The 144,179-nt window shown below is 47.3% G+C and overlaps 1 protein-coding gene across 2 annotated transcripts; it reads right to left on the bottom strand.

Moving 5' to 3' along the window:
• Positions 1 to 27,246: 27,246 nt before the first annotated feature.
• Positions 27,247 to 92,611, bottom strand: LOC125942572 (uncharacterized). 2 transcript variants are annotated; one of them, XM_049660764.1, is made up of 2 exons: positions 92,404 to 92,611; positions 27,247 to 27,535 (listed from the first exon to the last, which is right to left on the bottom strand). In XM_049660764.1, exons 1-2 carry the CDS (start codon positions 92,598 to 92,600, stop codon positions 27,331 to 27,333), a joined length of 402 nt encoding a protein of 133 aa, XP_049516721.1. In that variant the 5' UTR covers positions 92,601 to 92,611; the 3' UTR covers positions 27,247 to 27,330. The 2 variants fall into 2 exon arrangements, with proteins under 2 accessions (XP_049516721.1, XP_049516722.1); XM_049660765.1 differs by lacking the exon at positions 92,404 to 92,611 and adding an exon at positions 41,966 to 42,159.
• Between the last annotated feature and the right edge of the window lie 51,568 nt (positions 92,612 to 144,179).

Here is a 144,179-nt window from a genome sequence, read left to right on the forward strand (position 1 = left end):
GGATATACAAAGTACTGATGTCAATGAAGTGGATGTTCGCTAGAATCTTCGGGGGACCCTTGCTTTGGTAAGGCAGCACCAACGTCCCATTCTTTCATCGTCTTGTGTAACGCAGCGATGAAACAGCCTGCAAACTGTGCTGTACGAGTGCTCGAGGCAAGTGCCGGTGGTCACGTGGGGAACTTGGCAGCTGAGACGAGGCCTACCTACGGTGCTGCCAACCGCGGGCGCTTGCTGGCGGCTTGATAACGCATCAAGCGCCGCTTCTCTGTCTGATGCCGTCCGCTAAAGGCACGGCCAGCACCAGAGGCCAGCGGGTCCCAAACTGAAGTTCTCGCCCTCAGTCGCGGCAGTCTTGTGGATCTGCTCACACCACCACCCGCGGCTGACGTCGTTGCCCAGCTCGTTGAGGTCGATACCCGGCACGAGTTGATTGCACGACGTCACTGTTGGCGTCACGTGTTGTGCCGAGCTGTCGCAGACAAGTGATGGTCTCGCAGTCGGGTGGCTGCTGGCACCAGTGGTCCATTTCGCGCGGTGATGACGCTCCGAGGGGGTCCTGGCGTCATCCGCCGGGAAGAGGAACTCGGGCATCGCGAGGACGTCGGGGACACCGAGCATGGCGGCCATGACGCTCTTCTCTCAATCAGAGATGTGCCTCCCGACCTGCAGTGCTTCTGCGACGACATCTATCTGTGACGAAACGGCAACACGACGCAATAGAACACGCAGCGAGACGCCGACGATGATGATGATGCTCCTCTCTTTTGGCGCGTGTAAACATGTTCTCTCTAGACAATGTCTTTTTCTTGGCATTCTTTATCATTTTGTCTCGGACTGTAGTAGAGGTAAATCTTACCAAAATGTTCTGTTGAGCCTTGCTTTTGGTCGGAACTCGATGCACTACATCAATATCTTCGGTACGAAGTTCCATCTTCAAGCAAGTCGCTAATTTTTGCATCAAGTCTGGCAACGATTCGTCTGCCGACACAGGAACATTTCTTATGTCCAAGTTGTTCCAACGACTGTATTGCTGGAGCTCGATTATTTCCTGTCGCATTTCTCTTACTTCCCTGTGTAACTGGCGCACATCGCTAATAATGCTAGCCGGCTGATGTTTCACTTCTGATAGTTCACGGTGCACGTTGTGCACATCAGTCCCGAGTTGCTCAAATGTCCTATTCATGACATCCATGGATGTCTTGATCTCCTGCATGTCCCTCTGAGACTGTTTGATGTCTTCTACTAAGCTTTCAATGTCGACTCTGATGCTTGTTGTGATACTTTCTAGCTTTGAGGTCATGTCAAGCAAGACTTTAGCTAGTTCTTAACGGTACCCGGCGGTTTTTTGTGCAAGAACCTGTTCAAGTGATTTCAGTGGATTTTCACCCATTACAAGGTTTCTACAACTGAGCAACAATTCAGAGCAATTCAGGAGCTATAAGTTCAAATAAACATTTGAACGCTTACGTACCTGCAAAGATGCAAGGTCCGGGTTTAGTACATGGCAGGTGCTACTTGCTGCCTGGATCGCTCTGAAGTTGTCTTGGCTCCGTCCAAACAGGGCTTTTATAGCAGAGCCAAGGTGCGTCGTTTGCAAGAGTAGCCGCTGCGTGCATCAGCCGCTGTGGTGACAGCGCGATTCAGCGGTTGGGGCGGTTGGTCCGATGAAGACCGCCAGTTGAGTCACGCAGTTGGTTATCACGCACTTTCGAAGCAATCTTTCGTAGATATTCCTCTAAGCTGCGCCGTCCGAAGAGGATTCAGCAGGCACGGCGACGCTAGATCCACGTCGATTCGCTCAATGGGAATTACGCTGCCTGCAAAGATGCAAGGTCCGGGTTTAGTACTACATGACAGGTGCTACTTGCTGCCTGGACCGCTCTGAAGTCTTGACACCGCACCGATACCCCGAGGGGCAGTCCCTGATTATCTAAGTACCAATCTAGAGTTATACAATGAACTTGCATGAAGACAGCTCGAAAGACATAAGCGCCCATTACCGACAGGAATATAAAGATTTTTTAACACGATAGCGTTAGGGGCCCCGTGTCGCAGAAAATCCGGTATCAAAGTCGTTGCCGGCGTCGGCAGAGTATCCGTGAGAGAAAATTCCCCTATGTATTTATGTATATGCATATGCCACGCCTTGCTATATGACATGAGGTATACGCGGGTCATACTACCACACCATTCGATCGCTAAAGTTCCTCACACCTTGATTTAAATGCCTGACAAAGTTATTCCTCGGAATTTGAGGAATGACATCCCACAAACGATGTCAGGAAACAAAATACCGACAGCGCACGCCTTTTATGTTACGTCGACTCAGACTTAAATATTAAAAGTGCGAAACAATAACAGAAACCTGAACATAATTTAATTATTTTTGGCGCGGCTGTGCACAGTCTCCGGGATCGGCCGACGCAAGAGGCGGTGCTTCTATGAGAAAGCTCGCCTTCGTGCATAGCATTCGCCGCCAGTGTTTTCCGGCAAACATTACGGTTACATAAAATGCAGTTTCCGGGAAGCGTGAGAAGCAGTCGCGGATCTTTGAATACTATCGCGTTCCACTCTTAAAGGTGAAAATTACGCGTCCTCCAGTTTTTTTATAAGGAAGCTCCAAAGTGGGCCTACGTGCACAGGTGTATTTTTTTAACACCTGAAAAATGCCACGTCATTTCGAAGGTAAAAAATAAATGAAGGTGAAAAAAAAAGTTCGGGAGAACCCATATTACGATGGCTGTCGACATTAATTGGCTGCCGCCAATTAATGTAGCGACACACCGTATTGCTGCAGAGACTCTTATTTAGAATCTGTAGTGGTTATTGTGAGATTTAGATTTTTTCTACAATATGTTACCTTCTCTAGCCAGGGTTGGCCTTGACTATGACAGCATGACGGGGAGTGTATAACGAGGACACAGTGACATCGCTGGAATGACGGAGTGACGTAGATTGAATGGCAAATGCGATATAACGACGACAGCATGATGATAATGGGATGTTGACGGGCATTTCACGACGGTGACTTGATGACCACTGTATAACGATGATGGCTTAGCGACGCCTTTATGACGACTAATTTATGACGACGATGGCGTGATGACGACGGTATGACATCAATCGGATGGCGAATCTAGAATCACGACGATGTATAAAGCACGATGGCCCCACGACGATGGTATGACAACAAATGCATGAAGACCACGACATGACAACAACGGTAGGACGGTGATGGCATAACGAGGGTGGCATAGTCACGATTGAACAATGACGACATGATTACAATAAAATGACGAAGAAGGAATGACGTCACTGGAACGAAGAAGGCGGTATGGCGACCATGGCATGACGACAATAAAATGACGAATAAGTAGTGACGTCACTAGAACGAAGAAGGCGCTAGGTTGACGATGGCATGACGACAATGGGATGACGACGAAGTAATGACGTCACTAGAACGAAGAAGGCGCTATGGTGACGATGGCAATGGCAATGACGAAGAAGTAGTGACGTCACTAGAACGAAGAAACCGCTATGGTGACGACGGCATGACGACAATGGGATCACGAAGTACCAATGACGTCAGTAGAACGAAGAATACGCTTTGGTGACGACAGCATGACGACAATGGGATGACGAAAAAGTAATGACGTCAGTAGAACGAACAAGGCGCTATGGTGACGACGGCAATGGCATGACGAAGAAGTATTGACGTCACTAGAACGAAGAAACCGCTATGGTGACGACGGCATGACGACAATGGGATGACGAAGAAGTAGTGACGTCACTAGAAGGAAGAAGGCGCTCTGGTGATGACGGCATGACGACAATGGGATGACGAAAGGTAATGACGTCACTAGAACGAAGAAGGCGCTATGGTGACGACGGCATGAAGACAATGGGATGACGAAGAAGTACTGACGTGATTAGAAGGAAGCAGGCGCTCTGGTGACGACGGCATGACGACAATTGGATGACGAAAAGTAATGACGTCACTAGAACGAAGAAGGCGCTCTGGTGATGACGGCATGACGACAATGGGATGACGAAAGGTAATGACGTCACTAGAACGAAGAAGGCGCTATGGTGACGACGGCATGAAGACAATGGGATGACGAAGAAGTACTGACGTGATTAGAAGGAAGCAGGCGCTCTGGTGACGACGGCATGACGACAATTGGATGACGAAAAGTAATGACGTCACTAGAACGAAGAAGGCGCTATGGTAATGATGGTATGACGACAATGGGATGAAGAAAAGTAGTGACGTCACTAGAACAAAGAAGGTGCTATGGTGACGATGGCATGACGACAATGGGATGACGAAGAAGTACTGACGTCATTAGAAGAAGAAGGCGCTCTGGTGAGGACGGCATGACGACAATGGGATGACGAAGAGGTACTGACGTCATTAGAAGGAAGAAGGCGCTCTGGTGACGACGGCATCACGACTGTGGGATGACAAAAAAGTAATGACGTCACTAGAACGAAGAAGGCGCTATGGTAACGACGGTATGACGACAATTGGATGACGAAAAAGTAGTGACGTCACTAGAACAAAGAAGGCGCTATGGTGACGACGGCATGACGACAGTGGAATGACGAAGAAGTAATGACGTCACTAGAACGAAGGAGGCGCTATGGTGACGACGGCATGACGACAATAGAATGACGAAAAAGTAATGACGTCACTAGAACGAAGAAGGCGCTATGGTAACGACGGCATGACGACAATGGGTTGACGATCGAGGACTGTATGACGACGATGGCGTGACGACGACGGCACGACGACATTCGGCGCGACGATGAAACGACCACGACGGCATCATGACCACGAGCATATAGGTATCTACCAACGTTACTAGACTAGGTTTAGTTGTTGAACTCGCCTCAGGCGCCGTATATCGCGGGCGCCTCCCTGCCTTGGGGGGTGCAGCTCTGCGTTGGCAAAGGCCCTCGGGTCCTCAGATTTCGCAGCTTACCAACGGAACAAAATGTTTCCACCGATGCCCTTTTTAATGTTTGTAAAGCTTCGCGTTGAGCAGATTGATTGAAAAACTTTACTGAGCTGTGAAAATGCTGCTACGCTCCCCCGGAGTATGTTATTGGAGTCTTTAGTCTAGTGCCCCAGCAGCCCTGGCCGTCCACTGCGCTCTACTAATCAGCTGTTGCTAAATAATTACAAATACATATTAATTAAAATTATCACTCATTGTTTACTATTAATTGCTAATTAATTATAGCGAAAACATTATACGGCTCATGATGAGGAAAATCGGTCAATAGGCGGCGTAGGCGTGACGTCACGATGGTCCAAAAAGTCAGCGGAGCCCAAGTGAAATCATTTGCTTACGTCATTTAAAGCAAAGGTAGTTAAGGCATACCTAATTAGTGCAGAGTGAATTAAGGCATATGTAATTAAGATAAGGGGCACTCGAACCTACAACAATTGGTGGGAGTCGAACACACGACCGTTGCTGTTAATTAAGGCAAAGGTAATAACGTACAGTTAATTGGGACAGAGTAAATAATTAGGTCGAACCCACGACCTTTTACGTCAATTAAATGCACCGTTAATTAAGGTAGAGTAAATTGAGGCGCACGTTTAATTTAGATAGAGTAATTAAGGCCCTCGAACCGACTACCGTTGGTGGAAGTCGAACGCTCGACCTCTGGTGGTCGCAATTATTTCGCATTCATCCACGTAGGGATAACCAAGTGCCCCTTGAACCTTTATTTAACCAATGAATTGATTAACTAACAAATGGTTTAGTAATATAGTTGTTACTAATCAACATTTGTAGTGGTCAGCATGCCAGTCGATTAATTAACGCATTATTTATTTAATAATTAGTACTACTAGGTGCTACAAATCAGTTGAAGCAGTCAGCAGGCCAATCGATGCACATCTTTTAAAATAGTAGGAAGAAATACAGGCCACGTTCTCATGATATATAGACGCTATCATCATTTTGTTTCGGGATGAAAAAAAATTGAAGCTAGGACTATTTTCTTTCATCAGAGCACCACAGCCACGAATGCAGTGTTGAAACATGGCACGTTCTTGCTGCAGGTACAACGCATAAAATCGCATTCGCGTCACCATTTAAAATTTTATGATAGAAACTGTGAACTCCTCAAAATGCATACGGCATCGAACTTGCAAAAGAGTGTCGCAAGAAGCAACGAGACTGCAGAAAGTAAGGAATATCCGAAATTATAACGTGGAAAAGATTCAGGCAGCAGTAAAATATGGACGCAGCATGAAATCAGTGAGAAGAAAACTTGGAATAGGACAAGGCAAAATCTATGCACTAAAAGATAAGCATGGTATATCATCAGCAATTTCGATGAGGTAGTAAAAGCAGCGGAAAAATTCTATACTGACCTGTACAGTGCCCAAGCAACCAAGCTAATTTCATTCGAAGTAGTGATAAATAGGATACAGAGGCTCCTTCTATAACTAGCAATCAAGTTAGAAGTGTCTTGAAAGACCTGACCAGGGGAAAAGCTGCTGGAGAAGATGGAATACCAGTCGATTTATTAAAAGATGGAGGAGATATCATGCTTGAAAAGCTTGCGGCCCTTTATACGCAATGCCTCACGGCTTCAAGTGTACAAGAAAGCTTGGAGAACGCCAACATTATACTGATCCATAACAACGGAAACATTAAAGAATGGAAGAAATATAGACGCAATAGCTTGCTTTGAGTAATGTATAAAATATTCACCAAGATAATTTCCAATAGAATCAGGGCAAAACTTGACTTCAGCCAACAAAGAGAACAGACTGGCTTCAGGAAGGGATATACTATGATGGATCATATTCATGTCATCAATCAGGTAATAGAGAAATCTGCGGAGTACAATGAACCGTTTCAATTCGGCTTTAGTAAAAAACGTTCCACGGAATCCGCGTTACTTCTTCAAAAAGAAATCAAACTAGGTGGTTTTGAGCGTCAACTTTACATAGTTGGAATATTTATCGATTATTCAAAAGCCTTTGATCGGATTAATCATACCACACTTTTAAAAAAGCTACAGCATTACGGATTCCGTGGGGCATTTTTCACACTTATGCAAAGCTACTTGAGTGATCGCAAGCAGCAGGTACAACTTAATAACTATAAATGAAGCTTTCGGTCCCTAAACAGCGGAGTACCGCAGGGAAGCATCCTAGGGCCTCTACTTTTTAATGTATATATTAACGACGTAGTAAGAATAGATGAAAATACCCAATTTATAGTTCATGCTGACGATACTAGTTTGTTTTTTTTTAGGATCAGATTTATTGGAAATTCAAACCAGAGCAAATAACGTACTCGCGAAACTGCATACCTGGAGTTTGAACAACTCGCTAACTATAAATACGTCAAAAACAAAAGCGGTTTCATTTAGAGCTAAAAGCAAGAAAGTCAACTTTGATTTAGCGCTTTTTCTTGGTCCATCAAAAATTGAGGTGGTTCCTGCTGTGAAATGTCTTGGTGTACTCTTTAATGAAAACATGTCCTGGGATTTGCAGTCTGATTCTGTTTGTTCCAGTCTTTCTCGCACGGTTGGTATATTATCGCGCACACGTTTTCTTTTGCCTGAGAAAGTAAAACTGTTATTGTATAACTCACTTTTCCTTTCAAAACTGTGCTATTGCTACCTAGTCTGGGGAACCACCACAATTTCCAAAATTCTGAGGATTTCTAGATTACAAAAAAGGGCTGTCCGTTTGATTGTCAATGCTCCGTATAACGCACACACAAGGCCCCTCTGTAAAAATCTAAACGTAATACCTGTTGACGACTTGTACGAATCTTTACTAATGAAACGCTACAAACAAGGCATTAAAACAAACAATCTGTGCTTGAAAGAACTTGCTAATTTGACAGAAAGATTACATGTTTATGACACGCGCGGAATCACTTTTTGGTTTACGCCATGGACCCGTACTAATTATGGCCGACAAATGATCGCATATACATTGCCTACTCTTTTAAACAACCAGCATTGTTTTCTGTAATGCTGCTGCTATCAAGTTTTGATTTTGTACTGGAAAGTTTCTCCAAGTTTTGATAAATTTTGATGTGCAGAAAAGTAAATATTTGCTTTTCAATGTTAATTTCAACACTGTTAGTTTTATTTTCCGGTGCATAGTTTTGCCATTGTAAGCTTGTCGCATAGGAACTTTTTTTTTTGCCCCTGTCAAAGTGCAATTATCGGGTACAGACCCCGTCAAGCCTTTTTTGGCTTTTAGTCTGTGCCCCCAGCATTTTGTACATGTTATAATGTACCATAATGCCGAAATAAAATGAATGAAATAAAATGAATGAATGAATGAATGAACCTCTCTATATGGCTTTCGTAGGTTATGAAAAAACAGTAGAGATACCAGCAGTCATAGAGGCATTGCGTAATGAAGGAGTACAGGAGGCATACGTGAATATCTTGGCAAATATCTACAAGAATTGCATTGCAACCTTGGTTCTCCACAATAAAAGTGAAAGTTGCCGATCAAGAAAGGGGTCAGGGAAGAAGACACAATCTCTCCAATGCTATTCACGGCATGCTTAGAAGAAGTATTCAAGCTCGTAGATTGGGAAGGCTTAGGAGTGAGGATCAACGGCGAATGTCTCAGCAACCTTCGGTTTGCAGATGACATTGTCCTATTCAGCAACAATGGGGATGAATTACAGCAAATGATTGAGGACCTTAATCGAGAAAGTGTAAGAGTGTCGTTGAAGATTATTATTCAGAAGACAAACATAATGTTCAATAGCCTGGCAAGGGAACAAGAATTCAGGATCGCCAGTCAGCCTTTAGAGTCTGTAAAGAAGTACTGTACTGGAGATTATCGGCGCCGGCACGGTGAAGTGTGAAAGAGGAAGTTGACGAACTAGTAGTGCGCGCTCGATCGGTGTCCAGCTGAGACTGCCCCGTCTTCTTGCACTTCGGTCAGAGCCCCTGTGGACTTACAAGAACATCCCGTGACAGTACCTTTATCTAGGTCAAATACTCACAGGGGACCCTGATCATGAGAAAGAAATTTAAAGAATAAAATTGGGTTGGAGTGAATACGGCAGTCATTATCAAGTCCTGACTGGGAGCTTACCACGGTCGTTGAAAAAAAAAGGGTGCAATCATTGAATTCTACCGGTGCTAACCTATGGGGCAGAAACTGGTAGGTTAACACAGAAGCTTGAGAACAAGTTAAGGACCGCACAAAGAGCGACGGAACGAAAATTATTAGGCTAACGTTAAGAGACAGGAAGAGAGCGGTGTGGATCAGAGAACAAACGAGGATAATCGATATTCTAGTCGACATTAAGTAAAAAACATGGAGCTGGGCAGGCGATGTAATGCGCAGGATGGATAACCGGTGGACAATTAGAGTAAGAGAATGGATAACAAGAGAAGGGAAGCGCAGTCGAGGACGGCAGAAAACTAGGTGGGGTGATGAAGTTAGGAAATTGCAGGCTTGATTCCAACTCGCAGTTGGAACTTGCCCCTGCAAGTTGATTCCAACTTGCAGGCGCAAGTTGGAATCAGCTAGCGCAAGACAGGGGTAATTGGAGATCACAGGGAGAGGCCTTCGTCCTGCAGTGGATATAAATATAGGCTGATGATGATGATGATGACTTCATAAAAACATTGTTGACATCAGGGTTGGTGTTGAAAAGTCAGGATTGGTAGATTGAGTTCCACGTACGTATTATAGTACACCGGTCAATGTTTGTCAAGAGAAGCATAATATTTGGCACTGATACAGAGTAGACACTACTGGTATCTTGTCTACCCGCTGTCGTGGCTCAGTTAGCTAGGGCGTTGAGCTGCTGAGCGCGAGGTCGCGGGATCGAACCCCGGCCACGGCGGCCGTATTTCGATGGAGGCGAAATGCAAAAACGCCCGTGTGCTTGCATTATATTGCACGTTAAAGAGCCCCAGGTGGCCAACATTATTCCGGAGACCTCCACTACGGCGTTTTGACTGGTTTCAGAACTGGTTTCGGCACGTAAAACCCCACAAAGAAGTATTTTGTCTGCTACTGCACTGTATGGCTGTATAAGCATTATGTAGTGACACGTTCAGGCGCGTGCATACATGGTAAAATAAAATGGAGTGGTCCTACATAGAAGTGTACTTTTTAAAATTATTTTTTATCAATATGAATATTGCAGTCGTCCTCACTGTTTGCTGTTGAGAGCTATCACTTTTCACTTGGTTAATAATATGAGATTTAAAAAAATCAGAAACCCTTGTACTGCTTCGATTCGGCGTTCAGAAGTAAACAATACCAAATAATGTTTAAATAGGGTGTCCTCTCCAGTCAAAACGCAGGTGCAGCCTGAACGAAATTAAACCTTGATCCTTGCATGGGCACCGACTTCCTTCCCAAGGACACACATGTCAGTTTAGCAAGCTGTCCCTAAATAGAATTGGACGAAAAGATACGTGTAGCGTGTTGCTAAAATATCGTTTTGGCTGATCCGGACGAACAACAAACTATTTCTGCGCCAAGGAATTCGGACTATTGCAGGCTGATGTAGAATTACGTAGTGCTTAATACAGCTTTTGTCTGCTTCCACAGCAATGAATGCAAGGATTCCATTGACTGAATTAAGCTGATTATTTCGGTAGGGACAACAAAGGTATAAGTCAATGCCTGCTTGACGAAGAGAACGAAAAGGTGCGGCTTCTATTAAAATGAAATTACTGGAAGCAATATGTTGATAATGAACAAAAGGCAGCTGACCGCAAGTTTCAATCATACTCCCCAACACGAATTTATAACATGATTTGTGTGACACTATCACTGTATTTTTGCTCATTCGTCAATACAGGCCTATAGAAACGCCCTAAATCACAAGCAAGCTTCTGTCTTCGCAGGAAAAATATTGCGGTTTGGTACCTCGTTCATCCGCACAATTCGATTACTTCACCTTAATCGTTTATCTACTTTCCTAACGATTCAACGCTCTGCTCAGCTTGACATTTTTTGAATAGCTAAAGGCATTTAAGTAGGTGCGCTTCATTTGTCATTGTATCTGGATGAATACACTGTTCTTAAACCAAGGTATAAATCCCATATTTGTGTATGCGTGTGAGTTGACCAACGAGCAGAGATCTCTGCGTGGTATGTAGATACACCGCCGAAGATGGTAACGATGCATCGACGTCCAGCATTCTAGCTTGTACATTGTCGTTCTAAATGAACTGAATACTTATTCGATGAGTAGGTGTGCTTCTATTAAAAAACACATAACATGAAGATCCTGACAAACCAGCGTGTCCCCTAGTATAGTTATGAACAGATCTTCTTTGAATAATGCAAGGAGTACTCGATTAGCGAGAAGTTCACATGGATTACACATAAAATTAGAGCACTGGCACCAGGCGTCCTCTAGAAACGACAAAAATTAATATGTAAAGACACTATGCAGATTCCATGCATTATGGGAATCGATGGAATAAGAAGCATTTTCCAAGTAACTGGCTACCGACCATCGGTTCGAACTTAAGCGTTACCAGGTGGCCAAACATGTTTGCGTAACGCAAGCGACTGTTTGTGTAACTCGACCATTTGTTTCACGACACCAGCTGGAAGGCGAAGACGATGCCACGACGGCCACGACATGAGGATTGTTCGAGGTGAAGAAACGTTACAACCTGTTTTTTTACGACCTGGGACGATCTCGAACCTGGTACCTTGTCGCACAGCGTCTTCGTAGAGTTAGCTGCTAAGAGAAAAATACTCGTGAATGTGGTACGACTCAGAAGGAAGCGAAGTCTGACACTTCCTCAAGTGGAAGCCGCAACGAGGCAAGACCGGAAGAAAGTGGTACGCTACGGCTTGTGACGCTTGCGAAAGATTGTGGTAAGGGTTTGGCCGAATGGAAAGTGGCCCGTGCGCACGCCTGCAATCTCATACTATGCGACGTCACGCACGGGTGAATCGTCCTTATTATAAAAAAAATTATTATTGGGTTTTACGTGCCAAAACCACGATCTGATTATGAGGCACGCCGTAGTGGAGGACTCCAGAAATTTGGACCACCTGGGGTTCTTTAAAGTGCACCTAAATTTAAGTACTCGGGTGTTCTCATTTAGCCCCCGTCGTCCTAAATATAGTTGGACGAGACATGTGTCTGGCACAAAAGAATGCACCACAATAAGTGCTTGGATTGAGGCAATGAATGTTTCACATTAAAATAGACTGACTGCTTGAGCAAACATTAGCAACATTATAAACAAGGCGACGGAGATTAGGAGTCAATGCCATGATAGAAAGCATTGTTATGCTGCCATTAATGATGACGGTGGTGCTGCGCTGTACTGCTGTATTCCGACATGCACAATTGCCGCAGTAACATGACATTTGCCACCTAGACGGTGTTTCCCAGCTGTTTTTAAAATTTACTGGTTGGTCATTGGATTATTCTTGACCTCTGAACATCGAGAGCGCAGGCACGCTCTGAAAAATATCCGTGCTGGCCCGCAGAAGAATTATGACACACAGCTGACATACAAATGGGTTATATTTAGACATCAAATTTACAATACGACTTATCCATTGAAAACAATTATAAGGCCGATAACGGTGTTGATCTACAGGAACTTTGATATAAAATGCCGGCGGTCTTTGCATCCCTAGGGCAGTACCATTCCCTTCTTGCACCACCCGCTGCATCGCACCGAAAGCACAGCCAGCAAACTGTGCTGTATGAATGTTCAGGGCAAGCTTTGGTGGTCAGCTGGAGAACTTGCCAGGTGCGACGAGTCCTGGCCACACAGCTTCCAACCACGGGCGTTTGCAGGCGTCTTGTCGGCGACATAAGCATCGCTTCGCTGTCCGATGCCGGCCGCTAAAGGAGCGTTCAGCACCACAACACAGCGGCGGGCCAAGCTATATTTCTCACCCTCAGTCGCGGCAGTCTTGTGCATCTCCTCACACCACCACCCGCGGCTGACGTTGTCGCCCAGCTCGCTCACGTCGATCCCCGGCACGAGTTGATTGCACGACGTCACTGTAGCCTCGTCGGCGCCGCCCTTCTCCTGTCGCCCAGTGCACCTGTGGTAGCTTCCAATGGCGTCGCGTGTTGTGCCGAGCTGTCCCAGACAAGTGATGGTCTCGCACTCGGGTGGCTGCTGGCACCAGCGGTCCATCTCGTGCGGTGATGACAGCCCGGAGGGGATCCTGGCGTCATCCGCAGGGAAGAGTAACTCGTGCATCGCAAGGACCTCGGGGCCACCGAGCATGGGGGCCATGACGCTCTTCTCTCAATCAGAGATGTGCCTCCCGACCTGGAGCGCTTCTGCGGCCACAGCTATCTGCGACGAGACGGCAACGCAATAGAACACGAAGCGAGACGCTGACGATGATGATGATCTTCCTCTCGTTTGGCGCGTGTGAACGTGTCCCTTTCTTGATCGTCGTTGTCGTCTCTATTACGAAGGCGCGTGAAAACAGCAACGCATGGCGTAATTGATAGTGCAGGAAAATTGCAAACATCTCAAAGAAATAACAGCAGTACATATACAAGCTGTTTCTGTTAACTTGTGCCAAACTTTACAAATATGCAGATGCTTCGTAGCTCGACAGAACCATGGTAATGTTGTTTGCCATCGCTTGTAACTCAGGTTATTTTTTGCAATCCGCCTAATAAGATAATTTGCTTTAGTTATTTATCAACTTCTCAATTATTATAATTACATTAAAAGTTTGAATGAGAAAGTTGTAGAGCAACATGAAAAACTCCCGATACAGCTTTCCGTTGCTCAATACGTGCCACATAAGACTGTTTTTCTGAGCGTGAAACAAGCTCGCGAATACACGCAAAATTGCCGCGCGACTGGCCGCTCGAGGCAGTTTGCGTGTATTCACGGGCTTCTAAATTTCACGTTTCAAAAAACATTTTTCTGTTGCACGTATTGAGCAACAGAAAGCTGTATCGGGAGTTTCTCATGGTGCTTTACAATTTTCTCATTGACACTTTTCATCTAAATAAAATAATTGACAAGTTGATTAATAAAATAATTAGGACTAAATATATAATTAGGCGAATTGCAAAAATAAAGTAAGTATCTACAAATGAAGGCAAATAAAATTACCTTGGTTCTGTCGACCTACGAAGCATTTGTATATTTTTAAAGTTTGGCACAAGTAAACGAAAACACCCTGTATGCGAAAATAGTTATTACGCCTTCTGTCTGTGACATCAGTGTTCATGCTGTCCGTTTAGTTTCACAGATTATTGCAAATTCATTTGTCCCGCACCTAATAGTGCAGAAAAAAGATACAAGAAATTCTTATTTTATGAACGAATATTTTAGTGCCGAGCCAATTCTTGGGAAGATCGTTGGAGTCACAGTGGGTGGCAATTCCGTGAGCCCATTTCTTGTCCAAAGCCGAGAATTATTCTTTCTTTAACTGAACACAACAAGATGATCTGGTTGTGATGATGAGGACGTGATACGTTATGATTATTGCGTTGTATATATTGTTAATAATTTAACTCTTTTTTATTGTATTTTGTAAGTTCCTTGCCGTGTGCCTATAAAGCTTCTCACATGGGCATGAAAGTTTTTTCTCCAATGAATATATGTTGAACTCGTGCAAGCATCTAGGCTAACTTCAGTAGTCCATTGGCTCAGCGTCGCAATACCTGTAACCAAATGCCCGCCAAATAAGCGGATACTCACTCATATTTTAATTCTTAGGATACCTCATGCACTTCCAGGAGAGAGAGAAAGAAAAGTGCGGGAATAGCAGAGAGGTTAACCGGAAGAGCTTCTGATTTTCTATCCTGCACTGGGACAAGGGTAAGTATAAATGAAACACTGAAATATTTACCGCGACAGACACTTAAGGCGCAAAAAACAAGCAAGTTGGGAATGTCTGTGAGAACTATAATCTCTCTACTAGGGCACTCAAACGCAAAAACTTCAGGAGTGCCTTGACCGACTTGTTGTGTGACCGGCGTTTCAGGATTGTCTGTTATGAAAGCGGCCGGTCGTCAAGAGGGGCCAGCGTGGTCGCGTCCTTTTGATGCGGAAAGCGACACCAGCTCACTTTCCAGTATCTTTATGTCTCATACCGTTTTCCCGCCAACAAGGTTTCTCTGAGTAGCGCTTGGTCTAATGGGTAGAGCATCGGGCTGGTCTGCTGAGGGATCCACGTTTTAAACAAATCGTTACACCAACGTGTGTCATTCGGTTTGCGCCACTGAGTATATGCCACTCTTCCTTGAAACTCTCTGGGGCCAACTTGGTTCACTGGGTGTGTGCTGCTCTTCAAGGAGAAAAAAAATCCTTTAAAATTTATTCGGAGGTGGGCGTGAGCGAAACCGCATTATATTTATTCAGACAATCTTTTCCGAATAAATATTCAGACACGCGCCACGCGCGCACTTCGCGGAAGTGCCGTTAGATTGCGAAGCTTGTCCAGAGGGATGCGCTGGATAGGATTCGGTTGCATGCACGCATCTTACCTGACGTGTTTCGGTCGGGTCATTAGGATGTGTCTCTACACTGCGTCAATTCTGATGACATTAACAATAATGGCGAGATGGGGTTTTCCTTCAATTTTTTGCTAGCTGTATATTTACTTTAGAATAGTAAGCTGTTGGGCTAGTTGGTTTGACATTAGTGTGACATGTTGTAATTGTGATGAACTCATTTGTTCTGAACATGTGCCGCGTTCTAAGAAAGCCATTCTACCCTTTTACTCCCCTCACAACAAACTGGTGGAACGGGGTGTAGCTTCATCGTGCCTCTAGTCATCCTTGACCAAGTCTTGTGCACACAGGGTTGGCCATAGTTTTGACCTTCACGTGTCTCGTCTGAGAGCCTCGGGATTTCCTTGGAGTGTGCTACTGGCGGCGGGATCAACGCTTTAAAAGAAGGTTCAGGCGTCACCCGGTGCTACGCCACGCCAGAGGCCAAATAAATACGTCGTGATAGCATATATCCAAGCGATTTCCCACAACCTCAAAAGCAGCGGAAGTAAGGGATTCCCCGACAAGCGAGTCGACGAGTTCATGGAAGAAGTTCCTTCTTCGAGATTTGTCCCGAGCTACGCTGAGATCGTCTGGCTCCAAGACCAACACTGGTGAATACGATTGGACAGTTGGTGTTCCTTTTTTATTTTGTGCTTTACGTGTTGGACTCTTAGTGCTTGTCGTGAATTATTTTCCTGTGTTTTGTGAATACCCATCTGATTTGTATAGTGTCGTGTCTAGCCTAAGTGTCACGGTGTCACAAAAGAGCGCGTAATCCAAGCCCGCGCCGCGTGTCACACAAGCCTGCGAAAGAACACGCCGGCCCCGCGGCAACTTCAACAGAGAGGGAGAGCGCATACGCCTCAAACAACAACGCGAACAACGGCGCCTGGACGTCTAGAAGAGCCTCGACGAAGCGACGTTAACCGGGGAGAGAGAGAGAGCCCACGCGCGCGCCGAGACACCTTCTCACCCGGCGAGTCGAGAGAGATAACTACAGCGTGAGCGTGCGCCAAAAGCATGAGTCATCAGCCCCCCCTCGACAAAGCTCCGACAGCAGCGGTCGAAGTTACGAGAAAAGACGAGAAGCTTCCCAAGCTTTGGCCATTCTATGAGATCACGACTCCGATAGGAAGGTTCGACAACGCCTTTGGAAGCTATATAACCGCCGTGCGAGAATCAGATGGTGGAGTTCAAGGAGTTCAGTCCGCACTGGTGAAGTAATGTAACGTGAAGACCGAGCGCCTGCGGAAAAAGGGAATTCCCCGGCAAGCTAGTCGACGAGTTCATCGAGCGTCTGAATTTCCGGAAGAAGTTCCTTCTTCGAGATTTGTCCCGAGCTACGCCCAGATCGTCTGACTCCAAGACCAACACTGGTGAATACGATTGGACACTTCGTGTTCCTTTTTATTTTGTACTTTACGTGTTGGACTCTTAGTGCTTGTCGGAATTATTTTCCTGTGTTTTGTGAATACCCATCTGATTTCTATTGTGTCGTGTCTAGCCTAAGTGTGCAAGTGTGTGTGTAACTGCCTTGTGTGAAGAAATAGATTTTGTTGTGTTTTGACAACTCTGGGCTCTGACTCGGTCTTTGGACAGCAACCGGCGTTCGCTGGCGCACCAGAGGGCCCACTTTTGATTGTGCTTGCTTTCGTGGGATTGTTTTCGGGAGCTGATAAATCGGCTTTGGAATTTGGTCCGGTGTCTGCGCCTCGTTCACGGGACCGGTGACACACGGCGTCGCCCTCATCTGCACATCCCCTCTAAGGCTTTCTCGGCTGTGCGCCTTCACAAACGGCCAAAAGAAGAAGGCCTGTGAAAATAAACACGCTAAGCCTTTCGTCTCCTGTGCCGCTGAAGTGGTGTAGAAGATACCACTCAGCTGTGGGAAAGTTTGTAGCGGGCTGACGGGGCGCTGTCTAAACGACAGGCTAAGAGAGCATTCGTCATCGTTGAAGGCCCTGAGCAACGCAGCTCACCTTCCTGCGCACTGTAGGAAATCTGGCTGTACAGGCCTTCTCGAAAAAAAGTTTGTAGCGGGCTGACGGGGCGCTGTCTAAACGACAGGCTAAGAGAGCATTCGTCATCGTTGAAGGCCCTGAGCAACGCAGCTCACCTTCCTGCGCACTGTAGGAAATCTGGCTGTACAGGCCTTCTCGAAAAAAAACACGATCGCTAGCAGATCCAATGACAGACTTGAAAGAGAAATCCTCGAGGCGGGTCAGGTTAACGCTGACGCTGACTTTTGTATTCCTGCCCCGTCAGCGCATCTGATAAACAAGGAATTAACCTTCCTCGCTCTTGGCTGAAGTTTCTACGTGTGCCTCTTCCTCCTCTCCCCGACGCGTTTCTTGGAATGATTTCTTTTAAGCCACTTGCACATGCCGACGTTGCTGTACCCCAAACCAGTTTGTCATTGTTGATAGTGATGCCTACTCGTTTGTTGGGCAATTTTTCTGAATCCTAAATTTGTTCAATATACCGAATCACAGCGCATGCGCAATAACGCTCTTGGTGGTCTGTTCCTCAAAATAATCACAGTTGCAAGTGAGCGCCTTTCCTGTATTGGTCTCCTTTTTCCCTCTACACTTATGCGCTCCCATTTGCAAGAGAACGCTAGCTATTCTTGCAGCTGGTTCATAGTTCTAGTTGTTTTCTTTTTTTGCTCACAAAGACGTTGTCCGCTTATTCACCTGCAACAGTTCAGTGTAATGGCCGTGCTTGTTTTGTCATTGACACTGGTTCACTACAGATATATTGTGTTTCTTCCCCTCCTCGCCCTTTCTGTAGTTTTTGTATAGTTGTATAATTTGTTGTTATAAGGTGTCGTATACGATTACGTCTCAGTGTCGTATACGATTATACGACACTGAGACGAGGCCTGCCTACGCTAAGCGCGTCCGCACTCCGTGGCCCCCTAGCGTATTTTCTACTGTACTATGTGACGAACGGGAATTTTGTTTTTTCGAAACTTAATACCATGGTTAGATATCAAAAGCTGCATCTCCATGTATGTGGAAGCAGTAATGATCTGCTCATGTTTACTACAGTAAAGAGTGCATTTCATCGCCTAAACGCAAAGATGAAGATAGAACTACGTCTAGAATACTTTTTTTTTTTGGGGGGGGGGGAGTGATTTGCGCGAAGATGGCACAAGAAAGGACACACACGAGCGCAGACTATTAACATATGATTTAGTTGAAAATACACAGAGTATACATACTGACTCGAATGCACACGTGGTTAGTCGATGAATGAGGCTAAACCTGTTTTCCAAGGTAGTCAAGCTGCTTATCTGGCAGATCGATTGATGGGATGCTGCCGCATTTTTCTCTTCAATGGATTGCGTGGGCCTCAAAAGTTTAGCGCATGAGGTGATCCTTGTAGGGCTATGCTCAAAATCTGCTTTGCAATCGCTGCACGTCGACACGTGCAAGGCCAGATTGCTTCCATGGCCGGTTCTGAGCGAGCAAGAATGCTCTCTGAGGCGGTCATTAACACAACGCCCAGTTTGTCTGATATGCGAGAGACAGAGGAATGTAGTGCAGAACATTGCTGCGGCAATGCATGAATTTCTTCATATGCTGCTGCTTGCACTTTGCGGTCGTCGCATCGTCTCGGTTGACCAGCTTGCATAAACGCGCTAGTTTGTTCTGCGCCGAGAAAACAACCCGCACCCCGGACCTTCAAGCAGTTTTCTTAATGTAATGTGAAATCTTATGAATAGATGGTATGACGGTAGTCTTCAGCTTGCAATTTGTGATAGAGTGCGCAGCTTGTCCTGTTTGCATTTCTTGGACAAACTTCTCGGCAATGCTGCACGGCAAGAATTCCGGGAAGCCCGGTGATCGTAACCGGCCAACTTGCAACTTGAAACTGTTCCTCGTTTGATGCTCACATTACTTTTTAATGCGTTCCCAAGAACAGTCGTTTCCACTCCCCGCTTCACTGTCCTTGAATGTGCAGAAGAAAAAGGCTGAAGACCCTTCTGAGAGCGGGGGGCATAGGCCCAGCACACGTGATCACTAGCTAGGTGAAGGCTCAAATCAAGAAATCATATTTCTTGATTTTCGGGGACCTCTCTCGTGAGGACAGTGTCAGTCATAACCGCTGCGATCAAGTCATAAAGGCGATCTATCTCCCGGTCATCACAACCTGTTCTGTTGAAAAGAAGTCGTCCACGAAACGGAAGATTCTAACGACGCTCGCGTCTCGCAAGACTTCCAGAAATTCTGTCCCTTCGAGTCAACAACAGGTCGCATTAAAACCGGCGCCAAGCACGGCCCTATAGAGACACCATCTCTCTGAGTACTTTCTGGAATTCAACAAATGTAGACTTCAAGTAAAGCGCCAGGATGTCCATGAAGCCTCCAATGCGGCTGCCACAATAGTTCCGGAAGCGAGTAGGCCCAAACGACGTGCAGCGATTGCAAAGCAGATTTTGAGCATAGCACTATATTGAAGTGCCTACAAGGATCGCCTCATAAGCGAAACTTTTGAGGCCCACGCAATCCATCGAAGAGAAAAATGCGTCAGCATCCCATCAATCGATCTGACAGATAAGTAGCTTGACTACCTTGGATAGCAGATTGACCCTCATTCATCGACTACCCACGTGTGCGTTCGCGTCAGTATATATGCTCTGTGTATTGTCAAATAAATCATGTGTTGATAGTCTGCAGTCATGTCTGTTTCCTTTCTCGTCCCGTCTTTGCGCAGTTCACCCAATAGTTATTATGCACCAGCAAGCCCAGCTAAACCCCCCCCCCCCTTCAGTCTAGTACATTGCCGTGTTGCTTTTGCATCCTGGATTTTCGCGTAATCTCAAAGAATTCGATACACACTTCAAGGTTGCTTTCCGCCGTCTGTGACAACACCGATGTCTAGATTAATTTAATGACAAGTTTCTCGAAAGCGGATGACGAGGATATGAGTAAACCACTTCTTTACAGTTACACATTCACCGAACTTTTTATCCAGCATGAGTATTTTGAATAAACGCTTCCGAGTGAATTCCGAACGAAAAATCGCTTCCGAGTGAAAAAATAAATGAATTCAAGGAATTGACGAAAAAATTGAAGAAATTGAGTACATTTTACAAGGCGCCTTAGGAGGATAGAAGAGGGATACGCAATGGTAAAGGCGAGTTGAACATTCCGTTGATTATGAACAAAGTCCAAAAATGTAATTTAGAATTGCCATCCAAGAAGGCACAGGGTTCCAGATCTTGGCTGGGGTCACTACTTAAAATGTATAATTCCACAAAAAAGGCGCAGCAAAGAGCCTGGTGGGAGGGCTTCTACTGCTTGAGGAGCACAGTCGCCAATAAAGAGCTCCTAAATAAATATAAATAGCGGCGATAAACGGCTCCAGTACGGCGAGCACTTGCACGCTTCTTTTAGCGGCCGGAGTCTGCAGACCGCAGATAATCCCGCACATTGACTCTAGCAGGTGCTTCAGCGTTTTTTCGACGCATTCATTTTCATTAATTTTTTCTTGCTTGCCTGTAGTATCGCTGGCTTTACTCGCTCAATCATTCGCTTCTTGGCGCAGAGGACCACTACGGCACGGTGTCAAGCTGGTGGGTCTAAAGGGCAGCGAAGGCCACTCCGTGTCTGCAACATCCAGAGGCGACGAATTTTTGCTCTGTGCTCGCAGTGACCTTGAATTCGCTGTAGGCGCACTTACCGTCCTCGGTGCCGACGCAGGTAGAGGTAGTCGTGGCACCAGCGCCTGTTTCAGTTCTGAAGCGGCTGGGTGGATTTTTTTTCTTTTTCTTTTGTTTTGTTTGCGAGCGCGGCTTGTATCGGCGAACAGATTTAGCATCTTTGCTACGGGAAGATATTTGCGTCTTGCCATTTTTTTGGAGAATACGAACTTCCTGTTACATCTTTGGGCAATTCTACGACGTCGCTACGAGAGTGCCAATAGAGATGGGACATTCCTGTGAAGATGCATCGCGGTCGGCGGTGTGGTGTTTTCTGCCGCAAAGCTTGCAACTAAATTAATTCATCTCTACGCACAGCGCTTACGTGACTCATCTGGAGACACTTTCGACACTGCAGAGGCGTCGGAACGAATGGTTGGACACGGTGTATCGCGTATCCCACTTGGACAGACGATGGTAAAGTCGAAGAAGCGAATACTACGTATGTTGACGCACCGGGAGTTCTCCAAGCGGTGAATCTCAAGAAATGCGCTCCGATTAACTCAGCAGCAGACTTTTGAGATCGTCGAATGCATGACGACGATGGTATGACGACGATGTCATGACAGCGGTATGAGGACAATGGGATGACGAGTGTATGATGACAATTTGTGATGACGAGGGTCAGATGACAAAGCTAAAATGACAATGGAACGACCATGACGGCATCACGACCACGAGTGACCCAAGCTGGTTGGCAACATGGGCCACTGGTTTGGCGTAACACGCTAGATAGATAGACAGGCTCAAAACGCCTGAAGTAGGCGAAAAATGCAAATCGCATTAAAAACTACATAAGAGCCATGCAGATGTAGAGCCTAGATGTTAGTGGCACCTACGCACTCTAGGGTATTGGCCAACAACCGAGTAGTTCGATATAACAATAAGAAAGGCGAATTATAAAATAATGTAAACAAAATTTGTGAATAGGTATATGAGAATATAGGCAGCCCCAAACATCGTCGCAAGGCAAGGCCTGCCTCTCCAGAAGAACAAGGGGACGAAGTTTATATGCAGGAGCTTCAGAGACAACACACACCCAAATTCCTATAGCAGGCGAACATACAGGCGTTATATTGTTATACTATTGCTCAGCCGACGTATAGGAAACCAACCGCACAATACCCTTTGCTGCAATATAGTCAGCGTGCGCCTCCTAAGACAGAGAAGCGTCATATATCACGCCAGGATACTTCACAGTCTCTACTTGTGGGATGATGTTAGATACATGGGGTTCTTTAATGTAAATGCGAGCATCGAGCGTTTGTTAACGTTGAGACAGAAATGCATCGCGTTTGGATGTGGTTTGCGGACGAGAAAAACACTGCCATCACGTAAGTGTGTACGTGCTCATAAAATGGGATGGAGCTAATTAGAATATAAAAAAAACAACCAGCCGTTCCCCTGTCGAGAAAATGGGAGTAAGCGAAGCTTGCCGTGTGTTTACCTGACCTAAAACTTTCCCTTGTCCTTCCCTGTCCTTCTACTTGTCCCCTTTCATGCATTTTTTCCTTCCGTTGCGTTGTACGATTCTCTGTTCGTCGCTGTTGTAGCTTGCGTTCGATGTCGCGAGATTGCTCGGCGGCGTGGTTAGCAGCATTCGCCCGCCATTGCCGCTTGCGATTCTTCGAAATTAAAGTTCTTCAAACTTAAATCTGTCCGTCGCGTAAGACAATGAATGGCTCATACCCCCGTAAATGCGGCCTCCCTGTTACGACGACAGAAGAAAAAACGCTGGAATGACGAGCGGCAACGGCGCCAGCTGTGGCAGAAGACGACAACGACGAAGGTGGTAGCAGTGGCACGAGCACGTGCCGAGCAGGAGCACGAGCGCAACCCGAGGGGCGCCAACGAGCCAGCTGCGGAAGAAGACGACGCGCGATCCAGTGCTGATGATGATACCGCGTACACAAAGGAGGTTTACATTATTTAAAACCTCCTTGGCGTACACCGACCCCGGCACAAGTGAGCCAATAATGCTTCGCTTAAAAAAAGACTAGAGAAAGTACTGCCCCTTGTGAAACGCCTCTTGCCTGCGCGTACCTAAACGGAAGAAATACCGCTTCGGAAGCAATACCATTATATGTTCCTTAAAAATACTGCAACCCATGCTTGAAGGTATTTTGGTTCCGAAGCTGCTTAAGCAATATGACATGCTGAACAATATAATATTCTTCGGAGATGTCTAGAGCAACTAAAGCCGCATACTGCGTTTGGCGCCGTGTCAAATGAATATGGCTTTCAAGGTCAATATGAGGCTGCCACATTGAGCACTGTGATCGGAAACCAATTTGTTTAGGGCTCAGGATCGATTGCTCATTAAGAAAGTTTATAACACGAATAATTCATAACTCTTTCAATCAATTTTACGACATATGAAGTTAACGCGATGGGCCTGATATTGTCTAACACATAACCGTCCCCCCGTATTTTTAAGTAAGTGTACGACCTAGGAAATTTTCCACTCCAATGGAAGCCATGGCCTTGTGACGGAAACACAATGTGTAGTAAATAATCTTGTGATTATTCACATAAAAAATCAACATGGATGAAATGATTCCATCGGGGCCCGAAGCCGCTGCCAGAAAGCTTAGTAACTCTTCCGATAATTCAGACCTGCAGATTTATGTGAAGTATTCTTCAGTTGGTGATATCAATGGAGCGAATGAAAGTTGGGAAGCGATGTATATATTGTCGTTCTAGATAAACTGAATTCTTCCTCGATAAGTACGTGCGCTTCTGTAAAAAATAAACATACATCAAAATGCATATCCTGACTAACCAGCGTGCCATAGAATAGTTACGAACACGTCTGCTTTGAAAGATGCAAGGAGTACTCGGTGTTTGCATGGAAGAGAAGAAAATTAGACCACAGGCACCAGGCTGGTCCACGAACGTCCACTAGACACGACAAAAATTTATCTGTAAAAACACTATGCAGATCATATGTACTGCGGGAATCCAAGTAATGCGAAGCCTTTTCCAAGTAACTGGCAATCGAGCATCGTTTCGATCTTTAGCGTTACCAGGTGGACAAACATGTTTGTGTACCGCAAGCGACTGTTTGTGCGACGCGAGCGTTTGTGTGACGACAACAGCAGCATGGCGACAGCATGAAGACTGTTTGAGGTGAAGAAATGTTCCGACCTATTCAGGTACGACCTGGAACGATCCCGAACCTAGTACCATGTCGCACAGAGTCTTCGTAGAATCAACTGCTACGAGGGAAGTACTGGTGACTGTGGTAAAACCCAGAAGGTAGTGAAGTCTGACACGTCTTTAAGTGCTAGCCAAAATAATTCAGGCAAGAATGGAAGAAACTTGCAGGCTACCACTCACGATGCATGCGACAGGCAGCGGTAAGACTTTGGCCGAATGGAAACTGCCGCGTGTGCACGCCTGCTATAGCTCGTACTGTGCAACGTGACACGTGGGCCACTCGTCCTAATTATACTAGGCATTGGTACGAGGCAAGTGTCTGGCACAAGAGAACGTAACGCAAAAAGTGCCTCAATTGAGGCAATCAATGTTTCGCATTAAAATAGACTGACTGCTACACTGTAAACGGAAATAACTCTCAGGTGGGAGTATAATGCTTGTCCTCTAGCGACCCCCCGGTTGGGAGTTTATTATGCTCCGAATGATCGGAGTATGATTTTTACTCCGTGTGGGCGGAATTTTTGCGTGGTGCCTTCGGAGTTTTTTTTTCTGTCATTTTTATTTTTTACTTCGAGCTGGACGGAGTTTTTCGAGGTGCACCGGGAGTATAAAAAAAAGACACGTCAATTTGCGTGGAGAATTTTTATGTAGAGGCTTCGGGTCAAATTCCGAAATATACACACAAGCATAAGCCAAATTCTGCGAAACAACTGAACGAGACCAAACAGACCAAGCAATACATAAACACAAACATTTGAGAAACACCCGATCAAGAGCTGTGAAAGCCATCCAACGCACACTCGACACACAACAAGAAGCAACCCTGCCAGTATATATAGCCACGATAATGTGGGCCTCGAAAGGGCCTAGCGAGCAGCTGTAGTGTTTTCAGAGTTACGACTCACAGGCTCGCACATATGAGATCGGTCTCTCTGAAAGTAACATGAAACATAAATCCACACGGAACTGTTAACTTAGAATATTGAAAAAACAACGTTCATGGCATAATTTTTGAAAATTAGAATGCCATTTGGTGAGCGCTGAAGCGACTTCGCACACTGCCGGCGTCCGCGGCCAAAAAGTAGTGCGCTAGTTACACTACGCAAGAAAAATGTACGTGCGCGCGCTTCATGACAAAATTAGCTTCGTGCGAAAGAATTGTGGCTGGATAACAATTTATTACATGTGAGCATGACCCGTAGCAGCCTACGTAACACCGAAAATTGCGTAGTCATACATTTTTTTGACCGCACTACTTGCTCCGCGTCCAAGCAATGTCTCTCGGCTGTGAAACGGAGCCATATCGCTCATCTGGCAAACGAATCCTCACGCTCGGAGCCAGCAGGTATGCTCCTAAATCAGTATGTTGGATAGAGCATGATGTTAATGCAATATCCGAAGCAACGACGTGATCAAAACAGAACTGCGCGATAACAATTCAATTCACATCGCTCAGTAAGAAACTTTATTCACAGTACGTACTTACGTCCTACCGTATTTCTTGGGCGAGGATATCCGTACACAGATTCATAAAAGAGTTGCTTGCACCACGGTCTAACTTACTGGCAGCACAGCACCTTGACGAAGTCGGAATATGGCATTCATGTGCGGCTATCACGGACGTTGTCGCTCGAACCGTGGCTGCTGTTGCCATTGCTACGCGGCACTTTACACCGGACGTTGTCAGAATATACTCAAAAGGACATAAAAGTGGTATTGAACTCACTGAGGAACACAAGTCAAGGTCACGCAACACGGAAGCACAGCCAGAAACCCGAGCCGACATCACGAGTCAACCGGCAGCTTCGTGGTCACAACTAAGCCTTTTTCCGCACTTGAAATCGTTGCTCTTGTATTCATCGTTGCCAGCAGAGTGATAACAGCTAACGCACATGAAGATGAGATGCAGTGAGCTTCAGACAGGCGTATAACACTTTCTGGAAGAAAGTATAGGAAAGAAAATCGGCGAAACGCTGGCACGGAACGACACTTCACAGATGTAAACAAACAGTCAGCCATGAGCACCGCCGACTCCGCCGAACGCGGCCGGTCGCTGGCGCGGCGCACAGCCTTATGGGAAGCACCACGTGACCAACCTGTTCTGGCAGGGGAGTTTTTTTAAAACTCCCTGTGCGGAGTTCCCGGGGAGAACAAAATTTTGAAGGCGGAATAAAATCACGTCATGTCCGCCCTTATCCTCCCACAGGTTGTGAGCGGAGTGAAACGAGGGAATGCCGTTGTATTCCTCCCATACATCGGAATAAATATTCAAGGATGGGAGTATATAGGGCACATCACCTCGTTAAAATTCCCATGCGGGGGTATTTTCGTTTACAGTGTAGGGCCAACGTTAGGAACAATATACACAAAGCGACGGAGATGAGGAGTCAACCCAACGATGGAAAAGCATCTGTTTTGCTGCCATTAATGACCACGGCGGTCATGCGCTGTACTGCTGTGTTTCGACATGCAAAACTGCCGCAGTTACATGGCATTTGTCGCCTACATGGTGTAGCCCAGCAGTTTTCGAAATTTTCTGGTCTACCAATGGATTGTTCTTGTCCTTTGAACTTCGAGAGCGCAAGCAGGGTTTTAAACATATATGCGTTGGCGCGCACAAGAATTATGACACACAGCTGCCATACAAATAGGTTCTTTTTAGACATCATATATACAACACTACTTAAGCATTGAATACAAGTAATATGACGCATAACGACGTCAATCAAGTGGATGTTCGCTGTAATGTTCGGGCGGCCCTTGCTTCGGTAAGGCAGCACCAACGTCCCATTCTTTCATCGTCTTCTTGCACAGCCAGCAAAGTGTGCTGTACGAATGCTCCGGGCAAGTTCCGGTGGTCAGGTGGAGAACTTGCCAGCTGAGACGAGGCCCGCCTACGGTGCTGCCAACCGCAGGCGTTTGCTGGCGGCTTGTTAACAACAAAAGCATCGCTTGGCTGTCCGATGCCGGCCACTAAAGGCATGGCCAGCACCACAAGCCAGCGGGTCCCAAATTGAAGTCCTCGCCCTCAGTCGCCGCAGTCTTTTGGATCTGCTCACACCACCACCCGCGGCTGACGTCGTTGCCCAGGTCGTTGAGGTCGATACCCGGCACGAGTTGATTGCACGACGTCACTGCAGCCTGGTCGGCGCCGCCCTTCACCTGACGCCCAGTGCACCTGTGGTAGCTTCCATTGGCGTCGCGTGTTGTGCCGATCTGCCCCAGACAAGTGATGGTCTCGCAGTCGGGTGGCTGCTGGCACCAGCGGTCCATCTCGTGCGGTGATGACAGCCCGGAGGGGATCCTGGCGTCATCCGCAGGGAAGAGTAACTCGTGCATCGCAAGGACGTCGGGGCCACCGAGCATGGGGGCCATGACGCTCTTCTCTCAATCAGAGATGTGCCTCCCGACCTGCAGTGCTTCTGCGACGACAGCTATCTGTGACGAGACGGCAACACGACGCAATAGAACACGCAGCGAGACGCTGACGATGATGTTCCTCTCTTTTGGCGTGTTGATGATGATGATGATGATGCCTCAACACTTGGCACAACCCACTGAGGGGGATAGACCACGAACCGGGTGGTATTATGATAGAAATTTAAAAAAAATAATTTATAAATACATAAGTATAAGAATAAGAATAAATGACTAATTGAAAATGAGAAATAAAGCAATAATAAAAGAATTAAGTAGTCTATACTAAGTTAGTCAGCCTTGCCTGAATAGGAATAGTAATATGAATTTAATAATAAATTAAATACAGCAAAGGAAATACGTAGATTTTGAATAATAATAATAATAATATTAATATTAATATTAATAATAATAATTGTGGTTTTGTTACCTTACTTTTTGAATTTGCTAAAGCTATAATTTATTGAAGGATAAATAAAGCAATCACGTAAAAATGGGAAAATATTAATAAGGTAATCTTTTTGTGTCACATAGAAAATTAAAAATGGCTCGGCAAACATTCCCGTGGCCATATCCTAACACCGTGGATCCAAGTGGGAGTAAAACTGAACTGCTTAACGGCAGTCCTAGATTACGAAGTGGGATTTCTAAAAATCGTTGTCGATGATTAGAAAACCGCCGACAGGATAATAAAAAGTGATCGATAGATTCTGGTTCATTGCAGAGGTAGCATAATGGTGAGGCCGCCAGACCACATCTGTGCAAGTAAAAATTTAGTTGTGGACTACGGCAACGTTGTCTTGTAAATGTTACTTCGAATTGCCGGTTGGGACACCACTGTCGATTCCAAGAATAATTCCAAGAAAGTCTGTTGATTTTGCTTTTTGCTAGTGCGAGGCTTTTCTTGTCTTCAGTCAAAGAAAACTGCCTATATCTGGCTGCAGTGATATACGCATTGCCAGCAGCACAGATATCGCCGGACCCTTTAAAAAAGCTCGTGCTAAAGAATCATCTATTTCATTAAGTTGGATGTCTCGGTGGCCTGGTACCCATACTAAATGAACTAACATTAAGTGGGGAGGAGATAATGTATAAAACGTGTTTAAAGCTGTCAAATTTGTAGATGCGTTAGGCGCGCTGCATACAGAAAGTGAATCTGTGACAATAATAACTTTTGTAACATGTAGCGGTAACTTTCGCAACGCAAGAATTATTGCCAGAAGTTCGGCCTGAAAAACTGATGGGTAATCTGGCAGACGAAGTGAAAAAGACCAATCCAGGGATGGTGAGTAAATTCCCACGCCTGCCTTCTCTTCACACGAGGAAGCATCAGTCGCTATTACATATTACATTTTTGGCGTGTGTCAACGTGTTCCTTTCTTGGTCGTCTTTATCGTCTCCTTTACAAAGGCGCGTGACAACAGCAACGCTTAGCGTTTTCATAGTACAGGAAAAAACGTCTCAAAGAAATACCACCAGTACTATATACAAAAATTGTAGTTACGCCTTCTATATGGTTGACGATCGAGGACTGTATGACGACGATGGCGTGACGACGACGGCACGACTACATTCGGCGCGACGATGAAACGACCACGACGGCATCATGACCACGAGCATATAGGTATCTACCAACGTTACTAGACTAGGTTTAGTTGTTGAACTCTCCTCAGGCGCCGTATATCGCGGGCGCCTCCCTGCCTTGGCGGGTGCAGCTCTGCGTTGGCAAAGACCCTCGGGTCCTCAGATTTCGCAGCTTACCAACGGAACAAATGTTTTCACCGATGCCCTTTTTAATGTTTGTAAAGCTTCGCATTGAGCAGATTGATTCGAACCCAAGATCTTTGACGTCAATTAAATGTACCGTTAATTAAGGTAGAGTAAATTGAGGCGCACGTTTAATTAAGATAGAGTAATTAAGGCCCTCGAACCGACGACCGTTGGTGGAAGTCGAACGCTCGACCTCTGGTGGTCGCAATTATTTCGCATTCATCCACGTAGGAATAACCAAGACCCCTAGAACCTTTATTTGACCAATGAATTGATTAACTAACAAACTGTTTAGTAATATATAGTTGTTACTAATCAAAATTTCTAGCGGTCAGCATACCAGTCGATTAATTAACGCATTATTTATTTGATAATTAGTACTACTAGGTGCTACAAATCAGTTGGAGCAGTCAGCAGGCCAATCGGTGCACTTCTTTTAAAATAGTAGGAAGAAATACAGGCCACGTTCTCTTGATATATAGACGCTATCATCATTTTGTTTCGGGATGAAAAAAAATTGAAGCTAGGACTATTTTCTTTCATCAGAGCACCGCAGTCACGAATGCAGTGTTTAAACATGGCACGTTCTTGCTGCAGGTACAACGCATAAAATCGCATTCGCGTCACCATTTAAAATTTTATGATAGGAACTGTGAACTCCTCAAAATGCATACGGCATCGAACTTGCAAAAGAGTGTCGCAAGAAGCAACGAGACTGCAGCAAAACGCGCATGTATCACAACGCCAAACCAAGTGAACAGCCGCGGACCGTGTTTCACCGCCCCGTGCACGCCGTGCTGACCGAGCAGAGAATGGAAGCAGCGCCAAGTGAAGCGCGAATCGGTGGCGGGTCCACGCAGTCACAAAAGTTTGAAAACTGAATCTAGTCTAGTAACGTTGGTACATACATAGTGACTCATGCTAGAGACTACTTGGCTCACTGGGTAGGTGTATGAGGCTAGAAATAGATAGATAGATAGATAGATAGATATGTTAAACGTGACTGAAGTCGGCAAAGAAGGCAAATTTCACTAAAATGAGAGAAAAGCACAAAGCACACAAATGCATACAGCCTACACACAGTGATATCCACTTCCATTCGCGCACCAACTTTCTCAGATTTGGACATGGTTATTTCATAAAATCGCACCCTATCGAGTGAGGCTATCTTAGCAGGGCAATTTGAAGAATTATCAGGTATTGCCTGGGATATTATTGGCCTTAGTGAGGTTAGAAGAACTGGTGAGGCTTATACAGTGCTGACTAACGGGTACATCCTCTGCTACAGAGCTCTTCCAGATAAGAGAGAACTTGGAGTAGGATTTCTAATCCATAAGGACATAGTGGACAAAATTGATGAATTCTACAGCATTAATGAGAGGGTAGCGGTCGTCGTAATAAAGCTGAATAGGAGGTATAGAATGAAGGTAGTACAAGCCTACGCCCCAACCTCCAGTCACGACGATGAATAAATAGAACAGTTTTATGAAGATGTTGAATTAGCAATGAGAAAGGTGCAATCTCAGTATACTGTAGTCAAGGGCGACTTCAATGCAAAAGTAGGGAAAAAGCAGGTTGGTGAGCAAGCAATTGGCGACTACGCCATCGATTCTAGGAACACTAGAGGAGAGATGTTGGTAGAATTCGCGGAAAGGAGTCAACTCCGAATAATAAATACCTTCTTCAGGAAGCGCAGGAACAGGAAGTGGACCTGGTAAAGCACTAATGGAGAAACAAGGAATGAAATAGATTTCATAATCTCTACCGATTCCAGCATAGTGCAAGATGTAGAAGTTTTAGGTAGGGCAAAGTGTAGTGATCATAGGTTAGTGAGGTCTAGGTAGAGCATTGCATGGGCCCGGTCCGTGGGCCGGGTCAGGGCGGGTAGGGCAGTTTTTCACGGGCTCGGGCCGGACTCGTGCACGGCATGGGCTTTTTGACCCGGGCCCGGGTCGGGCTCGGGTATTTCGACGCGGGCCCGGGCCGGGCTCGGACTTTCTGGTGGTGTGCATGTAACGTGCAGTCAGTTATCCTCGCGCGTCTCGACTCTGAAAAACCTGTTGCCCCGGCGCAGCTGGAAGCCAGCAGTACTACTCCCGCGAACTTCCCTTTTCTTCCCTTTTCTTCTTCCGTCGTATCTTGCGCTGTTTGAACAGAATGTAAAAGTACAGAAAGACCGAAGTCGCCTAAATCCAAAGCATGCCATTGTATTCCTTACCTAAATTAATGTAATTAATGCTTTCAGCGCAGCGTAAGCGCGTTCTCGAGTTGCTGATTCTTCAAAGGCGAATTGGTAAAACGATGACTGGTAAGATAAGATAATTCGTCACGCGGCTAAAATATGGCGCTGCGTTCATCCATGATTGCACGCATGTTCTCAACCGGCCGTCTAGCAGCAGCGCATTACGTTACACCATGGAGGAACGAGAAGCTTTCTTTCTCCATTTACTCCATCCACGCGCTGCGCTCACGACCTGTCGTGGTTGCGCTATAGTGTACTAGCTAGAATACGGCTGAGTGGTACGAGCGGCTAGGTGGCTGGGGCGGCGCATGCTTTGCAGTGAGGCGCCCGACGTGGAAAAATACTGTGGTGGTGTGGCGATAGAAGTGGATTGGGCCGCATCAAAGTCGCGTCGTTGGAAACTGCTGTCGATGCTGCTCGGCAGGGTCATTCGTACTACTTCGCGCACAGGTATTTGCGTTCAGACCGCTCAAATGGTGTTCATAACTGCATATGACATGTATTTGTGCCTTAAGAATCAATTCCTTTCATTCTCTTCTTTATTTGAATTTTTTTAATGCCACTCGATGGTCTTTTTTGTCTCGGGCTGGGTTCGGGCCGGGCTGGGGCCTAAGGTAAAGTGGTGGCGGGCCGGGCCGGGCGGTTAACGTGGAATATTTCCGGGCCCGGGCTGGGCCGCGGTCTCGCCATAAAACTTTTGGTCGGGCTCGGGCGGGCAGCCCGATGTAAAATCGGGCCCAGGCGGGGCCCGGGCTGAAAAAATCGGCCCGTGCAGTGCTTTAGGTCTAGGATTTCTCTCAATTTGAAGAGAGAAAGAATAAAATTAGTCAAGAAGAAACAGGCCAACCTAGACGCAGTAAGGGTAAAAAGCAGACCAATTCAGGCTGGTGCTCGCAAACAGATATGCAGCTTGAGAACAGGAAGATGACGGCAACATAGAGGTAATGAATGAAACCGTAACTAAAGTGCTCTCAAAACCAGCACTTGAAGTGGGAGGTAAGGCACCAAGGCAACCAGTAGGTAAGCTCTCCCAAGTAACAAAGGACCTAATAAAGAAACGGCAAAATGTGAACGTGTCAAACTCGAGAGATCAGGTAGAATTTGCTGAAATGTCGAAACTGATCAAGCAGAAGCAAGTAAGGGATATCCGAAATTATAACGTGGAAAAGATTGAGGTAGCAGTAAAATATGGACGCAGCATGAAATCAGTGAGAAGAAAACTTGGAATAGGACAAGGCAAAATCTATGCACTAAAAGATAAGAATGGTTTATCATCAGCAATTTCGATGAGATAGTAAAAGCAGCGGAAAAATTCTATACTGACCTGTACAGTGCCCAGAGCAACCAAGCTACTTTCATTCGAAGTAGTGATAAATAGGATACAGAGGCTCCTTCTTTAACTAGCGATGAAGTTAGAAGGGCCTTGAAAGACATGACCAGGAGAGAAGCTGCTGGCGAAGATGGAATACCAGTCGATTTATTCAAAGATGGAGGAGTTATCATGCTTGAAAAGCTTGCGGCCCTTTATACGCAATGCTTCACGACTTCAAGTGTACCAGAAAGCTGGAAGAATGCCAACATTATACTGATCCATAACAAGGGAAATGTTAAAGAATGCAAGAACAATAGACACATTAGCTTGCTTTCAGTATTGTATAAAATAATCACCAAGATAATTTCCAATAGAATCAGGGCAACACTTGACTTCAGCCAACAAAGAGAACGGACTGGCTTCAGGAAGGGATATTCTACGATGAATCATATCCATGTCATCAATCAGGTAATAGAGAAATCTGCGGAGTACAATCAACCTCTCTATATGGCTTTCATAGATTATGAAAAAAGCATTTCACTCAGTAGAGATGCCAGCAGTCACAGAGGCATTGCGTAATCAAGGAGTACAGTAGGCATACGTGAATATCTTGTCAAATATCTACAAGGATTGCACAGCAACCTTGGTTCTCCACAAGAAGAGTAGAAAGTTACCTATCAAGAAAGGGGTCAGGCAAGAAGACACAATCTCTTCAATGCTATTCACGGCATGCTTAGAAGAAGTATTCAAGCTCTTAGACTTGGAAGGCTTAGGAGTGAGGATCAACGGCGAATATCTCAGCAACCTTCGTTTTTTTTCAGTTTCAGTTTATTATTCATTCAATACAATGATTATGTAAACAATACCATACAGACGAGGGTCTCAAAGTCAAAGACTGTAACGGGACCCTCGGTTCAAATAAAAAAATAATGTATACAAGGCATGGGTTAAAGCAGCAAAATTAACAACGCTGAAAGAAGACAAAAGAACGCGCAAAATACAATAGAATTGTAAGATACAAAAAACAAGGAAATGCCTATTTCAACAGGCGTAATTATACAGAACAACAGATTATCTGGCATGAAAGAGTAAAGCACTTCAATTCATGTTTGAATGTATTCAACGTTGATGTTTGTTTAAGAGAATGTGGTAGGTCATTCCATATTTTTATCGCTGAAAACGAGGACGTAATTTTTCCATAGTTGGTGCTACATTTAGGTAGGAGAAAGTTATAATGCGCAAACCTAGTGGAATTGGTATTAGTAAGTAAGTTCAAGTCTACAAATCCGTAAGCAAGCTGTTTCTTAAGCAATTTAAAGAAGAGAATACTTAAATGATACTTAAACAAGCCAGATACAGGTAGAATAGAGTTAGCCTTAAGAAGCGGGAGAGCATCTGAATAAAAGGAACTGTTGGTGATTATGCGAATGGCCTGGTTCTGTATGTGTTGAATAGACGAGAGGTGACAGCTATATGTGTTTCCCCAGGAAGCAATACTGTACGTGATATGACTATGAATGAATGCAAAGTATAGAGATAGTAATGCGTGTTCTGAAAAAATGCTCGTGATTTAATCAATGCTCTTATGCCGTAAGCTGTTTTTTGTTTAACAAATCCAATATGATTAGTATATTTCAAGTTAGGATCTAATTTTATGCCAAGGAATGACACACAGTCCGCGGCAGCAATAAGATGACTGTCGAGGGTAACTTGGGGTATACAAGGTAACATCACCTGTTTTGTTTTAAATATCATGAACTGAGTTTTAACCGTGTTTAAAATTAAGTGATTCAACTGACACCATTCTACAACTTTCGCTAGTTCATTGTTCAGTTTAAGGAGCAAGGTTGGTAAAGACTTGTCTGACAGGGAAATGGTGGTATCATCAGCATATAGGATTGTATTAGAAATATTTAAAAAATCAGATAAGTCGTTAATGTAAATGCAAAACAACAAGGGTCCCAGTATTGAGCCCTGTAGTACCCCTTGATTAATTACTTTTGATTCGGAATAAGCACCCCACAAGAACTGTTTGCTCGCGGTCAAGTAAGTAATTTTTTGGAAAAGTTAAAGCTGGACCTGTTATACCTAACGATTCTAGTTTGTTAAACAAAATGGGATGATTAACAGTGTCAAAAGCTTTATTAAAGTCTAGAAACACTGAGCCAACGAATTCACCTCTATCAATAGAACATCTGGTGTAATCGGTTAATGCTATAAAAGCTAAGCTGGTCAAACTGCCAAGACGGAAATCAAATTGGCAAGGTTTTAATAGTTTAAATTTTTGTTAGGTAGCTGTTTAAACGCTTCAGAAGTAATTTCTCGTTAAGTTTACTAATGGAGGACAAAATAGAGATTGGCCGATAATTGGACACCTGAGATTTATCACCTTTTTTATAAACAGGAATTAATTTGGCCTTCTTAAGCGAACTGGGAAAGATGCCACATATGAAAATTAGATTCATTATGTGGCTCAGTGTTTCAGCAATACGAGGAGCAACAAGTTTTAAGTGGTAGGCAGAGACATTATCTAGTCCTGGGCTAGTTTCTTTCAGATTTAATATGGCAGAACAGACCTCATCGTCTGAGACAGGAAAAAGAAAGAAGGTATGATTGCAACGCTTTAACGGATATGAAGAGGCTATCGGGCTATTATTGTACACTTCATACAAATAATTACTAAATGAGTTGGCTATACAGGATGATTCGGTGCAGGTTTCATTTTTATAATTTATTTTATTAATGGTTACACTACGCTGGGGTGTATTCAGAAATTCATTGAAAAGTTGCCATTGCTTCTTAGGATTATTTCTAGCCTTGCAGAATTCTTTTGCTTAAACTGCGCGCATTGATGTGTAGTAATGAGCAGTTAGAATCAGCGAGCAACGATTTTGCTTCCGCCGTTAAGACCGACATCATACAGGGATGTTATCAGGAACAGATACGGCAAATGACAAATGTTCAGATGGATAGCTACGTGAAGATGCGGAGATCAGACTCGGCACTTATACGAAAGACCTTGCTGTCCTCAGTTTTACGCGCTCTGATAAGGCAATTCTCGGTCCAAAGGTAACGCCATTTTATTTCTTTTTTGAGAGCGAGCGCTTTGCTGAATAGCCGTTTGTTTTCAATGGTCAGGTGCTCATTGACATAGACAGCGCTATCCTTACTTCCTGTCAGACCTATCTGAGACGTACGCAAACGTGCCTAACGAGCTTTACGAATGAATTGATTTTTCTTGCCACGCGAGTAAAAACAAGCGATAATGCTCTTTTCTGCAGTCTTGCTGGAGACACGGTGAACTGTGTCGATACCCGACAATGAAATGGGGCATTCAACAACTTCAGCAATTGTTTTCAAGATGACAGCGCAATCCTCACCCTGTGTAGAGGGGATGCCTTTGATTTCAATGTTATTTAGCCGGCTGTATTGCTCCATGTCTGCAATCCTCCTGGCTAGCGCTTCATTTTGAGCCCTAAAATCTTTGTTTGAATCTACCAGTTCAGCGACAGTCGTCCGCACTTTATCGTATTGGTCACTCATGTAACGCACGCTGTTAGCCAGCGACGTAAGGTTACCAAGACCCTGGTCATCAAGCTGTTTTGCAATCTTAGAAGCAAGGCTATCAACAAGGTTCTCGAGTTTATTATTAAGCAGTGATTCAAGTTGCTAAATTTTTGTAGCAATTTCAGCATTTGAAGGCATGTTATAGTACAGGCAATAACTCAAGGAAACACTGGTGAGCAGCAGCCGCAGGTAAATACGCAAAATAGGACGAAAAAATAAAAAAAGACCAACCTGCAGTAGAAAAGGCAGATATTTAAGAGGCGTCCTTATTCCTGCAACTGCTGCTCAGAAGTGGACCTAATGCCTCAGTGGTTTCTTTTTATATCCCCTTGAAGCCAGACGGCGCAGGCGCAGTGGAGCCTAAGGAGAGGCGCAGTAAGGCAGCACGTGCAGGCAGGAAAGCAGCTACACGCGAAAGAATGCTGCGCAAGACGATGACAGCGGGAACCACGTAGTCGTCAGCACCGGTCTGCAGTAGAAAAGGCAGATATTTAAGAGGCGTCCTGCTGCTCAGAAGATGACATTGTCCTATTCAGCAACAATGGGGATGAATTACAGCAAATGATTCAGGACCTTAACCGAGAAAGTGTAAGAGTGACGTTGAAGATTAATATGCAGAAGACAAACACAATGTTCAATAGTCTGGCAAGGGAACAAGAATTCAGGATCGCCAGTCAGCCTCTAGAGTCTGTAAAGAAGTACGTTTATCTAGGTCAATTAATTACAGGGGACCCTGATCATGAGAAAGAAATTTAAAGAATAAAATTGGGTTGGAGTGCATACGGCAGTCATTGTCAAGTCCTGACTAGGAGCTTACCACTGTCGTTGAAAAAAAAAGTGTGCAATCATTGAATTCTACCGGTGCTAACTTATGGGGCAGAAACTATTAGGTTAACACGGAAGCTTGAGAACAAGTTAAGGACCGCACAAAGAGCGATGGAACGAAAAATATTAGGCTAACGTTAAGAGACAGGAAGAGAGCGGTGTGGATCAGAGAACAAACGAGGATAATCGATATTTTAATCGACATTAAGTGGAAAAATTGAGCTGAGCAGGCCATGTAATGTGCAGGATGAATAACCAGTGGACCGTTAGAGTTAGAGAATGGATAACAAGAGAAGGGAAGCGCAGTCGAGGACGGCAGCAAACTAGGTGGGGTGATAAAGTTAGGAAATTGCAGGCTTGATTCCAACTTGCAGTTGGAACTTGCGCCTGCAATTAGATTCCAACTTACAGGCGCAAGTTGGAATCAGCAAGCGCAAGGCAGGGGTAATTGGAGATCACAGGGAGAGGCCTTCGTCCTGCAGTGGACATAAATATAGGCTGATGATGATGATGATGATGACTTCATAAAAACATTCTTGATATCAGGGTTGGTGTTGAAAAGTCAGGATTGGAAAGTTGAGTTCCACGTACACCGGTCAATGTTTGTCAAGAGAAGCATAATATTTGGCACTGATACAGAGTAGACACTAAAAGTATCTTGTCAAATACTACTAGTATCTTGTCTACCCGCTGTCGTGGCTCAGTTAGCTAGGGCATTTATCTGGAGAGCGCGAGCTCGCGAGATCGAACCCCGGCCACGGCGGCCGTATTTCGATGGAGGCGAAATGCAAAAACGCCCGTCTGCTTGCATTATATTTCACGTTAAAGAGCCCCAGGTGGTCAACATTATTTCGGTGACCTCCACTACGGCGTTTTGACTGGTTTCAGAACTGGTTTCGGCACGTAAAACCCCACAATGAAATATTTTGTCTGCTACTGCACTGTATGGCTGTATAAGCATTATGCAATGACACGTTCAGGCACGTGCATACTTGGTAAAATAAAATGGAATGGTCCTACATAGAAATCTACGTTTTAATATTATTTTTCGATCAATATCAATATTGGAGTCGTCCTCACTGTTTGCTGTTGAGGGCTATCACTTTTCACCCTTGTACTGCTTCGATTCGGTGTTCAGAAGTAAACAATACCAAATAATGTTTTAATAGGCTGTCCTCTCCAGTCAAAACGCGGGTGCAGCCTGAACGAAATTAAACCTTGATCCTTGCATGGGCACCGACTTCTTCCCAAGGACACACATGTCAGTTTAGCTTGCTGTCCCTAAATAGAATTGGACGAAAAGATACGTGTAGCGTGTTGCTAAAATATTGTTTTGGCTGATCCGGACGAACAACTAACCATTTCTGCGCCAAGGAATTCGGACTATTGCAGGCTGATGTAGAATTACGTAGTGTTTAATACAGCTTTTGTCTGCTTCCACAGCAATGACTGCAAGGTTTCCATTGACCGAATGAAGCTGATGATTTCGGTAGGGACAACAATGGTATAAGTCAATGCCTGCTTGACTAAAAGAACGAAAAGGTGCGGCTTCTATTAAAATGAAATTACTGGAAGCAATATGTTGATAATGAACAAAAGGTAGCTGACCGCAAGTTTCAATCATACTCCCCAACACGATTTTATAACATGATTTGTGTGACACTATCACTGTATTTTTGCTCATTCGTCAATACAGGCCCATAGAAACGCCCTAAATCGCAAGCAAGCTTCTGTCTTCGGAGGAAAAATATTGCGGTTTGGTACCTCGTTCATCCGCACAATTCGATTACTTCACCTTAATCGTTTATCTACTTTCCTAACGATTCAACGCTCTGCTCAGCTTGATATTTTTTGAATAGCTAAAGGCATTTAAGTAGGTGCGCTTCATATGTCATTATATCTGGAAGAATACACTGTTCTTAAACCAAGGTATAGATCCCATATTTGTATATGCGTGTGAGTTGACCAACGAGCGGAGACCTCAGCGTGGTATGTAGATACACCGCCGAAGCTGGTAACGATGCATCGACGTCCAGCATTCTAGCTGGTACATTGTCGTTCTAAATTAACTGAATTCTTAATCGCTGAGTAGGTGTGCTTCTATTAAAAAACACATAACATGAAGATCCTGACAAACCAGCGTGTCCCCTAGTATAGTTATGAACGCATCTTCTTTGAATAATGCAAGGAGTACTCGATGAGCGAGAAGTTCACATGGATTGCACATAAAATTAGAGCACTGGCACCAGGCGTCCTCTAGAAACGACAAAAATTAATATGTAAAGACACTATGCAGATTCCATGCATTATGGGAATCGATGGAATAAGAAGCATTTTCCAAGTAACTGGCTACCGACCATCGGTTCGAACTTAAGCGTTACCAGGTGGCCAAACATGTTTGCGTAACGCAAGCGACTGTTTGTGTAACTCGACCATTTGTTTCACGACACCAGCTGCAAGATGAAGACGATGCCACGACGGCCACGACATGAGGATTGTTCGAGAGGAAGAAACGTTCCAACCTGCTCTTTTACGACCTGGGACGATCTCGAACCTGGTACCTTGTCGCACAGCGTCTTCGTAGAGTTAGCTGCTGAGAGGAAAGTACTCGTGAATGTGGCACGACTCAGAAGGAAGCGAAGTCTGACACTTCCTTAAGCAGAAGCCACAACGAGGCAAGACCGGAAGAAAGTGGTACGCTACGGCTTGTGACGCTTGCGAAAGATTGTGGTAAAAGTTTGGCCGAATGGAAAGTGGCCCGTGCGCACGCCTGCTATCTGATACTATGTGACGTCACACACGGGTCAAACGTCCTAATTATAAAAAAATTATTGGGTTTTACGTGCCAAAACCACGATCTGATTATGAGGCACGCCGTAGTGGAGGACTCCAGAAATTTGGACCACCTGGGGTTCTTTAAAGTGCACCTAAATTTAAGTACTCGGGTGTTTTCTCATTTCGCTCCCGTCGTCCTAATTATAGTTGGACGAGACATGTGTCTGGCACAAAAGAAAGCACCAGAATAAGTGCTTGGATTGAGGCAATCAATGTTTCACATTAAAATAGACTGACTGCTTGAGCAAACATTAGCAAAATTATAAACAAAGCGACGGAGATTAGGAGTCAATCCTAGGATGGAAAAGCATCTGTTATGCTGCCATTAATGATGACGGTGGTCATGCGCTGTACTGCTGTGTTCCGACATGCAAAATTGCCGCAATAACATGGCATTTGCCACCTAGACGGTGTTTCCCAGCTGTTATTGCGATAGCAATTATATGAACACTCAAAAGCAGATTTCTGCCGTCGGCGTCGCCGTCGCCGTGAGGTTCCGTATGACGTCAATGGAGATGAAATCGTCGCCGTGCGCCGAACGCTGTATGTGCGAGTGAAAGGGCGCGAGGGGCGCGCGCTTTCACGGGGCGTGAGCGCACGACGGAGAACAAACGCGCGTTCTGCGCCATGCTCCCTTAAAGGCTGCAGAAGTAGGCGTCTCTTTCCTCCTTTACAATCACCATATATGTAGAGAAACGCGCCTTCCTCCGACGCGCGAAAGGCCGTGGGGGAAGGGGGAGGGAAGGGAGGCGACGTTTAGCTGCGGCACCAAGTGCCTATTTATATCAGAGGCTCCGGCAACAGTCACCAACGCCGCACGCATTTTGAGCGAACGCGGGCAGAACGCCGACGGCGCCGACAACAGTTCAGCGTGTTGCCGGTGCTGCTGCATGTCCATGTTTATACAGCTGATAAAGCTAATATCATTATTCCGTATAGCTCTCTACAAATTTGCTATCGCAATTGATGCTTCGCCTTTCAGGTGAAACTGCGACTTTTTTTTAGTTTTCAGGTCGGCCATTGGATTATTCTTGACCTCTGAACATCGAGAGCGCAGGCACGCTCTGAAAAATGTCCGTGCTGGCCCGCAGAAGCATTATGACACACAGCTGACATACAAATGGGTTATATTGAGACATCAAATATACAATGCGACTTATCCATTGAATACAATTATATGGCAGATAACGCTGTTGATCTACAGGAAGTTCGATATAAAATGCCGGCGGTCTTTGCATCCCTAGGGCAGTACCATTCCCTTCTTGCACCACCCGCTGCATCGCACCGAAAGCACAGCCAGCAAACTGTGTTGTATGAATGTTCAGAGCATGTGTCGGTGGTCAGCTGGAGAACTTGCCAGGTGAGACGAGTCCTGGCAACACAGCTGCTAACCACGGGCGTTTGCAGGCGCCTTGTCGGCGACACAAGCATCGCTTCGCTGTCCGATGACGGCTACTAAAGGTGCGGCCAGTACCACAAGACAGCGGGGACCCTCAGTCGCGGTAGTCTTGTGGATCTCCTCACACCGATACCCGCGGCTGACGTCGCCCAGCTCGCTCACGTCGATTCCCAGCACGAGTTGATTGCACGACGTCACTGTAGCCTCGTCGGCGCCGCCCTTCTCCTGACTCCCAGTGCACCTGTGGTAGCTTCCAATGGCGTCGCGTGTTGTGCCGAGCTGTCCCAGACAAGTGATGGTCTCGCACTCGGGTGGCTGCTGGCACCAGCGGTCCATCTCGTGCGGTGATGACAGCCCGGAGGGGATCCTGGCGTCATCCGCCGGGAAGAGTAACTCGTGCATCGCAAGGACGTCGGAGCCACCGAGCATGGGGGCCATGACGCTCTTCTCTCAATCAGAGATGTGCCTCCCGACCTGGAGTGCTTCTGCGGCCACAGCTATCTGCGACGAGACGGCAACGCAATAGAACACGAAGCGAGACGCTGACGATGATCTTCCTCTCGTTTGGCGCGTGTGAACGTGTCCCTTTCTTGATCGTCATTGTCGTCTCCATTACGAAGGCGCGTGAAAACAGCAACGCATGGCGTAATTGATAGTGCAGGAAAATTGCAAACATCTCAAAGAAATAACAGCAGTACATATACAAGCTGTTTCTGTTAACTTGGGCCAAACTTTACAAATATGCAGATGGCTTCGGAGCTCGACAGAACCATGGTATTGTTGTTTGCCGTCGCTTGTAGATACTCAGGTTATTTTTTACAATCCGCCTAATTAGACAATTTGCTTTAGTTATTTGTCAACTTCTCAATTATTATAATTACATTAAAAGTTTCAATGAGAAAGTTGTAGAGCAACATGAATAACTCCCGATACAGCTTTCTGTTGCTCAATGCGTGCCACATAAGACTTTTTCTGAGCAACAAGCTCGCGAATACACGCAAAATTGCCGCGCGACTGGCCGCTCGAGGCAGTTTGCGTGTATTCGTAGGCTTCTAAATTTCACATTTCAAAAAACATTTTTCTGTTGCATGTATTGAGCAACAGAAAGCTGTATCGGGAGTTTCTCATGGTGCTTTACAGTTTTCTCATTGACACTTTTCATCTAAATAAAATAATTGACAAGTTGAATAATAGAATAATTAGGACTAAATATATAATTAGGCGAATTGCAAAAATAAAGTAAGTATCTACAAATGAAGGCAAATAAAATTACCTTGGTTCTGTCGAGCTACGAAGCATTTGTATATTTTTAAAGTTTATCCCAATTAAACTAAAACACCCTGTATGCGAAAATAGTTGTTACGCCTTCTGTCTGTGACATCAGTGTTCATGCTGTCCGTTTAGTTTCACAGATTATTGCAAATTCATTTGTCCCGCACCTAATAGTGCAGAGAAAAACATACGAGAAATTCTTATTTTATGAACGGATATTTTAGTGCCGAGCCAATTCTTGGGAAGATCGTTGGAGTCACAATGGGTGGCAATTCCGTGAGCCCATTTCTTGTCCAAAGCCTAGAATTATTCTTTCTTTAACTGAACACAAGAAGATGATCTGGTTGTGATGATGATGATGTGATACGTTTTGATTATTGCGTTGTATATTTTGTTAATAATTTAACTCTTTTTTATTGTATTTTGTAAGTTCCTTGCCATGTGCCTATAAAGCTTCTCACGTGGGCATGAAAGTTTTTCTCCAATAAATATATGTTGAACTCGTGCAAGCGTCTAGGCTAACTTCAGTAGTCCATTGGCTCAGCGTCGCAATACCTGTAACCAAATGCCCGCCGAATAAGCGGATACTCACTCATATTTTAATTCTTACGATACTTCATGCACTTCCAGGAGAGAGAGAAAGAAAAGTGCGGGAATAGCAGAGAGGTTAACCGGAAGATCTTCTTATTTTCTATCCTGCACTGGGACAAGGGTAAGTATAAATGAAACACTGAAAGATTTACCGCGACAGAAACTTAAGGCGCAAAAAACAAGCAAGTTGGGAATGTCTGTGAGAACTATAATCTCTCTACTAGGGCACTCGAACGCAAAAACTTCAGGAGTGTCTTGACCGACTTGTTGTGTGACCGGCGTTTCAGGATTGTCTGTTATGAAAGCGGCCGGTCGTCAAGAGGGGCCAGCGTGGTCGCGTCCTTTTGATGCGGAAAGCGACACCAGCTCACTTTCCAGTATCTTTATGTCTCATACCGTTTTCCCGCCAACAAGGTTTCTCTGAGCAGCGCTTGGCCTAATGGGTAGAGCATCGGGCTGGTGTGATGAGGGATCCATGTTTTAAGCAAATCGTTACACCAACGTGTGTCATTCGGTTTGCGCCACTGAGTATATACCACTCTTCCTTGAAACTCTCTGGTGCCAACTTGGTTCACTGGGATGTGCCGCTCTTCAAGGAAAAAAAATCCTTTAAAATTTATTCGGAGGCGGGCGTGAGCGAACCCGCATTATATTTATTCAGGCAATCTTTTCCGAATAAATATTCTGACACGCGCCACGCGCGCACTTTGCGGAGGTGCCGCTAGATTGCGAAGCTTGTCCAGAGGGATGCGCTGGATAGGATTCGGTTGCATGCACGCATCTTACCTGACGTGTTTCGGTGGGCCCATTAGGATGTGTCTTTACACTGCTTCAAATCTGATGACATTAACAATAATGGCGAGATGGGGTTTTCCTTCAATTTTTTGCATGCTATATATTTACTTTAGAATAGTAAGCTGTTGGGCTAGTTGGTTTGACATTAGTGTGACATGTTGTACTTGTGATGAACTCATTTGTTCCGAACATGTGCCGCGTTCTAAGAAAGCCATTGTACCCTTTGACACCTCTCACAACAAACTGGTGGAACGGGGTGTAGCTTCATCGTGCCTCTAGTCATCCTTGACCAAGTACACAGGGTTGGCCATAGTTTTGACCTTCAAGTGTCTCGTCTGAGAGCCTCGGGATTTCCTTGGAGTGTGCTACTGGCGGTGGGATCAACGCTTTTAAAGAAGGTTCAGGCGTCACCCAGTGCTACGCCACGCCAGAGGCCAAATAAATATGTCGTGATAGCATATATCCAAGCGATTTCCCACAACCTCAAATGCAGCGGAAGAAAGGGATTCCCCGACAAGCGAGTCGACGAGTTCATCGAGCGTCTGCATTTCCGGAAGAAGTTCTTTCTTCGAGATTTGTCCCGAGCTACGCCGAGATCTTCTGGCTCCAAGACCAACACTGGTGAATACGATTGGACACTTAGTGTTCCTTTTTTATTTTGTGCTTTACGTGTTGGACTCTTAGTGCTTGTCGTGAATTATTTTCCTGTGTTTTGAGAATACCCATCTGATTTGTATAGTGTCGTTTCTAGCCTAAGTGTCACGGTGTCACAAAAGAGCGCGTAATCCAAGCGCGCGCCGCGTGTCACACAAGCCAGCGAAAGAACACGCCGGCCCCGCGACAACTTCAACAGAGGGGGAGAGCGCATACGCCTCAAACAACAACGCGAACAACGGCGCCTGTACGTCTAGAAGAGCCTCGACGAAGTGACGTTAACCGGGGAGAGAGAGAGAGCCCACGCGCGCGCCGATTCACCTTCTCACCCGGCGAGTCGAGAGAGATAACTACAGCGTCAGCGTGCGCCAACAGCATGAGTCATCACCCCCCCTCGACAAAGCTCCGACAGCAGCGGTCGAAGGTACGAGAAAAGACGAGAAGCTTCCCAAGCTTTGGCCATGCTACGAGATCAGGACTCCGATAGGAAGGATCGAGAACGTCTGTGGAAGCTATATAACCGCCGTGCGAGAATCAGAGGGTGGAGTTCAAGGAGTTCAGTCCGCACTGGTGAAGTGATGTAACGTGAAGACCGAGCGCCTGCGGAAGAAGGGGATTCCCCGGCAAGCTAGTCGACGAGTTCATCAAGCGTCTGCATTTCCGGAAGAAGTTCCTTCTTCGAGATTTATCCCGAGCTACGCCCAGATCGTCTGACTCCAAGACAAACACTGGTGAATACGATTGGACACTTAGTGTTCCTGTTTATTTTGTACTCTATGTGTTGGACTCTTAGTGCTTGTCGTGAATTATTTTCCTATATTTTGTGAATACCCATCTGATTTGCATTGTGTCGTGTCTAGCCTAAGTGTGCAAGTGTGTGTGTAACTGCCTTGTGTGAAGAATATATTTTGTTGTGTTTTGACAACTCTGGGCTCTGACTCGGTCTTTGGACAGCAACCGGCGTTCGCTGGCGCACCAGAGGGCCCACTTTTAATTGTCGTTGCTTTCGTGGGATTATTTTCGGGAGCTGATAAATCGGCTTTGGAATTTGGTCAGGCGTCTGCCCCTCGTTTACGGGGTCGGTGACACACGGTGTCGCCCTCATCTGCACATCCCCTCTAAGGCTTTCTCGGCTGTGCGCCTTCACAAACGGCCAAAAGAAGAAGGCCTGTGAAAATAAACACGCTAAGCCTTTCGTCCCCTGTGCCGCTGAAGTGGTGTAGAAGATACCACTCAGCTGTGGGAAAGTTTGTAGCGGGCTGACGGGGCGCTGTCTAAATGACAGGCTAAGAGAGCATTCGTCATCGTTGAAGGCCCTGAGCAACGCAGCTCACCTTCCTGCGCACGGCAGGAAATCTGGCTGTACAGGCCTTCTCGAAAAAAACAAGATCGCTAGCAGATCCAATGACAGACTTGAAAGAGAAATCCTCGAGGCGGGTCAGATTAACGCTGACGCTGACTTTTGTATTCCTGCCCGTCAGTGCATCTGATGAACAAGGAATTAACCTTCCTCGCTCTTGGCTGAAGTTTCTACGTGTCCCTCTTCCTCCTCTCCCCGACGCATTTCTTGGAATGATTTCTTTTAAGCCAATTGCACATGCCAACGTTGCTGTACCCCACACCAGTTTGTCATTGTTGATAGTGATGCCTACTCGTTTGTTCGGCAATTTTTCTGAATCTTAAATTTGTTTAACATACCTAATGACAGCGCATGCGCAATAACGCTCTTGGTGGTCTGTTCCTCAAAATAATCACAGTTGCAAGTGAGCGCCTTTCCTGTATTGGTCTCCTTTTTCCCTCTACACTTATGCGCTCCCATTTTCAAGAGAACGCTAGCTATTCTTGCAGCTGGTTCACAGTTCTACTTTTTTTTGCTTACAAAGACATTGTACGCTTATTCACCTGCAATAGATCAGTGTAATGGTCGCGCTTGTTTTGTCATTGACACTGGTTCACTACAGATATATTGTGTTTTTCCCCTCCTCGCCCTTTTTGTAGTTTTTGTATAGTTGTATAATTTGTTGTTATACCATTCGGGAGTTCTGACGATCACAATTTCTTTATTACCCTGATACGGATTGTCCATCTGGGCCTGTAAGGTATTTTCAAATAAATAAATAAATAAATAAAAAATAAACAATAAATAAATAGTAGGGGTCCCTTATGCTACCACTACGGCGACTTGAAGGCGAAAGCCAAAGCATGCATGGGTAACTCAATGACACGACAAGCACTTTTTACGCTTTGTGAAATTTATTTTCACATTGCCTTTATTTCCTCCACTCAAGTCATCCTTATTTCACCAAACTGCGACCGTGACTCAGCATTTATTTTTGCTGAGCCATTGTCACTCTGAGCCCATATTTCGCATTCATTCTTGCGAGCCATCCTTTATTAACAAAACTTGGGACGTGATGCAGCACTTTTTTAGCTGAGTCATCATCATTCTTAAACCACAATTTACAGTCAATTTTGCAAGTCATCATTTTTTTTGCAAGGCCTCCTTCCTAATATTCACCAAACACGAACCGTGACTGAGTACTTTCTTTTGCTAAGTCACTCCCCCACTCCATAACCTTTTGATTCACTCTTAATTGAGTTGAGTCGTAGTCATGGTCATAACTGACTTCTACCACCTTCGTCAAGCGTTTCCTTCACTTAGTACCCGCTTCCGTAGCCATTTCACTGGAGTTTCAGTGTTAACCTTTTTTCGTTGTCATTTTTGCTGTCATCGTCATTACTGAATCATTATTAGCCATCGTCATTGCTAAGTCGAGATTGGCGCACTGTTAAATGTTCCCATCTCGTAAGATGATGTCGACAACTGTCACCGTGTACCTGCAAAAAATGACACTTCAATACCTAACATAGTGCAATTCAAGAGCCGCTGCAAACGCGATTCGGTGCTTCAAAAAGCAATGAAAACGCGCATCTCGACAAAGGATCTTGGCCACTCCTCTAACACGCCTATGTTTATCAATGAACACTTATGCCCAGTTTCGAAGCAACTTCTTGGCTTGGCAATAGCTAAAAAGAAAACAGCAAACTGGAAGTTTGTGTGGACGAATCAGGGGCGTATTCTTGCATGGAAAGACGAAAGCTCGCATGTTCAGCACATTCGTGAAGCATGTGACATTGAAAAGATTGCTTAGAATCGCGGTGCGCTGCTCTGGTGCATCTTTTCTTTTGCCATGGCGATATCATCTCGTGACGTCAATAATCTTGTAGGGAGTCGCTTTCGCGACAAACTGTGCTGCTTTCATCTAAACATTCGTTGATCACGACACAAGGAAGATGAACCACCTGCTTTTCTTAATACCTTTTCTTTTACTTTTGACATTATAATGATTACGGAGACTTGGTACACTCTAGAAGACCAGGTTTACAGGCAAGATAGTTATAACACTTTCTTCTTCAACCGTGCAAAGAAAAAAGGTGGTGGCCTTGCTGTTTTAATAAAAAACAGCAGACTCTCAGATAGTACCAGAATTTTGTTTTATTAATCCTGACATTGAATGCTTAACTCTAACGTCACGAAATTACGTTTACTCTGTCATAGACAGGCCACATGATTCTTCTGTACATAATTTACCCGTGTTCTTGAAAATTTACGTAAATGACAACAACTTAAGACAAATTTTTGTGGCGACAATAACATCAACGTACTGGAGTCTTCTCCCCTCGTAACTGAGTTTATGGCTACGGTTGTATCAAATGGTTACGAGATAGTTCACGCCATAGATCACACCAAATTCGGCAAATTTATATTGATGTTTTTATTAACAACAGAAAGAAAAATAACATGGAGTCAGGTGTATTGTGCGGCGATATGAGCGACCACCTAGCACTTTATTTTATTACAGACAGTGCTACCAGAATGTTCACGGAGTTACTGACTAGAACAGTTCAAGACATCACGCCTCTTAGCTTAGCTGGTTTTAGCACAAGTCTTTCCCAAACAGATCGGAGTACAGCCCACGAGACATTCTTAGTTATCCTTAAAGAAATTTATCTTAAGCAATTTAAAGAAAAGGTTGTAACAAAATGACGTAAAAATCCAAATCCATGGATAGATCATGAATGTTTAAAAATGATCAAAAAGAACACGAAACTATTTGGAAGTTTTTAAAAGCTAGAGACCTGTCAGTCCTAAAAACATTTAAAGAATTCCGCAACAAAGTAAATGCGTTTATTAGGAAAGGAATGAATGAATAAACCTTTATTTGAAACAGTGAGTTAGTTGCCAGTCGAGGTGGGAGGGTCCCTTATTCCAGGAACCCTCTGGCTTGGATCGCCCTCCGGGCCCGGGCGACGAGTTCGCGCTGGTCGACTAGGTCCGGCTTGGAGATCGCAGCCTCCCACGTCTCTGCGAGGAGGGTTGGGTCTGCGTCTGCTGCTATTGGTTGTGTCGTTGTAATGCTTGCTCGGGTGTGCTTGCATTGCAGTAGGAGGTGTGCCAAGGTGTCTGGCACGTTGCAGTGTGGACAGGTGTAGCTGTATATCGTCGGGTGGAAATGATGCAGTAAGCTTCTGTGGGTGAAGGTATTGCTCTGGAGTCGCCTGTAGTCGGTACCTTCGTTTCTCGTTAGTTTTGGATGTGGTGGGGGGTATACCCTGCGTCCAAGCCGATAGTGCTGCAGTAGCGCTTGATAAGTTTGCGGTATTGATTCCGTTTCCTCCGCTGATTTGGGTGGGTGGGACATGTCGAAAATCTCGTGCGGGGAGGCCCGGTTGACGCTTGCGCGGGCCGCGGTGTGTGCCGCTTCATTCCCCTCGAGTCCCTCATGTCCCGGAACACACATGATGCAGGTGTAGGGGGGAGGAGTGTCGCCACGTTTCAGTATGTTTATCGCTTTGACGGAGATCCTGCCCTTCATGTAGTTGCGTGCCGCTGTTTGAGAGTCGGTGAAGACCACTATGGCATCGTCGCTTGTATGGGTGGCGAGTGCTATAGCGGCCTCCTCTGCTGTGTCCGCGTGTTTGGCGAGAATTGTAGCCAACGCCAGTGTCGTTCCCCTGTAGTCTGTGACGCTGATGGCGAAAGCGTTTCGGCCCGGATACTTGGCTGCGTCCACGTAGCGCGCCTGCGGGTCGTTACGGTGCTTGTGTCTGATGGCGTTTACCCTGGCGAGCCGTCTGCCTCGATGGTGTTCTGGATGCATGTTCCGAGGGATCTGATGAACTTGTAGACAATCTCGGAGCTTCGACATGATCTTTTCCTTACGTTCGCCATCAAGTTCTAGGTTGATTGCGTATCCTGTGCGTCGGAGGACTGCTCGGCCTGTGGTTGTGATCTTGAGTCTCTCGATCTGGTTGATGAGGTGCGCTTCCGCAAGTTCTTCCCAGGAGTTGTGAACTCCCATGCGAAGCAATCGGTCAGTGGAGGCGGTTGCTGGCAGTCCTAGGGCGAGTTTCGTGGCCTTTCGTATTAGGAGGTTTAGCTTTTGTTTCTCGGCTGTCTTCAGGTTGAGGTAAGGAGTTCCGTATGTAATTCGGCTGTACAGGAGGGCTTGTATCATTCGCAAGGTGTCGTGCTCTTTGAGGCCATTGCGGCGATTTGCCACGCGTCGTATCAGATGAGTCAGCTGTGCCACAGTGTTCTGTAGTCTAGGGAGTGTGGCGGAGCCGGACCCGTCCTTGTGTATATGGAGTCCGAGGATTCGAAGTGAGTCGACCTTCAGTATCGGGACTCCCTGAAGAAGGACTTGTGGGTCCGGTGCGTCGTGGCTTGGGCGCCGGCCCCGGGTGCGTGCCGCGAGTACTAATAGCTCGGATTTATCCGGGGCACAGTGGAGGCCGCAGGTATTCAGGTACCGTTCGATGATGTTGACCGCCTCCTGAAGACGGTCCTCCTGTTCACCCGTGCTCGCGCCTCTCGTCCACAGTGTGATATCATCTGCATATAGAGCATGAAATATCCCTGGGATGGTGTCTAGGAGGCGGGGAAGTTTGAGGAGGGCCACGTTGAAGAGCAGTGGCGAGATTACCGAACCCTGCGGCGTACCCCTGTTAGGTAGGTGAAATGTCTTGCTCCGGAGATTGGCAATTCCCACCGTGGCCGTACGGTTGGTGAGGAAAGCGCGTATGTAGGCGTATGTTTTGGCACCGCAGCCGATATCTTCTAGGTTACGGAGAATGGCTTCATGGCTCACGTTATCGAAGGCGCCCTTTACGTCTAGAGCTAGAATGGATGACTTGCTGTGTTTGCTCAAATGGTCAAGAATATCTTCCTTTAGCTGGAAGAGGACGTCCTGCGTGGAGAGCATCTGGCGGAAGCCGAACATGGTGTGTGGATAGCGATCGTTGTCCTCGAGATGTGTGGTGAGCCGCTCGTTGACCATGTGTTCAAATAGTTTCCCGGCGCAGGACGTAAGGGAGATGGGGCGGAGATTTGCGATGGAGATGGGTTTGTTCGGCTTGGGTACCATGATCACCTCCGAGTGTTTCCAGGCTGTTGGTAGCTCGCCCTTAATCCAGCAGTCATTATAGTACCAAAGGAGAGCCGCCAACGCCCGAGGGGGTAGCTGTCGAAGGTGCTTGTTGGTGACTCTGTCTTTGCCCGGGCTCGTATTGCATGTTAATCTAGAGAGGGCCGCCTGTAACTCTGCCTGTGTGAAAGGCCGGTCTAGCTCTTCGTTGGACGCTCCTTCGTACTCCCTGGTGGTGGAAAGGTTGGTGGCAATGGTGTGCGGGTTAGCTGAACCGTGTAGCTTCGTCTGAAGTTCTTGGAGAAGCTGATCCTCTGTGCCGCCATAGTTGTGGATTAGCCGGTGAATTGTATGTCTTTGTTGGGTTTTCGTGTGGGTGTCGTCAACCAGTGCTCGAAGTATATGCCAAGTTTTCTTTGTGCTGAGCGTCCCTTGAAGTTGGTCGCAGAAGGATCGCCAGTTCTGGCTCGCTAGCTGTTCAGCGTACTCCTGTGCCTGCGTGCTTAATAGGGCAATTCGGCGCTGGAGCTTGCGGTTGAGCTTTTGCCGTCGCCATCGTTTGAGAAGCGATCGCCGAGCCTCCCATAAGTGCAGTAGGTGATTATCGACCGCTGGATTGTCCTCGTCTAGATGAATCGTCCTAGTGTGGCCGTCAGCCGCACCCACGATACCGTATAGCCAAGCTTCAATGTCTTCAATGTCCGAAACGTCGTCAAGCTCATTCCTATACGCGTTCCAGTCAGTGAGTCGCGCCTTTCCTGTCTTGGGCGCGCGGTGAGATTGTTCAACCTCGATTTGAATTATGTGGTGATCGCTCCCTAGCGTGTCTGGGAGTCGGGTCCACGTGGCCTTTCGCACGTCTCGGCTGAACGTGAGATCAGGATTGGTGTCCCTCGACACGCTGTTGCCCACTCGTGTTGGTTGGAGCAGGTCATTCCATAGCGTAAGGCCGTGCTGTTGTGCGGCGTCGTGAACCCGTGCCCCTTTCTTGGTGGTATTGGGGTAGCCCCAGGCCGCGTGTGGGGCGTTAAAGTCCCCCACTACAACAAGCCGGTTACCGTTAACGCTCTTGCGAAGCTCCCGGACGAAGTGGTCGTAGTGGAGTAGCTGCTTTCGCGGTGGGCTGTAGAGTTTGACCAGGTATAGGCTCTGTTGATTCTTGCGAGTCGGCAACACCTCCACTATGGTGTGTTCGATTCCAGTGTCTTCAATTTCGTGCGGCTGTGCGGTTAGTGTCTTCTTGACAAGAATTGCGGTGCGGGAAGTGTGTGCCACAGTGGTGTAGCCGGGGAGCTTTATTTTCTTGGTGTTGGTTTCCTGTAACGCGATTATATCAGGATTGTTTGTTTTGAGATATTCTTGCAGGTTGGCCGAGCGGGGTCTATAGGATCTGCAATTCCAGTGCCAAATGCGGAGGGTGGGAAGCGACTCGGTGTGTCTACGTTTGAGAGCCGCCATGTTGGTGGTTGTCCTCCACCTGGAGTAGGTGGTTTGGTGGTGTCGAGCTAGAATCCTCTGCGGATTCCACTCGCACTGTCTTCCGTCCTTTGCGTTTGGTTCCCAACTGCTCCGCCAGATGTTCATGAGTCACGAAATTCTTGTAAGCATAGGTCATGAAGTTGTGTTGTTGTGCCATGAAGCCATCCAGTTTGGCGTCGAGTGTGGTGACCGTACGGGTTAGTGGCTCTACCTTTTCCATGATTTTAGTTATCACTGTCTGTATGGTTCTGTCTGCTGATGCGAGAAGCTTCGTAGTGAGGGTTTCCTCGAAGACTTGAAGGCGTCGTTCAACAAGGTCGAGAATCTTCGCTTCATATGCTTGCAGCCGTTCGTCTACCCGCTTCATTATTCTGGTTTCTACCTGTTTTAGTATGCTTTCTTCTACTCTCTTCGCTACTCTGTCCTCGAGTTCTGGCGGGTTGCACTCGGCTACCGGTTGTTGTTGTATCGTCCTCTGTAGATCCTGTACTTTATGTTCGAGGGTCCGTATAGTCGCTGTCTCGTCCGAATTGCTCGTGTTGCGTGAGGAATTCGAGGCACTGCTTCCGTTCGCCGTGGCGACGTAAGTGATACGCCTAACGGAGCGAGACCGTGACCGAGAGCGGGATGTAGAGCGCGATCTTAGGATAGAGCGAGAGCGTCTACGGCCAGGTCTTTGTTGAGGCGAGGGCCCCTGTGAGCTGTCCGAGGTGGTAACCAGCGCGGGGAAGTCTTCGGTGCTTGAACTCCAGTGATTCTCTCGGGCGCGAGCGTTATCAAGCTGCTGTCTTCTTACTTGGTAGGGGGGCGGGTTGTTACGGAGTTTCTTCTTGCATTCCTTGCCTGCCGTTTCGTGGTCTCCGCCGCAAATCTTGCACTTCGGGTGACAGTCATGTTCTTCCGTGACCCCATCGCGCCCGCATGTGTAGCAGAACTTGGCCCTTGGCTGAGGACAGATATCCTGTCGGTGTCCGATGGCGCCACAGGTTCTGCAGTATTGGACGGATTTTCGGTAGGGCTTGCATCTGTAGTCACCGCTCTGGTACGTTACGTAATAAGGGACGTGCTGTCCGTCGAAGGTGATAACCGCGGCTGTTGAAGATCCTAGCATGCGTGCTCCGAGAACCGTGTATCTTGAGTCCACTCGAAGGCCGGCAACAATCTCCGCGGGACTTGTACCCGGTTCGAGGCCGTATATCACTCCACGGCACACATCGTCTGGGTGTCGAATGTGGGGATTTACTTGATAGACGGTTCCGCCGAGTTGTATGGTGTTGATATGCTGCAGTTTGGAAGCTCGCTCCGTACTTGCCGTGCTCGCGATGATCACATTCTCTAGTTTCTGGACTTGTATACGGACGTTATCGTGGAAGTCTTGCTGGACCAAACCACTAGATCTTCCGATGGCATGTGTCACTGCGATGAGTGTATGTTTCGAGAGGTCAAGTCCTGCTTGAGGGCGGAAGACGATTTTGAAGTCGTCAGTAGGAAAGGGTCGCATCCTCAGAATGCGTTGACGCTGTGGCAGTGGTTGTTGTGCTTGAGGTTTGGGGTCTGGGTTCAGGACTTCTATAGCTCTTTTTTCGGTGGATTCATTGTCTTCTTTGGCTGATCTGCCTTTACGACCAACCTGTAACCACTCGATGTGGGCTTTACCCGTCGTTTTGCCGCTATTGGCGTCGCATGTCTACTGTGGTATGGTATCAGAGTTAGCCCCGGTCAACTCCATTCGCGCCGCAGTCGGCTCTTCTTGTAAAACGTTCGCCATCTGTGTTTCCAGAAAAGCGTGGGCGTTTCGCCTCAGACGCTGCTTCTGCGTGATTTACTCCTACTGTGCGAGCACCGGGGGCCTGCAGGCGCGAGCCGCTGGTCTCCCGCTCGCGCCACGGTCACAGAATGTTCACAGCGCACGGTCACAGAATGTTCAGAGCTCGATTATTCGAGTAAAGGTCTACTCACTGCGTCGTGGCTGGCGTCAAACGATGCCTTGCAACTTTAGGAATCCGAGGTTACCAAATTCGCTGAGTGTCCAAGCAATGTTCCACACACAATAGCGAAAAAGCAGGAGCCCATGTGAGGTACGACTGTGCTCCTATTAGGAAAGGAAAAATAAATTATTTCAGTCAACAATTGGATGCAGACTGCTGCAATGGGAGTGCAAACATGTGGAGGAAGCGTAATATGTTACTTCACAGGACACCTATTTGCTCAGGAATAACGGAAATAGAAATAGATGGCCGCATTGGTAAAGATCTAGAGCTTGCGGAAAAATTTAAACACTTTCTCATAAACGTTTTACAGCCAACGCAACAAGTACAGCCAGCGGTAATTCGTGCAGAGAATAAAGAAACGAACAGCATCTTTTCGGACTAACCGACGATCAAGAAATAGCCTTAACGTTCTCTGCGCTAAAGAACACCAGCGCGCGTGACATAGACGACTTTCAGATATCTCCGATCAAGCTTGTAATCCATATTATAGCTCCTGTGCTGACTCACATTTATAACCTGTCTTTAACGACAGGCTCTTTTTTAAAACAAATGCAAACGTCTGTTGTCACTGTGCTATAGCGAAAATGAGACAAAAATGACCCTTCGAACTACCGAACCATTTCTATATTAGCGATATTTGCAAAAGGCTTTGAAAAAAATTTTTTTGATAGACTCATACAGTTTTGCACCAAATTTCACATAAAAAATCACAATACGGTTTCGTAGAGGGCAGGTTGACTGAGACTGCTTTACTAGCCCCGAAAAAAATAATTGATAAGAAACTTTGCATGGGAATCTTTGTAGATTTTTTCAAGGGCTTCAATCATCTCTGTCATTACACCTTTACTGAAAAACTAGAAATGTATGGTATTCGTGGCCTCCCACTTTCACTCTTGTAATCATACCATAAGTGCCGATCGCAATGTGTAAAAATTAACAATTACTTCTCTTCAGCCGATAACCACTGGGGTACCACAAGGTAGCATTTAGGGCCGCTGCTTTTTAACTTAAAAGGAAGAGATCGAGACACCGACCAAAAATGTTTAAATATATTTAAAAGTACATTAATGTTTCGGATCCCCCACGGGAGCCTTGTTCACAATAAAACATGCGGCAGAGCTTGCGCCCTTTTTATGTGCGGCTCAAGGCATGACCAAGGCATTTAGCATACATGGACGGCAGGTTTCCTTCGTTGCGATTAAGAGTGTGTACCATGGTTTGGATGAATAACGATTCAAGGTAAAGACGCGTAGAATGATTTCGTTCCCGGGCGACCACGCGAGATTTGTCCCAGATACTCGTGTGTGACGTACGAGTAGTTGCGCAGTGTTCGGCTAGGGCATTCGACGCAACGTGTCGTTTTTGAACGTAATTCCTGTGCTGTTGCTTGAAGTTGCCGGTTTCTCCGACGTAGACATAGCGACAGTCCGCACGCGGAATTACGTACACCACACCTAGGAACTTGTCCTTTTCCAAGGGGTCTTTTACACGCATGAGCTCGTGCCTGAGTTCCTGGGCGGGAAAGTGCGCAGCCTGCACGTCATATGAGCGCAGAACTCGTGCGAGGGTCTGGCGTACGCCTAGAACGTATGGCATCATAGCCCGTTTTTTTTGTTTTTTTTTTTGGGGGGGGGGGGTCCAGGATGGGTGGGTACTGCACGAGCCAGCTGGCGCCCTACTGAGTCACTGAAGTGCTCAGGGTAACCACAAGCTGTCAATTCCCGCCGCATGTCTACCAGGTAGTCTTCCGTTGCAGTGCACACATTTTTCGCCCGACGAAGAAGAGAGCCGACAACAGACCTCTTTTGCGAAGCAGGATGCACCGATGTGTAGTTCAGGTAGCGACGAGTGTGAGTGTGCTTCCTAAACACTTTGAACAACACATTTTCTCCTTCGCGTAGCACAAGGTTGTCCAAGAATGGCAGGTAATTGGCCTTCAGATTCCACTTCTACGGTATACTTAATGGTTTTTTCGTACTGTTCAGGTGGGCCGTGAAAAGGTCAAGGTGCTGTCGTTGCACAACACTGAAACAGTCGTCGAAGTACCTGAAGAAGACCTTCGGTGTCGGTGTAAACGAGGACAGCGCCCTAGCTTCGATCTCCTCCATTGTTAAGTTAGTGAATGTGACCGAAATCGACGCCCCCATTGCTGCTCCGTGGACTTGCCGATACAATGTTTTTTGGAGCGTGAAGTATGTGTTCGAAAGGCAAAACTTTAGTAGCCTAGCTAGATCATGCACCTCGATGGGGGATCTGCCAGGCAACGTCGGGTCCTTGTCGAGGACGGCGACGCAAACATCCACGGCCGTGTCTATCGGTAAGCTCGTAAACAGTGATACCACGTCAAAAGAAACTAAAACTTCGTCGAGGTCGACTCTTGTCCCTTTAACCTTTTCAATGAAGTCGTACGTATTCGTAGCACTTTTGCCAACCAGCGGCGATATCACTCTATGAAGACAATTTGGCACCTTGTGGAGCAGTGAGCGTGTGAAGTCCACTATGGGGCAGAGAGGAACATCGGGCTTGTGGACCTTCGGCAGGCCATATATTGCTGGAGCTAATCAATTGTGGCAGTGTAATCCTGTAGTACAGCTGCTTGTGTTGCGGCGGAACCATGCGGAATATGTGGGCCAGCAGTTTTTGCAGGTCCCTCTGAAGTTTGGGTGTCGATTCTCTTGCAACGTCGACGTACGTGTGAACATCACTGAATAGCAAGCGCATTTTTTCGATGTACTTGCTCCTGTCTACAAAGACGGTGGCGTTCCCCTTGTCGGCGGGAAGTACGACAATATCCTGCTTCTCCTGTAGCCTCTTGACGGGCTGACGTTCCTGTTTCGACAAGGTGTCCGCCGCGGGTTGGGCGTGCAACTTCGACAAGACGTTTACAACACGTGCGCGAGCCTCGTCCCGGCGGGATTGGTCGGCCAAATTCAAAGCACGCTCAGCGGCGCAAATTATTTTCTTCATGTCTCTTGCAGATCCCATGTTGAAGTTGAGCCCGAGTTTTAGAACTGCCATTTCAGGGCCGTCAGGCTTGTATGAGGACAGGATGTACACCGCGTTCTTGGGGGCGCCTGGCGAATATGGTATGCGGCGTCCTTCAGCTTTACGTTTGAGAGCCTAAATGCATGCAGTGAGCAAAATTCATTAGTCATTAACGCATCAAAAACAAAAGCTGTCATTTTTCACTCGCGGATGCAGATTACTTCTCTAGGCGATGCCTTACGCGTAGGTAGTGGGACGAAATTATAGAGATGGTTAAAAAATTAGGAGTGTTTTTTAATTGTATAATGTCATGGGAACCACAAATATAATAAGTTAATAACTAATATTTCCAAATGTGTAGTTACACTTGCACGATTGCGTTCCTTCCAGTTTCCGTTAAGATAACACTTTATAACAGCTACTTTTTATCGCATGTCAGTTATTGTTTTTTGGTATGGGGAAGTACAACAGCAACGAACATTAATAGACTATACAAACTACAGGAAAAAGCGATTAGGCACATTGCTAATGTTGACTATTATGCACACACGGGTGAATTGTTTAAACGCTTTAACATTCATTCATCAGCTTTATGAGTATTACCTAGCAATAAGATATAAAAAATCCCTGCTCAATAGCAATCGCGCTTTTTTTGGATACATTTCAACTAGAAGCATACATTATCCTATACCCTACTCGTCACCAACAAAACTGGATAATTTCATTTCGCAGAACACACTTTGGCCGACAAATGCTTCGTTTCACTGTTCGAGTTTTATTAAACAAATTAATTCAAAAAAGAAAAATAATTGAAGAATGTGGCGCACATGTTATTAGGGTAGCACTTTTATCGTGAAATCAACGCAATATTATTTATTACTAACTAAACTTTCAGTGTATATTGTAATTTGTCTTCTTGTTTTGTACTGTGTATAATTTAACCGTAAAGGAATCTGTGTATCTATATTTTCAGTTCATGATGAATTTATGTTTATGTGTATTACGACTTGTAAAATATTAACCGTTTCTTCCTTGAATGAATTTTGTTCGTCTGTCCTCAATGCTTTCCATTTATCAGGGAGGCTCGGTTTTTCATTCATTCATTCATTCATTCATTCATTTATTCATTCAGTTTATTCACCAGACAGTACTGGATGGCTACCTAGGCTAAAAGCTGTGTAGACAGCTTGACAGAGGCCCAGGTAGCCGTTACAAGGTAGATACAACGAAACGGCAAAAACAAGATACTTAGCAAATAATTAAAGTGGACATGTAAGCATACGTATATGTTGATAAACAAAACCAGCAAATAAAACATAGTATAGGATCAAAATATAGAGAGTGTGTCATCAATACACAAGAAAACAGATAGAAATATGAGTATTTCATAAAAAAATTGCTACAATACATTTATTACAACACTTTTACAAAAATGCTCGCAACTGAAATTTCGACATGTATTTCGCTTCTTTGTATTTGTTCAGAAGTAAAGGAAGATTGTATTGTACCATTTGAAGTTTGTAAGCTGTTCGAAAACGTGGAAGAAACCACGTGTCTGTGCTGCGTGTATTTAACACAGGTCTGTGTACAGTTAAGCTCGCCGTTGTTTCTAAGAACCGTCTAAATATTTTATTTGAATGATAAAAAACATTCATCTCAAGTCCCTTATGTCACTTTTATCCCCAGCCTGCCTTCATCCATGAGATGAAAAGAAACTGATTTGATTGCTATATTATACTATCATTATGAGTACCACCATAACCATACCTAACCCATTACTATCATTAATTCTCGGATCTTGGCCACTTTTTGCGTTTTCGACCCATGTTTGCGCTATCTCAAGGTATTTATAATAGTTTATGGACTATCACAATCATTTATCAATATTTATATTCCTCATGTAATTATCTATTTATTGATAGATAATGTTATGGGGTATATAATTACGTTAATGAGTTATCGATTTTTGTAAATATTTTTCCGATTTCTGGAACCACATTTTAAAGGCCACTTCAAAAGGAGACATATAAGGCTTTCGCCTTAAAATAAGTTGTATCCAGCCTGCTCCCCCCCCCCCTGCCCCTATGTAACATCCTAATCTGAGGACCTTAAGGATATTGTGGAATAAATATAATAAAGAAAGAGCAGGAAGAGAGGTGACCACTGTAGTGGAAAAACATCTGTTATAGGCTGCACTCAACAATCAGGCCGGCAATGAGCTGCATTGTTGGGCTGCTGCCATGCACCCCTAAAACACCCCAGTGATGTGGTATCTGGACACCTACACGGTTTTGCGTAGCCCTGCTTGAATTTTGCAGCCCGGCCACTCGATTATTCTTGATCTGTGCACTTACGGAGAAAATGCAAAGGCTTAAATATATCGGCGCCGGTGAGGAGGACACTTATGAAACACCGCTGACACAGAATTGTGTTCTTTTCAAACATCAATTATACAATACAACATTAGTAATAGACACAACGGATATACAAAGTACTGATGTCAATGAAGTGGATGTTCGGTAGAACGCTTTTTGGCAGTGGCGGCAGCCCGTACCTGAGCATCTTCGGATCTACTGCCTTCCTGTGGGCACTCTTATCGTCAGTGTTTTTCGACGAAATCTGCTCGACCGTGCCCCGCTTCTAGCTTCGCGACTCTGACGGACACTATCTGCGCAAGCGCAGTTCGACGCATCGCAGCCTGATATAGTGGGGGCGTCTCCCAGTCAGCGGTCTTTTGGCAGTGGCGGCAGCATCTGGAAACACGTCTGATTCTGTGTACACTGCTGTTGCAGGTTAGTGATTTTTGGCATATTCTTGTATTGCTGCAGTTTTCTCTTATTTTAGCTGTCGCTGCTGCCACTGCTGCCATTGCTGCTATAGAATGATACCACAGGCTTAACCTGTAGTTGCTTTGCAGAACTTTCTACCTCCTGGTTGTTCGTTTTTTTGTCTGCTTGTGCCTTGACTACACTATGCCCGACACTTGCTTATCGTGCCAGTTACCTGTAGAGGATGAAGGGTCTGTGAAATGTAGCGAGTGTTTACACATGTACCACTTCGGGAGGTGTGCTGGCTTGTTAGAAAAATCGTACAAATCTAAATTAGAAACGGCAAAGAAGGACTGCAAGTGCGTGACATGTAAGAGCATGGGCCCACGGGGTAGTCGCAGCGACGATGAAGTTGACGTACAGCGGTGAGCACTGTTAGGGTGAACACGCGAGCGCGTGGCCGACGGCACTATCAGCGCCGCGTAACAGCCATCGTTGGAAACATTGCACATGCGCAGCATGTGCTTTGCGAAACACTCTTTCCACTGCGCGCATCACGTCATCGATACGCTTGTTCGTCGTCTGCTAGCCGCATTTTTTGTTCGCTGAGCTGATACCTTCTGCATTTCAAGGTCCATCTGGATTGAAGATTGGCGCGTGAAGGAAAAAAGTGAGTGTAAGAGGGATAATTATCAAACTTTTTATTCAAGAAAATTGCACTTTTGCAATTCAAGTTAAACAGACCATGAGAACAAATATAAAAACATGAGCAAATCTAATAGCGAGTCATGTGACCACTTACAGCAACGACTGCAGCTATTCTGGACGGTAACGAGTCGTAAAGTGATCGAACATATTCCCGATCGGCTTTCAGCCTTTCCCACTCGTTGCTGACTTGCGCCCACAACTGGTCCGAAGTCGCGGAATAAAGGGGCTTCCTTGCCAAAGAAGCTTTCAGACGGCCCCACACGTTTTCTATCACATTCAGGTCCGCTCCTTTCGGAGGCCATTCCAGTAGCTGCATGTGCTGCTCCGCCTGGAACTCCTTGACAGCCCGCGCCGTGTGTATCGGTGACCGGTCCTGTTGGAACAGGTAATCACCGTCTGGGAATAAACTGCTCGCATATGGCAACAGCACATTGTTCAAAATGTTGCAGTATTGTTCCGACGATAAGTGTCCACGTATACGTTGCAGGGGCCCTAAACCATATCTTGAAACAGCACCCCACACGTTCACACTCGATCTCCCACTGGCAGAAACACCTTGCACGTTGTCCGGGTCGTTCCTGCGTGGCATTGTGACGTTAACTAAAACAATTGCTTTTCAAAGCAGGAAGTTTGCCTCACCGTGTGCCTGGTAGTCTCCAAACACGCAATCTTTGGTCTTGTCGCGTCGAAAACGTCGACTCATCCGAAAAGATGACGCGACCCCACTCTTCTGATGTCCATGCTTCGTGCAGCTCAGCGAACTGCCGTCGTGCGTCCTTGTTTGCCGCCGTTAGTAGTGGCTTCTGCGCTGCGACGCGACTGCGAAGGCCCGCAGTACGCAGGCGACGTCGAACAGTGGTGTCCGAAACGTCCAAATCCAAGTCCTCGCGTATTGCTGGGGCTGGCAAGAAAGGGTTACGAACAGCAGCTGCAACTATGAGGGCGTCTTCATCGTCTGTGGTAGCTTTAGGGCGGGGCGCGCGGGGTGCATCCTGAATGCGACCTTCATACTTGTAGGCTTGAATTATCCTGTTCACAGTCTTCAGGGGCCTATTAACTAAAGCGCCAATATACCGCTGGGAATAACCTTTCAGGGAAAGATCGACAATTGAGCGCCGTTCATCATCGGGAACCCTAGCCATAATACGATCTGGCGACAGAATGAACGGCTGCGAAAGATGTTTGGTTGTTTTATATACGGCGTTGCATGCACAACAACTTTGAAGGGAACGAATAGACACGCCCCCATAGATATACAAGTTTTTTTGTCTTGTTCTGTTCAAGCACAGATGTTTAAAGAAATCTTAAAATGCAGGATGCATGGGCTTAGAAAACAAAAATGCGGCTAGCAGACGACGAACAAGTGCATTCATGACGTCATGCGCGCGGTGGAACAATTATTTCGCGGAAGGCGTGATGCGCATGCGCAATGTTTCCAGTGATGACCGTAACAGGGCGCTGACAGTGCCGTCGGCCACGCGCTCGCGTGTTCACCCTAACAGTGCTCACCGCTGTACATTCAGTTCTTGCATCGATCAACGAGAAACTTGAGGGCTTGCCGGATTTAATAGGAAAAGTAAATAGCATGGAACAGTCGGTTCAGTTTCTATCCCAGAAATTCGATGAATTTCAAGAAAAGATAACTAAGCAAGACACTGAAATCAAGGGGCTAAGAAAAAGGGTGACAGAATTGGAAGAAAGAGAAAACGTACGTGCATCTGCAGAATGTGACCTTGTACGGCAGGTGAATGATCTTGAGTTCCGAAGTAGGCGACTGAACTTGGAAGTTCACGGAATCCCTGTTGTGGAGGGTGAAAACCTGATAACCTCTCTAAATGAAGTGGCTGATAAGCTTAAAGTACCTCAGATTACAAAGGCTGATGTCGCATCCGTGCATCGGCTGCTCGCTAAGCAAGGCAAAGTACCGGGAATTATTATCCGCTTCACAAAACAGGAGACCAGAGACGCGTGGCTCAAGAAAAAGTACACCCTTACTGGCGACAACGCTCGAATTTTCTTTCAAGAAAATCTGACTCAGCACAGCAGGGAGCTTCTACGGGCTACGAAAGAAGCGGCAAGGCAAAAGGGTTACAAATTTGTTTGGCACGTCAATGGCAAGGTCCTTGTTCGGAAGACCGAGGGAGCTCATGTAGTTCACATTAAGGATAAGGATGATCTTGAGGAGCTCTAAACAGTGCAATACGTTGGTTGCAATACCTGAAGGATGTACGATGAAGTGCAGTATTACTTACCAAATGATATAAATGAAATTGTCGCAACATTTACTACAGCCTCCATAAAATGTATCCACCTAAGTACGCGATCTGTGAAAAACAAAATGTTGTGCTTGGAGGAGCTGCTTACCAATTTTCCTTTTCAATTTTCGGTGATCATGTTAACCGAAACATGGAGCACTTCTGAAAGTGATATATTTAGGTTGCCTAATTATAATACTTACTATTTAAACAGGTCGCACTCTCGAGGGGGTGGAGTAGCGTTGCTGATTGCAGATGACGTTGAATGTCAAATCCTTCATTCTTATACTGTGCTTTCACCTGACTATGAAATATTGTCACTATGCACTGGTAAGCATGTATTTTCTGTGTGCTATCGACCACCCACTGGTGATATACCGGCGTTTATAAAGTTCTACGATGAATTCCTTGCGTATGTGGTTCAAAATCATAATTCCAAAACTTTAATAGCTGGTGGAGATTTCAACATTGAGATGTGTTCGAATAGTCAGTCATCGAATTCTTTCAATATGATTATATTATCGAACGGTTTTGCCAACCTAATCACCACGCCTACTAGGGTTACGCCTCAAGGCCATTCAACTCTGGATTTATTTATCATTAACTCCTTACAATCAAACATTAAATCCGGAGTCTTATCTTGTTCCATCAGTGACCATTTGCCGGTGTTTCTGTGTGCTGAAATCAGCGGATTAAGAGGAAAAAAGTTCCCACCACTGTCATACCAATTAATTAGACTCAACTCCGACATCTTTTTATGATACTCTTTTTACATTAGAGTGGGATGTGATAACTAACCTAACAGATGCCAATGAGGCTTACAATATGTTCATTGATATATTATCCCTCCTATACCACAATAGCTTTCCTTCCAGGACACATAGGAAAAGTAGAAAAACACGGAAACCATGAATTACACCTGATTTACGCGAAGAAATGAAAATGAGGGACAAGCTATACCAACATTTCCTCCACACGCGATCAACAGATGACCTTGCCATATTTAAAAAGTATCGAAACAAGTTAACTAAGAAGTTACGGCATGCACGCACAGCATACTACTCATCTTTCCTAGACATCGAAAGCCGTAAACACAGCCTACTATGGTCGAGGTTGAACCGACTTTTGAATCGTAGTGATTGCCACACGCCTTTATTGCAGTTATAAATTAATGGCAAAAAATTATCGGATATTGAACTAGCTGATGCATTCAATAATTTTTTCACAGATATGGCTAGTACTCACGCTACGACCTGTCATGCTAGTAAACCTGTTTGCACTAACAATGAGAACACAATATACCTTCAGCCCGTCACATCGGATGAAGTTGTGTCAGTTATAAAAACCTTAAACAATAGCAGTAGTTGTGACATTGACGGTTTTCAAGTGTGCCCAATTAAACATAAAGTTCAAATTATTGCCCCAACACTCACCCATATTTTTAACATGTGTCTGGAATCGGCAATTTTTCCTGTGAAAATGCAGTCTGCGAGAGTAATCGTTATATATAAAAAAGGAGATCGTAATGACTTAGGAAATTACAGGCCGGTATCTATTTTACCAATCTTTTCAAAGGTGTTTGAAAACATTTTGCATTCAAGGATGACAAAGTTCATTGAAAAACATAACCTGTTAACACCACACCAATTTGAATTTCGTAAGAAAAAATCAGTCGAGTTAGCATTAGTAGAGCAGAAAGAATATATATTAACCGAGTTTGAAAACAAAGCTATAGTTGTTGGTATTTTCGTAGACTTCTCTAAGGCCTTTGATTTAGTTGACCATAACATTTTATTGTAGAAATTAAACTATTATGGAATACGAGGGCAGGCATTATCTCTTGTCAAATCTTACTTATCTAATAGAACACAAATTGTGAAAATCGACACTTTTACTTCTAAAGCTAGAGCTGTCCATTGTGGAGTGCCACAGGGAAGTAGAATTCTAGGGCCTTTGGTTTTTAATATCTATCGGAATGATATCGTCAGTATTAATTCTCAGGCAAGGTTTATTATTTATGCGGAAGACACGAGTATTTTTTTCACTGGTAATAATATTCATGTTCTTATAGAACAATGTAACAATGCAATGAAATCCTTAGAGGAATGGTCGAGAGTGAATTTAATGAAGATAAATGCAAACAAAACAAAAGCAGTTATATCCAGACCGAAAAACAAGGAAATACCTCCCCATCAAGATATTGTATTATACTCAAGAAGTATTGAAATAGTCGAGACTTTCAAATGTCTAGGTGTCATCTTTTCAGCGAACATGTCATGGGACAATCACGTCAAATATGTTCTAAGCAATATAAGTAGAATAACTGGTGTAGTAGGCCGTATGAGATACATTCTTTCCACACGTATTATACTCTTGCTGTACAATTCACTTTTCCAATCACATTTAAACTATTGCCAATTAGTATGGGGTAACACAACATCCACCAATCAAGAACATATTCACCTGTTACAGAAGAAGTATCTCCGCCACGCATATAACGCTTTCTACACAGCATCGACAATAACCTTCTTTAATAACTCTGGTGTGATCCGAGCTCACAATCTCTACAGATATCGTCTGAGTCATGTATATAAACTGGAAATCCATCGAAATATCAGCAACCTCCGTACTCTAGCCCAACTCCAGAGAAAAGCTCCAAATTACATTACAAGACACTTTGAGGATTGGTTAGTACCAACACCACGTTCAAACTATGGGAAACAAAGCCTTAAATACGTAATACCAACACTGTTAAATTACTATAATTCGATCCGATTTGATCTTTTACATCATCATCCAAGGAACTGAAACTGATGTATAGGGTTTCGATGTAATATCCGGTAGCGTTATGTATGTGTTTTTGCATTTGTTTCTTGAGAAACATGTCATTGAAGTTATGTATACAGCCATAATATGTATGTATATGTATATGTGCGCATATATTATGCTGCTTCCCTGCAGGAACAGGGATTGTAGACTCGTCAAGCTGTTGATGTATAGCTTTTTTTCTACAGTCCCCCCCATCTGCAAATCTACAGGATGGCAAACAATTTCAATTTCAATGTTCGGGGGACCCTTGCTTTGGTAAGGCACCACCAACGTCCCATGCTTTCATCGTCTTGTGTAACGTAGCGATGAAACAGCCAGCAAACTGTGCTGTACGAGTGCTCGAGGGAAGTGCCGGTGGTCAGGTGGGGAACTTGGCAGTTGAGACGAGGCCTACCTACGGTGCTGCCAACCGCGGGCGCTTGCTGGCGGCTTGATAACGAATCAAGCGCCGCTTCGCTGTCTGCATGATGCCGGCCGCTAAAGGCACGGCCAGCACCACAGGCCAGCGGGTCCCAAACTGAAGTTCTCGCCCTCAGTCGCGGCAGTCTTGTGGATCTGCTCACACCACCACCCGCGGCTGACGTCGTTGCCCAGCTCGTTCAGGTCGATACCCGGCACGAGTTGATTGCACGACGTCACTGTTGGCGTCACGTGTTGTGCCAAGCTGTCGCAGACAAGTGATGGTCTCGCAGTCGGGTGGCTGCTGGCACCAGTGGTCCATTTCGCGCGGTGATGACGCTCCGAGGGGGATCCTGGCCTCATCCGCCGGGAAGAGGAACTCGGGCATCGCACGGACGTCGGGGACACCGAGCATGGCGGCCATGACGCTCTTCTCTCAATCAGAGATGTGCCTCCCGACCTGCAGTGCTTCCGCGACGACAGCTATCTGTGACGAAACGGCAACACGACGCAATAGACCACGCAGCGAGACGCCGACGATGATGATGCTCCTCTCTTTTGGCGCGTGTCAACATGTTCTCTCTAGACAATATCTTTTTCTTGGCATTCTTTATCATTTTGTCTCGGACTGTAGTAGAGGTAAATCTTACCAAAATGTTCTGTTGAGCCTTGCTTTTGGCCGGAACTCGATGCACTACATCATTATCTTCGGTACGAAGTTCTATCTTCAAGCAAGTCGCTAATTTTTGCATCAAGTCTGGCAACGATTCGTCTGCCGACACAGGAACATTTCTTATGTCCAAGTTGTTCCGACGACTGTATTGCTGGAGCTCGATTATTTCCTGTCGGATTTCTCTTACTTCCCCGTGTAACTGGCGCACATCGCTAATAATGCTAGCCTGCTGATGTTTCACTTCTGATAGTTCACGGTGCACGTTGTGCACATCAGTCCCGAGTTGCTCAAATGTCCTATTCATGACATCCATGGATGTCTTGATCTCCTGCATGTCCCTCTGAGACTGTTTGATGTCTTCTACTAAGCTTTCAATGTCGACTCTGATGCCTGTTGTGATACTTTCTAGCTTTGAGGTCATGTCAAGCAAGACTTTAGCTAGTTCCTTAACGTACCCGGCGGTTTTTCCGCAAGAACCTGTCCATGTGATTTCAGTGGATTTTCACTCATTACAAGTTTTCTACAACTGAGCAACAATTCAGAGCAATTCAGGAGCTATAAGTTGAACTTGAAATAAACATTTGAATGCTTACGTACCTGCAAAGATGCAAGGTCCGGGTTTAGTGCATGGCATGTGCTACTTGCTGCCTGGATCGCTCTGAAGTTGTGTTGGCTCCGTCCAAACAGGGCTTTTATAGCAGAGCCAAGGTGTATCGTTTGCCAGAGTAGCCGCTGCGTGCATCAGCCGCTGTGGTGACAGCGCGATTCAGCGGTTGGGGCGGTAGGTCCGATGAAGGCCGCCAGTTGAGTCACGCAGTTGGTTATCACGCACTTTCGAAGCAATCTTTCGTAGATATGCCTCTAAGCTGCGCCGTCCGAAGAGGATTCAGCAGGCACGGCGACGCTAGATCCGCGTCGATTCGCTCAATGGGAATTACGCTGCCTGCAAAGATGCAAGGTCCGGGTTTAGTACTACATGACAGGTGCTACTTGCTGCCTGGACCGCTGTGAAGTCCTGACACCGCACCGATATCCCGAGGGGCAGTCCCTGATTATCTAAGTACCAATCTAGAGTTATACAATGAACTTGCATGAAGACAGCTCGAAAGACATAAACGCCCATTACCGACAGGAATATAAAGATGTTTTAACACGATAGCGTTAGGGGCCCCGTGTCGCCGAAAATCCGGTGTCAATGTCGTTGCCGGCGTCGGCAGAGTGTCCGTGAGAGAAAATTCCCGTAAGTATTTATGTATATGCATATGCCACGCCTTGCTATATGACATGAGGTATACGCGGGTCATACTACCACACCATTCGATCACTAAAGTTCCTCAAACCTTGATTTAAATGCCTGACAAAGTTATTCCTCGGAATTTGAGGAATTACAGCCCACAAACAATCTCAGGAAACAAAACACCGACAGCGCAAGCCTTTTATGTTGCGTCGACTCAGACTTAAATATTAAAAGTGCGAAACGATAACAGAAACCTGAACATAATTTAATTATTTTTGGCGCGGCTGTGCAGTCTCCGGGATCGGCCGACGCAAGAGGCCGCGCTTCTATGAGAAAGCTCGCCTTCGTTCATAGCATTCTCCGCCAGCGTTTTCCGGCAAACATTACGGTTACATAAAATGCAGTTTCCGGGAAGCGTGAGAAGCAGTCGCGGATCTTTGAATACTATCGCGTTCCACTCTTAAAGGTGAAAATTACGCGTCCTCTAATTTTTTTTATAAGGAACCTCCAAAGTGGGCCTACGTGCACAGGTGTATTTTTTAACACCTGAAATAATGCCACGTCATTTCGAAGGTAAAAAATAAATGAAGGTGAAAAAAAAGTTCGGTAGAACCCATATTACGATGACTATGACAGCATGACGGGGAGTTTATAACGAGGACGCAGTGACAACGCTGGAATGACGGAGTGACGTAGATTGAATGACAAATGCGATATAACGACGTCAGTAAGAGGATAACGGTATGTTGACGGGCATTTCACGACGATCACTTGCTGACCACTGTATAACGATGATGGCTTAGCGACGCCTTTATGACGACTAATTTATGACGACGATGGCGGGATGACGACGGTATGACATCAATTGGATGGCGAATCTAGAATCACGACGATGTATAAAGCACGATGGCCCCACGACGATGGTATGACAACAAATGCATGAAGACCACTGCATGACAACTCTAGTACGGTGATGGCATAACGAGGGTGGCATACGATTGAACAATGACGACATGATTACAATAAAATGACGAAGAATGTATGACGTCACTGGAACGAAGAAGGCGGTATGGCGACCATGGCATGACGACAATAAAATGAATAAGTAATGACGTCACTAGAACGAAGAAGGCGCTAGGGTGACGACGGCATGACGACAATGGGATGACGTAGAGGTAATGACGTCACTAGAACGAAGAAGGTGCTATGGTGACGACGGCATGACGACAATAGGATGACGACGAAGTAATGACGTCACTAGAACGAAGAAGGCGCTATGGTGACGACGGCAATGGCATGACGAAGTAGTGACGTCACTAGAACGAAGAAACCGCTATGGTGACGACGGCATGACGACAATGGGATCACGAAGTAGCAATGACGTCAGTAGAACGAATAATACGCTTTGGTGACGACGGCATGACGACAATGGGGTGACGAAAAAGTAATGACGTCACTAGAACGAAGAAGGCGCTATGGTGACGGCAATGGCATGACGAAGAAGTAGTGACGTCACTAGAACGAAGAAACCGCTATGGTGACGACGGCATGACGACAATGGGATGACGAAGTAGTGACGTCACTAGAAGGAAGAAGGCGCTCTCGTGATGACGGCATGACGACAATGGGACGACGAAGAGGTAATGACGTCACTAGAACGAAGAAGGCGCTATGGTGACCACGGCATGACGACAATGGGATGACGAAGAAGTACTGACGTCATTGAAGGAAGAAGGCGCTCTGGTGACGACGGCATGACGACAATGGGATGACAAAAAAGTAATGACGTCACTAGAACGAAGAAGGCGCTATGGTAACGATGGTATGACGACAATGGGATGACGAAAAGTAGTGACGTCACTAGAACAAAGAAGGCGCTATGGTGACGACGGCATGACGACAGTGGAATGACGAAGAAGTAATGACGTCACTAGAACGAAGGAGGCGCTATGGTGACGACGACAGCATGACGACAATGGAATGACGAAAAAGTAATGACGTCACTAGAACGAAGAAGGCGGTATGGTGACGACGGCATGACGACAATGGGTTGACGATCGAGGGCTGTATGACGACGATGGTGTGACGACGACGGCACGACTACATTCGGCGCGACGATGAAAGAACCACGACAGCATCATGACCACGAGCATATAGGTATCTACCGACGTTACAAGAGTAGGTTTAAGCCTCATTCACACAGCCGTCAAACGCTCCGTCACGTCACCGTCACGGCATCCGTTTTCGTCAGAGGAGAGGGTTTCCGAGAGGGTTTCCGTCACCGTCCTGGCGACGGAAACGTAGAGCACCGCTCTGCGTCGCCGGCGAGCCGTTTTTGAGGGGAAAACGACTCGGAAACCCTCTCCCCTGACGAAAACGGATGCCGTGACGGTGACGTGACGGAGCGTTTGACGGCTGTGTGAATGAGGCCTTAGTCGTTGAACTCGCCTCAGGCGCCGTATATCGCGGGCGCCTCCCTGCCTTGGGGGGTTTCACTTGCTCCCTTGCGCCGCTTTGTTCCCCTCCCACGACCACGCTGTGAGCGCACTCACCCGCCCCTGTCCGCCTTCTCCCACGACCGCGCTCTCGAGCGTAGCCCTTTTTAGGGTTCCCAGGGGAGCAGGCATGGGCACGTGTACAAATTCTCCCGCCTGAGCTCACCCGGAGATGGGTGACTTCCTTGAGGGGATAGCCGAGCTCCGGCCTGGCCCCCCACAAGCCCGCTCACGCGCCCTGGACCTCCTGCTGAAGGAGGCATGTCGCATGTTCAACCCCCACCAGGGCAACCACGAGGGGACCCCGAAGCGGCTTTCGCCCACTTCCTTCAAAGGCGCTGCCAGGAAAACCCGTAGTGCTTGCAGGATATCGAGACGCTCGCCAAAAAAGGCCGAGCCCCAAAGTCCTGCCGAAGATGACGACGCCGTTTCCTCGTCGCCGTCATCACCCACTAGCTCTGCGAGCTCTTCCTCACCAACGGATTGCACCGACTCGGATACAGCCTCATGCCTCGTGTCTCCTACCGGCTCGTCTGTACGTGTGAACGACTCCATGACCAGCTCATCATCGGCGGCTTCCCCCCTGTCCCCCGAGAGTGACGCCACATCGTCTGATGTTTCTGTCGACAATGAGCAGCCACCCACCACCGAAGGGGAACCACGTTCCACCGGTCTCCCCCAACGCCATGACACCCGCCCGCCCTCGCCTCCCCTTGCCCCCCACGTGATACCAAGCGTCGAGCCAGCGCAGAGTACCTCCACTGTTGGGGAGACACCCGCAGCTGCTGCCGATGGGCAGGCAAGCGCGGAGACGGTGCAGGAAAAAAGCAAAAAAAAAAAAAAAAAAAAAACAGTCCGACAGCTCAGGCATCTTCCCACTCACAGCTGCCCGAAGAAGAGAGTGAGAGAGTGCATCCCCCTCCCTACAGCCATGCTGTGCTCGCGCCGAGCTCTGAGAGACCCGCTGCAACAGAGTCGAGGGAGCAAAAAAAAAAAAAAAAAGCAACACGCGACAACCGGTTCTACTGACTCCGCACGTGCGAGCTGTGTTCTCGGCCCCCCCTCGCCGCCCGGCCTATGCCAAACCCAAGAACCCGGCGGAAACCCACCCCTCGCTTCCCGAGGCCACGCCCGACTCCCGCTCGGCGATCTCAGCTGTCTCCGGCGCAGTCAACCCAACAAGCCCCGTGGTCGATGCGGCTGAAGACACGCCGACAGCGTCAACGCGACAGCACACCGGTTCCGCAGAAACCGATGTGAGAGAGAAGCCCCAAGCGCAAAAGAAGGCCGGGAAGAGGAAAACTCGCTTCCGTCCCTTCTCGGAGACGACGCCTCTCGCATCTGCCGCGTCGGATCAACACGCGGACACGATCCTCTTCCGCCCCGTCGGAAAGCGAGCTTGCTTCCTCGCACTTTCTAAGGAAGCAATTGCCGCGCAACTTTCCTGCATAGACGGCGCACACCGTGTGCGCGTGAACTTTCGGCGCAACGTGGTAGCTGTGGACGCTCTTCCCGGCGCCGACCTCTCGGCCCTGCTCGACGTCCGAGCCATGGCAGATGTGCCAGTGAGGGCGAAAGCCCTGGCAAAGAACACGTGCTCCGGCACGATATTTGGTGTGGACACCGCGTTCGATGCGGACACTATCCGCGAAAACATTGAGGCGCCCGTTGCTGTGCTCTCCTGTGCGCGCAGTGGACGCAACGTCACCGTTCGGTTCGCTGGCAACATGGTGCCGGAGATGTGCTGCTGTTCAAGCAGCGACGCCTGGTCCGCCCAAGACTCCCGCGACCGCTTCAGTGCGGCCGCTGTGGTGCGTTTGGGCACGCCGAGGCAACCTGCTCGCGAGACGCTCACTGTCTCCGCTGCGGGGGCTCCCACGACACCAGCTCTTGCACCGCACAGCGGCCGCGCTGCATCAATTGCACCGGAGGGCACGCGACCCTTGAAACCGCGTTGCCCCAACTGGCAGCTAGAAAGAAGGGCGGCCATCCTGCTGGCTGCATCTGAGGAGCGCATCTCGCGGCATAAGGCGCTCGAGCTGGCCAAGGCTCGCGCCTCGTCGCTCGCGGTGCAGCAGCGGGGTGGAACCGCCCCTCGCCTCTCCGCAACCGTCCAGCCTGGACTCTCATTCCGAGACGCCTTGACCGGTACCAGCGCACCGCCAGCTGAGCAGACGCAACCACAGCAGCCGGCAACCAGCGACCCAGGGATGCCCTGATTGCGGCACTTGCTGCAGCATTGCGCGTGCTCCTTGAGACCACACCGATGGACGACGATGTGCGACAAATGTGCAGCGCAGCCCTCGCCGCTCAACAAGCCCTGCCCCATCATGGCTAGAAGCGCTGTGAAACGTCGGCCGCGCATTCTGCAATGGAATGTTCGCTCGATGCGCCGCCGACACGCAGAGCTCGCCGCACACCTTCTCCTGCACGATTATGATGCGCTCGCGCTACAGGAGACGTACGTGCGCGCCGGCCAATTCAACTTACCTGGCTATGTGGCCTACCATAGTGCCACCAAGTGTGAGTCGCAGGCGTGCACCAGTGCAAACTGTCGCGACGCGCAACACGCACCCGGCCGCTCGCGGGCGTCTGTTTATGTTCGCGCGTGCCTTCCTCAGGCTGCCATCCACGTCACCGACATACTAACCAGCTCCGTCGAGTGCGTGGCAGTTACTGTGCGCGTTGGCGGGACCGACACCTGTGTCGCCAGTGTGTATGTGCAGCCCAGTGCGCCAGTGGGATACTTCCTTCGTTGTGAGCCTCGCGGCGCGTGTTGGTGGTGACTGTGTGGTGTGCGGGGATTTTAATTCCCACCACGCGGCGTGGGGCAGCGCCCACACCGATCCGCGCGGCAGGGACCTACTGGAGTCCATTTCTACTGCTGGCCTTCTGCTCCTTAACACCGGCAGCCCCACTTTCGTGCGCCGAGGCGTCCAGAGGAGAGCTATCGATCTGTCCCTGGTAAGCGAGAACTGTCACTACGAGTGGAGACGCAGCCCCGACACGCAGGGATCGGACCATTACCCAATATCGCTTGACCCCCACGTAGCGGACCGCAAGTTGACACGCACTTACCGCGTCACCGACTGGTCGCTCTTCAGGATACTCTGTGCCACGTCCCTACTGCGGACACGGATTTCATGAACCACGTTATCGGGTGCGCCTCTGCAGCCACGAGGTCCTGCGAGGTACCTGCGGGAACGCCGGCCCCCGACTGAAGCTGCTCAACCTGCGTGCGGTGCGTCGTCGGGCGGAGCGCCGCGCCATCAAAAGCGACAGGGCGAGCACTGGACACTCTACAACCGCCTGGATGCGGCTTGCCGCCGCCACGCCAACCAGCGCCGCGACCAGAGCTGGAGCAGTCTATGTGTGTCGCTGGATGACACGCGCAACAAGTCCCGCCCGTGGCGCATTCTCGGCTCCATGCTCCGGCCGAAGCTCCCCCGCTGCCCCGCACTCTCCATCGCGGTGACACGGGGCTGGAGCGCTCAGCAACTGGCCAACGAGTTCGCCACTGCTTTCGCACCACCGCCTCCCACAGAGCGCCCCGCCGCCGCCGCTATCGAGCTGCCGCGGCACAACAAGCAGAACTCTTGGCGCCCTTCCGCTATTTCCCCACGCGCGCCATCGTGGAATACATTGAAGCTTTGTGCACGGCAGACTTCACGCTGAGTGAACTCCGGATGGTGCTGGACACTCGGAGGCGGCGTTCTGCACCGGGTGCCGACGGGCTGACGTCCAGACCCTTCGGAACATCGATGCGGCACAGCTACCTTCACTCCTGCAGGAGTTCAACCACGTCTGGCGCACCGGCTGCGTGCCTGCTTCGTGGAGACGAGGCCGTCGTCGTCCCTCTGCTCAAAAGCGGGAAGCCTGCCGGGTGCATTGGCTCCTACCGCCCCGTCTCGCTGACGTCGGTCGCCGGCAAAACGTTAGGAGCCATGGCACTGCGCCGCCTTGAATGGATTGCCACGGCCCTCGACACCTTCGCTCCCGAGCAGAGTGGCTTCCGACGGCGGCGATCACAGCTGACTCGCTCTCTTGAGTCGTGGCCCACGCTCGAGGAGTCGTGGAGCCGCCACGAGGCCGACTATCTCATCCTGCTCGACGTGCAGAAGCGCCTTCGACGGTCCCCCCATGCCACCATCATCGGGTGCCTCCACGAGCTGGGTGTCACCGGCCGGCTCCTGCAGTACATCCGTGCTTTCCTGACTGACCGCACGCTCCGGGTGGGGTCGGCGGGGCGTTGAGTGATCCTCGCGGCGTGTTTTCGGGTGTCCCTCAGGGCAGTGTTTTGAGCCCCTTTTTATTCAATTTGGCCCTTTCGCGGCTCCCCGACTTCATCCCGAGGGACAACGTCGCACGAGGGTCCGTTCGGCCATCTACGCGGACGACATCGCTATCTTTGCGTGCGGTCCCACGGAAGTCGGCTACCTTGTGCGGGCATCGATCCAGACGGCAGTTGACGCAGTGGACCAGTACCTCGCCAGCATCGGGCTACAGCTGTCTACTGCGAAAACAGAGGCGCTGATGGTGCACCCCCGAGCCGCGCGCGCGCGCTTCGAAGTCCCGCCGCTAACCCTGAGGGGCCGCCCTCTCCCGTGGCGCAAGAGCGTCCGCTACCTGGGGCTGCAGATCGACTGCCGCCTCAACTTCAACGCGGCAGTCTCTCATCTCTGCAGGGAGTCCCGCAAAGTGGCAAGCGCGGCGCGCTCTCTTCTCGCGCGAGGACGGGGTTGTACGCCGCATCTTGCGCTTCGAGTGTACAACTCTGTGGCGACATCACGTGCACTCTACGCCCTGCCCCTGACGAACGCCAGAGCTACCAACTGGAGTTCCATAGACACGGAGCATCGCAATGTCGTTCGCATGCTGTATGGTCTGCCTCGCTCCTCGCAGGTGGGAGCGACTCTCGCTGAAGCTGGCAACTGGCCGCCGTCACTGCGGGCGAAAAAGCAAGCGCTGCATCACATAGAAACGCTTGCAGCGCTCGCTGCAGGGTCAGCGCCTTGTGTGCCGCCTCCACTCGTTGCCTATTCGGGCATGGGCAGGCGGGCCTCCGAGTATACCCTGCTCATCGACTCGTCTCCGCAGCTCGTCGCTCTGCCGCAACTGCCGCACGCCTCCAGCCTTCTCAAGTCAACATCAAAGTGCCTGGTGTCTCATCCAAGCGCCAGACGGCTGTTTGCGCAATGCGGCAGAGACAGCCGCGCTAATGCAAGAACAGCTGGGAGGCCGCCTGCTCGTATTCACCGATGGCTTCGGTGGCAAGGAACGGATCCGGAGCTGCAGCCTGCACGGCACCGGACATCGGCGAAGCGCGGCAGTGTCGCCTTCGCTTTGCCGTGTCGTCAACGGTGGCCGAGCTCGCTGCGATCGACCTCGCAGCCGACCTGCTCCTGCAGCAGCCTGACGTTGTGGCGGCGGCTATACTCAGCGACTCTCGTGCGGCTCTTTCTTAGCTGGCGAGGGACTTTGGCGGAGGGCCGCTGATTCAACGAGTCAGCGCTAAACTCCACCACCTCGACCACCGAGGCTGCGACCTGATCCTGCAGTGGGTTCCGGCTCACATCGGACTAGAGGGCAACGAGCACGCCGACGCTCTCGCCAAGGAGGCACACGCTGAGCGCTTCCCCCTCTCCCCTCTGGTCACGAGCTTCGACGCGGCCAGGACGACGATACTGCGCAGCCTCTCCGCGCAACACCCCGACGCGCGCGTGGCTTCAGGTACGCCTCCCCGTCTCCTCCCGCGCACCAGCCTGTCTCGCGCGGACCGCTCCTTTCTCCTTCGTTTGCGCATCGGGTGCCACCGAGCTGCTGCGCGAACTCATAGACTCAGGGGAATCGGCAGTGGGGTGTGTGCCAACTGTGCCGACAGGGAAACGCTGGAGCATCTCCTTCTACACTGCCCTGCTTTCGGTTTGAGAGAGCGGTGCTCACGGACTCTTATCGCCGATACGGTCTCCCCCCAACTCACTCAAGGACCTACTTTTCCCGGATGCCCACAGCTCCCTGGTCAAACGGGTCCTTTCGGCACTGCTAGACTTTTGCAGTGCCACAAAACTCAGAGCGCGGCTCTAAGCCCCGCATCCGCCTCTTCATCACATGCCTTTTTTTTCTCTCTCTCTCCTGCTGCCGGCCGTCGTCTTCCTACATCACCCCTTGTCTCTATCATCTCTTTCATACCCCTCCTCCCCTTCCCCGTGCAGTGCTGTTGAGGTGTCCTCCTAGAGAGAGACAGTTACGGCACTGTGCTTAATCTTCATTTCCCCACAATAACCACATACTACTACTACTCTGCGTTGGCAAAGGCCCTCGGGTCCTCAGATTTCGCAGCTTTTTTCACCGATGCCCTTTTTAATGTTTGTAAAGCTTCGCGTTGAGCAGATTGATTGAGAAACTTTACTGAGCTGTGAAAATGCTGCTGCGCTCCCCCGGAGTATGTTGTTGGAGTCTTTAGTCTAGGGCCCCAGCAGCCCTGGCCGTCCACTGCGCTCTACTAATCAGCTGTTGCTAATAATTACAAATACATCTTAATTAAAATTATCACTCATTGTTTACTATTCATTGCTAATTAATAATAGCGAAAGCATTGTACGGCTCATGATGAGGAAAATCGGTCGTAGGCGGCGTAGGCGTGACGTCACGATGGTCCAAAAAGTCAGCGGAGCCCAAGTGAAATCATTTGCTTACGTCATTTAAAGCAAGGTAGTTAAGGCACACCTAATTAGTGCAGAGTGAATTAAGGCATAGGTAATTAATAAGGTTAAAGCATTCGAACCTACAACCATTGGTGGGAGTCGAACACACGACCGTTGCTGTTAATTAACGCGAAGTTAACGTGCAGTTAATTGTGACAGAGTAAATAATTAAGTCGAACCCACGACCTTTCACGTCAATTAAATGTACCTTAATTAAGGTAGAGTAAATTGAGGCGCACGTTTAATTAAGATAGAGTAATTAAGGCCCTCGAACCGACTAACCTTGGTGGAAGTCGAACGCTCGACCTCTGGTACTCGCAATTATTTCGCATTCATCCACGTAGGGATAACCAAGTGCCCCTTGAACCTTTATTTAACCAATGAATTGATTAACTAACAAATGGTTTAGTATATAGTTGTTACTAATCAACATTTGTAGTGTCAGAATGCCAGTCGATTAATTAACGCATTATTTATTTAATAATTAGTACTACTAGGTGCTACAAATCAGTTGAAGCAGTCAGCAGGCCAATCGGTGCACATTTTTAAAATAGGAAGAAATACAGGCCACGTTCTCTTGATATATAGACGCTATCATCATTTTGTTTCGGGATGAAAAAAATTGAAGCTAGGACTATTTTCTTTCATCAGAGCACCGCAGTCACGAATGCAGTGTTGAAACATGGCACGTTCTTGCTGCAGGTACAACGCATAAAATCGCATTCGCGTCACCATTTAAAATTTTATGATAGGAACTGTGAACTCCTCAAAATGCATACGGCATCGAACTTGCAAAAGAGTGTCGCAAGAAGCAACGAGACTGCAGCAAAACGCGCATGTATCACAACGCCAAACCAAGTGAACAGCCGCGGACCGTGTTTCACCGCCCCGTGCACACCGTGCTGACCGAGCAGAAAATGGAAGCAGCGCCACGTGAAGCGCGAATCGGTGGCGGGTCCACGCAGTCACAAAAGTTTGAAAACTGAATCTAGTCTAGTAACGTTGGTACATACATAGTGACTCATGCTAGAGACTACTTGGCTCACTGGGTCGGTGTATGAGGCTAGAAATAGATAGATAGATACATTGATTGATTGATTGATAGATACATATATTGATAGATAGATAGATAGATAGATAGATAGATATGTTAAAGGTGACTGAAGTCGGCAAAGAAGGCAAATTTCACAAAAAAAAAGAGAAAAGTACAAAGCACACAGACGCATACAGCCTACACACAGTGATACCCTTTCATTCACGCACCAACTTTCTCAGATTTGGAAATGGTTATTCATAAAATCGCGCCCTATGGAGTGAGGCTAGCTTAGCAGGGCAATTTGAAGAATTATCAGGTATTGCCTGGGATATTATTGGCCTTAGTGAGGTTAGAACTGGTGAGGCTTATACAGTGCTGACTAACGGCCACGTCCTCTGCTACAGAGCTCTTCCAGATAAGGAAGAATTTGGAGTAGGATTTCTAATCCATAAGGATATAGCGGCCAGCATTGATGAATTCTACAGCATTAATGAGTGGGTAGCAGTCATCGTAATAAAGCTGAATAGAGGTATAGAATGAAGGTAGTACAAGCCTACGCGCCAACCTCCAGTCACGACGATGAAGAAATAGAATAGTTTTAAGAAGATGTTGAATTAGCAATGAGAAAGGTGCAAACTCCGTATACTGTAGTCAAGGGCGACTTCAATGCAAAAGTAGGGAAAAGCAGGCTGGTGAGCAAGCAATTGGCAACTACACCATCGATTCTAGGAACACCAGAGATATGTTGGTAGAATTCGCGGAAAGGAGTCAACTCCGAATAATGAATACCTTCTTCAGGAAGCGCAGCAACAGGAAGTGGACCTGGTAAAGCACTAATGGAGAAACAAGGAATGAAATAGATTTCATAATCTCTACCGATCCCAGCATAGTGCAGGATGTAGAAGTTTAGGTAGGGTAAAGTGCAGTGATCATAGGTTAGTGAGCTCTAGATAGAGCACTGCATGGGTTCGGGCTTACCCGAAAGCCCGTGCCCGGCCCCCGTGGGCCGGATCAGGCCGTGTAGGGCAGCGTTTCATGGGCTCGGGCCGGATATGTTAAAGGTGACTGAAGTCGGCAAAGAAGGCAAATTTCACTAAAAAAAGAGAAAGCACAAAGCACACAGACGCATACAGCCTACACACAGTGATATCCACTGTGTAGGCTCATGATATTCATGATATTCATGGCTTTTGAGCCGGGCCCGGGTCGGGCTCGGGTATTTCGACGCGGGCCCGGGCTGGGCTGGGACTTTCTGGTGGTGTGCATGTAAAGTGCAGCGAGGTATCCTCCCGCGTATCGACTCTGTAAGATCTGTTGCCCCGGCGCAGCTGGAAGCTAGCAGTACTACTCCGTGAACTTCCCTTGTCTTCTTCCGTCGTATCTTGCGCTGTTTGAACAGAATGTAAGAGCCCAGAAAGACCGAAGTCGCCTAAATCCAAGCATGCCATTGTATTCCTTCAATGTAATCAATGAAATCAATGTAATTAATGCTTTCAGCGTAGTGTAAGCGCGTTCGCGAGTTGCTGATTCTTCAAAGGCGAATTGGTAAAACGATGACTGGTAAGATAAGACAATTCGTCACGCGCGCTGAAATATGGCGCTGCGTTCATCCTTGATTGCATGCATGTTCTCAACCGGCCGACTAGCAGCAGCGCATTACGCTGCACCATGGAGGAACGAGAAGCTTTTTCTCCATTTACTCCATCCACGCGCTGCGCTCACGACCTGTCGTGGTTGCGCTATAGTGTACTAGCTAGAATACGGCTGAGTGGTACGAGCGGCTAGGGGCTGGGGCGGCGCATGCTTTGCAGTGAGGCGCCCGACGTGGAACAATACTGTGGTGGTGTGGCGATAGAAGTGGATTGGGCCGCATCAAAGTCGCGTCCTTGGAAACTGCTGTCGATGCTGCTCGGCAGGGTCATTCCTACTAATTCGCGCACTGGTATTTGCGTCCAGACGTCTCAAATGGTGTTCATAATTGCATATGACATGTATTTATGCCTTAAGAATCAATTCCTTTCATTTTCTTCTTGATTTTAATTTTTAATGCCACTTGGTGGTGTTTTTGGTCTCGGGCCGGGTTCGGGCCGGGCTCGGGCCTAAGGTATAGGGGTGGCGGGCCGGGCCGGTCGGGTTACGTGAAATATTATCGGGCCCGGGCCGGGCCGGGTCTCGCCATAAAACTTTGTTCCGGCTCGGGCGTGCAGCCCGATGTAAAATCGGGCCCAGGCCGGCCCCGGGCTGAAAAAATCGGCCCGTGCAGTACTCTAGGTCTAGGATTTCTCTCAATTTGAAGAGAGAAAGAATAAAATTTGTCAAGAAGAAACAGGCCAACCTAGACGCAGTAAGGGTAAAAGCAGACCAATTCAGGCTAATGCTCGCAAACAGATATGCAGCTTTAGAACAGGAAGATGAAGACAACATAGAGGTAATGAATGAAACCATAACTAAGGTGATCTCAGAACCAGCAATTGAAGTGGGAGGTAAGACCAAGGCAATCAGTAGGTAATCTCTCCCAAGTAACACGGACCTATATAATAAAGAAAAGGCAAAATATGAAAGTGTCAAACTCGAAAGATCAGATAGAATTCGCTGAAATGTCGAAACTGATCAAGAAGAAGAAGTAAGGAATATCCGAAATTATAACGCGGAAAAGATTGAGGCAGCAGTAAAATGTGGACGCAGCATGAAATCAGTGAGAAGAAACTTGGAATAGGACAAGGGAAAATCTATGCACTAAAAGATAAGCATGGTATATCATCAGCAATTTCGATGAGATATTAAAAGCAGCGGAAAAATTCTATACTGACCTGTACAGTGCCCAAACAACCCAGCTAATTTCATTCGAAGTAGTGATAAATAGGATACAGAGGCTCCTTCTATAACTAGCGATCAAGTTAGAAGTGCCTTGAAAGACCTTACCAGGGGAAAAGCTGCTGGAGAAGATGTAATACCAGTCGATTTATTAAAGATGGAGGAGATATAATGCTTGAAAAGCTTCCGGCCCTTTATACGCAATGCTTCACGGCTTCAAGTGTACCAGAAAGCTTGGAGAACGCCAACATTATACTGATCCATAACAACGGAAACGTTAAAGAATGGAAGAACTATAGACGCATTAGCTTGCTTTGAGTATTGTATAAAATATTCACCAAGATAATTTCCAATAGAATCAGGGCAAAACTTGACTTCAGCCAACAAAGAGAACAGACTGGCTTCGGGAAGGGATATACTACGATGGATCATATTCATGTCATCAATCAGGTATTAGAGAAATCTGCGGAGTACAATGAACCTCTCTATATGGCTTTCATAGATTATGAAAAAGAATTTCATTCAGTAGAGATACCAGCAGTCATAGAGGCATTGCGTAATGAAGGAGTACAGGAGGCATACGTGAATATTTTGGCATATATCTACAAGAATTGCACAGCAACCTTGGTTCTCCACAAGAAAACTGGAAAGTACCTATCAAGAAAGGGGTCAGGGAAAAAGACACAATCTCTCCAATGCTATTCACGGCATGCTTAGAAGAAGTATTCAAGCTCGTAGATTGGGAAGGCTTAGGAGTGAGGATCAACGGCGAATATCTCAGCAACCTTCGGTTTGCAGATAACATTGTCCTATTCAGCAACAATGGGGATGAATTACAGCAAATGATTGAGGACCTTAACCGATAAAGCGTAAGAGTGTCGTTGAAGATTATTATCCAGAAGACAAACATAATGTTCAATTGCCTGGCAAGGGAACAAGAATTCAGGATCGCCAGTCAGCCTTTAGAGTCTGTAAAGAAGTACTGTACTGGAGATTATCGGCGCCGGCACGGTAAAGTGTGAAAGAGGAAGTTGATGAACTAGTAGTGCGCGCTCGATCGGTGTCCAGCTGAAACTGCCCCGTCTTCTTGTACTTCGGTCAGACGCCCTGTGGACTTACAAGAACATCCCGTGACATTTGGTGGAAGTGCGGGGTAACGTCTTCGCCGACCTGGAGCTCCGCAGCCGTACTTTGCCATCTGCGGCCATAATGACCGACGACGCCGGTCCTTCGCAATCCGCTCCCCCCCCCCCGGCTGTCGTGTGTCTGGTGCGGTACGTCAGCGCGACCCTACCATCTTCAGGGGCACCGACGATCACGACGTGGAGGACTGGCTGGCAGAGTATGACCGCGTTAGCGCGCATAACAGGTGGGCTGACCGCGACAAGCTGACCAACGCCATCTTTTATCTGACTGATGTGGTAAATCTGTGGTTTAGAAACCACGAAGCCGAGTTTACAACCTGGTCAGCTTTCACCGAGACCCTCACTTCGGTATTCGGCCGTCCCGCTGTGCGCAGACTCCGTGCTGAGCACCGTTTGCGTGGTCGCGCTTAACAAAGCGGTGAAACCTTCACGAGCTACATTGAGGACGTCATCGACTTCTGTAAGCGCGTGAATGCGTCCATGACCGAAGCGCGCATAACAAGTGGGCTGACCGCGACAAGCTGACTAACGCCATCTTTTATCTGACTGATGTGGCAAATCTGTGGTTTAGAAACCACGAAGCCGAGTTTACAACCTGGTCAGATTTCACCGAGACCCTCACTTCGGTATTCGGCCGTCCCGTTGTGCGCAGACTCCGTGCTGAGCACCGTTTGCGTGGTCGCGCTCAATAAAGCGGTGAAACCTTCACGAGCTACATTGAGGACGTCATCGACCTCTGTAAGCGCGTGAATGCGTCCATGACCGAAGCGCGCATAACAAGTGGGCTGACCGCGACAAGCTGACCAGTGCCATCTTTTATCTGAATGATGTGGCAAATCTGTGGTTTAGAAACCACGAAGCCGAGTTTACAACCTGGTCAGCTTTCACCGAGACCGAAGCCGATAAGATAAGGCATATTATGAAAGGCATTGACGACGATGCCTTCCATATGCTCGTGGCCAAGAACCCAACGACAGTTGCACAAGTAATTGAGCTCTGTCAAAGCTTCGACGAGCTGCGCAAGCAGCGCCTTTCCACCCGTCGCACCAGTTTGCAATCCGCGGACCTCTCGGCCTTGGAGCCTGGATGCCTTAGCGCTGATCAGTCCGGCTTGCTGCCGCAGATTCAGCAATACATTCGGGAAGAAGTGGCTCGCCAGCTATCTCTTGTGGCGTGTGTTGCTGAGCCTGCTTCCACGCTAGAACCGTCGCTCCTTCGTGTGATCCAAGCACAAGTTTCTGACGCGCTCCCACCTCCCTCTCCGCCGCCGCCTGTGACTGTACCTCTGACTTACGCTGCCGCTCTCAACCGACCTCCTCCGCGACCGATGGCTACTACCTCCAGACCCGCCGCTAGTTTCTACTCGTCGCCACTTCGGGTACGCCCGGTTCACGTGCCCTTACCGCCTTCTGGACCTCCTCTTAACCGTTGGCGTACTCCGGACAACCGCCCTATCTGTTTCGCATGCGGTATATTCCGGGACATGTTGTGCGTTTCTGTCGCCGCCGTGGACTTTATTTTCGTCGTGACGCGCCGAACCTCGGCTATCTTCCCCAAGAGCCTTCGCATCGTTCTATCCCTGATCCCTCGGACTCGTATTCTCGTCGCGCCGCCTTCAACTCTCGTCGGTCTCCTTCCCCTCGTCGCCGTTCCCTTTCACCCATGCTTCGCCATTCCAGCTCTGGCCAGGAGGAAAACTGACAGCCGCAGTTCCCGAGGCAGTTCGGCCGTCCCGCTGTGCGCAGACTCCGTGCTGAGCACCGTTTGCGGGGTCGCGCTCAACAAAGCGGTGAAACCTTCACGAGCTACATTGAGGACGTCATCGACCTCTGTAAGTGCGTGAATGCGTCCATGACCGTGGACTGTGCCATCGTCGAAATTTTCAAAGCCTCATCTTTCTCCTCCTAACGAAATCGCAGTATTTGTCGAAAGCGTCGCGACAACAGCTCTTGTCGATACACGGGCTGCCGTTTCTGTCATAAGTGAAGACCTCTGCCGCTAACTCAAGAAAGTGACGATTCCTGTACCAGGTATTTCCCTACGCACGGCAAGCTCACAGCAAGTCAAGCCTTCGGCCGCATGTACCGCTCGTGTTACGATTCACGACGAACTATATTTTGTAGAATTCGTCGTTCTATGTCGTACTTCGCATGACGTTATTCTGGGTTGGGACTTCCTTTGCGCACATCATGCTGTTGTCGACTGCGCTCGCGTGCAACTGGTTTTGTCTCCGTTCTGTGACACTACCGCCGACCTCCCGAACCGTTCTCCTAAAGTGGTCGTCACCGCTGACGTCATTATCTCCTCTTTTTCTGCCGCCTTGGTGCCCGTCTCTTGTGACTCTGCCCCCGCCACGACAGCTCTTTTTACGCCATCTGAAGATTGTGCGCGTCGACAGAACCTTCTACTCCCGTCTGCAGTCGTCACACTCACCGATGGTTTCGTTGCCATTTATGCGTGCATTCCATTTCCCTGTCCTTCAACTCTCGTACACGGTGAATGTGTGGGGCGTCTCGACACTGTTGACGTCATTAGTCCATTTGACCTAGCTTCCGATAGGTCGCCACTGCCTATCGGTGCCGTCACTTCTGCTACCGCACCAGCCTCGCGTTCCACCGATGTTTTCTTGCATACCGTCTACGACGCACTTACGCCCGCTCAACGCAGTGAAGTTGTTGAACTTCTTGAACGTTTCCGTGCTTCTTTCGACCTCGGCGAACCTTTCTTGGGGCGCACGTCAGCGGTTGTTCACCGTATTGACACCGGTCACCATGCTCCGCTGCGCCAACGTCCATACCGTGTTTCCGCAGCCGAACGCCGTGTCAATGACGAGCACGTTGACGACAAGCTGAAACGAGGTGTGATCCAGCCCTCCCACAGACCTTGGGCACCTCCGGTCGTGCTGGTGCTGAAAAAGGATGGCTCAATCAGGTTCTGCGTCGATTACCGCCGACTCAATAAGATTATCCGCAAGGATGTTTATCCCCTACCACGCATCGACGACGCCCTGGATTGCCTACAGGGAGCTGAGTTCTTCTCTTCACTGGATCTGCGCTCCGGGTACTGGCAAGTGCCTATGGCTGAAGCCGACCGTCCAAAAACGGCTTTTGTAACTCCTGATGGATTATACGAGTCCCCTCCAGTACTGCGCCCCTTCGACCCCAATGCGCCTACTGAGATACATACGGATGCTAGCGGTGTCGGACTTGGCGCCATTCTCGCCCAACGCAAAGATGGCTTTGACGAGTAGTTTGTCGCATATGCCAGCCGCACCCTAACGAAGGCAGAATCAAACTATTCTGTGACGGAAAAGGAACGTTTGGCGATTGTTTGGACAATCGGCAAATTTCGTACTTACCTTTACGGCCGTCAGTTTGATGTTGTCACTGATCACCATGCCTTATGCTGGTTATCGTCCTTGAAAGATCCCAGTGGCCGCCTCGCTCGTTGGGCCTTAAGGCTTCAAGAGTATGACATACGTGTCATTTAACGCTCTTGACGCAAACATTCAGATGCCGACGCCCTATCCCGTTCTGCGCTACCTCCTGCCTCTGTTTGCTCCTTAACTCCCACCTGCGATTTGTCAGCTCTTAGCTTCAACGACATGCCGGCCGAGCAGCGTGAAGATCCCTGGATCTCTATACTGTTGGACTTCCTGTCTCACCGCTCACCTGCGTCTCTCTCACGCGCCGTGCGTCGTCAAGCACATCACTTTGGTATCCGCGACGACCTTTTCTATCGACGGAATTACCTCACCTACGGCCGTCGATGGCTGCTGGTTATTCCCCGTCATCTGCCCTCACACATCTGCGCCGCTTTCCACGATGACCCCCAATGTGGCCACGCCGGCGTCTTCAAAACGTATTCCCGTCTTCGTCTTCGATTCTACTGGCGAGGCATGTACAGATTCATTCGCCAGTACGTCCGTTCATGCGTTACGTGTCAACGCCGCAAGACCCCTCCTCAGAGTTCTGCAGGTCCCCTGCAACCTTTACCCTGCCCTGCTCGACCATTGGACCGCGTTGGAATTGATCTTTTCGGCCCCCTTCCAAGCACTCCGGACGGTAAACGGTGGATCATTGTTGCCGTAGACCACCTCACACGGTACGCCGAAATATCTGCGCTGCCGGCGTCCACCGCGAAAGACGTCGCTTGCTTCCTTCTTCGCCACCTCATTTTGCGACACGGTGCTCCACGTGAATTATTAGGTGACAGTGGGCGTGTCTTTCTCTCCAATGTCATCGCGGCCCTGCTAAAGGAGTGCAACATCGTTCATCGCGCCGCTTCCGCCTACCATCCACAAACTAACGGCATGACGGAACGTTTCAATCGTGCTCTTGGCGACATGCTTGCGATGTATGTGTCTGGCGATCACTCCAATTGGGACCGGGTTCTTCCTTTTGTCACTTACGCCTATAATTCTGCCCTGCAAACTACCACCGGCTTCTCTCCTTTCTTTCTTCTCTATGGCCGAGAACCTTACTGCCTCTTGGACACCATTCTCACCTACCGTCCTGACGCTTATGAAGTGACACCTGTTCCAGAAGTTGCTGCTTATGCTGAAGAATGTCGCCAACTAGCCCGCTCGTTCACCAGCCAAGATCAGTGGCGCCAAAAATCACGCCATGAGGCATCCGCTCTTAGTGCCCGCTATTCTCCCGGAATGCTTGTTTGGCTTCGGGAACCGGCTACTTACCCCGGCCAATCCACTAAGTTTTTGTGCAACTACCACGGTCCCTACCGCGTACTGCAGCAAGAATCACCCGTGAACTATGTCATCGAGTTGCTCGCGCCGTCTTCTGATCGCCGTTGCCGAGGGCGCGAAATAGTTCATGTAGCACGGCCAAAACCGCGTCTCCTATCTTATATCTTGCTATCTTTTCTAAATCTAAATGCTATCTAAATGCTAATCTATCTAAATGCTATCTTTTCCCTAGGTCGCCAGGATGGCTTCTTTCTGTGCGGGGGGTGATTGTACTGGAGATTATCGGTGCCGGCACGGTGAAGTGTGAAAGAGGAAGTTGACGAACTAGTAGTGCGCGCTCGATCGGTGTCCAGCTGAGACTGCCTCGTCTTCTTGTACTTCGGTCAAACGTCCTGTGGACTTACAAGAACATCCCGTGACAGTACGTTTATCTAGGTCAGCTATTCACAGGGGACCCTGATCATGAGAAAGAAATTTACAGAAGAATAAAATTGGATTGGAGTGCATACGGCAGTCATTGTCAAGTCCTGACTGGGAGCTTACCACTGTCGTTGAAAAAAAAGGGTGCAATCATTGAATTCTACCGGTGCTAACTTATGGGGTAGAAACTGGTAGGTTAACACAGAAGCTTGAGAACAAGTTAAGGACCGCACAAAGAGCGATGGAACGAAAAATATTAGGCTAACGTTAAGAAGACAGGCACCAGTGGGATCAGAGAACAAACGAGGATAATCGATATTCTAGTCGACATTAATTAAAAAACATGGAGCTGGGCAGGCGATGTAATGTGCAGGATGGATAACCGGTGGACAATTAGAGTAAGAGAATGGAGTGCCCCAGGTGGTCAACATTATTCCGGAGACCTCCACTACGGCGTTTTAACTGGTTTCAGAACTGGTTTCGGCACGTAAAACCCCACAAAGAAGTATTTTGTCCGCTACTGCACTGTATGGCTGTATAAGCATTATGTAGTGACACGTTCAGGCGCGTGCATACTTGGTGAAATGAAATAGAGGGGTCCTATATACAAATGTACTTTTTAAAATTATTTTTCGATCAATATCAATATTGGAGTCGTCCTCACTGTTTGCTGTTGAGGGCTATCACTTTTCACTTGGTTAATAATGAGATTTAAAAAATCAGGAAGCCTTGTACTGCTTTGATTCGGCGTTCAGAAGTAAACAATACCAAATAATGTTTAAATAGGGTGTCCTCTCCAGTCAAAACGCGGGTGCAGCCTGAACGAAATTAAACCTTGATCCTTGCATGGGCACCGACTTCCTTCCCAAGGACACACTGTCAGTTTAGCTAGCTGTCCCTAAATAGAATTGGACGAAAGGATACGTGTAGCGTGCTGCTAAAATATCGTTTTGGCTGATCCGGACGAACAACTAACCGTTTCTGCGCCAAGGAATTCGGACTATTGCAGGCTGATGTAGAATTACGTAGTGTTTAATACAGCTTTTGTCTGCTTCCACAGCAATGACTGCAAGGATTCCATTGACTTAATGAAGCTGATGATTTCGGTAGGGACAACAAAGGTCAATGCCTGCTTGACGAAGAGAACGAAAAGGTGCGGCTTCTATTAAAATAAAATTTCGCACTAGCAAAATCAACAGACTTTATACACCTAAATTATTCTTGGAATCGACAGTGGTGTCCCAACCGGCAATTCGAAGTAACATTTACAAGACTGCGTTGCCGTATTCCACAACTAAATTTTTACTTGCCCAGATGTGGTCTGGCGGCATCACCATTATGCTAGCTCTGCAATGAACCAGAATCTATCGATCACTTTTTATTATCCTGTCGGCGGTTTTCTAATCATCGACAACGATGTTTAGAAATCCCACTTCGTAATCTAGGACTGCCGTTAAGCAGTTCAGTTTTACTCTCACTTGGAGCCATGGTGTTAGGATATGGCCACGGGAATGTTTGCCGAGCCATTTATAATTTTCTATGTGACACAAAAAGATGGCCTTATTAATATTTTCCCATTTTTACGTCATTGCTTTTTATCCTTCAATAAATTGTACCTTTAGCAAATTCAAAAATAAAGTCACAAAACCACAATTATTATATTATTATTAAATAATAATATTATTATTATCAAAATCTACGTATTTCCTTTGCTGTATTTAATTTATTGTTAAATTCATATTACTATTCCCATTCAGGCAAGCTGACTAACTTAGTATAGACTACTTAATTCTTTATTGCTTTATTTCTCATTTTCAATTAGTCATTTATTTTCATTCTTATACTTAGGTATTATAAATTAATTTATTTTAAATTTCTATCATAATACCACCCGGTTCGTGGCCTATCCCCTCAGTGGGTTGTGCCAAGTGTTGAGGCATCATCATCATCATCATCGAAATTACTGGAAGCAATATGTTGACAATGAAGAAAAGGCCGCTGACCGCAAGTTCCAATCATACTCCCCAACACGAATTTATAACATGATTTGTGCGACACTATCACTGTATTTTTGCTCATTCGTCAATACAGGGCTATAGAAACGCCCTAAATCACAAGCAAGCTTCTGTCTTCGGAGGAAAAATATTGCGGTTTGGTACCTCGTTCATCCGCACACTTCGATTACTTCATCTGAATCGTTTATCTACTTTCCCAACGATTCAACGCTCTGCTCAGCTTGATATTTTTTTGAATAGCTAAAGGCATCTAAGTAGGTGCACTTCATTTGTCATTGTATCTGGATGAATACACTGTTGTTAAACCAAGGTATAGATCCCATATTTGTATATGCGTGTGAGTTGACCAGCGAGCAGAGATCTCAGCGTGGTATGTAGATACACCGCCGAAGATGGTAACGATGCATCGACGTCCTGCATTCTAGCTTGTACATTGTCGTTCTAAATTAACTGAATTCTTAATCGATGAGTAGGTGTGCTTCTATTAAAAAACAACATGAAGATCCTGACAAACCAGCGTGTCCCCTAGTATAGTTATGAACACATTTTCTTTGAATAATGCAAGGAGTACTCGATTAGCGAGAAGTTCACATGGATTACACATAAAATTAGAGCATTGGCACCAGGCGTCCTCTAGAAACGACAAAAATTAATATCTAAAGACACTATGCAGATTCCATGCATTATGGGAATCGATGGAATAAGGAGCATTTTCCAAGTAACTGGCTACCGACCATCGGTTCGAACTTAAGCGTTACCAGGTGGCCAAACATGTTGCGTAACGCAAGCGACTGTTTGTGTAACTCGACCATTTGTTTCACGACACCAGCTGGAAGGCGAAGACGATGCCACGACGGCCACGACATGAGGATTGTTCGAGGTGAAGAAACGTTACAACCTGTTTTTTTACGACCTGGGACGATCTCGAACCTGGTACCTTGTCGCACAGCGTCTTCGTAGAGTTAGCTGCTAAGAGGAAAGTACTCGTGAATGTGGTACGACTCAGAAGGAAGCGAAGTCTGACACTTCCTCAAGTGGAAGCCACAACGAGGCAAGACCGGAAGAAAGTGGTACGCTACGGCTTGTGACGCTTGCGAAAGATTGTGGTAAAAGTTTGGCCGAATGGAAAGTGGCCCGTGCGCTCGCCTGCTATCTCATACTATGCGACGTCACGCTCGGGTCAATAGTCCTTATAAAAAATTATTATTGGGCTTTACATGGCAAAACCACGATCTGATTATGAGGCACGCCGTATTGGGGGACTCCAGAAATTTGACCACGTGGGGTTCTTTAAAGTGCTCCTAAATTTAAGTACTCTGGTGTTTTCGCATTTCGCCCCCGTCGTCCTAATTATAGTTAGACGACACATGTGTCTGGCACAAAAGAAAGCACCACAATAAGTGCTTGGATTGATGCAATCAATGTTCACATTAAAATAGACTGACTGCTTGAGCAAACATTAGCAACATTATAAACAAAGCGACGGAGATTAGGAGTCAATCCTAGGATGGAAAAGCATCTTATGCTGCCATTAATGATGACGGTGGTCATGCGCTGTACTGCAGTGTTTCGACATGCGAAATTGCCGTAGTCACATGACATTTGCCGCCTAGACGGTGTTGCCCAGCTGTTTTTAAAATTTCCTGGTTAGCCATTGGATTATTCTTGACCTCTGAACATCGAGAGCGCAGGCACGCTCTGAAAAATATCCGTGCTGGCCCGCAGAAGAATTATGAAACACAGCTGACATACAAATGGGTTATATTTAGACAGCAAATATACAATACGACTTATCCATTGAATACAATTATATGGCCAATAACGGTGTTGATCTACAGGAAGTTTGATATAAAATGCCGGCGGTCTTTGCATCCTAGGGCAGTACCATTCCCTTCTTGCCCACCCGCTGCATAGCACCGAAAGCACAGCCAAACTGTGCTGTATGAATGTTCAGGGCAAGCGTCGGTGGTCAGCTGGAGAACTTGCCAGGTGAGACGAGTCCTGGCAACACAGCTTCCAACCACGGGCGTTTGCAGGCGCTTGTCGGCGACACAAGCATCGCTTCGCTGCGATGCCGGCCGCTAAAGGAGCGTCAGCATCACAACACAGCGGCGGCCAAGCTATATTTCTCACCCTCAGTCGCGGCAGTTGTGGATCTCTCACACCACCACCACGGCTGACGTTGTCGCCCAGCTCGCTCACGTCGATCCCCGGCACGAGTTGATTGCACGACGTCACTGTAGCCTCGTCGGCGCCGCCCTTCTCCTGACGCCCAGTGCACCTGTGGTAGCTTCCAATGGCGTCGCGTGTTGTGCCGAGCTGTCCCAGACAAGTGATGGTCTCGCACTCGGGTGGCTGCTGGCACCAGCGGTCCATCTCGCGCGGTGATGACAGCCCGGAGGGGATCCTGGCGTCATCCGCAGGGAAGAGTAACTCGTGCATCGCAAGGACGTCGGGGCCACCGAGCATGGGGGCCATGACGCTCTTCTCTCAATCAGAGATGTGCCTCCGACCTGGAGTGCTTCTGCGGCCACAGCTATCTGCGACGAGACGGCAACGCAATAGAACACGAAGCGAGACGCTGACGATGATGATGATCTTCCTCTCGTTTGGCGCGTGTCAACGTGTCCCTTTCTTGATCGTCGTGTCGTCTCTATTACGAAGGCGCGTGAAAACAGCAACGCATGGCGTTGATAGTGCAGGAAAATTGCAAACATCTCAAAGAAATAACAGCAGTACTATACAAGCTGTTCTGGTAATTGGGCGAAACTTTAAAAATATGCAGATGGCTTCGTAGCTCGACAGAACCATGGTGATGTGTTTGCCGTCGCTTGTAGATATCAGGTATTTTTTTGTAATCCGCCTAATTAGATAATTGTTTTAATATTTATCAACTTCTCAATTATTATAATTACATTAAAAGTGTCAATGAGAAAGTTGTAGAGCAACATGAAAAACTCCCGATGCAGCTTTCTGTTGCTCAATACGTGCCACATAAGACTTTTTCTGAGACACAAGCTCGCGAATACACGCCAAATTGCCGCGCGACTGGCCGCTCGAGGCATTTTGCGTGTATTCTCGGGCTTTCACGTTCGGAAAAAAAATTTTGTTGCACGTATTGAACAACAGAAAGCTGTATCAGGAGTTTCTCATGGTGCTCTACAATTTCCTCATTGGCACTTTTCACCTAATTAAAATAATTGAGATGTTGAATAAATAATTACTTAATTAGGACTAATTATATAGTTAGGTGCATTGCGAAAATAAAGTGAGTATCTACAAACGAAGGCAAACAAAATTACCTTGGTTCTGTTGAGCTACGAAGCATTTGTATATTTTAATGTTTGGCCCCAGTTAACTAAAACACCCTGCATACGAAAATAGTTGTTACGCCTTCTATGTGTGACATCAGTGCTCATGCTGTCCGTTTAGTTTCATGGATTATTCCAAATTCATTTGTCCCGCACTGAAAAGTGCGGAAATAAAAAAAGAAGAGAAGCAAGAAATTCTTATGTTAGGACAGAATATTTTAGTGCTGAGAAAATCCTTCGAAAATCGTTGGGCTCACGGTGGGTGGCTATTCCGTGAGCTGATTTCTTGGCCAACGCCCAGAATTATTCTTTCTTTAACTGAGCACGAGAACATGCGCTGGTTTTGATGATCGTGATGTGAGGAAAATGCATACATTTTAATTATCGTGTTGTCTGTTTTGTTAATATTTTCACTGTCTTTTTATTGTATTTTGTAAGTTTCCTTGCAGTATGCCTATAAAGCTTCTCGAGTGGACATAAAAGGTTGTTCTCCAATAAATAAATGTGGAACTTGTGCAAGCAACTACGATAATTTCGGTAATACCATTGGTTCAGTTTTGCAATGCCTGTAACCATAAGCCCGCCGAATAAGCGGATACTCACTCATGTTTTCATTCTTAGGATATTTCGTGCACCTTCCAGGTGAGAGAGAGAAATAAATGGGGCGGGAAAGGCGGAGAGGTTAACCGAAAGAGCTTCTCGTTTGCTACCTTGAACTTGGGGAAGGGTAAGAATAAATTAGACTGAAAGAATAACGAATACATAAGCTAAAGGCAACAAACAAATTCACCGACGATTACGATACTCCCTAATGCGAAATTTGAGTGCAGCTCTATACGTGTTTTCATTTCGCGATATATTGAAGCAAAGAATTTGAGAGAGACATGTCGCAGAGTCGCGAATCGTCGTATATCTGATTTGCGGGTCAAGCGCGTCGGCTTTATACATTACTCGTTGAAGCTTCCAGTGTAATCGCTGGTGCCGCTTGACTTCCAGAAAGTACTACACAATGCACGTCGCGCATACAATCAGATTACAATACAATCGCAAACTATGACAATCGAGCGAAACAAGCGCGAGCGAGAGCTGACGAGATCAGACGATAGGTATGAAACTATGGATCCGGCCACGGTGTAAGATATACACTTTTGGTGAGGACACTAGCGAGACGCGATCGACCAGATAAAAAACCAAAGCGCGCGCCGATCGGCCCGGTGACGGCAGCGGATACCTATCGGCAGTACGAGGCAACTTTAACACAGAAAACTTTTTATTGGTTTAATCTCCGATTGATATAGCAACCGGCGCATCGCGGTAAATCCGAAATGATTGAGTGACGCGCGAAAGAAGGTCACCGGAGAGAGGGGAGAACTTGGGGGAGAGGGCATGCGCACATTCCTTGTCCGCGCAAGCTCTCGCCTACGTTCTAACTGAAGTTGCGTCGTTCCGCCGATAGGTATCCGCTGCCGTCACCGGCCCGATAGACGCGCGCCGTTGCTACTTTATCTAGTCGATCCCGTCTACCAAGCAAGCCGAGAAGTGTATATGGGTATATTCCTAACACCGTGGGTCCGGCTGAGACCAGATCTGAGTACGCGTCGAACTGTCGAGCTCATGAAACCAGTTTCCCGCGCACACGTCATTGAAGGGGCCTCTGTCATTGGACTGCGCTGTTGGCGGCTCACTTCTTTATATTTCGCTGTTGTGCTCGTACGCTCGGTTACGCCGCCGCCGACGTTCGCCGCATAAACGGGCCATTAAGAGCTGCGCTCTAAAAGGAGGTGGGCAATGACTCTGAGAACTATAATCTCTGTACTAGGCCACTGGAACACAAAAACTTCGAGTGTCTTGACCGACTTGCTGTGTGACCACTGCATAGAACAGGCGTTCCAGGACTGTCTGTTCCGAAAGTGGCAGGTCGTCATGAGGGACCCGCGCGGTCGCGAATGACTACCTGTGTGTGGCGTGTCAAGGACATCGGCAAGCAACGCACGCAATAGTTTCATAGCTGCCGGAGTAGTCACACGCAGCAATATATTCCCTTTTGATGCGCAAAGCGACACCAGGTCACTTTCCAGTATGTTTATGTCTCAAACCGTTTTCCCCCAACTTAGGCCTTTCTGTAATCCTTGGTCTAATGGATAGAGCATCGGGCTGGCGTGCGTAGGGATCCGTGTTTTAAACAAAGCGTTACACCAACGTGTGTCATTCGGTATGTGCCACTGAGTGTATGTCACTCTTCCTTGAACCTCTTTATGACAAGTTGGGTCAGTGGGTTTGTGCCGATCTTCAAGGACTAAAAAAAAACCGTTTTTATTTATCCGGTTCTGGGCGTGATGGAACCCGCATCATATATATATTCAGGCAATCTTGTCTAAATAAATATTCCGACACGCGGAGGTGTCGCTAGATGGCGAAGGTTGTCCTGAGGGACGCACTGGATAGGATTCGGCTGCATACACGCATCTTACCTGACGGGTTTCAGTCGGGCCTATACGATGTGTCTCTGCACTGCTTCAATGCTAATGACATCGACAACAATCGCAACATGAGGCTCTTCCGTGATTTTTTCGCATATGCTATGTATTTTTTAGAATAGTGAGCTGTTGGGCTCGTTGGTTTGACATTAGTTTGACATCTTGTATTGTGACGAACACTTTTGTTGGTGAATTATTTAAAGCGCCAAACAGACGACACAAGAAGAGACACGGACGAGCGCTTTGTTGGGACGACCTTGTTGGGAATATGTGCCGTGTTCTAAGAAAGCCAGTCTACCCTTTCACTCCTCTGACAGCAAACTGGTGGAAGGGGTATACCTTCGTCGCATCTCAAGTCATCCTTGACCAAGTCTAGTGTATAAAGGGTTGGCCATAGTTTTGACCTTAAAGTGTCTCGTCTGAGAACCTCGGGATTCCCTTCGAGTGTGCTAGTGGCGGTGTGATTTAAAGAAGCTTCGGGCGTCACCCAGTGCTACGCCACGCCAGACACCAAATAAGTATGTCGTGGTGCCATATATCCACGTTTTCCCACAACCTAAAAAGGATTGGGGTGAAACACGGTGTCGACGTCGTCTTCGCAGCCCCTCTTAAGCTTTCTCGGCTGCGCGACCTCCCAGAGGGCCAAAAGGAGAAACAAGGCCTGTGAAAATAAACACGCTAAGCCCGTCGTCCCCTGTGCCGCTGAAGTAGTATAAAAGATATCGCTTAGCTTTGGGAAAGTTTATATCGGACAGATGGCGCGCTTTCTCAATGACAGGCTAAGCGAGCATTCGTCATCTTTCAAGGCGCTGAGCAACACAGCGCACCTTCACGCGCAATGTAGGGAATGTGGCTGTACATCCCTTTTTGAAAAAACCGAGATCGGTAGCAGATCGAATGGCAGACTTGAAAGAGATATCCTCGAGGCTGGTCAGATTAACGCTGACTTGGACTTTTATGTTAATGCCCCGTCAGTGCATCTGATGGACAAAGAATCACCTTCCTCGCTCTCGGCTGAAGTTTCTACGTGCCCCTCTTCCTCCTGTCCCCGACGCGTTTTTTTTTTAAATGATTTTTAACCACTTGCACGGCCGATGTTACTGTAACCCACACCCGTTTGTCATTGATAGGGATTTCTACTCGTTTGTTACGCAATATATCTCATTCTTAAATTCTTCATGTATTCTATTCTTAAATTTCTAAATGTATTCATTGACAGCGCGTGCGCAATACCGCTCCTGGTGGTCTGTTTCTCAAATAAACACAGTTGCAAGTGAGCGTCTTTCCGGTCTTGGTCTCCTTTTTCCCGTTACACTTCTGCGCCCCTCAGCAAGATAAATCTAGCTGTTCTTGCAGGTGCTTCACAGTTAAGGCGCGTTTATAGTGCGACGTTATCGGCACGCGGGCCAGCGTCGTTCACGGCCAGCCACGCTACGCCTGTTGCGCTGCGCCAGCCGAAACGCCATCTCCACTATAGACGTTTTCACGAGGGCGCTTCCGACAGTCTGGCGTGAAGAGTATGTGTCAGTGTTGCCTGTTCGGTCTGGACTGTGAGTTGCCTTGCGCTTGCATTGCGGAGTGGTAGCTTTCCTTCGATGTTTCCGTTTATTTTTGTCACGAATGACTTACGCTCGTAAATAATGGTATATATACTCATCAAAAGGCTACAGGCCAGCACTGTGCAGTTTATTGGTGCACAATCAACCAGCGGAAAATAACGATTTTGGGGACTAAGTGTGTCCACAACACAGCTAGCACTCCGCGAGCCACTGCCGATGTGATATGTTCACGCTTCGCCGGTTTCCTGCATCACCTGGTCATGGCATTTCAGTCTATAATGTGAACCAATGCACACATCAGTAAAATAACGCATTTTTGTAAACCTTTTTTTGGCACATTTCCCAATAGGTTGCGAGAATTGTCAGCTCTTCGATGCAATATTTTCTCGTATGTAGTGGCAGAGGCTACATTTCTTATTCTTTCAAACACGACTTCATTCAGTGCCTAATACGGGGGTCCCACGGCGCACTTTTGATCGTGATGGAGGCCTATCTGGGTCGAATTTCTTGGTCGCGATTGGTTCTTTGCTCAACCTGCGGAAGGGAGCCAATCGCGGTCGAACATTCCGATCCAGTTCGGTCTCGATTGCTATCAAAAGTGGCCGTGTGACACCGGTATAAGACAAATTGAAGCACTCTGCGAGAGAACTAGTCGGTAAAAACACTTCGCAACGATCTGGAAAAATCGTGTCCTATGGAAGATATATGCAGACCATGTGTCCACCAAAACATTGTCTCTGCGTTCACGCGCATCCTGCGCGGCCCTGCCCATAAAGTTGATAACTTCAACCGTGTGGTGCTGCATCGAGCTCACCCATCTTTGAGCGTTGTCTATGTGCTTGGGCAGCAAGAGAATGCACAAAACGAACGTGTCAACCTCATCAGTGCGGCCTAGCGCCAGTGTCAGAGTTCGGGAACCGTAATGCGGTAACTGTGCGTGGCGTTGAAATGCGCTAAATGAGCCCGCGCAAGTAAGAACGTAAAAAACGATATTCGCATGGGTACGCGGACAATAGCATCATGCTTGCAAGAATAAGAGTAACGAAAAAATAAATTATTCGCACTGTAGATCAAGTGAAATACTTACGTGCGTGCAGTGACCGCGCTTTTCACTCACGGTCAGTAGTGGTTTACGGTCATGTGCACATGTATTTATTGGACAATTGTTAAGACTCGACATTACTTTATTATGAACATAGCACAGTGAGACGGTGTAAGGGAAACAGAGAAAGAGCAGAGAGGCCCTAACGCTGCAATATTGTTAGCTTATTTCGCTTCAGAGATAGCGCACACGAACAATTCTTGCCGTACTCGAGAGGGAAACAGCGCGAAAAAACACGACAAGAAGACAAGAAGGGAGACACACACCCAAGAAGACAAGAAGGGAGACACACACCGTACACCGGTCTTGCCGTACGCCATATCTTCAATATAAACTTCGCGCACGATCTACGTTAAGGTTCACCGTGAGCAAAGCTTGTTTCAAATTCAGACATTCGAAAGAAAAGCCATTCCAGATAAGCAAACGTAAAAATAGGTAACAAATATATCTATAACAAGTCCTGTTATAATCCCTATTGGGATTGACAGTATGTACAGATAAATAAATACTAAAAATAAGAATCAGCACCTAGGCTGTATCAGTTGCGCTGGCATCTGTGATCACTGTCGGGCGTCGGTTCGCTGCAGGTACCGCGCTGCTCGATCGCCACGCTTATGCTTTGACATTTGGTTGGTGGATCTGGTGCACTGCACCACATCCAATAAATTTTGCATGATTGCACTGTTCAGTTGCGTCGGAAGCGTATGGAGTAACCACCGCATATCTACCAACCACTGACACGTGTCGTCGGGCAGCCGGCGCCTGGTTCCAAGCATTGCCCGACAGCTACGTACGCGCCTGCTTTCGCTAAATGAGGCAACCCTCAACCGCGAAACGTAATGGTGATCAGATTCAATCGACGATACGGTCACATGTGCCGAGCAATAACAATGAAATATACTGCTGATTAGCACGCCAGGTCTCGACGAAGCAGACGCGTCCTCCGCCGCTACCCACGACGAAACACTACATCCACTGGCTGGGCTTGCTGTTGCCATGGCACTCCACACTGAGCGCTCACGCGAGCACGTCAAACATGTAGCAAGTCAAGCGGCACAAGACAAGCGAAGCGGAATAAAACAATCGAAATGATGCGCGGCGAAGATCACACAACCGAAGTGCGGCCGGCCTGCTCTCGCAAGGCTCACAGTCCAAAATGGCGGCTAAACATGTTCTGACGGTAGACGTCGCCCTTGTCGGGCAATGGCGCTACTGCGACGGTCTATACTGCGACGCGCGCGCCGTCAGCTGTTGTCTTCGGAGCATGCGCAGAACGATCCCAAGCGCGCGCGCTGCTTTAAACCGTCGGCGAAGCGGCGTGGGCGCCTTTATTGCTTCGCGCGAAATGCATTGTGGGTCGGTGCAGTCGGCGCGACCAACGCGCGAATAGGTCAGGAGCCAATTCGGCGTCGGGTCCGTCGGGGCGCGCGAAAGCTGCCGGTTACGTTGGCTGCGCCAGTGCGCCCAACTATAGACGGTTTCCTGCTCGCGATAACAGCAGCGAGCGTGCCGCCCCCAAGAAACTTCCGGTCACAGTGGCGTACCAACTACTTCTCGAGTGGGGGGGGGGGTGGCAAACCGCACACGATCTGACTCTCTCTCTCTCTCTCTCTCTCTATATATATATATATATATATATATATGCTACACGCGTGGTATTCTTTGTTTGAACGAGGCGCGCGGGCGCCATTACTCGAGAAAAGAAGAGGAAGAAGGAGCTGGGCTCGCGGTGTGAATCTAACCGCTCAGCGCTGCAACCACTGTTGTAAATACAACCTGTAAATAGCTGGTAGTCTTACTGACTCGTCCTTCTCGTAACATTCTGGTGGAGGGGAACGTTCCCCGTCCTCACCACGGAGCTCTGAAGCGGCCGGACCGTCGTCTTCTCAGCGATGGCTTCCGATGGAAACACCTCGTCGCCACCTACACCTGCGGCGCCAACCACAACGTACGTTACGGTTCCTAGTATCCGTGATCCTGGGACATTCTCCGCCCAAAATGGCGTTGACGTCGACGACTGGCTCAGCATGTATGAGCGTGTTAGCCGAAGCCACCACTGGGACCCTACTATCATGCTTGCCAATGTGATCTTTTATCTGGACGGGACACTGCTTGTCTGGTTTCGCACCCATGAGGTTGAGATATCCAGCTGGGACACTTTCAAAGAGGGGCTTCGCGACCTATTTGGCAACCCGTCAGGTCGCCAACAGGCTGCGCGAAAAGAGCTTGCTTCCCGTGTCCAGTCGTCGATAGAATCGTATGTCTCCTACATACAGGAAGTGCTCGCGCTTTGCCGGAAAGTCGACGAGCACATGACCGAGGTTGACAAGGTGGGCCATATCCTAAAAGGCATCGCGGACGACGCCTTCAATTTGCTCGTCTATAACGACGTTTCTACTGTCGAAGCCATCGTCAAAGAATGCCGCCGCTTCGAGGTAGCCAAAAGCCGCCGCGTCGTCCCAGTTTTCTCGGCTCCCAAACACTCCTGCCACGTCCTCTTGCTCCGCTCTTCCTGCCACACGACCATTTCAAGAGAACGTCACACGTATCGTTCGTCGTGAGAGTAAAGCGACGAGTCCGGCCCCCTTCATCCTCGACCCCTCGACGGTACCTTGACCCAGCGGCCCCTACTATTTCCGTTATACAAGCGGTTGTGCGGCAAGAAATTGGAAACCTTGGCATCCCTACCGCCTGCTCTGTCTCCCGACCTGATTCGGCACCGATTCCTATGTCCACCACCTTTAATGACCAGTATTTAGCTCCGAGACCACGCAATCCTGCTGAATGGCGAACACCTGACGACAAACCAATCTGCTTCCGCTGCCACCGAGTTGGTCACGTATCCCGCCACTGCCGCACCACCTGGATGCTGCCATACTGGAGCTCATTCCCTGCTCCTCGCCCATACGCCGACGCTCGCCGTTACCCCCTCGCCGTCCGTACCCTACTTCTGATGTCCCTGACCGCCGCTCCTCCGGGCGATCGCCGTCGCCTCAACGCCGTCGCTCCCCGTCACTCCAACCTCGCCGCTTTTCCTCGCCACACCGCCGGACGGAAGACTAGGCCATGCAGCTCTTGGAGGTAGTGCTGCATCACGTTCGTCCTGTCCAAATCCTCCGTTGACGCTCCTCACGAGCACGAACCTAATTGAAGTAGATGTAGATGGTCTCCCGTTGACGGCATTGATTGATACTGGAGCCCAAGTGCCCATAATGAGCGCTAACCTATGTCGTCGCCTCAAAAGAGTTCTTACGCCTGCCGTCACTCGAGCCCTACGCGTCGCCAATGGCGCCACTGTTGCCGTCTCTGGTATGTGCACTGCTCGCGTAGGAATTGCTGGCCGCCAAGTTACAGTCCTGTTCTCCGTGCTGACCAGTTGCCCTCATGACCTAATCTTCGGGCTCGACTTTCTGACGACGCATTCTGCCCTCATCGACTGTTCCACCGGTACGCTGTGCCTCGAGCTTCCTCTTGTTTCCGACGTTCGCCCCGAACAACCGAACACCCTATGCGCTACAGCGTTTGTTCGGTTACCTCCAAAAGCCCTAACCTTCGTCGAATTGGCCTCAACGGCAACCGTGCCTGATGGCGACTATGTCGTCGCCCCTATATTCGTGATGTCCTCCTGGCGCGCGACATCTCTGTGCCACACTCCGTCGTTACCCTTGCCGCTAATCAGATGTGTCTCCCCGTTGTCCATTTTGGCTTGACGAAGCATGTGTTACCTGAAGGCATAGCGGTGGCCACGCTCCGGTCAGTGACAGACGACCACGTCACTGCTTTTGCAGCCGACGCGTCTCCAGATCCTCCTGATTACCCGCAGGATGCCTTGAACCTCGACGGCCCTATAGGTCCTATGGTCGCTCCGTACCTCGCCCCTGGCCCAGCAGCCGCCCTATATCGCCTTTTGCTTTCCTACCGCGTCATATTGACACTGACAATCGCCCACTTGGTCAGACGTCCCTTGTTAAGCATCGGATAAACACTGGTGATGCTGTTCCCATTCATCGCCGACCGTATCGCGTGTCCACAGCAGAGCGGCAAGTTATGCAGCAGGAAGTGAACAAGATGCTCGCCAAAGGCATTGTTGAGCCCTCGTCGAGCCCTTGGGCGTCGCCGGTCGTTCTCGTCAAAAAGAAAGATGGCACGTGGCGTTTCTGTGTTGATTACCGCCACCTAAACCAAATCACTAAAAAGGACGTTTACCCGTTACCACGAATTGACGACGCTCTTGATTGTCTTCACGGTGCCAAATACTTTTCGTTCATTGACCTTCGATCTGGTTATTCGCAGATTTCTGTCGATGAGCAAGACCAAGAAAATACCGCTTTCGTCACTCCAGATGGCCTCTACCAATTTAAGGTTATGCCGTTTGGTTTATGCAATGCCCCCGCCACGTTCGAACGGATGATAGACTTCAAGGTTTCAAATGGTCAACTTGCCTTTGTTACCTCGACGACGTCCTTGTGTTTTCTCCTACGTTTGAGACGCACCTTGAGCGCGTCGCAGCTATCCTTGACGTCTTCCGCAAGGCTGGGCTCCAATTAAACTCATCGAAGTGCCACTTCGGGCGCCGACAGATTACAGTGCTCGGCCATCTCGTCGATGCTTCCGGAGTACAACCCGACCCGGAGAAGGTTCGAGCAGTAACAGCTTTTCCTGTACCTCAGTCTGTCAAAGACGTCCGGAGTTTTGTGGGGCTCTGCTCTTATTTCAGACGGTTTGTGAAAGATTTCGCAGCAATCGCTCGACCACTCACTGAATTTCTGAAGAAAGACGTGCCTTTTACGTGGGGTTCCCCTCAGGCTGCCGCATTTTCACGCCTTATCACGATTCTGACCAATCCACCAATCTTCGCCCACTTTGACCCGTCCGCACCTACAGAGGTCTGAACCGATGCCAGTGGTTATGGTATCGGCGCAGTCTTAGCGCAACGGCAACACAGACATGACCACGTTATAGCTTACGCTAGCCGGCTCCTGACAACTGCAGAGCGCAACTATTCGATTACCGAGCGCGAATGTCTTGCTCTCGTCTGGGCTGTTTCAAAGTTCCGCCGATATTTATATGGCAAGCCCTTCTCAGTAATCACAGACCATCATGCGCTGTGTTGGCTTTCGTCGCTGAAGGATCCTACTGGCAGGCTCGGTCGTTGGGCTCTCCGACTACAAGAATATCTCTACACAGTGACGTACAAGTCGGGACGCCAACACCAGGACGCAGATTGCCTCTCTCGCTACCCAGTCCAAGACCCGACCTCTACGTCTGAACCTGACGCCGACGCCTGCGTTCTCTGTTTTTCCACTGGTCCATGTCGCCGACGAGCAGCGCCGTGACCCGTCCTTGCGTATCATCATTGACCGCCTCGAATCGTCACTTGCCGACCGCTCCCTTCGCTTATTCACACTTCAAGATGGCGTACTCTACCGCCACAACGTTCACCCCGATGGCCCAGTATTACTCCTTGTGATTCCTAAACACCTTCGCTCGGCTGTTCTCCACGAACTTCACGACCTCCCCACTGCCGGTCACCTCGGTGTGTCACGTACCTACGACCGGATCCGCCGACGTTCTTTTGGCCAGGGCTTGCTCGCTCCGTTCGAAGATACGTAGCTGCGTGTGGGAAATGCCAGCGACGCAAGACACCGTCGACGCTCCCTGCTGGGTACCTTCAACCAATTGACATTCCCGCGGAACCATTCTTTCGGGTTAGTTTAGATTTATTTGGCCCTTTTCCTCTTTCTACCTCTGGGAACAGGTAGATCGGTGTGGCCACAGATCACGCCACGCGCTACGCCATCATCCGAGCGCTCCCTACAAGCTGCGCCACAGATGTTGCCGATTTTCTTCTACGCGACGTGATTTTATTACATGGAGCTCCGCGACAACTTCTCACAGACCGTGGCCGGACATTCCTGTCAAAAGTTATCGCGGACATCCTGCAGTCCTGTGCCACGAGGCACAAGCTTTCCACGTCATACCATCCGCAAACGAGTGGCCTCACGGAGCGTCTTAATCGCACTCTCACAGACATGCTCGCGAAGTATGTGTCTTCCGACCACACTGACTGGGACCTCGCTCTACCATTTGTCGCCTTTGCGTATAATTCCTCGCGCCACGACACAGCCGGTTATTCGCCATTTTTCCTTCTATTCGGCCGAGAACCAGCACTGCCCCTCGACACAAGCATCCCTGTTCACGCAGCACCCACCAGTGAATATGCCCTTGACGCCGTCGCCCGCGCTGCCCACGCAAGGAAAATTGCCCGTGACCGCCTTCTGCACTCCCAAGACAGTCAACGGCGTTTGTACGACCAGCGACACCGCGACGTGCACTTCCCGCCTGGTTCTTGGTGCTTCTATGGTCTCCGTCGCGTCAGGTCGGCCTGTCAGAAAAACTGCTGTCTCGTTACACAGGCCACTACCGAGTGCTTCGTGCCGTGACTCCCGTCACCTACGAGATCGCCCTGACGCCCCATCTGCTTCCCAGTCCAGTGATATCGTGCACGTTACACGACTGAAGCAGTATCACCCTCCCAGTTATGACATTTAGACGCTCCGGGACGTCGCTTCTGCCGCCGGTGGATTTGCTACACGCGTGTGGTATTTGGTTGTTTGAACGAGGCGCGCGGGCGCCATCACTCGAGAAAGAAGAAGAAGGAGCTGGGCTCGCGGTGTGAATCTAACCGCTCAGCGCTGCAACCACTGTTGTAAATACAACCTGTAAATAGTTGGTAGTCTTACTGACTCGTCCTTCGCGTAAATATATATATATATATATATATATATACGGTATATCGATTACTTTTATAATAGGTCAAAAAGCCGGGAAATGCGTCTGTCAGTACTTTTATATTTAAAAGACATGAACCTATTCATCAATCACACATGGTGAACCATGCAGGCCCAAAAATTATTTGAATTCGCATTTATTTCTTGATACTATATAAATCTACATATTATACAGGGACAAAAGGCAGTGAGTGCCCAGTGGTCCCTGATCCGCCCAGTAGCAGCAGCATAGCGCACATCAGAAAATGCACATTCGTTACAGACGACGTTGCTAATTAAAGAATTGTACTCTAAGTCTGCATACAGCACACATGTATTGCTAGATATAAGGTAATATTATTCTCGAGGTTATACGCAACGAAGTACAATCAACATAAATGAGTCCCAATATTCGCAAGAAAAAGGCAGCAAATGTGTGCGACCTTGGAGAATTACAACCAAGTTTCCAGCGAAACTGTTTCTTTAGTACAGATTCTATAAAAGTTTTGGTTTCCTGAATGATATCGCATAGTTAAAAAAGTTGCCGAGCACTTCTTGTTGGAAATGTTTTAAAAGCCAGTGTTTCATTAACATACGTTACTTCACCATAACGTTCACCATAACGTTCATTATGGAGTACTCCCGCCCTGCTCATCCCCCCCCCCCCCCGCCCTCTCAAATTTCTCTAGATTTGATATCGGTTGAGTTAACAGTTCTCCCAGGGCAGTTGGATAAATTCTGCTTTGTTCGCAAAACACATTCATAAAGCTCCGGATCACTTGCTTGCGTAATTTACTGCAAATATCATAATTAGCCCCCTGTCTTTCAAGTTTACTTAAATATTGCCCACGCCGCGCCCTTTATTTTCCAAATATAAATAAAGCGTCTTGTTTAGTTCACCGAGGACATCGCTGAAACTAACTAGAAGCGCCTTATGACGTATGAAAAATAAGGGGGGGGGGCGGACGACGGCTCAGTAATTATGTGCAACGCTTATAAATAACTAGGTCAGGAACGTAGAAATTTTGTCGCACTTACTATGACCCTCTTTACTTTCCATGAAATATCAATCTGTTGTAACCAACAGCTATGTCGGGACACTGGGAAGCATAGCTGAAAGTGCCCATATCACACGCTCTAGCACTTGAACAGGCATTTACCATCGCACATACACTTGGCATATTGTTCCCCCTATATTCGCAAAATTTGACTTCAGTTGTAGTTGTAACTATGACAGCGCAGCCGTCTATTCTATTGGAAAAGGCGAATTTAACCCACTCAGTTGGAGCATTGTCTACACATTGTCTGTATATCTACATTGTCTACACTGAACATTGTCTACATCTCTACAGCTTGGTCCCTTGTTCTTTCTCTTGCCCTGTCTTTTTACTCTAGTAATCATGTCTTATTATGCTTGTTACCAACTAGTCCAACTTTCTGCCTTATCTACATATTTCCCATACCATGCCCTTAATTTTCCCAGATATAAACAAGATGCCTGGTTTAGTTCACCGAGGACACCAGAGAAAAACTACGAATCTCGTATGATGCACGAAAACGCATGGGAGAACGAGGGCTTAGTAATTATCGGCAATACTTGAATTTAAGCAGGAAAGTGAAAGTTTCGCAACGCATTGCGCTTAAAATGCTCCCTATTTGTCCGAAATATCAAGTCCGCATCTCGTGCAGTTGTTTTAGGAGTCTGGGAAACATTTCGACTAGCGGCAGTATGACACCCTGGAACACTTCAATGAGTAACTTTCTACAAAGGCTGTAATGAACCTACACAGAATACACATATATCGCTGGTCACTCAAACCATTTCTTCATACTTCGAATAAGTATAAACACCGTGCCACACATAGTTTACCGAGGATACTAGGGGGAAACAATTAAATGCCGTGTATAAAAATTTGGAGGAAGCGAGTATTCGTAAGGTTCTTCGAGCACATAAGCAACCTACACAGTTCAAGTTTTCGGTACACGTCGCCAAAAAGTGGCTTTTATTTCTTGAAATTATAAATTATCTGTTGCTCTTGCTCCTGCCGGGAAACGAGTAATAATAGTGTAGTTCTTATTTATTAAACGGCCTGAACACGAAATCTAAAAAATCGGAAGTGACACATGCCTTTAGAAAAGCTTCAGTTTAGTGTTTTATTGCAATTCAAACGGCTCTGCGCGTTCGACGAAGCTCACTTTCACGAAAATATCTACGATAAGTCGTTATTACACAATGAAATTCGACAGTTGGACTTGTGAGCGGTTTAATTCGATTTCTGATGGTGATTATATACTGAGACTGCAGCGCTATGTAGAATATCTCTGCACGGCGATTCCAACAGATAATCCCACGATTTCATGCCGTAAAGGCGCACCAATCGTTGGACATGGCTGATTATAATACTTTATTGGGACCTCTCCATTCCCTCGCCGCAGGTTAAATATAGGAAGCCGATTGCGTTTTCAAATACGCTTCATCATCATCATCAGTAGCAGCAGCCTATATTTATGCCCACTGCAGGACGAAGGCCTCTCCCTGCGATCTCCAATTACCCCTGTCTTGCGCTAGCTGATTCCAACTTGCGCCTGCAAATTTCCTAACTTCATCACCCCACCTAGTTTTCTGCTGTCCTCAACTACGCTTCCCTCTTGGTATCCATTCTGTAACTCTAATGGTCCACCGGTTATCCATCCTATCATTACATGGCCTGCCCAGCTCCACTTTTCCACTGAATCTAACTAGAATATCGGCTATCCCAGTTTGTTTTCTGATCCACACCGCTCTCTTCCTGTCTCTTAATGTTAGACCTAACATTTTGCGTTCCATCGCTCTTTGTGCGGTCCTTAACTTGTTCTCGGGTTTCTTTGTTAACGTCCTTAGGCTGTCCTAAGGCTGTTAACCCCCTAAGGCTGTCCTAATACGCTTAGGCAGTCCCAAAAAAACTGGGCATGGTGCAAGTAGCGCAAACGGCAATTTGAAACTGCGGGAGCTGTCCAGTGCCAGGCCTTCTCCGCAATGTGAGAGCGTCTATGGCGAATGCCGCGCGTCGCCGCTACAGCGCCTCACGAGGAGGCACAAAAGACAACCCTCGCTGCCCAAGCAGGGGTTACGTAGTAAAGAAAAGCATTACTTACGTGGCCACTATGAAGAAAATTAACTTCAGCTGCAGTTTTGTTTGACTTTCCGGCGTGCAGCCGAAAGTGACCGCTTTCAGAAGTGGGGGGGGGGGGGGGCAAATGACATACTTTGCCCCCCCTGCCCCCCGGTAGATACTGTACGGTCACGTGCCTTATCAGTTTATGCTTTAAAACGCATGGTTGCTTCTGTGCAGTTACATTCAGCAGCAACGTCAGTGGGCAAAACCGGGAGCCGTGCAGGGCCTATGTTGTAATCCGTGAAACGGTCTATAGAGGGGGTCGTTTTCGCCAACGTGACGTAGCGTGCGCGCGCGCTCACGTTACGTCGGGCTATAATCGGCCCTTTATAGTTTTAACGCGATAGCCTTAAGGGCCTCCCGTCGCAGAAAATCCGGCGTCGGCGTGGAATCGGCGTCCGTGGCGGAGAAAGTCATCCCGAACCACCCCTACCGCGCAGGCCCTCTGCGTGGCGCAAGGGTTGGTGAAGAAAAATTATTTTTGACAGCGAAATCCGTCAGAAAAATGGTAAAGTACGACTTCACCACAACCTACAGACATGGTGGCGCGGAGTGTAATTTGAATATACGAGAAAACGTAATTCTGTTACGAGGAAACTGAAACACACAAACCCTTTTTCCAGCATTTCTACCATTCTAACAGCGGCGCGCTCGGGTACCCTATACTTGCGAAAATCTTATCTGCATTCGCATCCTCGGCAGGCCAAATTGGGACTTGAGCTGCCGAATGCGTTTTGGACACGCACGCGCGTCGGGGCAATAGCAAACAATTCTAAAATAATAACAAAAGTTCCTACGGCCTTCACATTTTAATGTTAGACGACGTATATGCCCCTCAAAAAACGACTTCCCAGCAATGCATGTCTATTTAAAGTGAAGCCGACTATAAGGGGATTGGTGTAAGCTTATAGTCTTTGTAAGCTGGCTTTCCCACGGTCTGTGAGGATTAAATATTTACTAGGATTCGTAGGCATATTCACGTGCGTAGTCGTTGCTTGGATCGTGAAGTTGCCGCAGTGACTTGCATTTCTCTGCGAATATATAGTCTGAGGTCCTGTGGTAGATAAGGTGGAGCGGTGGCTGTGGCCGCATGAACGTCTGCTTTTTTGCACTCATAAGACTGCATTAGCCACCGCACTTAGCAATGTCTCTTACACAAACTATACAGGGTGTTTCACGAACACTTTCAAAATTTATTTAAGGTTGCCTGTGGCAGAAAGCCCGATTCTAGTTAATGAGGTGGTCTACTCGAAGAGGGGGACATTACTTGCAGAAAAATTGAAATGCATAATCGACTAATAAACAAAAATGCACAGATTAAGTTTTAACTAATTACCTGATTACCCATATTGTAATTTACAAATTGTAAACGTGGAGTTCGCACGGCGGATCCACTTGTAAATAATTCTCATGATGACACCAGATTAGAGAAATTAATTCCCGAACTTTGCGGAGAAATGCATTGGCGTTCCAGTTAATTTTGTGCTTCAATGCATAAAGCAACGTTTCGTTAAGGAACTAACCGGAACGCCAATGCTTTCTCCGCAAAGTTCGGGAAATAATATCTCGAAACGGGGTGCCATCCCGAGAATTCGTTCCAAGTTGGTCCGCCTTGCGAACTCCACGGCTACAATTTGTAAATTGCAATATGGGCCATCAGTAAATAGTTAAAAGCTAATTAGTGAATTTTTATTAATTATTCGATTATGCATTTCTATTGTGCAAGTAATGTCCGTCTTCGAGTAGACCAGCTCATGGACTGCAATTCTGCTATACCTTTGAGGATTTTTGAATGTGTTCGCTGAAACGCCCTGTATATTTCCCAACGTACAGCTTGCGTATATTGCCATGCCACGACGTGAAATCTACGAATTGTAAGCTCCTCTTGTAAGATCACGTATGGCAATAGGTGATCTTTTTCTGGAGTGATGGGCGAGTGACTTGTGTGCAAAAGCCGCTGTGAAAATACCTTTATTCTTCTGTGCATTTGTAATGTATCTTATCGATCTGGTTGAAGTTCCCAAAGCTGCAGACGGGGCGCGGGAGGCAGCGTAGTTCCAGGCTCGTATTTCGACAACCTGCAGTTATGGGCACGGAGAGCATGGCAGTATTTATATACCATATAGGTATATTGTGAAGCCGCCTTTGAGACCCTCAAGCGATGTCTTAGGTCAGGACCAGTGCTTCGTGACTTTCATCCACAGCCTCTACCCAGGCAGCACATTACATGGGGCCAACTAGGGCCGATGATGGTTTTCAGCCGGCACTGGCTGGGCCGCGAAGGTCCGCCGTTGCCTCCGTAATGCCAGTACTGGCAAAGCCACTGTAACAGAAACCCAGCGCTGGCCCTGCCTTGCCGGTGAATGCCCGTTAATGGATGGGCCGGGCGACGCAACTGGCTATCCCGGGTCTGCTTTGCCGTTAGAGTGCCGTCATTGGCTGTACATCTCTAAATATTGTTAACAACACCGTTCAAAGCTAGATATAGCCACATTGTTTAGCAGTGCTGATAAAGCCGTAAATATTGGCCTGAAACAGAACGGCATTTCAATATTACTTTTCGCGCAGCATTCGCTGGCCTTTCCCGATTATATATGTCACGCTGCACGGCGCAGCCGAAGGAAGAGGAAGTAGAGGTGTGCGCGGGGGGCTGGCCGCTGCCTGTTGGGCTTGGATGACCGACCTGTCCCTTGTGCTACGCTAACCATCCTTCATTCTTGTAAATAAATCCATCCCATTCGTTTTAATTTGGAGGAAGGTGCTGGGTACATCACACTGGACGACCGAACTCTACTACCCCTTCGACGCAGCAAACGGTTGGCCGGGCTACCACGGGAGACGTCGACATGAGCGATTCGGACGGCGGCGACGTTCGCGAAGAAATTGCGACAGAAAGCATTCGCCCGAGGCAACGGTTAGTGGCCACCTCATCGAGAAGCACGCACATTCTCAGGCAAAGCGAATGAGGACGTCGAGGACTGGCTGGGACTACGAGAGGGTGAGCCGCCATAATGAATGGAGCACGGCTGCGCAGCTCTCTAACGTTGTCTTTTTCCTTGCGGGAACTGCCCTCATGTGGTTGAACAATAATGAGGGCTCGCTCACGACTTGGGGCAGTGTGATGAGCAGGTTCTTTTGTCTAATATTTGACGGTTCTATGAGGCGAAGCCTCCCAGAACCCAATCGAGGACAAAGCCGTTTGTGGAACGCACACACAAAACGTTTAATGTAACAAGAACGAGAAAAAACCATAAAATAAACACTCAAAAAGAACTCATAATAGAAACACATGTGGCTAGAACGCTTAATGATATCGGGGAAGTTCGGGCAGGAAGCGGGCGTGTGCGCGTGCTATAGTCTCGATGCGGCGAAGCGGAGACGAGACGACGAGAAAAGCGTTGTTGGTCTCACCAAACGTCGTTGTGTCGGACCGTAGTACAGGCTGTCAGAGCGTGGCAGCTCTGGCTCGGAGGGAGAAGACAGGCGGCTCGGCAGCAGGGACGCGGCGGGCGTTCTGGCTGGGCAGCTGGTCGTGGCATCGGGCTCGCCCGACAGCTCCCGTTCTGCCCACGGGCGCAGACGCTCACGGCCTCGGCAGCAGCAGTTGACAATCGGGCAGGGTGGCGATGCGGGAAGGCAGGCGGCTTGGCAGCAGGGGTTGACGGCGGCGGCGTCCTGGCCGGGCAGCTGGTCGTGGAGCTCGGGCCGTAGCCCGACAGCTCTCGTCCTGCCCACGGGCACAGTCGCTTGCCGGCCTCGGGCAGCTGTTTACGATCAGGAAGAGTGGCGACTCCCAGGAACGGGTTGGCAGGAGGCCCGGCCGGGTGAAGTCCTGGTGGCTCGGGTCCGGAACCCGACGGCCGTCTTCAGCTCCCGATCCGATGGCCGACCTTGTCCTGGTGTCGCTTCTGGAACTCCTCCCCCTACTGCCAGCGCGGCTCCTTTTCTGCTGCTCTGGTCCATTCGTCAACTTCTCATTGGCTGCTCGAGGCTCCGTGTCCTCTGTGATTGGATTGGCTTTTTTTCTTTTCATTTCTTTTCTTGCGCCGCGTGTTTACGAGCCGGACGGTCTTCGGCGTCGTCGTTTTGGCGCGGCGCGGTAGAGCGGCGCGCGCTCTCCTTGTCGTCTGCTCCTTGTCTCCAGCCACCGCACCTTGTCGCGCACTACAAATATCACCGTCGCGCACCACCGTCGCGCACCACTGCACCGTGTCGCGCACCACACACATAAGCCCTTTTTTATAAAGTTTTCTGAGGGAAAACTGCCGCTTAGTGCGGGACACATTTCCCGTATGCTCGGAACACCACAGTTATTGTCCGTTCACGAGTTTGCACTATTTATGGCATAGTTCACGTAGCAAACACATTTACACATAAAGGAAAAAAATAACACTGATTCAGACAAAGCACAACAAAAAAAATGTGACATTAAAGACTAATAGCATGGTATTGCGATGATACGACCTTGCTTGAGTAACTGCAAGATCAAGAGGCGTCGGGTTGTAGTCCGCCCTGTATTCTACTCATGTAATCCGCCCCAACATTTTCGGATCCCTTGATATGTTCTACATGAAAGGTATATTCTTGTAGAGCTAAACTCCATCGCAATACCCTGCTATTAAGGTGCTTTGCTCGTGACAAATATTGCAATGGTTGGTGATCAGTTTGAACTATAAAGTGTGTTCCGTATAAAAATATGTGGAACCTTTCTATAGCCCAAACTAATGCCAAGCACTCACGCTCAATTGCTGAGTAGTTTTGCTCTCGAGGCAATAGCTGACGGCTAGCATATGATACGGGGTGCAAAACTCCATTGTGTTCCTGCATAAGGACTGCGCCGATGCAAGTCGGAGGCGTCACTGCGGAGTATAAACCCGCGCTTAAGGTCAGGAGCCTTCACTATGGGTCCGGACGCTAGCGCCTGTTTGAGCGTTTCGAAGGCGGCTTCTCTTTCGGCGTTCCAGGAGACCTTGTTCTTTTCCATCTTCTTGGTCATTTCCGTTAGCGGCTGAGCCTTCTCTGCGTAATGAGGAATTAGATCCCGGTAGTATCCTGCCAATCCGAGAAACGAACGTAGTTGTCTCTTAGTCTCGGGTCGTGGAGCTTTTGCAATCTTCGCAATTGTGTTCTCTATCGGCTGAATTGTCCCGCCTGCGAGTTTGTGTCCCAGGAAAACTATCGATCTTACGCCAACCTCACGCTTCTGAGGCTTGATTGTCAATCCAGCTTCTCGGACCCTGTTTAACAGGCAACGGAGGGTTTCTATGTGTTCCCCCCAAGTCATGGTAGCGATGAGGACGTCATCGATGTAGTGGACTACATTTGGAATGCCCTGGAGGAGAATTCTCATTAGTCGAGTAAACACGGCAGACGCTGTCTTGATCCCGAACGGCATATAGAGGAAATGGTAGTGTCCGGACTGGGTGGAAAATGCTGTTTTCAGACGTGAACCTTTGTCAAGTGGCACCTGCCAATTCCTTTAGTGAGGTCAAATTTGGAGAAGAATCTTCTTGTGCCGACCTCAGCGAACATCACGTCTGTCCTTGGTGTCGGTTCTGCGTCTGAAACCAGGACGTCATTGATGCGACGGAAATCAATGCAGGCACGGTAGCTCTTGTCGGGTTTCTTTATCAGCACCAAGGGCGAGTTATACGGTGAGTCGGACCGTTCAATCACCCCGAGCTGCAGCATATCTTGCACTTCCTTCTCGACCACTTCCTTCATTGCGAAGGGTAGTGGATATTGCGGAGTGTTGATAGGTTCAGAGGTTGTTAATTGAAGACGACACTCCAATAAGTTAGTTTTTCCGGGCACTTCGGAAAAGACGTCTTTGTGGGGGCTAGAAGTCCGCGTAGCTCCTCACGTTGGCTTTCCATGAGCTCATCGCCCACCTTTATCGCTTCTGTACCACAACCTTCATTGGCTTTGAAGACGGGTACAGGCGTGTCCGTCTCTCCTCCTCCTCCACTACGACAAATGATGCGGACTGTGGGGACATTTCTGGTTGGCGCTCTTCATAGCGTTTGAGCATGTTGATGTGGAACAGCTTGGTGGTATGTCCCATGTCCAGCCAGTAGTCAAAGTTGCCTTTCTTTCCTGTGACCAGGAAAGGCCCCTTCCAATGCATCAGTAGTTTGTTCTCCGTCGTGGGAAGCAGGATAAGGGCACGGTCTCCAACTTTCAGATGACGAGTCCTGCTCCCCCGGTCGTAGTATTTCTTTTGGCTCGTTTTAGCTCGCGACAGGTTCTCTTGCGCCAACCGTAATGTCTTTTCCAGGCGATCTCTAAGGTCCAAGACATACCCATATGTTGTCTTGACCTCTTCGCAAAGGTGGTCTCCGGTCCACAACTCCTTAAGTAGACTGAGCGGGCCTCGGACGTGTCGACCGTAGATCAACTCGAAAGGAGAAAATCCCATGCTGGCTTGAGGCACTTCCCGATACGCAAATAGGAGGGGTGCTAGTAACCGATCCCATGATTTTGGTTCCTCTTGGCTTAGTTTGCGTAACATTTGTTTCAGTGTGCCATTAAACCTCTCCACAAGCCCGTTACAGATGGGGTGGTAAGGCGTCGAACTAAGATGTTTGATAGCCAGCAAGTCATTCACCTCCTTCATTAAATCTGATGTGAAGCACGAGGCCTGATCGCACAGTATCTGGTGCGGAAACCCAATGCGAGAAAACATCTCTATCAATCCCTCGGCCACCGTAGCTGAATCGATCGACGGCAGAGGTATTGCGTCTGGATAACGGGTGGCGAAATCCACCAGAGTCAGTATATATCGGTTACCCTTCGTTGATACGGGCTTTAAGGGTCCGATAATGTCCACGGCTACTCTTTCAAATGGTGTGTCGATTAAAGGCATCCGCCCAAGAGGTGCCTTGCCCACCTTGCTCTTAGGGTACGTCCGCTGGCATGTGTCGCAGGAGCGTACGTATCTTCTGACGGCCTCTTGGACTCCCGGCCAATAGAATGATTCTAGAACGCGATCGGTCGTTCTCTTCATTCCTTGGTGCCCCGACATGAGACTCTCGTGCGCTAAAGTGAGCACTTGGCTACGTAGTCTTTGCGGCACTACCACCTGTTGGGTGACTTTGCCTGGGCGGCCGGTAATAACGATATAGCACCCCTTTTCAACTTCGAATGAGTAGGATGTCGACCTTTTCCCGTGGAAGGGTTGACCTACTTTGTTCCAGCAAGACTCTAAGGTCTTGTCCTCCTTTTGGGCTGTGCCGAGATCCTTTCGATTCATCCTCAAGGTGCTGATATCGATTTTGGATAAGTTTGGCCGTTGTTCTTGGCTCTTGATGCCGACCAGCAGAGAACCTGGGGAATCGTCTTCTCCCTTGGTTCGTTTTCCACTGGCTATACAGTGATCGGTGGACTTTCCCATCAACCTCTCCTTCCACGTTTCATCTGGGTCATGAACTTCCCGAGCTCCTGGTACATTTCCGACGATAATGTCATACAGCGGCGCTGTCATACATTTGACGATCGATGTACCCGAAAAATAAGGAGAATGAATTTCGACCTTTGCCTCGGGAACCGTGATGTTGCTGCCATCTGCTAAGAACAGCGTAGCAGTGGTACCTGTAAGAGCTTCGTCCGGTACGAGGGAACGACGTACTACCAGGGTATTGCTCCCTGTATCTCGCAGGACTGAAGCATTCTGGCCGAAAATTATGCCCTGTAGCACTGGCATCCTGTGCTTTCCGGCCTTTGGGTGAGTTCTCACCGAGCCAGCAACGTCCTCCTCTTCTTTATCCGGCTTGTTAGCACCTTCAGCCGGGTGCCCCTTCGGCGACAACAAGCAAGACGTCTTGTTCACTGGGCCATCTTTCTTTGTGCAGGCTTTTATATCATGGCCGGGCCTACGGCAATACCCACAATAAGGTTGCCTAGGCTTAGATCGGCATTCTGATGGCCTATGACCCAATTTACCACATACGAAACATCTTATTGAAGCTCTCTCGGATGAACTTCCGCTTTTCTCCGGAGGGTTAATGCTTTCTGTTCTCTCACGGAACAAAAGCAAGTTGGGCTGTCTTTGAGCCTCTAAGAAATTGTCGGCAGCCTCCGCCATGTCATCGAGCTTACTATAGCTCTTCTCACGCAAGAAAAGCGCTAATCGGTGATGACAGTTATTTAAAAACTGCTCCGCCACCAGTAGGTTGCGAACTGCCAAATACTCTTTTTCGGTCTTGGACATTTCAACCCATCGATCAAAGAAGCTCAATAGCCTAGTCGCGTACTGCTTCCCAGTTTCGCCATCTTGGGGCTTACTCTGTCGGAACTTTTCCCGGTAGCCTTCCGCCGTAAAACGAAAACGCTGGAGCAGCGCCAACTTGGCTTTATCATAGTTGAGGGAATCTTCGGGCGACAGACGTCCAAAAACCTTTAGGGCTTCTCCGCTCAAGCATAAACTTAAAGCCGTGGCCCACTTCTCTCTAGGCCATTCTTGTCCGGTGGCGACACTCTCGAACCTCTTTAAATAGGCATCCAAGTCGTCCCGGGTTTCGTTGAATCCTGGTATTAGACTGTGAGGATTAATGCTGAATGGTGGACTCCATCCAGGCCCTCGGTCCACCGTCCTTGTCTCTCTGGCCGCATCCGTTTCAGCCATTCTAAGACGCAACTGAAGCATTCTTTCTTCCGCTTCCAACTGCCGCTGACTTGCCTCTCCGCGATTGCCCTCAGCTTCCGCAACTTTCAGCCGCAACTGCAGAGTTCTCTCTTCCAATTCAGTCTGCTGCTTTTTCGCTTCGCGTTCTGCAGCCCGCTCTTCTCGCGCTCGCGCCTCCTGCTCGTCGTACCACGCTTTTAACTCCGCCCCTTCAAGCCCCATGCGCTCCGCTAAAGCCAATAACTCTCGTGGGCTAGCCATGGTGTTACGCTCTTAAACTAACACAACAAAAAAGAAAACAAACGGCTTTGTCCTGTCGCGGACGCCAATTTGTGATGAGCAGGTTCTTTTGTCTAATATTTGACGGTTCTATGAGGCGAAGCCTCCCAGAACCCAATCGAGGACAAAGCCGTTTGTGGAACGCACACACAAAACGTTTAATGTAACAAGAACGAGAAAAAAACCATAAAATAAACACTCAAAAAGAACTCATAATAGAACACACATGTGGCTAGAACGCTTAATGATATCGGGGAAGTTCGGGCAGGAAGCGGGCGTGTGCGCGTGCTATAGTCTCGATGCGGCGAAGCGGAGACGAGACGACGAGATAAGCGTTGTTGGTCTCACCAACGTCGTTGTGTCGGACCGTAGTACAGGCTGTCAGAGCGTGCAGCTCTGGCTCGGAGGGAGAAGACAGGCGGCTCGGCAGCACGGGAAGACGGCGGTGGCGTTCTGGCTGGGCAGCTGGTCGTGGCACTCGGGCTCGTAGCCCGACAGCTCCCGTTCTGCCCACGGGCGCAGACGTCACCGGCCTCGGGCAGCAGCAGTTGACAATCGGGCAGGGTGGCGATGCCCGGGAAGGCAGGCGGCTTGGCAGCAGGGGTTGACGGCGGCGGCGTCCTGGCCGGGCAGCTGGTCGTGGAGCTCGGGCCCGTAGCCCGACAGCTCTCGTCCTGCCCACGGGCACAGTCGCTTGCCGGCCTCGGGCAGCTGTTTACGATCAGGAAGAGTGGCGACTCCCAGGAACGGGTTGGCAGGAGGCCCCGGCCGGGTGAAGTCCTGGTGGCTCGGGTCCGGAACCCGACGGCCGTCTTCACCTCCCGATCCGATGGCCGACCTTGTCCTGGTGTCGCTTCTGGAACTCCTCCCCCTACTGCCAGCGCGGCTCCTTTTTCTGCTGCTCTGGTCCATTCGTCAACTTCTCATTGGCTGCTCGAGGCTCCGTGTTCCTCTGTGATTGGATTGGCTTTTTTTCTTTTCATTTTTTTCTTGCGCCGCGTGTTCACGAGCCGGACGGTCTTCGGCGTCGTCGTTTTCGGCGCGGCGCGGTAGAGCGGCGCGCGCTCTTTGTCGTCTGCTCCTTGTCTCCAACCACCGCACCTTGTCGCGCACTACAAATATCACCGTCGCGCACCACCGTCGCGCACCACTGCACCGTGTCGCGCACCACACATCACAGGCAGCTTCATCGAAGAGATAAAGAAATACTTTGGCGACTGGCTTTCGAAAAAGAAAAAGGCTGAGCAGGCACTTTCACGACGAGCGCAGTTACCGGGAGAGACGTACCACCTATATTGAAGAAATCCTGAGGCTTTGCGGAATTGTGAACGCAAACAATACGGACGAGGACAATGTCGGACACCTACTCAAAGGAATTGCCGAAGATGTGTACAATTTTTTTTATCTCTAAGGAAGACCTCACTACCCCGTCCGACTTAAGACGTCACTGTCGTACGTTCGAGACTCTGAAGACACGCCGCATTCTTCCGAAGTTTGGTCGGCTGGACAACGTGACCAACATAGCAAGTGCGGACGTATCTGCCTCTATCGGCCTGGCTGCTTTGGTACGGCAAGTTATTAGAGAGGAACTGGCTCATTTTCAAGGCCCAGATGCCAATCGCGTGTGCCACCAATGCTCCGTTGATGAGCGCTACTTGGAGGCGCCGGCGGCCTGGCCGCGACTTGCATGCGGTGACCGCCCCGTTTCCGAAAACGCCCATGCACAGAGCACCATGATCCAGCCACAAGCAACAAGTTTTGAACTTCGATATGACAGACAGCCTCGACGTGAGTCGTCTCCCGTCTACAATGCGTCTTGGAGGTTTGTACCCAACATCAATGAAAATCACAGCTCACCTGTGTGCTACAGCTGCGGGGCTCAGGGACACATCGCGAGGTATTGCCGCCGTCGCCCGCAGCGTGCTCCGCGAGATCGCGCATATCCGCCTCGCATGCAAGAAGCTACATCCTCGCAACCATTTGTCCCTTTCCGCCAGCCACATCGAGACTACACGTACATGCCAAGGAGTGACTCCCCCGTGTCCGACCGCAGCCTGACTCCACCGCCGACTCGAACACGTCGATCGCGATCTCCACGTCGCCACTCGCCTACGCCGCCCCAGCTGGGAAACTAGCTGGTGCGACCGATGGAGGTGAGGTCGCGGGACGGTCACTTTTTCAAATGCCTCCGTCTGTCGTCACGGTAAAGAACAAAGTGTGTGTTTGTGTCGATGGTGTAATACTGTGGCTTTTGTAGATACTGGTGCTTCTGTGTCTGTGATGTGTCTTGCGTTCAAGAATCGCCTCGGACCGAAAGTGATGTTTGCTTGGGATGGCAATACCACGTTTCGCGGAGTTGCCGGTGAACTGTTACGTCCTGTGGGAGTATGTTCCGTTGTGATAACCGTTGGTGGAAAGGCATTTCGAACCGAATTTATTGTACTAGCACGCGCTAGAGCACTGCACGGGCTCGGGCTTACCCGAAAGCCCGAGCCCGGCCCGGCCCGTGGGCCGGGCCGGGCCGGGTAGCACAGTTTTTTCACGGGCTCGGGCCGGCTCGGGCACGGCGTGTGCTTTTTGACTCGGGCTCGGGCCGGGCTCGGGTTTTTTGACACGGGCCGGGGCTGGGCTCGGGCTTTCTGGTGGTGTGCATGTAACGTGCAGCAAGTTATTCTCGGGTGTCTCAACTCTGAAAAACATTATTTTTCGGTCTCGGGCCGGGTTCGGGCCGGGTTCGGGCCAGTTTCGAGTCGGGCTCGGGCCGGGCTCGGGCCTAAGGTAAAGGGTGGCGGGCCGGGCCGGGCGGGTAACGTAGATTATTTCCGGGCCCGGGCCGGGCCCGGGTCTCGCCATAAAAGTTTTGATCGGGCTCGGGCGGGCCGCCAAACGTAAAAACGGGCCCGGGCCGGCCCGGACTGAAAAAATTGGCCCGTGCAGTGCTCTAGCACGCGCCACGCATGACATAATTCTTGGTATTGACTTTTTACGGGAGTGTGGAGCAACATTAGACTCCAGGGCTGGTGAAATTTCACTCAGCAGCGATACCAGACCACCCGCGCTAGACGACATTCCATCCGATCATCAAGAAGTATTTTCCGTCACCACTGATGTACTTTTGCCTGTGCAGACAGCAATGTTCATTCCTGTGACCTCGTCGCGCGTCCGTACTGGTTCCTGCTGTGGATTAATTGAAGTTGAATACGTCAACACTCTAAAGAAGAATCTACTTGTCCCTCGGTCACTGATCGAAGTCATAGAAGGTTGTGCTCACGTTTGGACGGTGAATGGGTCCTCCGAGTCAGTTGTTTTGCCTGCCGGACTGAAGGTAGCACGCTTTGAAGAAGATAGTGTTGCGAGCATTCGTACGGTTGCTATTTCTATGGACGCAAGCCCGCCACTCAGTGACCACTCTTCAAAATTTAGGAGCATGATTATAAAATCGCTCCCCTCTTCCCACCAACAAGCGCCCCAAGAGATCCTTGCCCGCTATGCGTCAGTGTTTGATTTTGCCCAAGAGCATCTGCAGTCACCACCGCACTCCCGCGTGCACCACCGCATCAATACTGGAACAGCGTCACCAATACGACAGAAACCGTACCGCGTCTCTCCTGCCGAGCGCAAATTGATCGCCGAGCAAGTTACAGACATGCCACAGAAAGGCGTCATCCAGGAGTCCAATAGTCCCTGGGCGGCTCCAGTCATATTGGTCAGAAGAAAGACGATTCGTGGCGATTCTGCGTCGACTACTGACGCCTAAACGCAGTAACGAAGAAGGATGCGTATCCTCTGCCACGTATAGATGACGCCATTGACTGTTTACATTCTGCCTCGTACTTCTCCTCTGTCGATCTGCGCTCAGGCTACTGGCAAATACCGATGCACCCACCAGACAAGGAGAAGACTGCCTTCGTAACGCCGGATGGACTCTTCGAGTTTAACGTAATGCCTTTCGGTTTGTGTAATACTCCGGCGACATTCGAGCGATTCATGGACACCATCCTGCGGGGACTTCGATGGGAAATCTGTATGTGTTACCTGGACGACGTTGTCATTTACGGCAAGACATTTCACGGGCCCAACCAACGACTCGAAGTTGTGCTTGACAGCATACGGCGGGCTTTCATTATTTTGAAGATTTATTGTAGAAGAAGAATTATTCTGCTGAAGGCGCTCCACTTCTGCTCGTGGTTCCCCAGACGTTGAGGCCTATGATACTTAATTCACGCCATGCACGATGACATCACGTCAGGCCACCTTGGCTTTGCTCGGACACTTCACCGACTGCGCCAGCGTTTCTATTGGCCTAAGCTCTGGAAGACGGCGAAGCAGTACGTTTCCAGCTGTGCCATTTGCCAACGCCATAAGCAGCCAACGACGCCTCCTGCGGGTGCCTTGCAGCCAGTTAAACCGCCGACCGTGCCATTTGAAAAAGTTGGTGTCGACTTGCTAGGTCCCTTCCCCAAGTCTACTTCCGGTCGTCGCTGGATTATTGTGTGTGTGGACTATTTGACCCGGTACACTGAGACGGCAGCGCTCGCTTCGGCTCCAGCAGCAGACATTTCATCGTTCCTGCTGTACTCCGTCATTCTCCGCCATGGTACTCCACGCGTTGTGATTAGTGATCGTGGACGGCAGTTTATGGCAGACGTTGTTGAAGAACTACTACGTCTTTGTGGATCTGATTACCGGCATTCGACCCGTTACCATCCGCAAACAAACGGACTCACTGAGCGCACGAATCGTACGCTGACCAACATGCTTGCCATGTATGTCTCCACCGATCACAAAAACTGGGATTCAATCTTACCATTTGTTACGTACGCTTACAATACTGCCAAGCACGAAGTCACCGGCTACGCGCCTTTCTTTCTTCTCTATGCTCGCAACCCCCAAAGCTTTATTGACACCATCCTTTCCTGGTCCCCACATTTGACTACTCATTAGGCCAGACTTTATGCCGTGCCGAAGAAGCGCGTCGACTGGCCCGCCTCAGGACTCTCTCCTCTCAAGATCGTGCCAAGACTCGTTATGACGCTCGACTTGTGCTCGTCACATATGCCCCTGGGGACATTGGCTTTGGGCACCTGTGCGAAAAAAGGGGCTGTGCACGAAGTTTCTGTCTCGATATACTGGCCCATATGTCATACTGAAACGACTGAGTGACGTGACCTACGTCATCACAAGATTGACTTCGCACAACCGCGGTCACGTGACACGCAAGTCGTGCACGTCGCCCGACTCAAACTGTACAACCATCCGGCTATGTAACTCGCTCGGCGAGCTTCGTCTGCCCCCGGAGAAATTGTCACGCTGCACGGCGCAGCCGAAGGAAGAGGAAGTAGAGGTGTACGCGGGGGGGGCCGCTGCCTGTTGGGTTTGGATGACCGTCCTGTCCCTTGTGCTACGCTAACCATCCTTGATTCTTGTAAATAAATCCATCCCATCCGTTACAATGTATACAGCGAGCAATATTTATTTGAATTTTGCACCGCTCACGCCAACTGCAACGAGATCACTCTGGTAATCTTTTGTTTATTACTAAATTATTATGTATGTTCTGCATATTTTGATTTCGTTTATTACAAAGGCTGTTAACTTTCGCGTAATTGTATTTATTGTGTCGAATCATTCGATCGGAGATTGTTTACAAGTGGCACAAGGGCACTCCATTATAACACAGCAATGCGCGCTTGCCGTGTACATCCTCGATAGGCGCAATAAGAAATTCAAGGGGGTATATAATTAAAAGCATGTGCGCATACATGTGCGTCATTTAAATAGTGTTGCGGGCACTCAATTTCAAAATACCGCATAATTTTATGGTGCAAAAATCTGTGACACTTGTCAGTAATGTCGCTGCTAGCTGAACTTCTGTAGTGGCTGTAAATTTATTGCTAGTACAATACAAGTAATTTTGGATGACTGCTCCCTATATTACTTTTCTGCATTAAAGAGCATATCGAACCCTGTAGCAGTGTCTCCTGCGGCCAGCTTCATTATAATCTTAGGTGCCTTTCCCGGAAAGCTCTGTCGTGCGTGCCGTGCGTGCGTGCGCGTGCATGCTGTGCGTGCGTGCGTGTGTGTGTGTGTGTGTGTGTGTGTGTGTGTGTGTGTGTGTGTGTGTGCGTGCGTGCGTGCGTGTGTGCGTGCTGTGCGTGTGATGTGTGTGTGTGTGTGTGGGTGTGTGTGCGTGCGTGCTTGCGTGCGTGCGTGCGTGCGTGTGTGGTGTGTGTTTGCCGGATATTTTTTCAGACCAACTGGCACAGTAGGCGTAAATTCCTCCCCGCAGAAAGAACCGGGGAAAAAAAGAAGTGGCGCCATGTTGAAGAAGAGGTTTCTGCTGGGCTATTGGTGCATATTTCTAAAACAAAAATCAGCACATAGAAGGGACAAGATGTGAGACCAGCCCAACGCTATATATATATATATATATATATATATATATTCATAACTTACAATGAAATGCTTATTTTGCACGACGCCAAATATATCTACACTGAAGATAAAGGGGAAAGCGGAGAACAGAGACAACGCCACAACAGATAAACGGGGGTGGGAGGGGGGGGGGGAGGAAGAGAAAAGGTTTGGTCAGGCGACCAAGACGACTACACAAGGCGCTCTCCGTTGGAAGGGAACAGAGAATAAAGAAAAAGAAAAAAGAACCAGGAATGTTCGTGGCCGCCGCGCCATTCCGAACCTTGACGGATGGCTGAAAAAGTTGAAGTTACGACGTAGGACTGAGACCAAAGAGCGAGCTAAGATTAAGGAGAACACAGGAAGATAGAATGGGAAAAAATGAACGCTACTAGATAAAACTGTAGCTACCGAATAAAATTTATTTCTGATTAAAAAGTGAAACAAGCAAAAAGAACAAACCCACTATATATATATATATATATATATATATATATATATATATATATATATATATATATATATACATACTTTTTTCAAGTAGGTGAACTCTTTTTGTGAGAGCAGCACACATTTGAATAAATTGTTCGCTGACGTTTGCATCTTATATCATCTAATCAATAAACCTACGTTGTTTTGGACTTTGCAAAGCGGCATACGTAAGCTTCCTTTCCTTATTAAATTCAGGACTCCCACTTGTACCCTCAACGACCTACCTCTGGGTAACTACTTCCTCTTGTAGATATCTTCGTATACACACGACACACAACATTTTTGGACTATGTATTTTGAGTTTTCAATTTACCATGCCAACCGCATGTTCGTTTTTTGCTCCGAAATTTTCTTAATGGGAAGCTTTTATTTTATAAATCCTTAGTGGGGTCAATCTTCGAGTACACCAGTTCCGTCTGCAATCCAGCAACTGCTATACCTTATCGCAAGCTCTTGAAAGTGTCCAAAACCTTGCCCTCCGTGTTTTCATACATACAATTAATTACTCACGTGTAGCCAGTGCGTCTTCTATAAAATGGTCGCTTCCCAGTAAAAAAAATCCGTCAAAGCGTTCTTGTCGGAACGACAGCATTCTTGTCGACACCGACAGCAATGCTGTTTGCAACGACAGCATGCCTGTTTGCTGCCTTCCGACACCGACAGCAATGCTGTTTGCAACGACAGCATGCCTGTTTGCTGCCTTCCGACATCGACAGCAATGCTGTTTGCAACGACAGCAAGCCTGTTTGCTGCCTTACAACACCGACAGCAATGCTGTGTGCACGATTGACTGGCAGATCGACACTAACGACGGAGCCCCAATATGGCGCCCGCGATTAGATGGGCACTGCGAAATGCGTCGCGGCGTCGACGCATGTTAGCTAATGCACGCATTTATGAAGGCACGAGGCGACACCAAACCACAGGTATTCGATAAAGTGTATCTTCATGAAAGATCGATGCAAGTAGATTGGTATGGTGAGCCATCGATGAAGTAGGAAAGACGTCGCGATGAGTTGCCAAGGAAGCCCTCTCTTCTGCATGGCTCCGGCATTATTTGTAAACGCTGAAAACAGTCGTCCACGCGTGTGAGCTGCGTGAAGACAAGAGCGAGTCTACGGGTGCATGCGCACATGACCAAAGTTGCCTTCTCAGTTGGCCTGCATGCCGGCGTATTTCAGAAGATTTGAGCGACGCGCGCGGCAACTATATGTGAGCACCGGTAAAGAGCGCTGCTTACGCTCCGCGCCGCTATGGGGCTCTTGCGTTGCCCAAGGGGGCGCTGCAAAAATGGTGCTAAAAAGCGCCCTCAATCCGAAACTGGGTAGTACCAAGCTCGGTCGTCTGCTTCGGCAAGCACGTTTACAATATGGACCCGCCACTTTCGGTTGTGTTGTACCACGGCTTGCAGCGAATATCGGGCGCCGAAGATTTTTCCATGGGTGGCATGCTGCGTAAAGGCAAGAAATTATGCAACCCGAATACGTGTACGCCGTTCAAGAAATAAGCTGCGAAGTTTTCGCGCGGTGTCAATCGCAAGTGAAGCGAGTCACGCTCCTGCGAAGTTGAACTTCAGGTAAGGTTTGCACGCTGCTAGATTCAGGCGCACAAACGCGAGGAAATGCTTTCTATAAATGAATTCACAGCAGCGATAAGCAGACATGTGTACGGAACTGCTCGAGCGCACGACGGTACGCGCCGCGACGGCAGCGGTCTTTCAGCATGCCGCGGTGTACGAACTGCTCGAGCGCACGATCGTACGCGCCGCGACGGCAGCGGTCTTTCGACATGCCGCGAAACGGCAGGTCTCCTGCAATCTTTGTTGACTAATTGCCGCTAGACAAGTAGTTATGCCTCCGCTGTAGTAGTGGCCATCTGTCTAGCAATTGATAAATAACTGATGCAATGCATATAAGCTCGCACTAACGTACGTACGCGCGAATCGCGCTGCAGCGCGCGCTCGTGCACTGCTCGCTTGATGTAGCTTTTAATGACAGTGCTCGAACATCGATGTGCTGTAATCAATACTACCTTGCTGTGCTGCCTCAACGTGCTGGCTTGAGGTGAAGGATGAGCACATTCAACTCTCTAACCTGTGCTGCTCGTAGTGGGGTAGTGAATTGTCACCGAATCAGCCCGACCATTTGTGGTCATTTGCACACACTTGGTCACTTAACCACTTCGCACCGGTCGAATTGTTAATTGACGCTGTGGCCGGGTCTCGGATCGTGAATCACCAGCCATGCCTGCTGCTATGTCGGTCTCCCATTTCGCTTACCCAGCGCGACGAACTGCAGTTATCCAGCGCGCCCGACGCTCCGCAGCGTGAGGCCTTCAAGGAAAACGGTAGAATCTGATGTTGGGATTCAGGCCGTCTTGTTCATGGCAGCCCACCGACGCAGCAATAACGACGGGTGACGCTTTTTCGAGGCGGAGCTAGGTCTCTCCGGATCGGCGTCGCCGATGTCTTCTGCTTCCAGCATTACGTCCCACGGCCCACGGAGAGTCCGTTTTTGTAAAACTATAGGCTGCGGCCAGCTCGCAGCCTGGGCGCCATGGTCTGTGAGAAGTGACGAGCCTTTTTCGCACTCGAACAGGGCAGAAAAAAGTGCGAATCGACGCAAACGCGGGCTAGAAACGTGCTTCACCACAGCCAGGGCTCAATACTATCCAAGCTGGTACTACCCAGATGACGTTTTTCGGCGCCACCAGGCGCCGCTACTATACCTCAACTCCAGTGCAAGACACCATAAGACTTCACGCTCTGAGATACTGCAGGGAACTGTGTAGATTTCGCATTTTGATAAGCGCGTCTTGCCGAGACGCGAGCGACGCGCTATCAACTCGGCTGCAAAACGACGAAGAGGCCAAGTAGACATGCCAATTTTACCTTGGACACGCTATCACGCTCCGCTCAGTCGGCTTTGTAGCGGAGCGAGGGATGCGGTCTTCGTTCCGCTGCCGGTATGAGCGTCGTGCGCAAGCGCAATTATATCGTCCCCGCTAAGCGGTTGTGTGGCATTTGCTAGCATATGCCGGTCTGAGCGGGGCGGACAGCAAGCGCTCAGCTAAAACAGCTAGTATGCGCGCTCGACGTTATCGGAAGCGTATCAATGTTTCGTTCGGTGCAAGTCGATCACCGCAGGGAGATTGTATTATGCTTAACTTTGACTTCGTGCGTAGCTGTCGTGCCCACTCTGCGTGTACGGTGGCAGCGCATTCAAGCTATTTTACACATATCTTTTTTGTGTATGGATATTCCCCTCTTGTAAGAATGAATACAAATTTAATTTCATTTTTTGTCATATAATAAATCAATCACTTTATTGGTGCATCATAGGTTAATTACACCAGGGTCTGAATGTAAAAGACTGCAACACGTAGAAGCAGCTGTAGAAAGCATCACACAACACTGCCCAAATGTTTGCTGCGGGAACAGCATAGATTTATGCCATACATGTTCCTCGTTGATTACAGACATGAAAAAGATTGACCACATTGCACAAAAGCAAGTGCATAGGAAAAAAGTGCTTGTAAAATGACAATGTCACTTCCTAGCACTGTGCACAATAGCCACCAAGTGAAGCACAGTGCTAAGACTTGCATGACTTAGTATTACAACCATACATACTTGCAGTAAAAGTTCCTTTGTGCTAGTGTGCAAGACACAGTTGACGGCACCATGAAAAAACAAACCGAAAAAAATGCGTAGTATACAGGAAGCGAACATTAAAATAACTGACTAACAGAAGTGAATTTGGATCGCTGCTACAGTCCCCTTTCTAAAACTACAAACGCTTCTAATAGGAGTCAACCCTCTTGGTTTTCTGCCATGCATGCTCTAAGCAAGTCGAGGCTCACAAATGCATGTTACAAAAATGAAGCAGTACTATTTTCTTAATATTTATTTTTTAATATTCTCCCTCACTGTCATTTACACAGTATCCAGTCATGGCCTATTAAACTTTCATACCACAAAAGCAGCAAAACTGAAAAAAGGCATCTTGAATTTTTTTTCAAGCAGCTGCTTTTGTCCACCAACGCAACAAAGCTATGCTGTCTTTGCCAAGGCCGAGAGCACAAGTGGCACGTGGTTAGCAACCAATGAGTAGAACAACCAGTAGACATAAAGCAAGAGCTAAGGCCACTTAACCCTTTCACACTGTTCCTTTCACACCGCGGTCAAACACCAGCTGCACATTCAGCCCAAAGCAAGAACAAAACCTATACAAACTGCCACAGGGACACAGTGTAGAGAGCACTCACTGTACGTCGGACAAGCAGTTTTCTTTTGAAACTTCGGAGGGAAACCTAGCAAAAATTCTAATAGAGATTTGTACTAGTCTAATACATTTTTCTATTAGTCCTATTAGTGTTGTATTGGTCTTGTAGAAATTTGTATTAGTCTAATAGGTTTTGTATCAGTTTTGGTGCAGCACCTATTAGTATTGTGTTAGTCTAATACATTTTTCTATCAGTCTTATTAGTTTGTATTAGTCTGCTGTATTAGTTTTGGCAAAATTCATATTATCCTAATAGATATGTTCTATTCGTCTTATTAGGTTGTATTAGTCTTGTTGACACTTGCATTATCCTAATAGGTGTTCTATCGGTTTTATTAGGTTGTATTAGTCTGCTGTATTAGTCTTGTTGAAACTTTTCTTAGCCTAATAGGTGTCGTATTAGTTTTGATGTGGCATCTATTGCATTACAGAAATACGGTTGAGATTTTTTATACAAAGTTTTTTGAAGAGGGCTTTAAGTAAATATTAAAATTGTGGAATTTGAGCTATGAAGAGGGATGATTTTTTGGTAACATATATTTGTGGCTGCACATGTCAGGCATGCATCACGATATTACTGATAAGCTGTTAAAAACTTCATATAAACTTAATAATTTCCAGCCTTCGGTGCCATTATGTAATAGCAAAGTTGAAGCCAGCCAGGATTTGAGTGTGATATTATGGTAGACACCCTGTGATTAGTTATAGGTTCAGTAATAGCACAGAAAAATGAGTTGGTGTTGCCAATACGTTTTCACACTTTGTATAAAAAATGGTTTTATGGGGGGACATATCAAGTAAGACACCAATGAAATGTGCCCCACATTTGGAAGTATAAACATTACAAAACTCCAGTGACCTATGCAATGTTCATCAAATAGGCATGTTGCACATATCGCCTAGCATGAAGTTCTCTGTTATAATACAATTATAAAGGTAGTTAGCAAGGTCTTGGTAACCGTTAAGCTATATGCTTGCTATATGTTTTTGATTAATCCAAATATATACACTGCAAATGCTACCAAATAATTTTGCTTTTGTAATACTGTTTTTTTATAAAAGGTATTGTTGTGAATTAATCTTAATATATACCCTGCAAATACTACCAAAGAAATTTTCTTACTTTTCTAATACTGGTTTTTATTATACGAAGTTTTGTTGTGGCATCCTGTATTTTGCTGCTTTTTTATACCCAATAGACGACTACCCAATACCCAAGAAAGTAGCCCAATGATTTGGAAGAAAAACAGAGGCAACAAATTTTTTTGCTACTGCTATATAATCTGTTCACCAACTACCCCAGCAAAGAATCCTGTTATTCAGTACAGATAAATCACTGCTTGCACTAGCTTCGGTTATAAATGATTAACAAAAGTAGACTGCTACAGCAGGAAATGAAACTTGGAGACATTTATGAGGATATTTAGCAGTCGGCAGAATTTTGAGCCAACATGTATTTAGGAGGTTTTGATATGACACGAGAATAAGCTTCAGAATGAAGTTGCTGAAAAAGAAAAATTGCAAGACATTCAATGTCAGTTTAGTTGTAGTGGCATTAAAAAAGACAGTCCATCACTAAGAAAAATACTTTTCCAAATCTTTTATTTTCACACACTCGATGAATTGAAAAAAGGCAGGTCACAGGTAAAGTATGTGATCAAATGCTGCCTTTCTCTCTTATTGATCAGAACAATATTTCTCTTGAATCTACAGCATGAGCTCATGCTCAAGTAATGTCTGTGGATGACCAATCAATTTTAAGCAAGTAATTTGTAGCAATAAACAGCTAATTACTCTAAACATAAAAAATGTGCACACATGGTAATTACACATTAGACAAAGTAGCTAGCTTGAAAGTACAGGATAAGCAATATAAAAATGTGACAAGTTTATGAACTTGCAATACCTTGAAATACCTATTGATTCTACAGTGAGATATAATGCACAGAGCCAGTATATTTTCTCGGCGGCAATGAAAAAGTTCTGGTTACTAAACAATGCTTGAAACACTGCACCAGTGTACCAAGCTAAGACAAGACAATCATCAGGCCATTGTTAAAATACATAGATGCTGTCCAGGAGCAGCACACAGACAGAAATTACTACCATAGTACGCATACAAAGAAAGCACTTAGGTTTACTTGTAATGAATACAATATGCATATCTCAGTCACGGATACCAGACACTATAAGCTTGATGCAAATTAGACCGCTTGCAGATGTTGAGCATTAAGTGCGCTGAAATGAGCATTCAATCTAATAAACTGTGACAGAAACACAATAGATATAACAACCTTTACACATTAAAACCATTTTAGTGCCACAGACAAGAATCATAAAAGGTTTATAGTTAATTCCTAAAGCAATAAGCAAATGGAACGCTCTTTCACAAAATGTGGTCTACTCTAGCACTCCCAAGTCCTTTTTATTTGCAGTCCAGGTGCACTTGTAATTTCAGGCATTTGTGTACTGAGTCATCTTTTGCACCTATCTTTCCGACAGAAAATGTAACAGCGTCAACACTTTGCTGTTACTACTATGCACATCATGTGTATTTGGAAATGTTTATTTTGTTAATTGTGCTTTTCTTCACACTCCATTTAAGGGAAAGTATGCATTCTGGTCATATTATATAATTGACCTTCTAAAAGGCAGCCTGCACCATTGTCATATAAATAAATAAATAAATAAATAAATAAATAAATAAATAAATAAATAAATAAATAAGCTAGTAAATAATAAAATGAGGGCAGCGTAAAGATTGCACAGTTAGGCTAAATAAAAGTTGTTCAATTGGTGCCACAGAAGTGGCCGACAGTGGTGTTTTGAAGATGTCTTCCTTGGAAAGTTCAGATCGATTTGAGGTTGGTGGGATCTGGGTATATAACCACCTTTGTCTCGTAAATTGGAGAATTTTAGGGCTTCTAGTGCACACAGGACAAAGAGAAAGCTGTCTAAATGAAGCTTGGAACGAAAAGATAAACAAAGTTAGCATAGAGCTACTTACAAAGCATTAATAATGCATAATTTGTGAAGAAAGGCCTAGATTAAACCCATATGTGCTCACTCATACTGCATATGCCTAAAAATAGACCCAGTGGGGGTACTCTGTAAGAGTCCACCTAGTGGACTGTCCATTTCGGCTGTTGCTGATTAGCTGCAGCTGCACGAGTGAGAAGATTGGCTGGCGGCACCTGTCCCCTCCTCACTCATGCAGCTCCAGCCAATCAGCAGCGGTCGAAATGGACAGTCCACTAGGTGGACTCTTACAGAATAGCCCCCAGAAGTGTGGTATTATTCAGTGAAACATGTGGGGTAAACCTAAAAGTAGTGCAGTCTAAAATGAAAGTAAAGTAAAGGTTAAGCAAATGAGGCTCTATGTAGGAGCAAGATGGTACTAAAGCAGGGTACGGTGGTATAGGTGAAGTTAAGGCGACTCAGCAGTGGTTGACATTGAAGAAAGCCAAGGTCTTCTAGGGGAGCTTTCCTCCCCTCCCAAATAATAATAAAAAAGGAAATGTGGAATAAGAAACCACATGATACACTAATTTGAATTGGTAAACTTTCTTTGATGTCAACAGCTGTTGACTTGCCTTATTAAATGGACTACCATTTGTTTTAGTCTTTCTCAAGCAAATTGGGTAGGTCTGCAACATAGCAGGAGCTTCCCAGACACATTACAACAGAAATGCTATCTACTCTGTCAAGATACATTAACAATTTTTCGCTCTTTAGCACGCAGGAGCTGATGTGCGCAATGTTACGATACCTTTCACAGGCCAACTATGTGCACATCAACATGCAAGAACTATCACAAAGTTCATACACATTGTGCAAAGTGTAGAATTGCCCCATTGTGCATTTGAAGGTACAGCTCCTGGTTTTTTTTGCACGCTGGTATGCACAGGTGTGAAGCAGGTGGCCTCGAACTAAAATGCGCTGGAAGCTGGTAACCTTATCTGGTATGTAGCCAAGCGCCGCAAGAAATGCATTCTTTCGCTCATTGTCCACAATGCCACACACAACCCCTCTTCCCAAAGTTTTTGTTACATTAGTTTTGCAAGCTGCTGGAGCTGTTAATTGATCACAAATTTCTTTCACCTGAGGCTGCAAAGTAAGAGTATTCTTGAGCATTACAAGCTGTAGCTGCATCACAAAGCGTTCCATAACTTGGATTGGAACACCATTTGCACTGCTTATTAATTTCAACAGTACCCCATTTCCGGACTCAAAAACAAATGTGCAGTGAGCCCACAAAGGACCAAGTTCCACCACACTCTTTCGCAGGTGCAAAAGTTGATGCAGATTGAAAGTCATTGATTTCTCCCCATAGAGCTGCTGCATTTTGAAGACGAAACTAGAAAGCTTTCCCATTGCATCACTAATGTCTTCTTTGCTAATGCTGGATTTGAGTAGAAGGTGTACTGCTGACACCAGCAAGCAGAAATGGCTGTGGTAGTTTGATGGCAGGATGCCATCGAGGCATGGAGCGCCATAAAACAAAACCCACCATTTCCATTCGCTTGCCTTCCACATCGCTCTTTCCTGAACAGTGCGGGGAAGTCGGGTGAACCACTGTGGTGGTTTAATACTGAGCAGTCTTTTGTCCACTCTCTTAATTTGAGCTGGCTTTCCAATATATGATGGTGAATCTACTGACCCAAACCATATGTCGGCCAGCTGTTTTGCAACTCCTTCTAGCACGCAATGCATGTAGTCTGGACAAACAGCCCAAACTAAGTCAAAGTTTGGCATGTGGGCAAGTGCTGAAGCTCCCTTTATGCCGTGGGATGGTTCTCCAGACTGCAGAGATACCCGCATGTCTTCCCTGAAACTTCTGTTGGTCCTCAGGTCTGGGTGGCGTCCTCCCTCTGGCACTGGTTATCTCAGGGCCCCTGGGAACATAAATCACATATCACACCCTTACTTTTATGCTTCTTGAACTGGCTCTGTTAGGTTGACAAAATGCATAGCAAACATAGCTGTTCTATTTAGCATGTAGGCATGAATAAACTAGGAAATACCCATTCCAGTTTCCTTGTATGATTTGTGTTGTCCACTAAATGGTAAAATAGCACTGGCATGAGTGCTGTCATAGATGACATTCAAAACATGTTACATATTGAATTATGTACTGAAGTGCCCCCTTTGCAATTCTGACTAATTTAACTCAAGCTATGTTGTTTTATATATATGGGAACAAATAAGTGCTTAAAAGGCCATAAACTACCTTGTAATTGAAAGTACTTACCACGGATATGGACACCTCTGTGAAGGCAGAAGCTGCAGCCAAAGTAGCCGTTGTATTGTTTCATATTGAGCACCGCTGCACGTGCTGGGGCATCAACACAACAGCATGTGATGTGTACCTTCGAGGACAGCGCCTGTTCATCACGCTTCCACTAGACAGAGTTCAGTTGTTTGAGGCTTTTAACAAAAGTTCCAAGAAATTGGCTCATTCTTGGGTGGCCTTTTCCAAAATACAGTCCACATAGTAGTACATTACTCCACCGCAATGATAATGGCAGCTCATTCACCACACACTGAATTGGCCATATTGAAGCTTTGTGGCATTTGAAAACTTTTACACCATCTGTGTTGAATGTCAGAGAGATGTCGCACCATGACGAGTTTTTCATCTGTTCTTTGTAAAGCCGCCCATCACTGATGTCTTTCACAGTGCCTTCATCCGATTGAAGTTGCCTTTTCTTGAGGGATTCCATTAAGCCCTTTGACACTGATTTGTCAATAAGCATAATTTCAATTGGTTTCTTGAGGTACAACGTAAAAAAAAGTTTGTCCCGAGTTGGTCGTATTGAAGTGTGGGCATGAAAAATTCTTTTGACAAGGATTCGGTATCACAGCTTCGCATGCCTCACAAAAGTAGTGCCGTTCGACAAGGCCGCCCATCCACTGCTTCCACACTTTTCTAAGCATGTAGCTCGAAGTAGGAAGGACAGGCTTTCCTAGAAAAAGGTTTATAACACCCACAAGCTTCTCCATGTCGGTCCAGTTTAAGCCTACTGACGCAGTATGTGCCATCAGTGTCAGCATGGCATCTCTGACACTCATGTCAGAGTTCGGAAGGCATTCGCCTGAGAACAGGCGACAAAATTCATCTCCATCACTTTCGCACTCTTCTGCACCACTGCAGTCTTCAGCAGAGCTGGATTCACTGTCGTACTGTTTGTTGCTATCTCCCTCGTCACTTTCCGCATGGTAAAGGTTTTGATCACTGGCGTCGAAATCATCGTTGTCAGAAATCTCGCAGGACAGATAGTTATTACATACAGTGCAAGTTCTTTCCCTATATGTCTGCACTATTGAACATTGAAAGTTTCACATTCTCATGTACGATAATTCCAGCTGGTGGGAGTAGAAAGGTTTGCAAAGGCGAATTGAAAAAAAAAACTCTACTGGTCCAAAATTTTATTTATTTTGCTGCTTTAACCATCTACCATAAAATTAGATGGGCCTGTGCATGCCTGATATGGTGTTATTGTCTTCAGCTGACGCTTGCAGTGGGAAAATGTGTTCTGTCATTAAAATTTGTGTATTGCACATGACAATTTTTCGTAACCTATATTCCAGAGAAACATAAGAGCTCAGAAAGCGGTCAAAAAGCTCCGCCCGCAAACGTTAAGAAGGCGAAGGAGTCCTCCGGAAGTCCCAATGGACCGAAACCGGCCCAGTAGCCCTTAAGGAGTCTTGCTGAACCATTCCTGCCCTCTGGAAGAGTAGATGAAATGAAGCGGAACGCAGAATCAGTATCGTTCAGTAACGATAAAAGTGGCGAGCCAAAATCTAAAAATTTGGCAGCTTCCCTGTATGAAAGTGCTGAAGGACAAGTAAGTATTTGTTTTCACATACACTTCTCTGATAGGGGAACGTGTCAACTTTGTGTTTGTTGGTAAAGATGAGATAACACCATGGATCCTTTGTCACCATGCTGTGACAATTTTGTCACATTAATTACTAAATGATCAGTCTTTTTGATTACTTTTTGCTGCATAAAGAAGATCAATAGAGCATTTAGCATGTGACTTGTTCCAGGTACACTTGGGAAGGGACGTCTACGTCGCGGAGGCTCTGTATAACCGCCTCATGGCTGCCAAGACTGACAGCAGATTTGTCCGGGAAGCTGCTGTGGCCATTTTCTCCACAGCAGGCTTGGCTGGCCACAGTGTTACCGGGGCAATGTCCAACCGGACAAAAACTGGCGCAAAGCCAGCGTTGGAGAAGTATTCAGTATTGAGTGGTATGTTTAATCTAAGTATTTATACCTAAGTCTTATTTATACATTTGCTAACTTCACTGAGACAGCTGGTCAAATCAATTTGGTAATACCCATTATACTATGTTTCCGATTGTCTTGACCGTCTGCTTAGCCTGCACAATTTATTTGCTTAATTGTGTAGTTAGCAGGTTATAAATACCCGGGTGTCAATGTTGGCCAATTTTTTTTGCACAGCTTGATCAAGAACACATTATCGTTGTCTTGCTGTGTGCATTTCATGTTGTGTGTGTGTGTGTGATTTGAAATTCATTTACTTATGTGTGTTTGGTTCCCAGATTTCTTCAGCAACTTCTTGCTGCAACGATACCCACTTGGCGAAATGGAAAAAAGAAAAAAGCTGATGAATAAGATCCTTGCCATCAAGATTTCGGACATTATGAAAGTTAAGTCAGCAGGACAGCGACGAAGAAAATGCCAACAGTTGTTGAGCACCGTTGAGCACTGTATAGCTATACAAGCAAAATAAATCTCTTTTTTTGTGTATTACAGTTGTCATAGTGTTGCACACAGTGTACATGCATGCCATGAGAAAGATCGAGCTACCCGGTGTGCCTGTATGCAAAATAGAGCGTCGTAATACACCTATTAAAACCAGCGCTCATAGGCCATTAGTCTAATACAGGCTATTAGGCTAGGCCTATTGTTCTCATCCTATTAGCCTAATACAGGCTATTAGGCTAGGCCCATTAGTCTAATACAGGCTATTAGGCTAGTCCTATTAGTGTCAACCTATTAGTCTAATACAGGCTATTAGGCTAGTCCTATTAGTGTCAGCCTATTAGCCTAATACAGGCTATTAGTCTAATACCAATACACTGTATTAGTGTCGATAACCTAATAGGCTTTAGTTTTTGTATTAGAATTTTTGCTAGGGAACCCTATCTGGACGGAGGGAACAGTTTTGAGAAAGCTAGGGCACAGATTGCGGCTCATTAAAGGTCCTAACAAGTTAGTACGACAACACTGCGATCACATCAAGCCCAGCACTTTGAGACACAACATAGAAGATTGAGCGATATAGGATAACAGCTGTACGCTAATCATGAGCAGCGTGCCACTCCCATGCACATTTGGTATACGAGCGGATAACCCCACGTCATTGGAAGCCGCTCAGGAACACTGGAGCCTCTCAGGAAGCTGGAACACCAGTGACCAAGCTAGACATCGCGGTACTGTCCCTTATCCTGCAATTGTGGATACAGAGCGGAACACGACTGCAGCATCATGACCACAGTGGGAATGACGCCCTCGAAATCACTACCGCGACTCCATCCTAGAAGGGAGGGAAGTGTGTACAAGCAATGCACCACTGCTCCTCAGCTGGAGGAAGTTTCACCAGTGCAGCAGAAACGGGAAGCGAGCCCAACTCAAGTCAAGTTCCAAGAATCCTGTGAGGATCTGTGAAGTGTCAAATCCTTGAAAACCACCAACTGGTGCTTCAACTGGGGAACAGATGTATCTCTCTTAAGGGACACTGAATACTATCATCCACAAACACCTGATGTTCCCCAATGTCAGTGCATACTGGATTTCAAGACAACTGGCAGTCTTTGATTGGCACAGTAGACTGCAAACTAGCATAAAGCTTGAAGAATGTTGTGACAGGAAAGGTTTTGTGACAGGTTTATTTGCCAGGTCATCACCTAAGACAAGATGTGGGTGAATCATTTATAAAAGTTACACTTGCCTAAACAATGAACACATATGGAAGCTTCCCAACACAAGAAGTTTCGAGCAACTCAGTCGGCAGGTGAACTCATGGTCATGGGTTAATTTTTGCGCGGATAGATGTAGCATAATTTTGATTTCCTCCCTAGTAGCGAGACTAGCTGAGCAAGTACAGCTCTGAGGTTCTCCAACTTGTAGATAGTGCACTTAGGAAGAAACGGCCCTGCTTAAATACCATGGGGGTTTTCTTCATCCAGAAAAATATGTGTGCACATACAGTGCACCACACAATGGGCACTTTACAAATAATCTTGGATGAGAGGTGCAGCAGCATTTGCTATAAAAGCCCAACTCCACTCCAAGACTCATTTCTTTTTGCCACTAGGATAATGAAATACAGTAGGCTGTCCATGCATGGCTGCAACATAAAAGAAATCTTTCTACGCTGCTGGCATCTTTGTACTGCCAAAATGAAAAGGGATTACCTCGAAAAATGAGATCACTTCCATGCATCTAAACATGTTTCATAATCCTAAAAAACAAAACGTACAAGCTTGACTTGAGCACCTCTCATGCGCTCAACAACAGAATTAGATCAACTGATGCATTAGTCTTCGTGACTTGATGAATGAGTTTGAGCTTCAGTCCACTGCAACACTTTTGGTGATAGCCATGCACTTCGCTCAGACATAAAGCAGTTGCCCCAGAAAGATGGATCATAATTTTTCTGTTACAAGCCTATATTTTGAAGGAAGTACATACGGTTTAATTATAGCAGCCTGCTACAGTTCGACGGATGACACAATTCGGAATTCATAAATACAACTACTCTACCTTAATATTGACTCTATAACTCACTTTCCAGAGTCAATTGTACCTGCAGTCTTGAAATATGAAATAAACATTCAAAATCCGATTAGTTCTTTTCCACCTTATTAAGTAACTCACACAAATATGATATGTTGCCAACATTTAAGAAAACACACTGCAATGTTATGTCGCCAACACAATACAAGACGTGGTTCTCGGATGGAGGCGGATGACGGCGGCACATCAAATGCACCGGGTGCAGTGAGCAGCTGCTGGCAGTGAAAGTAGATAGTACCCGAAACAACATAAATGGCTAAGATATAACAGTACATGCCATCGACATTTTTTACATAGGAAGAGCATGTTTTTCTTGGAACAGAGTACTCAGAACTGTGAAGACAATCGGGCCAACCTGGCGCCTCAAACACTTCCACATTTGTGGGAGGGTACCAAATCATGATACGAAAAGCCTTTTCACATTTTGTGGAATATCATGAATTGGTCGTGCTTGTCCAAGAGCACATGTTTGAAAGCACCTCTTATACGTATGCTCCAGCTCTTTCTTTGCAGACAACAGACAAGACGAAAGTTCCACTTGTGCTGAAGCAGTCCGGTGGGCCTGGTTGCATGATGCACTGTTCAGCAATTTGAACAGGCACATGCTTGGCAGCTGTTACAAGCTGGAGTGCCTTACCAATGCCATCTTCAAATGGAAATGTTGAGGTACCCCAAAGAGGGATAAAACAACTGTGCGCACTTTGAAAGATGCAACAACTAATGCATGCTAAATGTCATTGCACTTTCTCCGTACAGCTTTGCAGTCTGCTGAACAAATGCTAAGAGCAACTTTTAAGCGGCACAGATTTGAGCTTCTGTGACAATATCTTTCAACAAAAAAAAGACTGCTTGTGTAAGTAGCACAAAATGTGCCATGTATGCTCGAGGAAGTATGCATCATGACAGACAATACTAAAATAAAAGCAGAGAGCGCCATTCAGCAGCCTTCCAATATGACCGATCTGACAAGGGCTGTCCCGACCTTGACAAAATTATGGGTGGCCTTACTGAACGTAATCTTGCATCCACAATTAAACTTCAAGTGCCTGCCTATGTACCACGAAGAACCAGTACATGATAGCCGCAATTCAGTCACTTTCTTTGTCATGCCTTCCCAAACACAATGCATTTTAGTCAGGTGGCAGCCCTCAAACAAGATCAAGGCCTTGCAACGTGATAAGAGTTGATGGTTCCTTGATGCCACAAACAGGTTCCTTAAGCTGAGCTGCTTGAACCATCGATTTGAGCCCACCACTGTGTGTCCTGTCAGGTGCATTCTGGCTGTTGAAATGGCACTTCATTGTGCCTGCAGGCAAAGCATCAATTGTACTAAACATCAGAATGATATCTGCATTTAGAATGTTCAGGTGGACACTGCAGTGAAAATATGCAAGATTTGAAAACACTTCCAGTAGTCAAACATTTCACAGATGGCCCTCATGCAAAATTGATGGCATCTCTCGACAGCACAGCACAAGTGGGGAAAAGGCGCCATGTTGCAAGACTGCACCCACCACAAAGAGAAAGAACCTGCCTAGGACTGTCCAAGACCTGCAGTTTGCATGAGCCATGCAAAATATTCCTAACATTCTCCGGGTTGATCTTTTACCGCGACAAAAAGGGCAACGAAAGAGAAATTTCAGATACCAGCTAGAAACGAAGGACACATATTTTTTGCTTGCGCATATATGCCACAAAACAACCAGCATGAGCAGCATTTTATCACAGCCTATTTTGCTAGATTTTCTAGAAGTATAGCTACTGTTGAAGTAAAATATGATTGATTTAACTACATTATGCATTTTTATGCAAGGAAGTGAACGCTTGCTATTTTTTCCATCTGTGATTCTGACAAGTTTCTTTGAAACTTACAGTTGCACGACATCCTGAACTACACTCAACTGAGGTGTGAATTACAATGTCAACATCAGTGCACTGTAATGTTTCGAGTGGCCCGTGAGCATTGATTAAAGTAATTTCAATTTTCAACAAACACAATCACTCCAGTGCAAGTGGTGTTGTTAAGGCTATTTCGCATGGCTCACAAATACCGCACGTCTTGGACAGTCCTAGTCAGGTTCTTTCAGCTTTGTGATGGGTACAGTCCTATATAATATGGTGCACGCAAGGTCTATAGTGGCATTGCCATGCAGTTTCTGTTAGACGAGCAACTTGGAGGTCAGCATCTGTGCCTTGGGCCAAATGCTACTTAGAAACCACACATCTGAATGGTAAAAGAAATGCAAACTGTCAACTTCCAAGAAGAATGGAAAACAAGTTAGTGCAATGCAGCTGCTGTGTGTACTGTATCCTGAATTCATACGTCTTTATCAACATCACTCACCTCATGGCGACACTAAAATCACTGTTTCCATTTTTTCCCTTCCCACCATACAGCAGAAACTTTTCTTGCAAGTTTTTCAGCGATAGAAAAAATTGCACTAAAAAGTGATGTGCGATAATTAATAGTGCTTCAAATAGTTTTGCTGGTTTTCAGCTTTGTATTGCTGTTTCCTGGAAAGTGCAAAAGCTAATTCTGCGCTTCTTCTACAGTATCAGCTGCTAGCTAGTGGCACTTTCTGCACAAATCTGAGTCGTTACATCCAGGCACACCACTTAACTATGATCATAGGCTGCTGTCTGCAGCCTATAGCTCAGCTGCAGACAGCAGCTCAGCTATAGGCTCTGTTTGGCATTGGCTAGATGTCTGCCAATGCCAAACACGGTATCATTAAGGTATTACATGTTTTGTCAGATTTGCTCAGCTATAGCTTGTGTTTGGCATTGGCTAGATGTCTGCCAAAGCCAAACACGATATCATTAAGTATTACATGTTTTCTCAGATTTGCAACAAATGTTAAAACAATTAAATGGCAGGCACTGAAAGTGATGACATAATATTGCATCATGAAATAGTGTGGAAAGTATGCAGTCAATATAAAAATACATCAGGCATGGTCAACCAAAACTGCTGATGCACCAAACAATTAAAACAAAAAGCAGTAAGTGGATAGCTTTAATTGTTAATCACTACAAACTTTCCTGTGTATGTAAAATCCAGTAAATAGGTTTGACAAGTTATTTGGTATTCTTCAAATCTGCAGCACATACACTAAAACATGGATCAGAGAAACATGAGACATAAAGCTTTTTTGACAGCCTGTGCTTTAGTGTGTGCACATCACATTCAAATAATACCAGGATGCATAAGCAAAGAGCCCACATTCCTTCTCTCATAGACTTGACAATAGCCATTACAATTAATGGCAAAATGCTGTTTGAGCTCACTTACCATCTATAAGCATACCTTGCCCCAAGCACTAGCTGCATCCAAAGTACCCATTATACTGCTTCCTGTTTAGGATAGCTGCTCTTGCTGGGGAGTCAACACAACAGACAACAACGTGCACTGCTGACTGAACAGTTCTTCCAGTGTGTGACCACACCAGCTTTCCAACGCTGTTGATCTCTTCGACAAACTGCTTCAGGGAGAGCATTTGAATACCACACACCTGAAGCTAGCACATTTTGCCACAGAGTTAAAACTGGAAGTTCATTAATCATCACTTGAATTGGCCATATGGAGTTTTTGCTCGCATCAAACACAGGTGCTCCATCTGTGTTCATGGTCAAAGTGATGTCGCTCCATGTCATGTTCCTCTGCTTTCTAACACTGGTAGAGAATGCCATCCGTGATGTCAGCAAAAACACCTGACACATGAGGAGCAGATGCAATCTTCTGCAAATAAAAAAGCAAGGTACTGCCAACCTGTTTTAGCAGTACCAGAAGCTGCTGCTTAATGTTAAATATCGAAAAAAACTTGCAGTAATAATTAAATGTTGCAGCTTCTCACTGCCACAAGAAGCACAATTGATGGTGTCTTCGTCTTTGGCATCATTTTATCTTCCCAGATATTGATGACAGGTCTGGCAGTATAGATGGATCCTCAGTGCTTTTCTGTTTTTTCACAGCCTCCTCACAGCATATGTAGTGCATGGCACAACTTTCTCCCCAAACAGAGCATTTATTAAAGTGAGAAGTCCTTGTAGTTGTGCCCACGTAAGACCTGAAGTAACAACATATGCCAGTATGAGTAGCATAGCCTGTGCCCTTGTTGTTTTCTGGTTTGGAAGGTACTCCTCCTAGAGCTTTGTGAAGTACATGTACTGCATGCTCACTTTCTTCAGCACCATTCTCTGGTTCACTGTCTGCATCACCCTTGTGCCCTTCATCCATCCACTTCCGAACCATCATCACTCAACTCAAAGGCAGAACTGAATTCATCGCATCTGAAGTTCACTGTACCTTCATACGCAGCGCCTATTTCACTTGCAGCTTGGTTAGTGTCTTCTACGTCGCTGACATGTGCACTCGTGCTTGCACAAGCATACATTTCTGAAGCAAGGTTGGAGTTGATGTGCCTAAGTTATCAGCTTCATTCTCGCTCGATTCAACACTACTGACATTCGTGGAAGGGCTGTTCAGGTTTTCCAGGTTCATCTGAAAGAGCATACAAATAAGAAATTTTATCTTCTAGGGATACCAACGACAAAACAAGTGTCACATTCACAAGAAACATACATAGGGCATAGGAAAGCAACGGTGAGATTACCACTCTTGCGCAAAGCCAGTTCACTGATTAATATGTAGCACAAAAAGGACTGTGTTGCTCTATATATATTGAATTGAATTATGGGTGCGACAGTGTATGTCCCACGTGCTAACTTCATAATGGTGCAGGAAGGTGCAGGTTTACCAACTCTGTCTCGGGTAATGAACAGGACCCTGATAAAATGCGCTCCCTAGGGAGTCGGCTATTATTCTGCCATTAGCCACCTCCGGCTGTGTCCTTTTGCAAATACCCTGCCTTGTACATAGAAGCAGCGTTGACACAAGGACGTAGGTCAGCTTAGGTACCACTATTAGAGGGAACATGCACACGTGTGGCTGTTGTTCTGTAAAGTGCCATCTGCTGGCACCCGCTCGGCATAGGCACAGAGTGCGGCTGAGGCAGTACGCTCCATGCATTGTCTGCAATTACACCACCCAGTGATTGGTAGTAGCAGACGACACACGGAGCACAGAGCGCCAGTGGCTTTCTGCACCAAGCGGGTGCCAGGCACCAGCAGATGGCACCTCATGGAGCATTGGTCACATGCTCGATTGTTCCCTCTTACAATGGTAGATCCTGTACGCTGCATTGTTCCAGGCTAAGATCGTTGCTGTTACACGTGAATGATTCAATTAATTTTATGGCACGTCCTTCCAAAATAAATCGCGTTACCATACACCCTCCAAGATGCGTTACCAAAAAGCCCACATTGCAACCCTAGTGATCCTTGGTTGCAAGCAACGTTGGTTGTAACTGCACTCCGAAGAAACGTGCGCGTAACGATGGAGTGCTAGCACGAAACAATTCACGCTTTCCCCGCGTCGTGACCGATCGATGCGCGAGGCAGCACTCAAGACTACGCGTTTCTTGGCTCGGGAAGCACACCGGCGGCTTTGACGCGTCATAGTTTGCCCCTCACGCAGTAAGACTTGTAGCTGCTTTTTGTTATTCGCAGTATGAAATACTGACACGTACCTGACTTGCAGCAGTGGATGACCTTGGTCTTTTCAGCATGTACTCTCGAGTTTGCTGTGGCACTTGAACGTTCGAGTCCGGCTGCAGGTGCTGCCTATAATGCTTCCTCTGATTTTGGGACATTGCGACGTTCGAAGCCAAAATTTTTCACTGGGGCGAACACTGCGGGGCA

The sequence above is a fragment of the Dermacentor silvarum genome, chromosome 1 (assembly GCF_013339745.2).
Source record: "Dermacentor silvarum isolate Dsil-2018 chromosome 1, BIME_Dsil_1.4, whole genome shotgun sequence".
Taxonomy (NCBI): domain Eukaryota; kingdom Metazoa; phylum Arthropoda; class Arachnida; order Ixodida; family Ixodidae; genus Dermacentor; species Dermacentor silvarum.

Excerpts from the sequence above, each read along its gene's own strand:
- LOC125942572 (XM_049660764.1), bottom strand. The coding sequence starts at position 92,600 with ATGGCCCCCATGCTCGGTGGCCCCGACGTCCTTGCGATGCACGAGTTA. Across the intron at positions 27,536-92,403 it reads GCCATTGGAAGCTACCACAG|GTGCACTGGGCGTCAGGTGA; the intron begins GTGCACTGGGCG and ends AAGCTACCACAG.